At 44.2% G+C, this 144,179-nt stretch overlaps 1 protein-coding gene across 5 annotated transcripts; it reads right to left on the bottom strand.

Annotated features, from left to right (window-relative positions):
• Positions 1–36,867: 36,867 nt before the first annotated feature.
• On the bottom strand, positions 36,868–107,542 carry UCK2 (uridine-cytidine kinase 2). 5 transcript variants are annotated; one of them, XM_088835993.1, is made up of 8 exons: positions 107,130–107,542; positions 53,270–53,429; positions 52,362–52,458; positions 46,965–47,107; positions 41,171–41,251; positions 40,644–40,741; positions 38,581–38,629; positions 36,868–37,262 (listed from the first exon to the last, which is right to left on the bottom strand). In XM_088835993.1, the coding sequence occupies exons 1-8, from the start codon at positions 107,226–107,228 to the stop codon at positions 37,123–37,125; spliced, it is 867 nt and encodes a 288-aa protein (XP_088692119.1). In that variant the 5' UTR covers positions 107,229–107,542; the 3' UTR covers positions 36,868–37,122. The 5 variants fall into 5 exon arrangements, with proteins under 5 accessions (XP_088692119.1, XP_088692118.1, XP_055257766.1 ...); XM_088835992.1 differs by lacking the exon at positions 107,130–107,542 and adding an exon at positions 106,519–106,815; XM_055401791.2 differs by lacking the exon at positions 41,171–41,251 and having other exon boundaries at positions 107,130–107,537.
• Positions 107,543–144,179: the final 36,637 nt, after the last annotated feature.

The following is a 144,179-nucleotide window of genomic DNA, read 5'->3' as shown; positions in this document are numbered from 1 at the left end:
ACAGTTCTGACTGTTGCTTCCTGATCTACATACAGGTTTCTCAAGAGACAGGTCAGGTGGTCTGGTATTCCCATCTCTTTCAGAATGTTCCACAGTTTATTGTGATCCACACAGTCAAAGGCTTTGGCATAGTCAATGAAGCAGAAATAGATGGTTTTCTGGAACTCTCTTGCAGACTTGCACATTCAGGGGTCAGGAGGCAGGAGACACGACCTTAGGCAGGTTGCTGCCTCTGGAAGGCCATCTCCCCACTAGTCAAATGAGGCAGTTGGTTTAGATTAGTGCTTGTCAATCTCTAAATGCAGAGGCATCAGCTGAGAACCTTGTTTAAATACAGAATCTGATTCAGTAGATTTGGTGTGAGGCCCAGAGTCTTTGTTAACAACAAATTCCTAGATGAGGCCAATGTTCCTGGAACATGGACCACATTTTGAGAAGCAGAGGTCTGGATCCACAGTTTTCAAGTAGAGCTGATTTTTGCCTCATGGGGATATTCAGTTACATCTGGAGATATAATTGAGTCTCACAATTGAAAGATGAGTACTACTGGCATCTAGTAGGGAAAGATCAGGGATGCTGCTAAACATCCTACAATGCACAGGACAGCCCTGACAGCAAGGAGTTGACAGCCCCAAATGTCAACTGGGCTTCCCTCGTAGCTCAGGTAGTAAAGAATATGCCTACAATTCAGGAGACGCAGGTTTGATTCCTGGGACGGGAAGATCCCCTGGAGAAGGAAATGGCAACCCTCTCAAGTATTCTTGCCTGAAGAATCCCATGGATGTAGCCTGCCAGGTTCTTCTGTCCATGGGGTCACAAGAGTTGGACACAACTTAGCAACTAAACCACAAAGTATCAATAGTGCTGAGAAACCCTGGTCTATGTCAGTGTGATCCAGGTCATTCTTTGTGTGGGTAAGAATCACCTGGATGATTTATTAAAACACAGATTATGGGCCCCTTCCCCAGAGCTTCTGATTAAGTCTGGAGTGTGACCAGAGACTCTGCATCCAGAACATATTCCCTGGCGGTGCTGATGCTGCTGGTCCCAGGATGCACTTGGAAAACTACTGGTCTTGACGATGGCTAAGCTTCTTGTAGCGCAGGCATGATGTGCTTCTCCCACTTGCTTCAAACACAGGAGACAGCAGCTCCTTATCTAAAACCCCACCACAGTCAGCACTTGTAAATTCCAAGGTAGGAACTGGCATGGCTCACCTGTGAGAGCATCAGAGCTAAAGATAAGGCAGCATTAAGAGAGTCACTCTTTCTGCCCCCTTCTGATGTCTGGGTCAGAAGCTTTCTCTATCTCTTTTGTACTTTAATAAAACTTTATTACACAAAACTCTGAGTGATCAAGCCTTGTCACTGGCCCTGGATTGAATTCTTCTCTTCCGGAGGCCAAGAATCCTGGTGTCTTTCATGGTTCAGCAGCAACCTTGGCTCATCCAGGATTCTTTAGGACAAGGTAAGGATGCTTGGAGCTCTAGTTCTTTGTTCTCCTAACAGACATGTTTTCTGCTGTACTTTACTAACTCTACAGTGTGCTTGTGTGAATGAATGACACACCCTGCACAAAGCAAGTGAAGAGCCCTGCTCTGCGGTTCCACAGTAACCTCATATGGCTTATGGCAGAAACCCTGTCAGGGGTTTATACTGACCTGCCAGTGGACTTCCCTAGTGGCTCAGATGATAGAGCATCTGCCTACAATGTGGGAGATCTGGGTTCAATCCCTGGGTCAGGAAGATCTCCTGGAGAAGCCAATGGCAACCCACTCCAGTATTCTTGCCTGGAAAACCCCATGGACTGAGGAACCTGGTAGGCTACAGTCCTTGGGGTTGCAAAGAGTTGGACACGACTGAGTGCCTTCAATTTCTTTCTTTCACTTTCAAGACTGTGAAGGGGAATAAACTCCATCTTGAAAAATAATCCTGCTACATCTGCTCTATCATGTTTAGCTGGATCTCCTTTTCAAAGAAACCAAGAAATGTCCTTGTTTTAAGGTTAAAAGCAAAGTATTGGGAGGACAACCTACTCCCAATCATACTGTCCCATTTTTTCTTGCTCACAAGTGACCCATTAAATGCCAGAACCACGGGATTCAGCTCACAGGCAATGAAAGTTGGCTGTCCATCAAGGACCATATCTTGGCAGGCCCATGAGATAACACACAATGTCACCAAGTGACTCCAACCCCTCTACTCTCCTCCCATAAAACAACACAGAAAAAAAACTATCCCATTTAATCAGGAGGATCTAGCAATAAATATGTGTGCTCTCACCACCTTGCTTTACCACTTCTCTATGTGACCTTGGGCAAGTCACTTTTCCTGAGCCTATGTTTACAACCTGTAGATGAGACTGACACAGTGCTCCACACGGCCATGGTGAGGACCCATGCGTGAGGCAATGGCTATTGACTCCCTACTGCATGCCAGCACCATTATCAGCATCAGGGTTAGAGCAGTGAACAAAATAGGCAAAACCCACTGCCCTGCAGGGGTGAGCCCTCCAAACATTTTGTTGACTTTACCGAAGGAAAATGAATGGGGGTGCCTCTCCCTACGACTCCACTTCTCTTTCATTACCATGACAGAGACTCTCAAAGACTTTAAAGTAACATGAAATGAAAGGTTATAATTAAAGAGTAGGCAGAGGCAATTCTTGGAGAAGGAAATGGCAACCCACTCCAGTATTCTTGCCTGGAGAATCCAATGGACAAAGGAGCTTGGTGGGCCACAGTCCATGGGGTCGCACAGAGTTGGACACAACTGATTTAGCAGCAGCAGCAGCCTCTCCCTAGGAGATCTGTCAAACACAGCCTCCAATCCACTCACAAAGAAAAACTCCAGCAGGCAAAGCAATTGGAGCAGAGAAAATGGAGCCCAGTGAGGCCTGCTAACCGGGGTGATTTATCACTAGTTCAATATGGTACAGGGCTGTGACTCCTGGAGCTTTAAATATCAAGGCTTTCATTATGACTATTTCATTATCCCAAGCAGTGCGCTGCAGGAGACAAAGTAGCTTCGTGTGACTGGGCGAGAGGTGAGACTGGCTGGGGTCAGAAACAAGAGAGCTTCTGGAGGCAGGTCTGTGACTGGTGGAGCAGACCCCGCCTTGTGCTGCACACCATGGGCACTGAGGGCAGAGGGGCACTTGGGGGGCCGCCAGACCTGCCCCAGGACAGCTAAGAGCCTGAGGAACTCCTGGGTGAAGACTTCTTCTAGAGGACGGCCAAGAACTTCTGCCTGGTCAACACAGCGGATCAATCCAGAGCCTCTGCAGGCCCCAAAACTGGTTCAGTTCCATGAGGCCAGCAGCCCTAAGCCAACCCCAGCCCTTAGCCTCCCTCCGACCCTACCTGGTAGCTCAGCTGGTAAAGAATCCACCTTCAATGCAGGAGACCCTGGTTAGATTCCTGGGTTGGGAAGATCCCCTGGAGAAGGGATAGGCTACCCACTCCAATATTCTTGAGCTTCCCTGGTGGCTCAGATGGTAAAGAATCTGCCTGCAATGAGGAAGACCCAGGTTTGATCCCTGAGTTGGGAAGATAACCTAGGGAAAGGAACAGTTACCCACTCCAGTAATTTTGCCTGGAGAATTCCATGGACAGAGACTCTTGGCAGGCTACAGGCCATGGATCTGCTAAGAGTCGGATACAACTGAGCAACTTTTCTTTTTCACTCTCTTTGCCCTCCCTCATGACTCACCTCTCAGAGCCTCACCTGCGCTGCTGCCCCTGTTACCTCCTTCCAAGGTAAGACCTCCCCTATTGGTCTGGGCCTTCCACAGTTTTCAACGCTTACCCAGCCTGTGTTCCTGCTCCCTACTGCTCATGGCTAACTAGATGTGATCAACTACCCCGGGGCTGGTGTGAGTGAATGCATCTTAAACAAAGTTGCCCTCCTGCAACACTGATTCACTAAATATAAATTTAAGTACTTTCTACAAGTCTTCTGGAGACTATTTCTTAACACAAGGGAATAATGGATGTGGAAATTTATGACTACGGAAAAGTGTAGGGGGATTAAAGATAAGATGGAGCATTTACTTATACTTGAGATGGGCTGTAGAAGTCACAATAACCCTAAGATAGATAACAGTGAGGCAAATTTCTACAAATGAAGAATCTGTGGATAAGAGAGCTTAAAGGGCTTTCTCTCAAGGGTCACGTAGTTAGCAAAAGACCCACCAGGATTTTCCGAGTCTAAAATTGCAAGCCCATCACCTCTCATGAGACGAAGGAGAACTAGTGTTAATCAAACATGGGGTGGGGGAGCCTGGAGAGACAAGGATTCCCCTAACATTTGCACCGAATGCACTCCCGCACTTTTCTTTTCTTCTGATAAGGGGTTGCTTCATTTTTTGTTTTTATTGAAATATAGTTTATTGACAATGTTCTGTTAGTTTCAGGTATACAATAGAGTGGTACATATAGACTTTTTTTAACATTCCCTTCCATTATGAGTTATTACCAGATAGTGAGTGTAGTTCCCTGTGCTATGAAGCAGGTCCTTGTTGTATATGTATCTTATATATAGTAGTGTGTATATTTAAACCCCAGACTCCTAATTTATCTCACTACCCCTCCTTTGGTAACCATAAGTTTGTTTTCTGTGTCTATGGGTCTATTTCTGTTTTGTAAACAAGTTTTTTTTTTTAATTTCACATAATACAAGAGATATCACAAGTGTTTAAGTGATACATGATATTTATTCACTCCCTCACTTTCACTCCTTCCCTGAGTAAGAGTAGACTACCCACTCCAGTACTCTTGAGCTTCCCTGGTGGCTCAGAAGGTAAAGCGTCTGCCTGCAATGCGGGAGACCTGGATTCGATCCCTGGGTCGGGAAGATCCCCTGGAGAAGGAAATGGCAACCCACTCCAGTATTCTTGACTGGAGAATCCCATGGGCAGAGGAGCCTGGTGGGTTACAGTCCGTGGGGTTGCAAAGAGTCGGAAACGATTTCACTTTCACTTTTACTCCTAGCCTGGCAAAGCCCTAGACTGAAGGGTGGAGCTGAAGCCATCAAAGGAAGAAGCCAGGCTGTAGGGACCCCCTGAGCCAATGGTGGATGAAAACATTTCAGGAATTCCCTGGACCAAGGCAGCCACCTCATCTGAGAGATCAGAGGTCCAAACCAGCTGGTTCTGACTCAGGACCCCTGGCCTCAATAGGGCCGCTTCTCCAGGCTTCACCCTGGGCTTCACTGAAGCTCAGATGGCCAGTTGAGCAAGCTTCCGTCTCATAGCTGGTTGTGGCTTACAGCACCAGCCTTTCCGACACTGGCATTTTCACAGCCTTTTTCACATTGCCACACTGGAGAGAGGAAGAGATATTTGAGAGAGAAGCAGGGCCTTTCCTAGAACCAGAAAGTGTTTGATTCCCCAAGTGCTGTTTTTCTGTTTTTTACTTAAGCTTTCCCATGAATGCTGCTTCTCAGTTCTTTCCCTCGGTGGGAAGGGCTCGCTGGCCTTCTCGGCCCCCTGCCTGCCTCTTTGCAGCAAGTCAGCTTAGCCTCAGCTGGGGCTCCTAATTAGACAAGGGTTACAGCTAATGGGTCCCCTTGGCTCCTCCCCAGCCCAGGATGGAGTCTGGGAGGTGGGTGGGTGTCCCTAATACCCTTTCTGCTGCCTCCTCCTGATTCAGGGCCACACTCCTCCATCCCAGCCCCACCTCCCAACTCCTCAACCCTGCCTTGGATTTCTCTGTTTCAGACCCCGTGCCTCTGACTACCACACTCCTGCTAGCTCCAGAACAGATATTAATACATTAATTTTGTCCTCTACATCCCCACCCCTGGCACGTGGGATCATCATGTCATGCCTACCCAAGCACATGGTGAGAGGGAAGGGGCCTGGGGCTTGGAGCTGGGTGACCCAGGTGTGATCCCAGCTCTGCCTGGGATCTTGTTAACTGTGTGTCCTTACTCCGGACATGTCATCTCTAAGCCTCTGTTTATGCACGTGAGACAGGGGGAGGAAACTAAGACCTGCCTGACTCCCACAGCTCTTGTGAAAGTAAAATAAAATCATATACTTAAAGGGACCAATAAATAATATTCCCATCCTCCCCTTTTGAGCTTAGCACTGGTTAAGAAAAAAGACAAAAAAGAAGCAGTGGATTTTTGAAATCAGTTTAGGGTACTTCCCTGGCAGTCCAGTGATTAACACTCCATGCTTCCACTGCAGAGGGTGCAAGTTTGATCCTTGGTCAGGAAACTAAGATCCTACATGTCTCGGGGAGTGGCAAAAAAAAAAAAAAACAACTTATTTTTAATTAGAGGATAATTGCTTTATGATGTTGCGTTAGTTTCTGCCATACCTCAGCATGAATCAGTCACAGATATACATATGTCCCCTCCCTCTTGAATCTCCCTCTCACCCCCTCCCCCTTCCATGCCTTTAAGCTGTCAGCACTGAGTTTGAGCTCCCTAGCTGTCTATTTTACACATAGCAATGTGCATGATTCAGTGCCACTCTCTCAGTTCGTCCCTGCCTCTCCTTCCCCCACTGAGTCCACAAGTCTGTTCTCTACATCTGTGTCTCCATTGCTGCCCTGCAGATATGTTCATTGGTTCCATCTTTGCAGATTCCATATATATCTGTTAACAAACAATATTTTGTTTTTCTCTTTCTGACTCACTCACCTCACTCTGTATACAAGTTCTAGGTTCATCCACCTCACTACAACTGACTCAAGTTCATTCCTTTAATGGCTGAGTAATATTCCATTGTATATATGTACCACAACTTCTTTATCCATTCATCTGTCATTGGATGTCTAGGGTGCTTCCATGTCCTGGCTATTATAAATAGTGCTGTTTTTAACTTTGTACATGTATCAAAGTTCACAGGGTACATGTATCTTTTTGTTGTTGTTAATTTTTCTATGTTAGGCCTTTGTTGTGGCATGTAAGACCTTCATTGCATCATGGGAGATCCTTCACTTCAGGATGCACAAGACGTGTGAGCAAAGGCTTAGTTGCATGTGCGATCTTAGTTTCCTGACCAGAGATCCAACCCGTGTCCCTTGCATTACAAGCCAAATTCCTAACCACTGAACCACCAGGGAAGTCCCCTTGCATCTTTTTGAGTTATGGTTTTCTCAGAGTAAATGCCCAGTAGTGGGATTGCTGGGTCATATGGTAGTTTTATTCCTAGTTTTTTAAGGAATGTCCATACTGTTCTCCACAGTGGCTGTATCAATTTACATTCACATCAACAGTGCAAAAGGGCTCCCTTTTCTCCATATTCTATCCAGTATTTATTGTTTGTATATTTTTTGATGATGACATTCTGAGTGGTAGGATGTGATACATCATTGTAGTTTTGATTTGCATTTCTCTGGATGAAGCACAAGCTGGAATCAAGATTGCCGGGAGAAATATCAATAACCTCAGATATGCAGATAACATCACACTTATGGCAGAAAATGAAGAAGAACTAAAGAGCCTCTTGATGAAAGTGAAAGAGGAGGGTGAAAAAGTTGGCTTAAAGCTCAACATTCAGAAAACAGATCATGGCATCTGGTCCCATCACTTCATGGCAAATAGATGGGGAAACAGTGGAAACAGGAACAGACTTTATTTTGGGGGGCTCCAAAATCACAGCAGATGGTGACTACAGCCATGAAATTAAAAGACACTTGCTCCTTAGAAGAAAAGCTATAACCAACCTAGACAGCATATTAAAAAGCAGAGACACTACTTTGCCAACAAAGGTCCATCTAGTCAAAGCTATGGTTTTTCCAGTAATCATGCATAGATGTGAGAGTTGGACTATAAAGAAAGCTAAGCACCAAAGAATTGATGCTTTTGAAATGTGGTGTTGGAGAAGACTCTTGACAGTCCCTTGGACAGTGAGGAGATCCAACCAATCCATCCTAAAGGAAATCAGTTCTGAATATTCACTGGAAGGACTGATGCTGAAGCTGAAACTCCAACATTTTGGCCACCTGATGCAAAGAACTGACTCGTTTGAAAAGACCCTGATGCTGGGAAATATTGAAGGCAGGAGGAAAAGGGGACAACAGAAGATGAGATGGTTCGATGGCATCACCGACTCAATGGACACAAGTTTGAGTAAACTCCAGGAGTTGGTGATGGACAGGCAGACCTGGTGTGCTGCAGTCCATGGGGTCACAAAGAGTCAGACACGACTGAGAGACTGAACTGACTGAATAATAAGAAATGTTGAGCATCTTTTCATGTGCCTGTTGGCTATCTATATGTCTTCTTTGGAGAAATGTCTGTTTAGGTCTTCTGCACATTTTTTGCTTGGTTGTTTGTTTTTCTGGTATTGAGCTGTTTGAGCTGCTTGTATATTTTGGTTAATCCTTTGTTAGTTGCTTTATTTGCAATTATTTTCTCCCATTCTAAGGGCTGTCTTTTCATCTGGTTTATAGTTTCCTTTGGTTTCCTTAAGTTTAACTAGGTCCCACTTGTTTATTTTTGTTTTTATTTTCACTACTCTAGGAAATGGATCAGAGAGGATCTTGCTACAATTTATGTGAAAAACCATATTGCCTTTGTTTTCCTCTAGGAGTTTTATGGTATCTGGCCTTACATTTAGGTCTTTGATCCATTTTGAGTTTATCTTTGTGTATGGTGTTAGGAAGTGTTCTAATTTCATTCTTTTACAGGTAGCTGTCTAATTTTCCCAGCACCATTTATTGAAGAGACTATCTTTCCACAATTGGATATTCTCACCTCCTTTATGAAAGGTAAGGTGCCCAAAGGTATGTGGGTTTATCTCTTGGCTTTCAATCTTGTTCCATTGATCTGTATTTCTGTTTTGGGCCAGTCATACTGTGTTGATGACTGTAGCTTTGTTGTATAGTCTGAAATCAGGAAGGTTGATTCCTCCAGCTCTTTCTCTTTCTCAAGTTAGGTTTGGCTATTTGGGGTCTTTTGTGTTTCCATACAAATTGTAAACTTTTTTGTTCTTATTTGGTGAAAAATATCATTGGTAATTTGATAGCGGTTGCATTGTATCTGTAGATTGCTTTTGGCAGTATAGTCATTTTCACAATATTGATTCTTCTAATCCAAGAATATGGTATATCTCTCTATCTGTGTGTTGTCTTTGATTTCTTTCATCAGTGTCTTATAGTTTTCTGCATATAAGTCTTTTGTCTCCTTTGGTAAGTTTATTCCTAGGTATTTTATTCTTTTTATTGTAATAGTGAACAAGATGGTTTCCTTAATTTCTCTTTCTGACTTTTTTTTGTTAGTGTATAGGAATGCAAGGGATTAAATTTTAAGTTTTTTTAAAATAAATGTGGTCCACTGGAGAAGGGAATGGCAAACCACTCCAGTATGCTTGTCTTGAGAACCCCATGAACAGTATCAAAAGGCAAAATGACAGGCTACTGAATGAGGAATTCCCCAGGTCGGTAGGTGCCCAGTATGCTACTAGAGATCAGTGGAGAAATAACTCCAGAAAGAATGAAGGGATGGAGCCAAAGCGAAAGAATTACCCATTAGTGGATGTGACTGGTGATAGAAGCAAGGTTCGATGCTGTAAAGAGCAATATTGCATAGGAACCTGGAATGTTAGGTCCATGAATCAAGGCAAATTGGAAGTGGTCAAACAGGAGATGACAAGAGTGAACATAGACATTCTAGGAATCAGTGAACTAAAATGGACTGGAATGGGTGAATTTAACTCAGATGACCATTATATCTACTACTGTGGGCAGGAATCCCTTAGAAGAAATGGAGTAGCCATCATGGTCAACAAAAGAGTCCGAATGCAGTACTTGGATGCAATCTTAAAAACGACAGAATGATTTCTGTTCATTTCCAAGGCAAACCATTCAATATTACAGTAATCCAAGTCTATGCCCCAACAAGTAATGCTGAAGAAGCCAAAGTTGAACGGTTCTATGAAGACATACAAGACCTTTTAGAACTAACACCCAAAAAAGATGTCCTTTTCATTATAGGGGACTGGAATGCAAAAGTAGGATGTCAAGAAACCCCTGGAGTAACAGGCAAATTTGGCCTTGGAGCACGAAATGAAGCAGGACAAAGGCTAATAGAGTTTTGCCAAGAGAACGCACTGGTCATACCAAACACCCTCTTCCAACAATACAAAAGAAGACTCTACACATGGACATTACCAGATGGGCAACACCGAAATCAGATTGATTATTTTCTTTGCAACCAAAGATGGAGAAGCTGTATACAGTTAGCAAAAACAAGACCAGGAGCTGACTGTGGCTCAGATCATGAACTCCTTATTGCCAAATTCAGACTTAAAATGAAGAAAGTAGGGAAAATCACTAGACCATTCAGATATGACTTAAATCAAATCCCTGATGATTATACAGTGGAAGTAAGAAATAGATTTAAGGGACTAGATCTAATAGATAGAGTGCCTGATGAACTCTGGACGGAAGTTTGTGACATTGTACAGGAGACAGGGACCAAGACCATCCCCATGGAAAAGAAATTCAAAAAAGCAAAATGGCTGTCTGAGGAGGCCTTACAAAGAGCTGTGAAAAGAAGAGAAGCGAAAAGCAAAGGAGAAAAGGAAAGATATAAGCATCTGAATGCAGAGTTCCAAAGAATAGCAAGGAGAGATAAGAAAGCTTTCCTCAGCAATCAGTGCAAAGAAATAGAAGAAAACAACAGAATAGGAAAAACAAGAGATATTTTCAAGAAAATTAGAGATATCAAGGGAACATTTCATGCAAAGATGGGCTCGATAAAGGACAGAAATGGTATGGACCGAACAGAAGCAGAAGATATTAAGAAGAGGTGGCAAGAATACACAGAAGAACTGTACAAAAAAGATCTTCACAACCAAGATAATCACGATGGCGTGATCATTCACCTGGAACCAGACATCTTGGAATGTGAAGTCAAGTGGGCCTTAGAGAGCATCACGACGAACAAAGCCAGTGGAGGTGATGGAATTCCAATTGAGCTATTTCAAATCCTGAAAGATGATGCTATGAAAGTGCTGCACTCAATATGCCAGCAAATTTGGAAAACTCAACAGTGGCCACAGGACTGGAAAAGGTCAGTCTTCATTCCAATCCCAAAGAAAGGGAATGCCAAAGAATGCTCAAACTACCGCACAATTGCACTCATCTCACACGCTAGTAAAGTCATGCTCAAAATTCTCCAAGCCAGGCTTCAGCAATGAGTGAACCAGGAACTCCCAGATGTTCAAGCAGGTTTTAGAAAAGGCAGAGGAACCAGAGATCAAATTGCCCCCATCCGCTGGATCATGGAGAAAGCAAGAGAGTTCCACAAAAACATCTATTTCTGCTTCATTGACTATGCCAAAGCCTTTGACTGTGTGGATCACAATAAATTGTGGTAAATTCTGAAAGAGATGGGAATACCAGGCCACCTGACCTGCCTCTTGAGAAACCTGTATGCAGGTCAGGAAGTAACAGTTAGAACTGGTCATGGAACAACAGACTGGTTCCAAATAGGAAAAGGAGTACGTCAAGGTTGTATATTGTCACCATGCTTATTTAACTTCCATGCAGAGTACATCATGAGGAACACTGGGCTGGAAGAAGCACAAGCTGGAATCAAGATTGCCGGGAGAAATATCAATAACCTCAGATATGCAGATGAAACCACCCTTATGGTAGAAAGTGAAGAGGAACTCAAAGGCCTCTTGATGAAAGTGAAAGAGGAGAGTGAAAGTTCAGTTCAGTTCAGTCGCTCAGTCGTGTCCGTCTCTCTGCGACCCCGTAATCACAGCACGCCAGGCCTCCCTGTCCATCAGCAACTCCCAGAGTTCATTCAAACTCATGTCCACAGAGTCGGTGATGCCATCCAGCCATTTCATTCTCTTAAAGGTTGGCTTGAATCTCAACATTCAGAAAATGGCATCTGGTCCCATCACTTCATGGGAAATAGATGGGGAAACAGTGGAAACAGTGTCAGACTTTATTTTTTGGGCTCCAAAATCACTGCAGATGCTGATTGCAGCCAGGAAATTAAAAGACGCTTACTCCTTGGAAGGAAAGTTATGACCAACATAGATAGCATATTAAAAAGCAGAGACATTACTTTGCCAACCAAGGTCCATCTAGTCAAGGCTATGGTTTTTCCAGTGGTCATGTATGGATGTGAGAGTTGGACTGTGAAGAAAGCTGATCGCCGAAGAATTGATGTTTTGAAATGTGGTGTTGGAGAAGACTCTTGAGAGTCCCTTGGACTGCAAGGAGATCCAACCAGTCCATTCTAAAGGAGATCAATCCTGGGTGTTCATTGGAAGGACTGATGCTAAAGCTGAAACTGCAATAGTTTGTCCACCTCATGCGACGAGTTGACTCACTGGAAAAGACTCTGATGCTGGGAGGGCTTGGGGGCGGGAGGAGATGGGGACGGCAGAGAATGAGATGGCTGGATGGCATCACCGACTCGATGGACATGTGTTTGAGTGAGCTCTGGGAGTTGGTGATAGACAGGGAGGCCTGGCGTGCTGTGATTCATGGGGTCGCAAAGTGTCAGACACGACTGAGCGACTGAACTGAACTGAACTGAAAACAAAATCAGTTCAATTGGTAGAGAACATGGATTGAATTTGTGGTCAGTGAAGCTAATAAATCCCTCCTGCATTCATGCATGGCACTCTGGGCCGAGGGATTTTACATTTTTAATTTCCAAGAATCACCCAGGAGACCTGAGGCAGGTGTGATTCTCATCTGTTACAGAAGAGGAGCTGAGGCCCAAAGAGGTTAGGAATCCTGCCTAAGCTCACACCACAAGCAATTTGCACAGTTGGGTTCTGAGCCCAAGTTGGCTGATTGCCAAGCCCAGGTTCTTACTTCCAGCTTACAGGGGAGACGCTTTCCTGCCACCGGAAGCAGAGGCACTGGATAATGGTCTTGACCAACAGGTAATGTGTCCAGTTTTCAGGGCCATTTCTCATTTTATTCATTCAACTATCCAACAAATATGTGTTGAGCATGCCTGTATGCTGGACAATCGGCTGAGGGTATGGCAAGAAGCAACCCAAAGTCCCTGCCCACAAAAAGCATACATTCTAGGGACGAGACAGACCCCAAAGAATTATCTGTAGAAGGAAAGACAGGTAGGTAGATCTAGGCCTAGCCATAGACAATCTCAGTGAAAACATGAAGTCAGGATTAAAGGATAGACAGAGAGTCTAGGATGGCAGCCCTGACTGTGACATGCAGTACAGACTCAAAAGAAGTGAGGGAATGTGATCATCAGAGGAAGGGCATTCCAGGCAGAAGGAACAGCCAATGCAAATTTCTTGAGAAGGCAGCAGTACAGTGATCAAGGACTAGCAATAGCACATTGTGACTACAAAAGAGCTAGAAGGAGGGTGGTAAGAGGTGAGTTCTTAGAGCTGGGGAGGTAGAGAAGGGAACACGTAGCCTTACTAGTCACAAGAAACACTCTGGATATTTTTTCTTAAACGTGTTGGAATCTGGGAGATTATGGAGGGATTATGGACCAAGTGAGTGGCTTGATTTGATTTACATTCTTAAAACATGGCTATAGCTGTTATGGTGAGAACAGGTTCTAAAGGGTAAGAAGTAAGAATGGAAACAGAATCACAGTCCACTTATAAAGCTAGAATATTTCATCTGACAGATGAGAATGGAGATGCTGGGAAGTGTTTAGATTCTAAATCTACTGCTAAGGTGCAATCAACAGGACCGGGCTTCTCACAACCCACTTGTGACGGCAACAGGCTGGGTTTTATCTGCAGAGGCAGAAAAGGAACCCAGAGCCCAGAGCAAGGAGGGGAGGATGAGTATACACATGGGAGGTGACCAGTTCATGAGAGCTGAGCCTGCTCTGGAAGCAGCTCCCTGACCCTGGCCAGGAACCTCTGCATCAGAGGCATCAGAGCAACCAGAGTGTCCCTCTGGAAGCCCAGTAACCAGCCTCAGAACTGTCCTTGCTTCCCCATCCCTCCCCCATTACGATGGTAGGCCAGATGCACCATCTAATGCTTGCTGTGTATTTTTCAAATGACATTTCCTCAGTAGTGAAAACACCGCATGCCACGTTACTGCAAGATGATAGAGCAAAGGGACAAGGCTGGGAGAGGTGCTTCAATGCCCTCACAGTCAGGGAGCCACACTGTGTGTCACACCAAGAGGCTGGTGATGCTTCATTTCAGCTCATGTTTCTGAGCATTTGCTTGCCAAGTGTTGGCTGGGGGACACTGTGCTCTTAGCCTGCTGGTAGCAAGAGAGCTGGGGGACACAGGAGAAGGAGCAAAGGATGACGCCAGGAGGAAGGGAAAGGGCCAAGATGAGGCTTCAATGGGTGCCCTGAACAGAACTAGGGGGGCAACAGTGTGTGGGCAGAGACATGCAGCTGTGCGAAGGCATGGGCCCCAAAGAGTCCTGTGCCAAGGGCGTCCATGGAGCCCATTCTGCAACAACGGGAGTTGCAGCAGAAAGAACTAATTCTTCCTGAGCAATGTTCCAGGCAAGCCCTGCACAAAGAGCTTAAAGGTCACTCGGTCCTCCCTTCAATAGGAGGCAGCCCCATTGTAAGGGGTGAGGATAAGGCTCAGAGAGTTTAAGTGACTTGACCAACCAAGATTATCTACTAAAAAGTAAAATTTAAATTTTTTTAATTTATTGAAGTATAACACACATACAGAAAAGATTACAAACCCTAAGTGTAGCAAAACAGACTCACAGATTTAGAAAACAAATTTATGGTTACCAAAGGGGAATATGGGAGGGAGGAATAAATTAGGAGTTTGGGATTAACGTACATACACTACTATATTTAAAACAAATAACCAAAAAGGACATCCTATATAGCACAGGGAACTCTACTCGATGTTCTGTAATAAGCTAGATGGGAAAAAGAATTTGAAAAAGAATAGATATTTGTATGTATAACCGAATCACTTTGCTGTGCACCTGAAACCAACACAGAGTAAATCAACTATGCTCCAATACAAAATAAAAATTATAAATTACATAAAATTTTTAAAAAATTTATTGAAGAATAACACAGTTTGAAAAGATTACAAATCCTAAGTATATAGGTAGATGAATCATCACAAAGAGACTACACGCAAGTTACCACCACTCAGGTCAAGAAACCAAATCTCACCCTTCTGAAGTCCCTCTCCAGCCCCTTCCCCAAACTTTCCTTTCCCTTCTCCCCAAAGGTAAGCACTCTGCTGACTTCTGACTCCATAGACTCATTTTCAGACTTGAGATTTACACCCAGGTTTGTGGGAATCCTGAGGCCAGGGTTTTTAGTGGATGCAGGAATACGCAAATGGACTTTCCCAGGTCTGCTGGGTCTGTACACCATTACCAGAATTGTCTTCCTCAGCCACATCCCATCCTGTGCCATTCTCCTTGCAGTGTCCTTGGTGGCACCAGAAGACAGGTGACAGCTCTAAAGCGGACTCCGGAAACAGGTGTGGGAGCTGCCTGCCTCCAGCCCAGGGTCCCTCCCCGGGCTCGGCGAGAGTGTCTACAACTAGACTGTAGGTCAGTGAGGTTCCCCATATCCCATCTTCAGAAACACGTGATCTAACAAGTCTGTCCTTTAGGAAAGAGCAGACCAGCAGCCCTGAGTGGTGTCCTTGAATAGATTTAACCATATTCTCAAAGCTAAGAGCTTTATTTTGAGAAACATGAAGAAAACTACAGTCACTGCAAAATAGAAAGACTCCAGTTTGTCAACAGGACATTAGGACACACTCCCCGTTCCCCCATCGAGCCCGCTAGTCTATGTTCTGGTACAAAAATGAAAAAGAAGCATAAACTTTGCTGAGACAGTGATCAGCTTGGGTTCTTCCGAAACCCTGAGTAACACAGCTCTGACTCATGCCCTGCCCCTTCACCCCCAATCATATTTCAGCCAAATCCTTAATACAGAATTCTGTGGTCCACTCACTCTTGACAAATCTTACTTTTGTGTGTCCTTTCACTCAGGACCGACTCTCAGGCAGCACCCATCAAGGCCCTGCTCCCCTTCCCTGGCCATCCTGACTGGAGTACTGCTGGATGGAGTCAGTCTAGTGAAGGACTATTTCTCCCTGTGAAGCCATTGTGAGTTCCGGGAGGAGCCATCTGAACGGAGACAGGCAAGACACAGAGCTGAGTAAAGTAAAAGAAGGGCAGATGGAGTTGGAAAGGTTGGTGAGAAAGAACTTTAATGTGCAGTTGTAATGGATACTATCCCAAATGAAGGTGTTATTGGGAACACGAGGCCCAGGTCAGGTGGCCGAGGTAACTGTTTCCTCGTCAGGCGAGCAGGGGCCTCCAAGGGGCTGGGTGAGTGGGGAGCAGTGGAGCACTGGTAAGGCTGTCCAGCGGCGGAGAGTGGGGAGAGTTCCTGCCAAACACTGGCAAGAACCCAGCCTTGGGGACGCAGGACACAGAGGAGGCAGCAGAGTGTAAGGTACAGACTTGAAGCTCTGCAATCAGAAAAACACAGGTTCCAATTCCAGCACCTCTGTGCATTGCCAACTTAGCATAATTTACTTAACCTCTCCTAAACCTCAGTTTCCTTATGGAAACTGAGGTAATCTAATCCACGTCTTAGAAGTCAAGTGAGATTTAAAACAAAATAATGTATTCAAGTGACAGGCACATGGTACAGGCTAGGTACACAGTTGATGAATGAAAAGATTAGGAAAACTTTCAATTTCGTCCCCAGTGGAATTGTGAAGCCTAGCGCACTGCAGAATGGAAGGAGCAGGCAGGAGATGGTGTGACTGTAGAACATCATGGCCAGCACACACACTCACATACACCTAAGTGTCTGCATGGAAACTTCATTCTAACTAAAGTTTTAAAAACACTGATTGTGATCAAATGGATTCACACATTGTTTTTAAAATAGACTCTGGTGGAAAAAAAAAAAACCACCTGAGAATCCCCACAGGGATGGGGCAGAAAAATAACTATGATGACGAGTGTCCCTTGATGGGACAGGAAGATAGCCATGGTGACACGTCTCCAGGCTGTGCTCTTCTCTTGGACCATGGGAAGATACCTGGTGTCTCCCATCAGCTGGAGGACTAGGTCCCCTTCCCTCTACAGTGAGTGGGATAGGAAAACTGTCACCAGCCTGTATCACATTGGTCCTGAAAAGGGACAGTAGCTTTTCCTTTTGAGAGATTGTTTCAGGGGATAGGACGGCGTCACACTCCACTCACACAGCCCTACTCCACCCTTGATGTCATTTTCTTCAAGGCCCCTTCCTGGGGAAGGAAAAGAGACCCTCTCCCCAGGCTGAGGCAGACCCCTCCCACAGCACCTGAAATAGGGACTTCTGCTGCGGAAGACCCCCTCTCTTGGACCAGGCTGCACCAGGTCCAGGAAACATCAGAGCACAAGGCTTAGCCCAGCACTTCAGTGACACTGCTATCTCCTTAGCTCTGAATCAGCTGGTACACATTAACCAGTGGGGGGCCTCCTCTCCCAGAAGAGTTTACATTCTAATCCATCCAACCAATGCCCAAGTGAGTGGGCCTAAATTTTCCTGAAAGAATTTTAGAGAAAGTTATATGAACAATGATTTTTAATGCCTCCTAAGTCCATGACCGGAGAAGGCAATGGCACCCCACGCCAGTACTCTTGCCTGGAAAATCCCATGGGTGGAGGAGCCTGGTAGGCTGCAGTCCATGGGGTAGCTAAGAGTAGGACACGACTGAGCGACTGCACTCTCACTTTTCACTTTCATACATTGGAGAAGGAAATGGCAACCCACTCCAGTATTCTTGCCTGGAGAATCCCAGGGACGGGGGAGCCTGGTGGGCTGCCATCTATGGGGTCACACAGAGTCAGACACGACTGAAGCGACTTAGCAGCAGCAGCAGCAAGTCCATGACACTTATGAATTTTCAAAGCATTTTAACATTTATTACTTCACTTAAGTATGAGACAACTCTGGGAGATGATAAGGACCGGGATTGTTGTTTGGTTGCTAAGTCATCACAGCTTTTTGCAACCTCATGGATTACAGCACGCCGGGCTTCCTTATCGTTTGCTATCTCCCGGAGTTTGCTCAAACTCATGTCTATTAAGTCGGTGATGCTATCCAATCATCTCATTCTCTGTTGGACTGGTATTATGCTCTCTAAACGAAATTGAGGCTTAGAGAACAGTTAATAACTAGTCACATAACTAGTCAACTGCAAAGCAAGGCCTAGGAAGAAAACCTGATGGGAACAAGATATATAACATGAAAAAACTGTGTGAAGACATTGGATGAAACTGGGAGGGGGTGACCCGCTACCAGAGGCTTCTGTCTCATAAACTGACCAACCTAAGTCCTGAAGGGAAAAGATCAGTTGTTCCTCCTTCTTGAGACTCCTTGGGTGTAACTTGAATCAGTCAACTCTGTGTCTATACATGAGTGACTACTGGCCATTTATGAGGTCCCTAAAAGCAGAAAAGGATTGGCAAAGTATCTGGCACAGGACAGGTGTTCAATGTTTTTGAATTGACTATCATTCAGTTGTTCTGAAAATTAAAGCCGGACTTGTGTGTTGTGGCTCATTCTCGCCATCTAGTGGCCAATTCTAAGAGAAATAGAACAGATGGAGCTGAATTCCCCTAGCCAATTTGCAAGATGAAACCAGTCAGTCCTAAAGGAAATCAACCCTGAATATACATTTGGACTTCCCCAGGCTCAAGTAGTAAAGAACCTGCCTGCAATGCAGGAGACACAGGTTCAATCTCTGTGTCAGGAAGACCCCCTGGAGGACTACATGGCAACCTACTCCAGTATTCTTGCCTGGAGAATCCCATGGACAGAGAAGCCTGGGGTCTACAGTCTGTGGGGTTGCGAAGAGTTGGACACAACTGAGCAACTAACAATTCAAAAATTCATGGCCAGTGCTAACATGAGATGCACACATACTTTTAATGTGTCATGGAAATCTGAGTTTTTCCCGAACAGAAGAGTGGGCGGTAGCCTAGGTGTGGCTGTGCTGCCAGATTGGCTTGTTGTTGTTGTTCAGATGCTAAGTCCTGGCCAACTCTCTGTGACCCCCATGGACTGTCTCCTGGAATTTGCTGTCTTTCACTGTCTCTTGGAGTTTGCTCAAATTCATGTCCATTGGGTTGGTGTTACAGTCTAACCACCTCATCCTCTGCCACCCCCTTCTCCTTTTGCCTTCAATCTTTCCCAGCATCAGGGTCGTTTCCAGTGAGCTGGCTCTTCATATCAGGTGGCCAAATTATTGGAGCTTCAGCTTCAGTATCAGTCCTTCCAATGTAAACACACATGGGTGCTCAGTCAATTCGGACTCTTTTGCGGCTCCTCTTTCTATGGGATTTTCCAAGCAAGAATACTAGAGGAGGTTGCAATTTCCTCCTACAAGGCATCTTCCCAACCCAGAGATCAAACCCATGTCTCCTGTGTCTCCTACATTGCAGGCAGATTCTTTAAAAATATGTGTGTATCTCATGGCAGCACTGGCCCTGGCTCCAAAACAAAAGTCAAATAAATGGCCAACTACTCACAATCAATTATGTGGACAAGCACTGATACTACGCAGGAGCACGTGAAGATACGAGAAAGGCACACTTCCAGCTCCTGGGACTTAAGAGCTTACACTTTAATTCCACACCCTAGACATCCCAGCACACTCACATGCTTAGAACAATGGAAGCTTTAGAACTCCAAGTAAAATTCGGTCCTGTAGACAAAGCGGAATTTTTTTCTGGAGAAAAAACATTTGAAAAGACCAATAGGATACTTTCATATTCAGAAAAATAAAAAACTCTCTTGTTATAAAATACTAGAAATTCTCAATAAAATACAACTATATATATATAACTTAATGCATAGTTGAATACATAAGAAAATTACAATTTTTTACAGTGGCCATGAATAGAAACTGAAAATATAAGGATAAGACACTGAAGAAAATCAACAAACAGATTTGTAATAAAGTGAAATAGTTTTTCTAAAAGCTAAAAATATGGTCAGCAAGGGAATTCTCTGGCGGTCCAGTGCTTAGAACTCTGTGCTTCCACTGCAGGGGGCACAGGTCAGGGAACTAAGATCCTGCAGGCTGCTCGGCAGCAGCCTAAATAAAAAAATAAAAATATGGCCAACGAAGTTAAAAACTCAGTGGGTGGGTTTTAGACAGCAGAATAGATCTGAGACACTTTGCAAAATTGTAGTTAAAAAGAAGAAAGATAGAATGGGAGTAAGAGACTTAGAAAGAAAGAATAAAAGGTCCTAATATACGTAACTACAGATCCAGAGGGAGAAAGGTGAGGGGCACGTTAGAAAAGATAATAGCTATGAACTTTCCAGAAAGTATGACACACATAGATCTTGCCAATCAGGGAGCACAAGTAGGATAAATAAAAATAGATCCACATCTCAATACTTCAAGGTGAGCTGCAGAACATCAGACAAAGAGAAGGTATTCTTAAAAAAAAACAGAAACAGAAAAATATGCTCAAAGTGTTGAGAAGAAATATACGACTAAATTATTTTTCAAAAGTGAGAGTAAAATGGAAAGTGAAATAGACATTTTCCGACAAAGAGCACACCACTAACACCCTTTGGAAAAGTATTGGTAAAGGGTGTGCTTTAGGGGGAAAATTCAATCTGGAACTAAGAAGAACAATGCAAAATGAAATAGTGAACAAAGGCATTAACAAAACTCAGTGAATATAAAACAAGCACTGACAGCATAAAATATATATATATATATATGGGCTCCCCTGGTGGCTCAGAGGCAAAGAATCCGCCTGCAATGCAGGAGATGAAAGATTGATCCCTGGGTGGGGAAGATCCCCTGGAGAAGGAAATGGCAGCCCACTCCAGTACTCTTGCCTGGGAAATCGCATGCACAGAGGAGCCTGGTGGGCTGCAGTCCATGGGGTTTCAAGAGTCAGACGTGAATTAGTGGCTAAACTATTACCACCAACATCTATAAATATATATATGTTTTGAATCACTTTGCCCTACGTTTGAAACATTGTAAATCCGCGGCAACTCAACAAAATACTTAAATATTAAAAATAAACATTGAAAACAGAAAGTAAGGTGAAGGGCTTCCCTGATGGCTCAGTGGTAAAGAATCCACCTGCAAATGCAGGAGACACAAGTTCAATCCCTGCTTCAGGAAAATCCCATGTGCTGTGGAGCAACTAAGCCGATGAGCCCAACTACTGTGCCTGTGCTCTAGAGCCCAAGAACCGCAGCTGCTGAAGCCCTTGTGCCCTGGACCCTGCTCCACAGAGAAGCCACCACAGTGAGAAGCCCAAGCGCCACAACCAGAGACTAGCCCCTGCTCACTGCAATGAGAGGAAAGCCCTCGAAGCAAAGAAGACCCAGCACAGACAAAAATAAAATAAATAAATAAAACTATTATTTTTTTAAAGCAAGATAGAAATAAAACTCTTAGCAATACTAACATGTAAGTTGGACTGTGCAATCAGAGTTACTCATAAAACTTTCTAAAGCTCTTATATTGTTCGACAGAATATCAGAGATTTTTTTCTATTTTAAAAGATAATCACCAAAGTAAGAAAAATATGTGTAATTTCCAAACCTGTAGAGATGCTGAAAGAGAATACAGAAATTTTAAGAACTTTTCATTAAATATGGTAGATGGAATCTCAGTTTTCTGTTCCCTCCTGAAAATACTCTAAAAATAGTATTAACATTAATAAGTGAGTTTAGCAAGGTTGCAAGATAAAAGACCAGTATGCAAAAATCAATTCTATTTCTATATGCTAGCAACAAGCAATAGGAAATCAGAATTTAAAAAAATACTTTGCTACCAATTTCCAAATGCAACCTTGTAACCGTGAGATGGTTCTCAGCTCAGTTCAGTTCAGTCACCCAGTCGTGTCCGACTCTTTGCAACCCTATGAATCACAGCACACCAGGCCTCCCTGTCCATCACCAACACCTGGAGTCCACTCAAACTCATGTCCATCGAGTTGGTGATTCCATCCAGCCATCTCATTCTCTGTCGTCCCCTTCTCCTCCTGCCCCCAATCCCTCCCAGCATCAGAGTCTTTTCCAGTGAGTCAACTTTTCGCATGAGGTGGCCAAAGTATTGGAGCTTTAGCATCAGTCCTTCCAATGAACACCCAGGACTGATCTCCCTTAGGATGGACTGGTTGGATCTCCTTGCAGTCCAAGGGACTCTCAAGAGTCTTCTCCAGCACCACAGTTCAAAAGCATCAATTCTTCAGTGATCAGTTTTCTTTATAGTCCAGCTCTCATATCCATACATGACCACGGGAAAAATCATAGCCTTGACTAGACGGACCTTTGTTGGCAAAGTAATGTCTCTGCTTTTTAATATGCTATCTAGGTTGGTCATAACTTTCCTACATCTTAATAATTTCTTGTTTAACAAGTACTCTTACTTCTTACCAGTGGCCGATCCTAATTCTTAACAAGCAATTTATATAACTTTGCAGTTTTTGCCTATATTTGCCTCCCCCATTTTGTAGTTCATAGAACACAATTCAAGTGCTTCTTGAATTTGCATCTCCCAGGCTATAGTCCTCAGCTTGGCTCAAATAAAACTCTTTTCTATTCCTATTATAGAGTGTTTATTGATTACTTGTTTACGGTAGAAAGATACAATGTTGTTAAGATGTCAACTCTCCCCCAATTAATCTGTCTTCAATGCCATCCCAAATAAAGTTCCAGCAGGACTTTTTGTAGAAATTGACAAGTTGACTCTAAAATTCATATAGAAATGCAAAGGACTAGAATAACCAAATCAATTTTGAAAAAGAAGAACAAAATTGAATGGCTTATACAACTTAATTTTAACACGTTATAAAGCTATAGTAATCAGGACAGTGTAGTACTGCCATCAAAAAGATAAACAGATCAGTGAAGCACAGTCCAGAAACAGAGCCATAAATATAACATCTGATTGTCTTCAAAAATGCAAACACAATTCAATGGAGCATTATCCTCTCAACAATGCTGCTGTTGAAAACTAGATGCCACACGCACAATAATGAACTTCCACCTATACCTCACACCACACACAAACAGGAACTCAAAACGGATCACAGACCTAAAACCTAAAACTGTAAAACTTGAAGATAACCCAGGAGGAAATGTGACATTTGATTATGTGAAAATTTCTTAGATGTCACACCAAAAGCAATTTTGACTAAAAATTTGATCATCAGACCATCAGATTTTTCAACATTTGGCACATGGAATGACACCGTCATAGGAAAACAGAAAGACAGGTCAAAGAATGGGAGAAAATACAATTGACCCATGAGTAACACAGGGGTTGGGGCACCAACCTTCCACACAGTTGAAAATCCATGTATTACCTTATAGTCAGCCTTCCATACAGTGCTGTGCATCTGTGGATTCAACCAACTAGGGAATCTTGTAATACCTAGTATGTATTTATGGGGAAAATTCCATGCATAAGTGGACCAGCACGGTTCAAATCCATGTTGTTCAAGGGTCAACTCTACTTGCAAAGCACATATTTGAAAAGGATGTGTATTCAAAATATTCAATTTATTTAATTCTAGAAAATAGTAAGTAGTCTATAGTTAGAAAGTCTAGGAGGAAACGCTCCCCTGATAGCTCAGTTGGTAAAGAATACACCTGCAATGCAGCAGACCCTGCTTCGATTCCTGGGTTGGCAAGATCCCCTGGAGAAGGGTTAGGCTACCCACTCCAGTATTCTTGGGCTTCCCCTATGGCTCAGCTGGTAAAGAATCTGCCTGCAATGCAGGAGACCTGGGTTTGATCCCTGGGTTGGGAAGATTCCCTGGAGAAAGGAATGGCTACCCACTCCAGTATTCTGGCCTGGAGAATTCTATGGACTACTACCCAAGCGGTCGCAAGGAGTCGGGCACAACTGAGTGATTTTCACTTTCACTTTTAGGGGATATATTGGATATAGTAAACATATGGATATATTTACTATCTCAAATGTGATGATGGTTTCACAAGAATATACATATGTCAAAATCTATCTAATTGTAAACTTTATGTACAGTTTATTTTCTGTCGATTATACCTTCATAAAGCTCTGTTTTAGAAAATGAAACAAAAAAATTAACAGCTATCATTTATCTAGAGCTTGGCATGCTTGGTTGTTCTTCTGGTTGCATTATGTTTGCATGTTTCTATTTTATTCAGAGTAGGAATGACTCAGCTAAAAGATCACATTTTCCAATCTCTCTAGGAGGTAGATACAGACATAGATTAAGTTCCAGCCAATGAAATGTTGGCAGTATATTCTCCCACGGTGCACTTCTGAAGTCTTTCTTAATAAGAATAAGCCGTGCCTTCTTGCTGTCTCTGTGGAGGGCAGACTAGTCCAGCAGACTTCTTGGAACACAAAGTGATCTTCATGAGAAAAATAGACTACCTTGATTAAAGTTAATTATTTGGGGCATTTTTAGTTTGTTTTGTTGTTATATTCAGCTGAATCCAATCCTGACAGAGCCTCTTTCAATGATGCTTAGTACAGTGAGCTACTTCTCAGACTTTGGAAAGGTTAGATCCTGTGACAGGTTGACACTTCAGCCAGAGGTAAAGAAACAAACTTCGTCTTCATGCTTCCTGCAGGCTCACAGACACTGTCCCGAAGGCATACTCTCCAAGTGGCTGACATGGCTTTCACTCCATGAGTCCACTGTGCTGCTTTCACCTGCTCTCACCTCCTTCCTGGCTATGCACAACAGCTTACTTTCCTCACCTGCAATTGGTCTGAGTCCAACTTGATCATTTCTTAACACTACTTTGGCCCAGTTACACTTTCCACTGAAAACAAATAACACATTTTATGTTGGTATGACAGCTTTTATTGCTCTAATTCATGTTACAGCTATTCTTTCACATGATCTACTAAGCCATTAAGTTGAGGAGGGCAGAGAGGCCTGGCAGGAGAAGCCATATGACTTGCCAGCATCCGAAGGAAAAAGTGGACAGAACCTCAGACCAGAGGAGGTTCCCACCCTGCACTGCATGCAGAGCTCTCCACCTTCATTTGTTTACTCCCCGCTTTGAAAAAATTTGTCAGACACTTGTTCTGTCGCAGAACTATGCCACATCAAGCACTGGGGATACTAAGAGTAGCCAGACATGCTCTTGACTCTCAAGAAGCTCCCCAAGCAGGAGACAACTTTTTACACATGCACACAGTATCAAGGATAAGCGTGACTGAGCTGTGGTTTAAGACAATTCTCTGGTGTCTTCCCTTGTCTGTTTTTAGGAAAGAACCAGAAGATTCTGGGGTCTCCCCCTTTTTTCATTATCAGTCATTTCCACCTTCCATTTCATAATCTCCTTTGAACCTCCATTGGATGAATGGATTTTTTAATGTTCTCCCCAGCTATTCACTATCATCTCAAAGATTTTGCCTTTCCATACTACTTATTGACAGTTTTCTTCTTATTTCCCATTCATTTCTGAATCAGTCATTTCATCTTCATCCATTGCTTAACCAGCATATGTTCTTCCTGCTGTGAGGTGACCACCACCCCCCCATTTCTGTCTCACCAAATTCCCCTTCACTCCCCCATGATTTTCTATCTTTAGCTGTTTTTCTGGCCTTCTTCACTAGGCTTTTGGAGGGGGCACTGGCAACTCTTGGGCCTCTCTTTAAGAACTCAAGGCCTTTGGAACTCAGGGCTGGAAAAAAATGTAACCTTTCCTGTAGGGCAACTTGATGGCAGAATTCCCGCTAGACCAGGGCCTAACAAAGCCTGGCTCTCTAGCTAACTAACCATGACCTTGGGCAGGTTGCTTCCTCTCTGGGCCCCAGGACCCATTTTGGTAAAAGAAGATTTTACTGGAGTCCCTACCTGGCACAGACACAATGTAATTCTAACTATACTGACCCGTGCTGTCCAATAGGCAGCCACTAGCAAGGCCATTGAGGCCTTGAAACGTGTCCAGTCCAAATCGAAATGTGTCCCAAGTGTGCAATAGACACTGGATGACAGATGATATGAAAAAAAAATATAGATTACACATTGAAATAATAGTAATTTGGATGTACTAGGTTAATAAAATATAATGTTAAAATCAATTTCACCTTCTTCTTACTGTTTTAAGTGTGGTTCCAAATACATTTTCAATTACATTGGGGTTGCTCATTGTGTGTCCACTGGCCAGCACCCAGATAGCTGTCACGCAAGAAGCCCAGCACCATGGCTGGGGCCTGACTCACCCAAGACACATAGCACCTTAGTCACCAGGTGTCCTGGAAGGTATGGATGTAGACCAGGGTTTCCTAGTCTGAGGATTAAGGACAGAAGCCTTGGGCAGAATCCGGGTGGTCTATGCACTTTATTTAAGCTTATTTGGCTGTGCCAGGTCGTAGCTGTGGGATGAGGGACCTTCATTTGCAGCAAATGAACTCAGTTGCAGGATGTGGGATCTAGTTCTCTGACCAGGAATCTAGTTCCCTGCATTCACTGAAAGCACAGATTCTTAACCGCTGGACCACGAGGGAAGTTCCCTAAACTTTAAAATTTACATCTTTATTTTCACTAGTGTCTCCCTGAAATTTTACCGTTTCCTTCCATTATGAGTGTAGGCAACAAGCCACTGGAATATTAGCTGTACTTGTTTCTCAGCAGTAGAAATCAGAGTTATTTTCCTAACACTTTACGGTTGCTGCGGAACTTCAAAATACTGTTTAATTTCATCACTACAACACCATTGTGGTAGTTATAAGAGCTGCCACTGGATCTTATTATTGGATGTGTTAATAAAGAAGCACATTTAATACTGTACCAGAGATCTGCTTTTATATTTTGGCAAACATGTCTCAGTATATTTTCTTAAATGTTTTTTGGATGCTACTTCATATGCATAAAAACATTATTATTCTGAGAAGTGGTCCTTAGACTGCTAGAGGGGTCCATGGCGCGCGCGTGCACACACACACACACACACACACACACACACACTACAAACCCAGTCAAGGAAGACAAGCCATTTTCATCGGCAGGGGTACCAGCAGCCCCTGAGTGTAAGGGGAAGCCCCACCTTGAAGGGGCTGCCAGGACAATCTAGGCTGCCCCCTGGAGATGCCTGGTGCTCTCAGAGTCTGCCCCATGGAAGCTTCAGTTACAGAACAAGAGAGCATAGTATCTGATCCCTCTGGTTTGGTACAAGGACATTTTGATATTCGCCGTTTTCAGGTCCTAAAGAGCAGACCATCAAGTATTTGAATCCATTTTAGATTACTAAATGATTGTACAACAGATATCCTTCCTATTCCATCCCTAATCTATCTCCCATCTCAGAGCCTCACACTGGGGTCAGGGTGAACAAGACGCCCAGAAATGGGAGGGTTTACTTAGTATGTATATTGTCACCCTGCTTATTTAACTTATATGCAGAGTACATCATGAGAAATGCTGGTCTGGACAAAGCACAAGCTGGAATCAAGATTGCCGAGAGAAATTTTAATATCAATAACCTCAGATATGCAGGTGACACCACACTTTTGGCAGAAAGCAAAGAGGAACTAAAGAACTAAACTCTTGGTGGAAGTGAAAGAGAATGAAAAGGTTGGCTTGAAGCTCAACGTTCAGAAATCTAAGATCATGGCATCTGGTCCCAGCACTTCATGGGAAGCAGATGGGGAAACAGTGGAAACAGTGACAGACTATTTTTAGGGGCTCCAAAATCACGGCAGATGGTGACTGCAGCCATGAAATTAAAAGACACTTGCTCCTTTGAAGAACAGCTATGACCAACCTAAACATCGTATTAAAAAGCAGAGACATTACTTTACCAACAAAGGTCCGTCAAGTCAAAGGTCCATTTAGTCACTGAGTGACTAAACTGTTACTTAGCATGCAAGCAGGCACAGCCTGGGGTGTTCTTAGCCCCAGGGCTGGGGTGGGCTGCAGCTCTGAACCCTTTTGGGTTGGTCTGTGCGTGACAATAATTCTGTTTTAGTGTTAGTCACTCAGTCGTGCCGACTCTTTGCGATCCCATGGACTGCAACCCACCAAGCTCCTCTGTCCATGAGATTTTCCAGGCAAGGACACTGCAGTGGGTTGCCATTTCCTTCTCCAATCCTGTTTTGGTTTTGCTAAACCCTCCTCTGGCAAGTAGCCTGAGAGCAGGGCTCTGACAAAAGCTGCAGAGAAATATGGTTGAGGGATTCTTCCCCATCAGCCAACTTCTTCCAGGGACCCTGAGCTACTAAGAAAAGGCCTTCGAGGAACTCAGTTGCACCCATGGAGCTCAGCTACTAAGTGTATAAATACAGCTGCCCCTCGCAGGACACCGTATGCCCAGGCAGTCCTGCCTCTGTGTACCAGCTCTCATTCAACACAGAGCAAAGCAGGGGCCCTGAACCCTACAGCACAGCTTGCCCAAGACCACACATCCATTACGGAAAGCAGCCAACATTTCAACTAAATCTGTCAACTCCAGAGTGATCTCCCCCAACAGGCTACCTCCCCTTTGAGTTGAAGCCAGACAACACTGAAATCAATGGGCAGAAGGTAGAAGCGCTTTTATAGAACTCGGCTGACCTCCAACTAACCAAATTTAATTTTAAAAGACGCTTGATTCTGTCTCTTCCTTCTCCTGTTCTTCAAGCCAGGCCCTGCTTCCTGTAGCTGCCAAAAAGAATCAGTCCAGTAGCAGCACCTCAAATTCTGCTACCAACACTTGCCCTGGAGAAGCCCTAAAGGAAGAGGGGCTTTTGCTTCCAATCCCAAATCTAATCCACTGCAGACCTACAGCCCAGTAGTGGGATCTGGACCCAGTCGTTTTGCCTATGGGCCCCAGGTTCCTCACCCTGAAATGAAGGGATTGGACTTCAATGGTTTCAAAGAAAGCCCTGAGAATTCTCAAGGGAGATGCTGTGTTTCTGCTTTCAACATTGAGACTCCAAGACTTGACAAAGGGTTCCATGACTAAAAGCACGTTTGAAGACGCTAGACTAGATGACATCTGAAAGCCTGCACCACTCGCCAGGACATCCTAGGAACTCTCCAAGGGCAGCCATACTCTAGTGTCTCCTGTTGATGGGGTGTGGGGTGAAGATGTTTAACAACTTAGGAGGGCAGTGCTATACTTGAATGAGCTTCTGAGCCGAACTGAACCCCACTTTCCAGTCCCATGAAGGCAGGGAAGGGCTTTAAACAGCACAGATGACATTTTGGGGAGAAATGGGCTTCCTCGTGCTATGAACAGTCTATAAGATTAAATACACAAGGTTTTAATTTGGCCTATACATCTGATAGTTTGTTATAAAAGGTCTTGTCCCTAGGCCTTCAGAATCAGAATCTTCAGGAATGGATCATAGTAGTATCTTTAATGAGCCCCAGTGACGATGGTGTGATCACTCACCTGGAGCCAGACATCCTGGAATGTGAAGTCAAGTGGGCCTTAGGAAGCATCACTACGAACAAAGCTAGTGGAGGTGATGGAATTCCAGTGGAGCTATTTCACATCCTGAAAGATGATGCTGTGAAAGTGCTGCACTCAATATGCCAGCAAATAGGGAAAACTCAGCAGTGGCCACAGGACTGGAAAAGGTCAGTTTTCATTCCAATCCCAAAGAGGGGCAATGCCAAAGAATGCTCAAACTGACACACAATTGCACTCATCCCACACATTCTTAAAGTAATGCTCAAAATTCTCCAAGCCTGGTTTCAGCAATACGTGAACCGTGAACTTCCAAATGTTCAAGTTGGTTTTAGAAAAGGCAGAGGAAACAGAGATCAAATTGCCAACATCTGCTGGATCATGGAGAAAGCAAGAGTTCCAGAAAAACATCTATTTCTGCTTCTTTGACTATGCCAAAGCCTTTGACTGTGTGGATCACAATAAACTGTGGAACATTCTGAAAGCGATGGGAATACCAGACCACCTGACCTGCCTCAGGAAGCAACAGTTAGAACTGGACATGGGACAGACTGGTGCCAAACAGGAAAAGGAGTATGTCAAGGCTGTATATTGTCACCGTGCTTATTTAACTTCTATGCAGAGTATATCATGAGAAACGGTGGGCTGGAAGAAGCACAAGCTGGAATCAAGATTGCCAGGAGAAATATCAATAACCTCAGATATGCAGATGACACCACCCTTACGGCAGAAAGTGAAGAGGAACTAAAGAGCCTCTTGATGAAAGTGAAAGAGGAGAGTGAAAAAGTTGGCTCAAAGCTCAACATTCAGAAAACTAAGATCATGGCATCCAGTCCCATCACTTCATGGAAAATAGATGGGGAAACAGTGGAAATAGTGAGAGACTTTATTTTCTTGCACTCCAAAATCACCGCAGACGGTGACTGCAGCCATGAAATTAAAAGACGCTTACTCTTTGGGAGGAAAGTTATGACCAACCTAGACAGCATATTAAAAAGCAGAGACATTACCACCAAAGGTCCGTCTAGTCAAGGCTATGGTTTTTCCAGTCATGTATGGATGTGAGAGTTGGCCTATAAAGAAAGCTGAGCGCCGAAGAATTGGTGCTTTTGACCTGTGGTGCTGGAGAAGACTCTTGAGAGTCCCTTGGACTGCAAGGAGATCCAACCAGTCCATCTTAAAGGAGATCAGTCCTGGGTATTCATTGGAAGGACTGATGTTGAAACTGAAACTCTAATACTTTGGCCACCTCATGCAAAGAACTGACTCACTGGGAAAGACCCTGATGCTGGGAAAGACTGAGGGCAGGAGGAGAAGGGGACGACAGAGGATGAGATGGTTGGATGGCATCACCGACTGAATGGACATGAGTTTGGGTGGGCTCCGGGAGTTGGTGATGGACAGGGAGGCCTGGCGTGCTGCAGTCCATGGGGTCACAGAGAGTCAGACACAACTGAGCAACTGAACTGAACTGAGTGATGATGGCCAACTCTGGGAAACACCACAGTAGATTGTAGCAATAGAGAAACTAAGAAGTAGGAGCGGATGCTCCCGTCTCCCTAGTGAAGGCTTTACTTAATAAAGATCTTCCGAAAAAAAGAAATAGTCTAGACTTGCAGGCCCTGACAGCTCTCATAAATAGCTGCTACTGCTGCTGCTGCTAAGTCACTTCAGTCGTGGCCGACTCTGTGTGACCCCATAGATGGAAGTCCACCAGGTTCCCCTGTCCCTGGGATTCTCCAGGCAAGAACACTGGAGTGGGTTGCCATTTCCTTCTCCAATGTGTGCATTAGTCCACAATCCAAGGCCATCTCCTGCTGAGAAATGAGTTCTACCGCTAGATGGCAGACATGTGCCAGACAGCCTCATCCTACAGCTTCACCCACTCCCTAGCTTCTGTAAAACTGGAGCAGGACCACATTGCTTACATACTTTGCAGGACTGAAGGCTAGTAAAGTCCCAGGAGTTATCATCAAAGTCAGGAATTTCAGGAACTGAAAAGAAAGGACATGGTGCACATGGTACTCACTGATAAAGAGGCATCTGGAAACATCCTCAGTGCTAATTCCCCTGCTAAGAGCCTCCTGGGCCTGTCAGATAAAACCTCATGTGACACATGAGCCTGTAAGGAGAGGTTAGGCTGGCTTTCCCCAGCCCAGGGCAGTCAGCACTCAACGGTGCTGAACCCAAGGCCACTTCATCCTCACTCAGAAACACATCGTGGGCACCTCATTGTAAAAGGGCATGCCAAGCATAGATTGCCCTATGTGAAAAATGAGTTTGTGTTGCACAATGTAATTTCACATTCTCCCACCCATTCATTCGAGGAGATATGTCTGGATAAATCTTTGTTGTTGTTTAGTTGCTAAGTCTGACCCTTTGTGACTCCATGGACTATAGCCCTCCAGGCTCCTCTGTCTATGGGATTTCCCAGGCCAGAATACTGGAGTGAGTTTCCATTTTCTTCTCCAGGGGATCTTCCCAGCCCTGGGATCAAACCCCGTGTCTCCTGCACTGACAGGTGAATTCTTTCCCATTGGGCCACCAGGGAGGCCCCGGATAAATCTTTAGTCCTGGCTCAAATTGATTCCACTGGCTAATCTGTTGTTTCAGTTCACGGTTTATTGAGAAAACAAACCATGGGAAGTTAACTTCATGTTGGGTTTTAGCAAATGTGTTTAAACTGTTCTAAACTGCCCTCAGCACCAGATGATGACAGAAATCAATCCCCGGGTTCCCTCCTCTCAAAGCTACTTTCCCACATCCTAGGTCTCCTTCCCCACCTCTCGTCTGTAGAACTTTTATACAGGTCCTAACAGGTTTCTTTTGACTCAAGCAGCACTTACTCACTCGTCAAACTAGTGAGTCCAGGCTGTGGAGCAGTAGGTGGCTCAAAGGATACTGTGACAGATGGGTGGGGAGGCAAAGCGAATGGCTCAAGAGCTTCACTGGCCTGCACCACTGCCCCTCCAGTTACAAGGAAGCAGAACTGAGTTCTGAGAAATAAGTGAAGTCCCAAGTAAAGCATCCAGCTCCAGACATGGTACACAGATCGGGGAGATGTGAGAGCAATGCGCAGAGAAAACTGGATCACAGCTAAAGTGGTTGGAAAACCATGACTCACAAGGTCTTCATCTGCCTGCAGATGATCACCAAGCCATACACACCTATCTGTTATTTAAAAACATACCAGCCTTCTGAGATGGAGTCCTCTGAAATTCAAGTTCTCTGGGACCCAAACTCCTCGGTGGGTTTGCCTCCGTCCTTGGGACGAGTGGCTGGATATAGCAGGGCCGCTCTGCACACTGATGAGGGTCACGTGGTGCCTGGGGACAGCGGGTGAAGGGACGAAAGGGACACTGAGAAGGTGGGGGGCGAGGGGGAACTGGGTGCTACGAGAGGGCAAAAGCCAATTACTTTAATTATTTTAAGATCCCTGGTGGTGGGTGGCCTAGATCTTTTAATAACAAGGAGGTCGATGGTTATCTGCATCGACTGTATGACTATAAACTAAATAGATACAGTCACTTAAGGCAGCCACACACATGTATGTACGTGTATTCAGTTGAAGTTGTTCATTGTTATAATGCCAACTTTCCTCCACCCAATAAGGGTTTAGAAGGTCTTGTTTTGGCTTTTACTATTAAAGTTGAGGAAGGGATGGCCAAGGGAGGGGAGGGAGGGGAGACACTGAACAAACTGGATGACCTCAGAGGAAGCAGAGCCAGCTGGAGCCAGAGAACAGAAGCCTCCCAGGGACACTGGCCTGGCTTTCAGGGATGGAGCAGAAGCGCAGCACGGAGGCCTGGGGCGCAGCAGAGGATAGGGAAGCTCAGCGACAACAGGCTGGTGCCCATATCCAACCAGCGAAGGCCGAGAGCGCTCCCCTCCCGTCACCCGCTGGCCTCAGTCACTGCTCCTCCTGCACAAGCACCACAAAGAAGGCAAGAGTGGGTTCTTTTCTGTTCAGTCTTTATTTACAGCAAAGTACAGAGTATGTGGTCATTTAAGTGAGTGCTGACAAATAAGTGCAGGGCAGTCGAAGGGAAAGGGGAAAGTGCACGCCTCTGAAAGACCAAAAAAAAAAAAAAGGCCTATGTCTCTATTTACCTGCTCACCCTGTTCCTGAGGCAGGACCAGCCAGGCACTCGCCACCTCCAAGGGTGGCCGGACGCTGCCCTGAAGCCAGCCCGCCGCCTGAGGAGGGCCGCAGAAGGCGCAGGGACCAAGTTCAAAGCGGGGAACTCAGCTCCAGACTCGCCCCCACGGTTTCCCAAGCACTCTCTGACTCTCACCTGCTGGGACACTGAGACTCTGCCCACTCTACCCTGAGGTCAGGGTGAAGGGCAGGAGTGGCAGAGAAGCCAGCCCTTTCCAGAAGCCCAGCCCTGAGACCCGGAACCACCCTCACCCGCCTCACCCACGTGGTCATTGACAGGCAGGTGGGAGACTTCAGGGTAGAGGAGAATATTTCTGCAAGAGGCTACTAGTTTCTGCCAGTGGCTTTGGGCTCTGGGGCAGGTCAAGGTTGCTGAATCAGGGAAGCTGCACGGCAGCAGCAACGGAGGTGACGCACCAACCAGCTGGGCTCCGGCCCCTCCTGCACACAAGCCTGACCGCGCAGCCTCACAAGGGGCTGGCATCCCACCCTGGGCACCACGACGAGTGTCCAAGCCAGCCCAGGAGAGGCAGCAAGCCAAAGTCCTTGACCGTCCAGCAGCCAAGACCACAGTGGGTTGCTGCGGTTCACAGGCTCTGAAGGGTGAACTGGAGACTTCTGCGTTACCCTCCATGGCCTGTTCTTCACAGACCATCACCCCTCGAGGGCCCCCCCCCCATCCACTCCAAATCCAGCGGCCTCAGGTAACAACATTGCATCTTCCTTACACACACTCCCGTCTCTCTGCTCCTGTTGGTCTCAGGATGGCAGAAGTTCCATTAGCGTGAAGGCGTGTGGGACCAGGACTTCCCACGACACAACCCCTGTGGCCTGAGTACACGGTCCTTGGACCACACCTGCACAGTGGAAGAAGTAGGCACCACCGGGCCTCTCTGAAGCCAAGAGACTCCCATGCATACACAACCAACACTGCCCTACTCTGCTTATCCATGTTGCCTCCCCAGACAGCATCCATTTCTGGCCTAATAATTCTATCCGATGCTCCAGCAAAAACAGAGATCCAGTGGCTCTTAAAATACCAATTCCAGGATTTGCCACATAGAAAGCTCAAGTTTAGATAGATACCCAGCTGGCTAAATTCTGGGGTCCCCACAGGGCAGAGCTTCCTATCCCCTCCTTGCCCCAGACTTTCTGTGTCACAGAACCAGAGGAGTCATTAGCATGGCCAGCGAGCTCCCAGCCAAGAGGCCAAGGTATTAAGAGGTGGGGCTTCCCAGGCGGCTCACACGGTATAGAATCTGCCTGCAACGCGGAAGACCCAGTTTCAAACCCTGGGTCCGGAAAATCCCCTGCAAAAGGGAATGGCTACTCACTCCAGTAGTCCCACCTGGAGAACCCCATGGACAGAGGAGCCTGGTGGGCTACAGTCCACTGGATGGCAAATAGTCAGACACAACTGAGTGACTCACACTTTGACTTTGCCAAGAGGCAGGGCAGCCTGAGAACTGTTTCCCACCAAGGACAGGGCTGCTTGGAGACCCTGGAGGCTTGGTCCCAACACCATGAGTAGATGAAAAAGCAGCCAAGTCAAGGCTCAGAGATGAGAAGACTCCATCTTCCAGGGCAGTAGGATAGACAGCCAAGGCACTGAATGGTTTGGCACCTGGGAGCTTCAAGTAAAGTTGAGCGTGATACCCACCAAAGGGCCAAGGCTCCCCGAGACAGGGAGGGGCTTCCCCTGAACACAGACAGGCCCCAACAAAGCAGGAGGCCCTTGGGTCCTCAGGATCCTAACCCAGGCCTGCCATCCACCCTTCACCTCAGAACTACACAAGGCATGACTGGAAAGATAATCAATACTGATTTGGGAAATGCGCACTTGAGAACTCAGCCCACCCACCGGGCACTGGCCTTCAGAGCAGGCACCTTGGGGGCCTTCCCTTGCTCCAACTCAGCAGTTGCTACCCTCGGGGGCTCCTTCCAGAGCCTGTAGTCCAGTCTCCTGAAGGTCTCAGGGGTGGCAAAACCCTGTTGCAGATTAGGTTTGACTTTTAGACACAGCCCAACAGAGTTAGAGTCAAATGGAGTCCAGAAAAGGGGAAGCAAACCGGGTGAGGCTGAGCCTACAGGAGCAATTCAATGTGACTAGAGTTAATGGTGTTGGATTTATCAGAATGGCTCCAAGGGGCTGCAAAAGCAATGGAAGGAGAAGGGATCCCCAAAATGTTTCAGGCTGTGGCAGCCACAAGGGAATAGCTAAGGGCATAGCCTGATGGTCCACGCCGAGATGAAAAGGTTCTGGCTCTTCTGCAGTTAAAAAAGATGAGGCTTTAGAACACCATACTCACAGCCCCTCCATCTCACTAGGTCCCCTGCTTCCTCTAGCCCTCCCCACCAAGAATCTTCAGGAATCTGTACTGCTTCCAAAGAAGGAAGTTTCCACCAAGAGGGAGCCTCGGGGAAAGCTAGAATTCTCCACCCCAAACGTTTTCAGCCTAAGACTCCAACTTGTAATTTAAAAACGCTACTCTTCCTCCCCGCCTCTGCCCAGCTGCCAGGCGACGTGGCTGCATGGTAAATAACTCAGCATGGCCGTGACGCTGCCTGTCACGGTTGCCTTCACCTCATTGCAAATCCCTCAGGCTGGAGAACAAACGCAACAGCTCCCTACACAGCAGAGCTCTCTGGCTGCCCTGGGAGGGGCTGGCTGCCAGGAGAGGTCCTCAACCAAAGCCCAGGCTGCTAGGGTCCACTGGGAACCCCACAAACTGGGGAAAAGCCCGAGGACTATCATTGGTGACCTCCACAGAAAACGTCAGCATCTCAGACGCCACGACAGGCACAGTCCCTCTTTCCCCACTCTGTCAGGAAGCGACCCCATTGCATGCCCGCAGGGAAGGAGAGAGAAGCCGCTCTGGTTTTCGGAAGCGGGTGAGTAAGGAAGGAAACAGCAAGCTGCCTGAGCAGCCGGAGGCGGGGTCGGGGCAAGAGGAAAACACAGAAGACTCGCTCCCCTCAGTGGGCTTCTTCCCTGAGTTTGATATTTTAATTGAGGTCTTGCCTAATTTCAACTCAGAAAAAAAAAAGAGAGAGAGAGAGAAGAAAAAATAAAAGAGGATCTCTTATCCACGTTATCCTAAAGCTCCAGCTCCAAGAAGGTAGCATCTGGCAGGGGAGGCGATCAAAGGTTCCAAACTCCACTTCCAATGAGTCGCACAGACGCTGAGAGCCACGAGCCCCGAGCCTCCCTTCCACAGCCACCTGAGCCTGCCCCACCGGGCACACGCCGGGTACCAGGCCTCCGGTGAAACCCCAGGTCCAGCCCCCAACACACTCAAGGACAGGCCCTCCTACAGAATACTTACGGCAAACAGCTGTACAGTATTTGTACATTTACACAAAAATAGATCCTTTTATATATATATATATGTATATATATATATGTATTTATAACTGGTTACACGTTGGACTCATAATTAGGCATCACCAGTAGTAGTTGGCACAGTTTGTCATTTAAGCTCAGGGTCAACTTCTGTTTCATTTCGTCGCTCCAAAGTACCAAAAAAAAAAAAAGAAGGCATTTCATCTCCATGGTGTTTTCTTAAATACAGCAATGTCATAGGAAACCATATGTATAGATGCACAGTGCCTCCTGCCCGCTCCGGCCCCTTGGAGGCGGGGTCAGTGTGGCCGGCTGCTGGACTCCGAGGCCTGCCTCTTGCGTGAAGGGGTGTAGCCGTTGAGATAGCCGTTGGTCTGCCGTTTGGAGAGCCCCCCGTTCAGGATGTCCTGGATGTGCTGCACGATGAGGTTGATGGCCACTGTGGAGCAGAGAAGGGCAGAGCGTCAGGGGCGCGCGGGGGCGGGGCTGCGGAGGGCACACAGGAACCGGAGATGAACAACCGCCCCAGGAAGCCAGCTCCGCTGCTTGTGGGCAAGTCACCCAACCTCCCCAGACATCTACGGGGGCTAATATGACCCCGCAGGAGAGTTCTCAGAGTAGGACAACCCAGGACACAGTAAGCCCTGAATGTAAGGCTCCTTATCAGGATGCGATCAGAGGCACGAACTGGATGGACGCAATCAACCCAAATTCTGCAGACATGAGGACTGGCCTTTGTTCTGACACCATTCCCCCAGGGAACCTACCAGCTCCCCTACCCCAAAGACAGGGAAGGCCACAGAAGGCCCTCTCCTCCAAAGGAAAGACTGGACTTTCCTTCCTTAGCCTTAGAAACAAATCATATGCGTCAAGCACATGATCAATGTTAACATCACCAAAAACAAGATAAACATCAAGTGCTTTCTGGGGTGATGCCCCAAGAACACGGCTCCCCCATGGTATTCTCCACGTTGTAGGAGCTGAAGCCAATCATGAGGACACAAAGGCAAACCCAAGCTGAGGACTGTTCTATAAAAACAACAGGCCTGTACTCCTCAAAACTGTAGTGTCACATAAAACAAAGAAAGGCTGAGGAAGGTTGAAGGAGTCGATATTAAGTGTCCTGGATGTGACGAGCACACTGTGGCTTGAATGAAGTATTTCTTCATTCATAGTGACATTTTCATTGCTGTGACTAACTCCCAAATGGCTCAGCAAAAAATTAACTTTTTAAACAGAGGAAAACTGAAATAAATTATAAAGAGAATAGGAAAACAGGGTCTTCTCCCAGTTCAACTCTGCCCCATTATGCCTAAATCCAGAGATATTCCTACTTTCTAGACAAGGCAAAGCTAATGCATAAATACACAGCGGTAAAAATCTATTCCCCACCAGGAAAAGCTACCTTGAGCTTTCTAAATGAAATTAAGAAGGAACTCTGCTTTTACTAAAATATGGCCTTAGAATACAAGATGCCCAGGTATCACTGGGAACAACAGCAGAAGGTATCCACTGCCCTCCGATCACTGCCAGAGAAGCAAGAACAAGTTCACGTCTGTCCCTGCTTATGGACGTGCATAAACACAGTGGCCTGTCGTTGACGCCGGGTGTGTTGGTATGAATCCCTTTCTGGCTCACAGCAGCAGCCACGGCCTCAGCCACACCTAAAGAGCCTTGTTTGGTTACCACATCCTATCCAGAGTATAACTGACAAAGGGAGGATCATGCCCCACGGATGGCACCCCACGAGGACTCACCAAGATTATCTGCGCCTCTAGGAATGATCACGTCAGCGTATTTCTTTGTCTGTGGAGAAAGATATTTATAACACATCAGATGGATTACAATGCATTAATGAGAGAAGCTGGCTCAAGCCCTTCTCCAAGGGAATGTGGAGAAAGGGCCAGCCTTCGCCTACTAATCCCAGAGGGCAATAATCTGTGACTTCCAATGTAATATATTTTATCCACTTTATCTAATTTATAACAGATCAGCTTTTTCCTGAGTTCTCATTAACATTTAACACTTTTTTAGCTTACAACCTGCACAATGAACATGGTCTTGGAAACCAAATATTTAACTGCCTCTTCATCACTATGAAAGGGCTCAATTCGTAAAACCCAAACTTATGAAGAAGCAGTTCACCTTGGACTTCAACTGTTTGTCTAGTCGGAAAAAGTAAGTCCCACAGATGACCATTTTCACCGGCTCTGTTATGACACAGCCTTAAAAAAAGAAAAAATAAAGCCCACAGTTTTGGGTTTTTTTAGTTTACTAAGACTTTGTGGACCATTTTACAAACCACTGCGTCCTGGTGAGATTGTGTAAACAATGCCTTAGGACATGGATCTTCGCCCTGCGCCGTGTCCACACCACGACTGTTGAATGGCCCCTGAGGCCCAACCTCAACTAGGCCAACGATGTATCAGGTCCGAGCTCCTGGCTTGCACAGAATGAGCTGCTCTTTCCTGAGCTGAGTGGCTGCACAGTGGGGGCTAGTAGAGACAACCTAGAAAATACTTACGTAAAACTCTGAGTTCCACTACAACTAAGTTAAATGGCAGAAAGTTGGCAGTAAACTCTAATCTATGTCCAAAAAGAATACTTTGTATTCTTATTATTAAGCTAGAAAGAGCAGAGAGGTCCTCAGATGGACTGATAGAACTTCAGAGCGCCACAGCCACCTCTGCCCTCTCCCCAGAAGCCTAATCCTGTGACCCAGGCCTCTCCAGGGAACGAGCAGGGCATCAGGGTTACTCAGGCTGACTCACACAGCCTGCCTGGTTCCAGATCTGAAGCAAAACCTACTAACACACTTGAAGAAACAAAGACAGCTTGGGATCATATTTTTCCCGTACAGAAGAAAGAAGTTAATTATTAAGAGAGGTAGAGAAATCCCCACCCTACACTGCTTCCCAATAGCTCCACATGAGCCAGTCTCCCTAAAGGCACCAGCCAAGACCAGGTGAAGACCCAGCCTCTCTCACGCTCTCTCAAGACTGAATTCTTAAGGAGTGAGAACACGGTTTAGCCAACCTGAAGAAGACGTGCGCGGAGGTATGAGTCTCCTGAGTTAAAACTCTTTGCAAAGCTAGGCTATCTCCCATGCCTTCCTCGTTCACATTCCCTCCACGCCACACCACTTGTCCCTGACAGCCTTCCCCAAATGTTCACCTCACTTTCCTCAGGAAGCTGGGGTGCTTCCTAGGCTGGGGGCTGATTCACTAAAAGCTGAACACTGCCCAGTCCCTGTGCTTCCTTCTCTGAAAGTCATCCCCCTAGAGAGTTCCCGGCTCACGGGGAGGCCTGATGAGCCTGGGCTAGGGCAGAAGTACAGGAAGCCTGTTCCTCCATGGTACACCTCCCAGAGGGGAACTTACACAGGGACCAATGACACGCTCAAAATAGGGCGCAGAGGTGGTGGCAGAAGAGATTCAGAAGGGGGGACTCTGCAGCTGAGGTCTCATGCACCAACATGCCAACCGCCAGAAATCTTCTGAAGACCTGAGTGGTCACGCCTATCCTTGGACACGACGCATCCTCAATAAAATGCCTCCCCATGAGCTCACCAAGTGAGAAGGGTACAGCTTGCAGGAATATCGGACGGCAGGATCCTGAGAGGCCACCCCGAAAAAGAGTGGCAGGACAGAGCCCCCGTGGTAGGAGACAAAGCACCGGAGACTGCCCTTTCTTGGGACGCGACAGAGGAACAGTCAGAGGAGTGAGTGAGATCCTGGCCAGGGAGTTCAACTGACAGACCATTATTTGTTTCGTTACATTTTAAAGACTAAATTCAATGAAAAACAAGAAGACAACTCACTGGCAAGCAGAATTCCTCAAAGGCAGGCTTGACGAATGTAATGTACTGAGATAAAATCTGCTCAAGGTCCCTCCCTCTTTCGCTGATGTCCCTTAATACTAGAAGAGAAGGGAAAACAAGAATCAAGGAAACGGTGCATGAGTCAGCACATGTCCGGCCTTCGCGAGGCTGGTCAGGATCATACAAGCTCCACGAGGACTCTGGATGATTGACATGCCGATTCCTGAGACACGGGACCAAGAGCAGCAGCTCTGGGAAAAACAAGTTGCATTTTCACGTCTTGCTACAGTCCAATTCAGCGATGACAAACGCTCTCTGAAGCAAAAGGTTTCCGGGAAAGGACATCAGTCTTCTCATTTCGAGCAACACTTGCCCCCAAATAAAACTTCACTGTGAACCCCCCAAAAAGGTAGGACAAACTCACAGCAGGAGAAAGGGCGCAGAGAGGCGGTGGGGCTTCCTGGCGAAAGGGCAGCTTGCCAGCACACGTCGCCTCTGCCCGCCCTGTCGCCCTTGCGCATACTCACCTGTGTCCAGGCTGGCACCCCTCCGTGGACACGCCACCTCTGTCTGCCTGGCTCCCGTCCACACTGGGGCCCCTCCACCGCCTGGAAGCAGGGACAGGGCCCGGCTGCGGTCAGCCACACTGCCCACCTCAAACACAGAGGAGACCACTAAGCAAAAGATGACAAATCTATGGTGTCAGAAACCACGGGCCAGAGCCGTGAGGCAGCCCAGAGGGACCCAAACTTATCATCTTCCACCTTCTTCCTCCTTGAGGGTGAGCGATGTTTACCACATCAAACGCTGCTTTTAACAGAGTCTTTTGTCAAAGCAGAGAAAAGGGTCCAGAATCCTGGTTTTGCCACTGTACACTAGCCTCCTTGGGCCTGCTGCTGCTGCTGCTGAGTCACTTCAGTCGTGTCCGACTCTGTGCAACCCCATAGACGGAAGCCCACCAGGCTCCTCTGTCCCTGGGATTCTCCAGGCAAGAACACTGGAGTGGGTTGCCATTTCCTTCTCCAGTGTGTGAAAGTGAAAGTGAAGTTGCTTAGTCGTGTCCGACCCTTAGCGACCCCACGGACTACAGCCTACCAGGCTCCTCCATCCATGGGATTTTCTAGGCAATAGTACTGGAGTGGCTTGCCACTGCCTTCTCCGCCTTGGGCCTGAGTTTCTCCCAAACTCAGCAAGTGAGCGTGATTCCCATATCAAAAGCAACGCCTCCCTACAAATGTTTTCAATCATGGCTATTAGAATCTTTCCCTCCCACCCCAGAAGGGTATCAGTTTTTCTACAGTCATTTGCAGTGGGCCCTTGGTTCCTCTCAATCACTTCTCAAGTAATCGTTTCAGCATGGGATGAAACTCACTGTAAACAAACAGGGAATACTTGTGAGTGCATTTCTGGACAGTCGTGTCTGTAAATAAGTCTGTGGACACCTATGCACACACCCAGGAACACACGCACTTGGGCAGGGGCAGGAAACAGAGCGTCTGTGGTTACAGTCCAGGCTGGAGTGAAGTCTGTAAGATCAGATGGCTAGAAAACTGTCAGGAAGACCCCATTCCAGAAACCCAGGTGACACACTACTACCACCACTGACTTCCAGCTTCACAATTCACAAGGGTCTTCCCCCCATGAGCCCTGGTAATAAAATGGCTGGTTGGTCCCTAACGTGTCAGGATTTGCCTCACAAGCCCAGCTGCCTGCATGCCCAGACCAGCCAGGAAATGGTCTTCTCGGGCATTTGAACATGGGGCCCCGCTCCAGCTGCTGCCGCTGCTCTGCCAAGGACACTCAGTGGCCAAGTAGGAGCTCCAACAGCTGCCACGTGGCTCAGCCCCACGGGCCTCCAGAGTGCGGGCCTCTTGGCCAAGGGGCTGAGCTCACCAAAACACACAGCCCGTGTGGCCTCCAGCTCTTCACATGTCTCCAGATAAAGCCCAAAGAAAAAAGGAAGTCAGACCAAAAGGGCATTAGAGCTGGGGGCGGGGGGAAGGCAAACACATGCATTTCCCACAATTGCCGGCAGCCTCAGCACCGTGGAACTCTCCATCCTTCCCCCAGGACACACACGCACAAACTCTGCCCTTTCACGGTGCTCTGCTGCTGCCCTCAGCCCACGTCTGCAGCTCTGCTGTGCCTTGCGGACCGAGAGCATCCCCCGTCATGCCACGGGAGTGCGGAACAGGAGGGGCGGGAGTGGTGGAGCAGGCCAATCACACCTGCATCTGCTCTGAGCCCAACGCTGCTTCTTGCCCCATCATCCAGAGTGACGGGGGGCAAAACTAACCCCATTTGAATCCTGACCCCATTAACTACTACCTTTGTGGCCTCAGACAAAAAGCTCATTTTCCTTAACTGTAAAGCAGAGACCACAATAGCAACTTGTCTCACAAAGCTGTCACTTAGGAAGACTGGAGATGCGCATGAAATTCTCAGCACTATGGCCGGCACGTGGTGTGTGTTCGGTAAGCCTGCTGCTGCTGCTGCGAAGTCACTTCAGTCGTGTGCGACTCTGTGTGACCCCATAGACAGAAGCCCACCAGGCTCCCCCGTCCCTGGGATTCTCCCGGCAGGAACACTGGAGTGGGTTGCCATTTCCTTCTCCAATGTGTGAAAGTGAAAAGTGAAAGTGAAGTCGCTCAGTCGTGTCCGACCCTTAGGGACCCCACGGACTGCAGCCTACCAGGCTCCTCCGTCCATGGGATTTTCTAGGCAAGAGTACTGGAGTAGCTTGCCATTGCCTTCTCCGTCGGTAAGCCTAAGATACCACAACTATGAAGGTGACAGGACCTGAGGAAGCTTCAGGAGAGGGATGGCTCCCTGATAAAGCAGACCATCGAGAGGGCACGAACTGTGAACTCAGCTAAGCAGGCTGGACCCCGTGCGGGTGGGGGTCCCAGAGAGCAGCTGGGAAGGTGGCGGTGGGGCTTCAGTGGGGTGGGGAGGGCAGACACGTGGAAAGACAAGACGGTGAGGGAGAAACAGGAAGACAGGACGGAGACGTCCCGCAGCTTCCACACTGGAAAAGAAGACAGCAGTGGGCCAGAACGCTGTCCAGACACCGGGAACACGCAAAACCAGAAGGCATCGCCCACCTCTGCTCCCAAGAGCCCCCCGTCAAATTATCACCTCAGACAGAAGGGACCCCTCCTTGAGCCCAGGACAACTTGGGACCAGCTAGTTCACTACATTGAAATGCCCTCCTCCTCAGAGTCAGGAAACATAACCAAACCAACCACTGAATCAGAACAAGGTCTTGGCACAAACCAGAAACTCCAGAGACTCAAAACCAGGCTCCCTGGTCACCACTCTGACCCTGGCACACTTGCTGGGCCGGAACAGGTCATCTCAGAGCGCCCTGCAGGGTAAAGGGCGGGAAACCACAAGCCTGCTCTTCCCTGCCTGGTTTCCACTCAGCCCTTCCAAATCAGCCTGTGCTGCTTCTGGTCAGCCAGAGCCAAGAACCAAATGCAGAACGACCAGAATAAACACAATTCCTCCACGGTTGTCAATTCCCTTTAAAGATCAGTGAGGAGATGTGTTATTCTAGTAAAAGAACCAACTGCCTATGTCAAGGCTCAGTGAAGCCCTAACTCTGTGCAAACTGGACAGAGAGCTGGGGCAGGAGGAGCCTGAGGCCAGCAGTCCCAGGGCCCCACCGCAGGTCTTCTCTGATCCAAGGGTAGGTTACACTCACACAGAGAGATGAGGCAAGGCAGGCTTTGCTGGGAGGAGACCAATTCCCTAGACACCAAGGGGCCCCCTGGGAAGGAAGGAAGTCCTTCCAAAGGCTGTGAGACTCCCTCCCTACCACCTGAGGGTCAACCTGGAATGTGCCCGGGAGGATGTGACCCACAGACAGTAAGACCACGGCACTCACTCAAGTCCCCAGAAATGTTCTGCTCCACAGCTCCTGACTAACCCTCCTTCCCTCTCCCTTACCCCCCACCCCCGGCCCCAGCCCACAAAGCATGCTTTCCTGTCCTACAGAGACAGAGAGTGAGCCTGTAGAAACAGCATTTGGGAACTCCCACTGGACCAGTAGGAGAGTAATTCAGCAACCGGTGACATGACAGGATGGCAGATCTGAAGAAGACAGTGAGCTGCCGCAGGGGCACCAGGGAAGGCAAGGCGTGCAGAACTGGCTCTAAGAAACCCCAGAAAAGGCCACTGTTACCTCAAGCCTCTCCTCCATTTCACATAAGGATCCTAGTACAAGATCTACCTAATCCATCCCAGAATTATCCATCTAAATCAGACGTGTCACGCCACAAAATGTAGTTTCAATTTGCACATTCTTCGTACTTGCTTCTTTCTCTCAGGCATCACTCCATCCCCTGGGACGTCAGTGCCACCGGCGGGACGAACGATGATTTCAGCCCGAGTGCTACCAGCTCCCGAGGACCTGTCCACTGAGGTTCGGACAAGTGCTGACAGGGCACCAGGGAACACGGAATGTCAGCCACCGTCTCAGAGGAAGCAGGGCTCTGGTCTGCCACGCTGACATGGACCCACTAAAGCCACCACCAGGCATTGCCTCGAACAGCACAGCTAGCCCAGGAGTCCTAGCCGGTCATTACATGACCCGGCAGTAGGAAAATAAGGCACAAAAAGGTTAAAACACAACTTGCTCCAAGTCACACATCGACTAAACAGTGAAGAGTCAAAGAAACTGCAAGTGTCAGTCACTCAGTTGTGTCCAACTCCTTGCGACCCACAGACTGCAGCCTGCCAGGCTCTTCTGTCCACGGGATTCTCCAGGCAAGAGTACTGGAGTGGGTTGCCATTCCCTTCTTCAGGGGATTTAAATGGTGAAACCAGAATTAAAATAAAGTCCAGTTCATCTGACTCCCATTTTTCCCCCAGTGATGCCTCCCAAATCTGGCAAGCTAACATGGATATCCGAACAGATGAGCTGACAGCAGAGCAGCCTAGGCAGGACCTGGATTCATGGATGAAGTTATGAACCAGAGCCTGGGACCAGATGCATAAGACCAGGCTCTAGTCTCAATTATCTGTCAAAAGAGACCACGCAATCCTTATCTGGCCAGTGTCATGACCCTAAAAAACAGGACGGTTTCCTTCATATTACCCATTTAAAAAAAAAAAATGCCTAGGAGGTCACAAGAGCCACCAAAGTCTCAAAGCTAGGGGGAGGCTCTGCTGAAACTAGAATTCTCTTCATTCCATCGGATTACCCCCTCCCCCATGCCACCTGGGAGGCGAAGTTCAGTTTCCCTGACTTACAGAGTATGAATCCTATTACTTCTTAGGAGGGCAAATCCCAGGGACCCGTTTCTCTAGATTCTGCCATTTCCATTTACAGTTCTGGCGATAAGCATAGTAAATTGGATAAACAACAAATGTGTTTCACGAACTGGAAAAGGGAAAGCTTCACACGCTTTGAGGTTGGAAGGCTCTGGGTTGGGGCTTATGAAATCTGAAGCTGCCACTGACTCGCTCTGGGCTAAGCCTGGAGGATCCTGTGTCGCTCTTTCTCCACATGATGGGGACTCAAACCTTAGTCACCCTTCATCCCGCTCCTCAGTCACTTCCACCCCGCTGCCTAGGCTGTGTCCTGTCGGCTCCAACTCTGCTGGGTTCCCCATCTCTCCTCAATGGTTCATGCCCCAAGATGCCACCCACAGACCTCAGCCCTCCCTGTCATCCAGACCAGAAAACAGTCCTGACCAGCCGCAGTGTCTATGTTTGCAGCGAGTGCCTTCTCGGGTTGCCTATGCCATCAGCCCACCACATCCATGTCCAGACCCCGCTTCCCCCACTAGGCCTCCCGAGGTCCCTGCTCTGTGCCCCAGCGCTGAGTCCACAGGCCCCCCTACCAGCAAGCACTTCAGTGTCTTCCACACATGCTCAAGAAAGGTGTTCGGAGGGAACAACCAACTGTGCTCCAGGACTGGCTGGAGAGAGTGACCAAAGCTTCACACAACTTTCTAGACAGCAAAGGGCAAGGGGAATGGGCAGATGGGACCAGCTGCCCAGAGCTGCCAGCAGAGGGTGTTCCTGCCCCAAGATGTGCTACAGTGAGTCCCCTTCTTGACTGGGGCACCGATGGGGAAATCATAGGGAACTGAGCACTTAGCCAAACTTCTCCCCAGCAAAACCAGAAGGTAAACTTATTTCATGTCTGTGAACTCACAAACCTTTAACAAAATAGTGAGTGAAACTAATCCCTTCTCAAGTGTCGCCAAGTGTTTGGGCAGCAGGACATCCCTGGGGCAAGACTGACTGGCCTGGGCTGGGCCCCAGGGACACGAGGCCACCAACGGGCCATCGGCGGCTTCTGGAACGCACCTCTGCGGGAGAGCCGGGTGTCCGCATCTGTGTCCACAAAGAGCTTCATCTGGAACAGGTCTCGCACCTCCTGGGAGTAGAAGGCCAGGATCCCTTCAAAGAGCACCACGTCTGCAGGGTAGACCGTGACCGTCTCCTCCTTCCTGCAGAGCAGAGGCCAGAAGACGGGCTGGGTCAGGCGGGAGCAGCAGGGGAGGGGGAGTCTGGAGTTCCATCCCCTCAACTGAAAGGGGGCTGAAAGGGTTTAAGCAGAGCCTCACAGAGCCCTTGGACCACTATGGAAGACCTAAGAATGAGAGCCAGTACGGCCAGGACAAAGGTCTCCTGTAACCAGTTCTTTGGAGCTTTCACCATAAAGCTGAAATAGCCGGCCTACATCCCTCTCCTTGGAATAAAACAACCTGCTGTTAAATGAAGAATAACGACAGACAAAAGGACATGTGAGCACTTTTTTTCCCCTCGAGGCATCCCTAGGAACGCTCTGAGTCCTGGCATGTATGGAACCTCACACTCTGAACTTTCAAAAACAGAAATTCCGTTTTCTCCCAAGAAGCCCATCCCATCCCCCAATGCTGAGGCAACTGGGAGGAAAATAGAAGGGGCAGGGGGAGAGCTGCCCCTAAGAAAGCTTTAGCTAAGAGACTGGGAAGGGGAGGGATCTCTGTGGAAGGAGGAAACAGCCCCAGACCTGCCTGGTTTGGCTCCCTTCCTCATCAGCAAAGCAGAGACACACACGTCATCCATCTACCCACAGGGTTGGGAAGCCCAAGGCAGAAAGATACTAATGTAAACATGACTTTTCAAAAGCCGGGGCAGTGAAACCAAGTGGAGGGGCCCGAGGGGCCTAGCTCTGACCTGCCTCAATTTTCACTGCACTCTTTTATCTTTCGCTTCTGTCCTAAAACCACATTGCACCTCACTTCAAAATTCACTGCAAGTAAAGTAAGGATACCACTGAAGGTTTACCAGTGACCCTGACTGGCAGAGCAGCAAACATTTGTGAAGAAAACCAAACATGTATTTCAAAAGCTCTTAAGATGATAGGTTTTATTTGTGCAAACATAGGGAAGTCAATAGCAGCTGCCCGCTAAGGAGGAACTTCCTTCCCATAAACACGCTTTGCTTCTTTATTGGCTCAGTCCCTTGGGCTCGGGTCTAAATTCCAAGGGAGCACTGTTGGAGCAGCTACCAAGGTAGCAGAACGTGGAGCATGAAAGACGGCAGAAAAGGGCCAGGTCAGAGCAGTCAGGAGACTCTCTAGAACAGTGGTGTAACTCTTGATGCACAAAGAAGCATCTGGGGAGCTTTTAAAAATATTTATTCCTGGACCCTGCTCCCCTGGGGCTCTGATTTCATTAGTCTAGGGTGTAGCTAGGGCATCAGTACTTTTTAAAAGCTCCCCAGGTATTTCTTTCTTTTTTTTTTAAAGTCATGAAACTTTATTTACTTAACAGCAGAGGTTTGCAGTATATTGAGCAGATAAAAATACCAAAAGAAACTGCATCCACATTCGTATTGGAGAGACTTCTAACTTCTTTATTTTAGAAATTGACAGATAAGGAAATGGAAAGTCTGAATAACACAATTAACAAAAATATGTGGTTTGAGCATACACACAACTTTGTACAAAACTTTGAAATACAACTGCAGCAGGCACAAAAATTAACTGTCAGGCCACAATGGAATATTAATCAATTCCAAAGAGTAGAACTCACTTGTCCTTTTGTTTTTTATCTATCCTGTTTGGGATTGTAGGGCATGAAATCTATGGATTTGATTTCATTAGTTCTGGGAAAAAATTAAGCTAGTATCTCTTCAGATATTGCCTTTATTCTCTTCCCTGTCCTTCTGATTAAGTATTCTTCAGGTCTGAACTATCTTTCACATCTCTTAACCTTTTTTTTTTTCTTTTTCTTTCTTCATCCACTAAGGCATTAATGCATTAATGGATGATTTCTTCAGATGAATCCTCTATTATTTGAACTCTTTTTTTTCACTTTGCTGCTAATACATCTACTGAGTTTGAAAATTTTGCATTTTGTTTCCGATTTCTAGAAGTAATTTCTTTTTTCATACTTACACATGGTATTTTTTTAATTTACATTTGTTCCTCCCGATTTTATTAAGATGTAAAGTACTGTATAAGTTTAAGGTATACACATAATGACTTGACTTACATTATAAAATGGTAAACATGATGGGGTTAGTGAACATCCATCATCTTATATAAAACAAATATCAAAGAAATAGAAAAAAAAATTTTGTGATGAGAACTCTTAGGATTTGCTCTTAACTACTTTCACACAGAATGTACAGCACTGTTACCTATATTGTGTTGTACCTTACATCCCTAGTTCTTATTTATCTTTACAAGCTGGAGCACATACGTTTTGATTATCTTCATCTAATTCTCCCTCCTTCACAAACCCTATCTCCCCATTCCCCAACCCCCTATGGGGGTAGCAATAATCTGATCTCTTTTTCTATTAGTTAGTCAGCTTGTTTTTCTCCAGTATAATCAACCTACAATACTATGTCAGTTGCTGGCACACAACACAGTGATTTGATATTTCTATACATTACAAAATCATTACCATGGTAAGTCCAGTTATCACCTGTCCCCACACAGATATTGTTATTGAGTAAATTCCGCACACCGTGCACTTCATACCTGTGATCCATTTACTTTGTAGCTGAAAATTTGCACCTCTTAACCTCCCTGACTATTTCTTCTTCCCTACTCCTTTCCCTTCTGGCAGCTGCCAGTCTGTTCTCTGGACCTATGAGTCTCGTCTCTGTTTTCTTGTTTGCTCATCTGTTTTGTTTTCAGAGGCTATATAACACATAAAATCATACAGTATTTGTCTTTGGCTGGTTGATTTCACTTGGCATAATACCCTCTAGGTCCACCAATCTTGGCACAAATGGCAAGATTTCAGTCTTTAAAAAAAAAAAAAAGCTTCCCCAGCTATGTCTGCAGCCAGGGTTGAGACATATCAGTCTCTGGGATAATGTCAGGTACTGGAGAACGGTGCCCACTGTGGTTCTGGATAAGGAACCAAACTGGGCAGAATTCAGAAGCAAGATGGACAGAAAAAGAGATCAACAAGTGAGTGAAATAATGAGTCACTCCAGGCAGCTGCCCTGGGCCAAGAAGAGGCCAGAAAGGCTCTGCTGGGAAACAAAAAAAACATCTGTTTTCCTGGGGTTTCTCGGGTTCCATTTGGAAAACACACAGACTGTGCTATGCTTACACAGACTGACACAGTCCGGCAGTGCTGATCAGCTTGCCTAACTGATAAAGACTAAAAAGACTGTTTCAATTTCAGTCATGCCTCTTCAATCCTGGGATGGTAAGGAGAACAGAACTGCCTGCCCCATGGGTGGTGCCCCCGGAGGCTGGAATCAATCACTTTCCTAGTCTCCATGAAGGTCTAGGTGGGAGAAAGTTTCGAAACAGTTTAGAGCTAAAAGCAACATTTATTGAGCAACTACTAGCCCAAGATGTGCCAGAAGCTGCGCATGGTGCAAAGTTCTGTTGAGGAGTTTAGAGCTGGGCTGTGAGGTTCACATAAGAAGCCTGGAGAATTAGAGCATTCGGGGATAACCTAGCACAGCCTTCTCACTTGAGAATTATTCCTCACAACAAAGAAGGGGAAGATCAGAGAAAGGCATTTAGAGAATAGGTGACGTCTCAGTTTTCGCCCAACATTCGTTTGTAGTCACCACAAAAAAGCCAAGGGTGGAACGGGATCAGTTAACCCTGAGTGGCTGGGTCCCTCACAAGTGGCCCTTGAGAGCTGGGGGACTGTTGGGGTCTTAGATGGTCACAAAGCCTCACAGAAGAGTTGGACTCTGGGCCACCAAAGAACAGGATTTTTAAAATAAAGGATACGAGAGCGGAATTAGGGAAAAAAAGTAAAACACGTCTGGATGTGCAACTCTGTGGGGTTTTTGTTAATACGTGAACTTGACGGAGCTCATGCCAAGAAGATACTCATCTTCACCTCCTGCACCTGAATACAATGGTCAGGCCCTGACTCCTCCCAACTCCCCTCACTCCACTCCCTTCCATCGGGCCCTTATCGGTGACTCACTGGGGCCACACCACGGGCTTCATAAACAGCACTGTGCATCCTCTTTTCCTGCCACGATATGACCTCTCCACTCCCACGTAACAGCCGTCTTTGGCTCCCTACTGCCAACACGTTTGTGCCTGGCTCTAAGGTCTGTGCCCTTGCTGATCCGAGGCCTATCTACCTCCCAGCCTCCTCCACCTCCTGCCACTCTCCCCACGTACCGACCCCCTGCCCTCCAGAGCCAACCCACTGCAATCTCCCACCACGCTTGCCCCCGAAATGCCTCCCTACCCATCACCTTGGAGATCCCTTTCCCAATACCTTCTTATGCTTTTCAATGCACAGCTTAAATATCACTTCCTATACAAGTGCCTGCTCTAACTACTCCAGCTTCCTTCCTCCTTTACATCCCTCCACAGGCCTGTGCCTTAGCTGTCAGGCTGCATGTTAATTCTGTAGCAGTGCCCCGCCCTAGACCTGAAAAGGGGGTGGCCAGCAGGAGGGAAATCCTCCAGAAGCCCCTTTTCACCGCTCAGAGGGGAGAAGGCTGTGATGGAAGTCCACCCACTCCTCTACTGATCAGGAGCATTACTGCTGTTGCTCAGATACTCAGTCGCGTCCAACTCTTGGCGAACCCACGGACTGCAGCACGCCAGGCTTCCCTGTCTCCCAGAGTGTGCTCAAACTCACATCCATTGAGTCGGTGATGCCATCCAACCATCTCATCTGGTCGCCTCCTCTCCTCCTGCCCTCAATCTTTCCCGACATCAGACAGAGTCTTTTCCAATGAGTCAGCTCTTTGGATCACATGGCCAAACTACTGGAGCTTCAGCTTCAAACAGAAGCATGAAAACTAACAAATGGAAGGACAAATCTGACCTGATTGAGAAGCTCTCTAGAGGGTCTAGTCCTGGTGACTTCAGGCCTCTTGCACCTCTCCACACAGCCCAATCTGAAGTAAGCCAGAGAGCAGAAGTAACAGCTTCCTTGTTCTGCTTCCGGGCCTTCCTCCACCCTGCCCCCTTGCTTTTTATTCTAGGAACAATATCTCAGGCATGCGGATAAGGATGAATCTGCAGTCCCTCACCTAAGCTCAAATTCACAAATCCCTCCTTCAGAGTAACGAAATGGGATGATCATGATCGGACTGTTCCAGGAAGCACCTGGACAAATTCCTGACGGGTGTATCTGCAGACACCCTGACGTCACTGCCCCGCCAGACAGGCTTCAGTGGGCGCCAGGCGGCGGGAGGGGACAGGAGACTGGCACTTCTGAGGAGCAGCAGGCAGCAATCCCCAGCACGGGACAGCTCACTTACCGGGAATGGGAAACAAAGTCGTACACAGGAATCTGGACAGTTTTCCCTTCCGTGATTTCTTTGAGTGTCTTGAAGATGAGTTCATTGTCAAAGGCATCTGAAGGAAATCAAACTGTTAAGATATCTGCTAACTGTAAAATGATTTATCCTATAATGATGAACAGGCATCCCTCTAAGCCTGTGTTCTACCCATATATGCATCACACCCTAGGTAAGCATCCCTTCTCCCCAAAAAAGCCTAATTTCAACACAAAGCAGGATGCAAACTCTCTACATTTCAAACCAAAATGTGTGAGTTCTGAGAACTGGAAGTGGGTTCTTTTCTTTTGCTTTCATGTCCCATCCCTGGCCTGCATCTCTCGCCTCTCTCGCCTCTCTCTAAACCCAGCGTATGATAGATAACCTCACGACTAGGTGACAGCAGGAGGCACTATAGCAGTTTTGACTCCTGCAATTGAAAGAATCCTAAACCAGCAAAAGAGGCAGTGTGCTGACCTGGGACTGTCAGGGCAAAAGTCACTGGACCCTCAAAATCTCCCTTTCTGCCTTTGGGTGAGTTTAACGCACAAGCCGTGTACACCCGTGTGCCAGGTGGTAGCAGGAGGGCGTGACACAGGCTGTGTAGACCAGAGGAGGCAGGAGAACCAGCTGTTCTGGCCTGGGTCTGTCCCGCCCTGAGTCATGGGTTTCTCCAAGAGTTACCCTTGTTCAGACACAGATTTGATCAGTATTTAAGGAGCCAAGCATTACAGAAGACACTGTGGAAGCCCTTCTTTCCTATAAGTCCACAACAAGCCTGCAAGGTACCTAACAGTCCTCCATTCAATGGCTGGGAAACAGACTCAGAGCGGTTAAGCAACTTCTTCAGGCAACACCTCCACATAGGCCCTTTCAATGCCCCCACTCACCTGGGTGATCAAAATTGAACTGGCCCTTCAGGGCTTTGGCCTTCTGCTCTGAAGTGAGGACACGGTAGAAGCTATCCTGGCTCAGGATGACCACCTGCTTCTGGCGATAATCCACCTCGTTCTGTCCCAGAAGCTGCACAATCTTAGCACAAACGGAAGACTGTAAGGAGAGAAGAGAACAGCACAGACCACCGGATGAGGTCCAGTCACCGGGCTGACTGTGTGCCCCGAGTAAGGGCCTTTGGAAAGAATGCAAAGGCTGCCACCATGGGTGATGGGTTAGGGGAAGGGAGGATATGTCTGCTGAGAAGGGATGCAGGGGGCCCGCAAGTCTCTTCCTCCCCCATTCCAACACAAATTACTATGCTGAAGTATCCACAGTGATGACATGGGGAGGAGGGCAGTAATCCCTACTTCTATTTCAAAAGCCTTCCCCAAAGCCGCAAATAAAAGGTAATGCTAGTTTATCCTTCTTTACTTCCACCCTAGTATAGATACACAAAAATGGCAGGAGAAATTAGGGAAAGGGCGCAGTGATGATGTGCTGATGGGCCAAAGGGCTGCTGGGTCATGAAATGACTGAGCATTTACTTGTAAATGCTCAGCCCTCACACATCTCTTTATATCAGAGGAATCTCAGCTGGTTGGCAGTGAGGCCAAGGCCTTGGCTTCCCTCCTGCTTTAGTCTCTGGCTCTGGTCTACAGCCACGGACATCGTGGTCCGCACAGGACACCAGGCAGCCTTTCCACAGGTGTATGCCCCCACTCATGGAGCTGGAGACACAAACATCACCAACACTGGAAACAGTTTAAGAATGGGGACACCAGCTCCCAATGAACTTGAACCTACATCCTTGTCATACACATATCTGACTTCTTTTCTCTCCAATGAATTTTCACTCTTTGTAAAAGGAAAAGTATAAGAACAAGTGCATTCAAAAGAATGAGATAGTCGGGACTTCCCTGGCAGCCCAGAGGTTAAGATTTTGCCTTCCAACGCAGGGAGTGCAGGTTTGATCCCTGGCCAGGGAGCTAAGATTCTATGTGCCTTGTGGCTGGGGAAAACAACAAACAAACCATAAAACAGGAGCAATATTGTAAAAAGTTCAATAAAGAATTTTAGGGCTTCCTTGGTGGTCCAGTGGTCTGCCTGCCTCTTAACATGTTCGATCCCTGGTCCAGGAAGATCCCACGTGCTGTGGAACAACTAAGCCTGTGGGCCGTAACTTCTGAGCCATGCACACTGCAACAAAGCCTCCCCGCTCAAACTAGAGAAAGCCCACACACAACAATGAAGACAGTGCAGCCAAAATTTTTAAAAAAATAAAACAAAAAATTTTAAAGGAATTTTTAAATGGTCCACATCAATAAAGATCCTTTTAAAAATGAGATATTGAAGGACTGTATTTATCAAATAACTGATTTCTTTCTCATTTGCTACAAAGATTAACTGAAAAATAAGAATGTCTACATCACAAAACCTCTAGAAGATGTAACGGAAGTCCCCTTATGGAACTGGCTGGCCTGATTACAAGCGATGAAAGAATGAGCACAGTTAGAGGTTTCTTGGGCTCAGCCTTATAAGTCTTACAATTGAGACTATTTTACCAACTGATTTTAACAGGGCAAAACCAGAAACCTTTTAATTAAAAGTTACAATTCATATGAAGTATTTGATTCGTCCAAGCATAAGGAAAACTCACTCTTCCTGTTGTACTACTCAAGGTAAATTAAAACTGTTTTGCACAGTATGTCCTGTGGTATAAGTTATAAAACACACTGCCATTGTATAAGGATCTGTGGGAGAATAATATTTTGACTGTTAGTTATTAGAAAGTTATTTTACTTTTATGACATTTTTGCATATTAATACACACAAAAAAAACACTTAAACTACTTAGGATTTTTAGAACAACAGATGTGCCATCAAAAAAAAAATCATAGGAAGATACAAAGCTTGCATATGACTTAAACTAGATTCAAAAATGAAAATGCTGCAACAGAATCAAAGGTTCTATGCAGTTAAAAGTTTTTATACTTGTATAGGTCCATAATTTCCTTTTCCTAGCTTCCATCTGCTTCTTGCATCCTAAGTCTATGAGTGGGGAATGCTTATACCTGCAGTTTTCACTAGTAAATAGAATTCCTCCTAGAAGTCCAAAGAACTGGGGCTTTCCTGGTAGCTCAATGGTGAAGAATCCACCTGCCAACACAGAAGACACAGGTTTGATCCCTGATCTGGGGAGATTCCACATGCTTCACAGCAACTGAGCCCGAGCACTGCAACTACTAAGCCTGTGCTCTAGAGCTCACGTGCCTCAACTACTGAAGCCCACGCACCTAGAGCCGTGCCCTGCAACGTGAGAGTGAGGAGCCCCCACTCGCCACAACCAGAGAAAAGCCCACTCAGCAACAAAGACCCGGCAGGGCCGAAAACAAACACATAAATAAAAAGCTTTTCAAGAAAGCCAGCAGGAGGAAGTGAGATAAATTTTGGAGTTTGGGGTTAACATATACATACCACTATATATGAAATAGATAAACAATAAGGATTTACTGTATAGCACAGGAAACTACAGTATCTTGTAAAACCTACAGAGGAAAAGAATCTGGAAAATAGAAGTATAACCGAATCATTCTGCTGCACACCTGAAGCTAACACAAACTGTAAATCAACTAGACTAAAAAAAAACAGAAGGTAAGCAGAAGTTTCAAGGCAGGGCTCCCTTGGTGGCTCCCTCCTTGCTTCCTTGGAGCAAGGTGGTAAAGAATCCACCTGCCAATGCAGAAAACACAGGGTTCCATCCCTGGTCCAGGAAGATCCCACATGCAGCCGAGTCCCTGTGCTCCAGAGCCCGGGAATCGCAACCACGGAGCCCACGGGCCGCAACTAGTGAGCCCTGCACGCCCTACAGCCCGTGCGCCACAACAAAAATCACCACACAATTCCACTATAGGAGAATAACCCCGCTTGCTGCAACTAGAGAAAAGCCTGTGCAGAAACAAAGACCCACCACGCCAAAAACAAATAAGTAAATAAACAAAATTAGTTTTTTAAGTACTAAAAAAAAAAGAAAGTTCCAAGGCATAAGAAACCCTTTATCATTCAGGAGATAAACAGCACTGCATGAACAAGCAAAGAAACACCAGCCTCTAAGTTAATCTAGATTTTTCTAGTATTTTCTTCTCCCTGAAACTTTTGTTAAAAATGGCCCCCAAATATCTTCATAACTGCTAAATCAGGGAGGGGTTCATTGTATTATTCTGTCTTCTGGTGCTCGGTCTGAATCTTTACACAATCAGAAGGAAGAAGTGCTACAGAGGACTTCTGCAATGAGTGAATATTTAAGTCCCTCCTTTTATGTCTTCACTTTTAATTTCCCTTTTTTCCAATCCTGCCCTCTTCAAAAGGATGAAATGGAGCTGCAAGGTGTCTTCTTCCCTTAGGAAAGGGTTTGAAACAGGGAAAAAATTAATGACTAGGGCTTGAGAAGAAGGCAAGCAATCATGAGCTTCTAGAATGCTAAAAATGGGAGAGAGTACAATTGCTGTGGTGAGCTAAGATTTATTAATAACCATAGTTACAAAAACACAAGCACCATACGACGCCACTTACATGAGGCATCCGGAGTAGTCAAATTCATGGAAAGTAGAATGGAGACTGCCAGGGGCTCGGGGGAGTTGCATAATGGATTACATGATGAAAAAGTTCTAGAGACTGGGGCCCAAAGCAAATATACTTAACACTACTGAACTACATGTTTAAATATGATTTTTAACACAGTAAACTTTATGATATTCAGTTCAGTTCAGTCGCTCAGTCGTGTACAACTCTCCGCGACCCCATGAATCACAGCACACCAGGCCTCCCTGTCCATCACCAACTCCCGGAGTTCACTCAAACTCATGTCCATCGAGTCGGTGATGCCATCCAGCCATCGCATTCTCTGTCGTCCCCTTCTCCTCCCACCCCCAATCCCTCTCAGCATCAGACTCTTTTCCAGTGAGTCAACTCGTTGCATGAGGTGGCCAAAGTATTGGAGTTTAAGCTTTAGCATCAGTCCTTCCAATGAACATCCAGGATTGATCTCCTTTAGGATGGACTGGTTGGACCTCCTTGCAGTCCAAGGGACTCTCAAGAGTCTTCTCCAGCACCACAGTTCAAAAGCATCAATTCTTCGGCGCTCAGCTTTCTTCACAGTCCAAAAGTAAATGTGGTTTTGCATTGCTGAACTTTGCTGTTTGATATTAGAAAACATTCTTAAATGTGGTTATGTTATACATAATTTTAATGCACATTTCTCCATTTTTATGCTACAAGAATAAACAAAGATTTCTTGCTGGCAAATATGTATTCCCTGGTGGCTCAGAGGTTAAAGCGTCTGCCTCCAATGCGGGACACCCGGGTTCGATCCCTGGGTCGGGAAGCTCCCCTGGAGAAGGAAATGGTAACCCACTCCAGTGTTCTTGCCTGGAGAATCCCATGGACGGAGAAGCCTGGTAGGCTACAGTCCACGGGGTCACAAAGAGTCGGACACGACTGAGTGACTTCACTCACTATTTTCATTAATAACGATGTGTTTGAGCCTAGTTATAATGATTTAAAATTCACTTCCAAAACTGTAATTACTTTTGCACCAACCTAATATGTATGCTTTATCACAATTAAAAATAATAATCCATGTAAAAAGAATGTGCCTTTAGAGGTAGTTTCTTCTTGTGTGCCAGTTGTGTGCTGTGTGCTCAGTCGTGTGGGAATCTTTGTGACCCCACGGACAGTAGCCCGCCAGGCTCCTCTGTTCACAGGATTTCCCAGGCAAGAATACTGGAGTGGGTTGCCATTTCCTCCTCCAGGTGATCTTCCCAGCCCAGGGACTGAACCCAAGTCTCTTGTGCCTCCTGCTTTGGCAGCTGGATTCTTCACCACTGAGCCACCAGGGCAGTCCACACTGGGCTCAGTATTTTTAAATCATTCCACTTCCTATTACAACTTTGTATGCTGGCCATTACCCACTCAGTGCAGACCGAGGTGAAGAGAGGCAAAGCCCAAGGCCAGTTGCAGTGGACCCAGGACTCTCACCCAAGGAGCCCCACTCCAGAGCCACTTACTCTCCTTCCAGTTAAACCTCACCAGCAAACTGGCACCACTCATGGAGCTGGAAGGAAACTCAGTTACACACAGTGCAATGTACGCAGAACAGATCCTGTGCCTGCCACTTTTAGCACACTATTTTAAAGGGGGAGGGGGGTGTCACAGGGACACACAGTGACAAGTCAGCTTAGGGTTGCTGTCTGAATACAAAACTAAGATCAATATGAGGCTATTTTCAGAAAAAGAAAAAAGATTAAATGGAAGAATCAGGGAAGGTAATTTACAATTTCTTCACCACAATGCCATTTTGAAGATACTATCTCACTTAATTCTATTACAAAAGATATTGTTTTATCTTTTTTTCTACCTTAATGAGGAAACTGAAGCTTAGAGATTTCAATTAAGCTAAACAACTTGCTCAAAGGTCATGGAGTTGAATCTCAAGCCTAACTGTAGATCTTCTAACTGCAAAGGCACAATTCTTTTCACTATTCTAGAACTGAAGCAGCTCTGGCATCACCCCCAATATTCTATATAAATTTACTCCACTTCCAGAGAACAGGGAGGCAACTACTTAGAAACGTACTACTGTTTTGTCACACTGTATCATTAAAGTCAACTTTCACAGAATTTCATGTAATTCAAGGCAGTCAAGTGATTTGTATATCAAAAAGAAGCTAAAAAGCGCACGCACACACATATTCAAGGTATTTAGCCTTAAGGATTGTGTTCAAAGAATCCAGCCAGTAATGTTGGGGGGCCTAGAAAATTCTTTGAAGAAAAGTCTATAGGATTAAGTCTCACAAACAATTACGGTGATGGAGAACAACTCACAATGCCTTTCAGATTCCTTCCTGCACTGTAGTATCTAGAGCATGCCAACCCTGGACTTCACCATTAGGCCAGTGCTCAGATGTGCTGACCAGTGTGGCAGTCTCTCTTCCCAGAGATGCTTCTCACTTGGGAAGCCCCAGGAGAGCTCAGTCACCAGCGAACCAATGGGCCCTTCCAGCTAGCGGTTTCCAACAGGGCAGCTGTTGAGTCCTCACTAGTTCCCATTTTGCTCTAAGCAGTACAGCGACTTCCTAAATCGATTCTCACAGAGGAGGGGGCTCAGACAGCCTAGACACCATGTTAGTGTGACATTTCTAGCGTGTGTGTGTGTGTGTGTGTGTGTGTCTTCCAAGGTCTTCTTTAAGATCTTCTTGTCCAACCCCAGTACTGAACCACCAACCACCCCAACACACAACCTGGAAGAAGACCCAGCTGGTCAGCTCAGAGCAACACAGGTCAGCACTGCAGAGGGCTTTAGGCTGGTGTGTCCTCAGGAGACGGGGTAGGTATTTCTCAAGGCAACCTTATGGGAGAGCGCAGGATTCCATCAAGCTGTCTGTGCTGCTCAGACTAAGCTGCTTCATCATGAGAGAGAGCTCAGATGGAGGAAAATCTAGCAATGACACAGCCTGGGGCTTAAAACGGCCAGCCAGCTCCAGGTGAGGCACCGGTGGCATCACTCCCTCCCGGACCTTCAGGATGGGTTGTGGATATCAGTTAATACCTGCCCTGACGGCACCATCCAACAGCTACGAGTGCAAGAAGACCCCATCTAACTCCTTCACTCGGGGACTGCATATAAGTCACCTCAATAAATCTTGACAGAAGCTTTCCCTGTGACTATCATTAAGTAAGAAACACAACACTAATTTATATGGTGTCCAGCATGCCCCAGGCATTACATCACTCCTTTGAAGGCAAGGGTTCCTCTCCATGCATTTCAGAAGCTCTAACTCACAAGTATGAGAAAACCAAAGCCCCAGTAATCTGTCCTGAGACAGAACAAAGCTCAAACCGGCTGACTCAATTCCTGGTCAAACCATCTATGCGGAAGCAATAGGGAGGCGCCACTCAATGCTTCCCTGGAAATATCTGTAAGGCCAACCAACCGTGGGGCCATGGATGACCCCAGAGCCCACGCACTGCTAAGTTGGTTCTGCTAGCTCCCATACAGTTATCACCACCACACATACATACACACAAACACAAACAACTAAGATCTAAACCAGAAACTAAGTTGCTATGTAACATAACAACTAAGAGCTCCTGGAGCACAGGAACCAGCTGTGACTCAGCTTTTATTCCAGGGCTTGGCAGGCCTTGGCACCTGGTGGGCTCACTCAAATGTGGTTAGATGAATGAACACAGGGAATGTCTGAACTGATATCCAGCAGAGTGTCTTTCTCTTTTTTCTTCAGATCTGGAGTTTCAAATATATAGTTTGCCCTGTTCATCCTTAGCATCAGTCTTCAAACACAGATAACTAGTTTTGTAACCAAATCTCAGTCCCTGAGTCTTAGCTGAGCACATGACCACATTTCCCAGCTTCCCTTATAGCTTATGATTGTACTAAGTTCTGACCAATTAGATAAGTAGAGGTATGAAGCAGAAGCTTCTGAAATCTCCTTAAAGGATAAAGAGTCCCCTTTTGACCCTCTCCTTCCTATTGTCTAGAAGAAGACTTGATGGCTGGAGCTCAAGCAGCAACTCTGTAAAATCAATATCATGCTAACTAAGGTAGTGGAGCAGCTAAATAAAGGAACCACAGACTCCAGATCATAGAACTAATACAGTAATGAGGTAAATTATCTTGCTTAACCTTACTGTTTGAAGTTTTCCATCACTTTCAACTTAAATAATACTAATGTCAACACCTACATATCCAGTATGAAGTGAAGTCGCTCACTCATGTCCGACTCTTTGCAACCACATGGACTGTAGCCTACCAGGCTCCTCCCATGGGATTTTCCAGGCAAGAGTACTGGAGTGGGTTGCCATTTCCTTCTCCAACATATCCAGTATACCTTAGTGCAAATGTTCTCTTGAAAGCCATGGTAATTCTCCTGTCCTTGGCCAAGAGGGTGCTTTATTCATCACAATTTGCCATAAGCATCCCCTCAATCAAATAATTTCTTTGTTTTAAAAGGTGAAGTGGGAACATTGGCCTCAACCAATGTCCCGGACCACTGGGTACATTTCTGCCACCCACCAGCCTCTCTCTGTGTATTGACCCTGATGTTTCAGAGTGATATCATCTCCACCTTTCAACACCTTGCTTGTGCTGCAGGCCAAGCTCTCCACAGAGGAAGCCATGACTGGGAGGGGGAAACCAGGTTATAAACAGTACTAAATGAAAAACTTCCCATGATAGAAACTCTCGCCTTTAATTCCTGATTCATGTTGGTACTAAAAAGACAGTCCAGCCTAGAAAATCCCAGGTGTTAGCCCGCACCTGAGAAAAACTCTGGCTGATCAACAGTCGCCGACATAAACATATTCCCAGGACTTTTCAATAAACTCTGAATCAAAGTTCTACTCCCAGCAAAGACATTTAAAATAATTCACTTCTAGGTTTGTAAAATCACATAGTTGGCTCTGCTCTCTTTGGAGTCATGAACCCTGACAGAGAAACTCCCTCAGAGAATACTTCCTCGTGAAACTAAACTGGTTCAGAATCAACTGAGGGATGATGAACAATAATGAACATACAAATGCCAGGGGCTGTTCTAAGGATTTTACATTTCCTACGCTGTTTAATCTTCACATCAATCTCATGAGGTGCACGTTCTTCTTATGCCCGTTTACACAGAAGAAGTGGAGGCACAGAGGCGTAGATTAAGTGACGTGGCCCAAGATCAGACACCAGGAGAGCAGCTGAGCTGGTCTTCAAACCCACACAGGCTGGCTGCAGGACACCAGACCTCAACAGCCACACACACCGCCTGCCTTGCCACTGCGTCAGAATGGGACGTGGACCTCTCCCCTTCATGAGAGAAGAGTGACCCTACCACACAGATGCAGTGGCCACAGAGTATAATATAAGAGCTGCTGGGAACGAACATTCTCAGCAAGGCTCTGTGATTTCCTCTCCTTGGGCTCTGCGAAGCACAGGCTTGCTGGACTTCCTTAGAAGTTAAGTTTTCCTGAGAAATATTTCACTAGGAAAACAGTAAGACAAGTCACTTATTATCCACACCTTGCTGTACATGTGAAACTAACCCAAAACTGTAAAATAACTATACTTTTCCTATTTCCTATATCTTATTAGGAAATACAATATTTCCAATATTTTTCCTATATTGGGAAAACTATATATTTCCCTACTTTTCAATAGGGAAAAAAAACAGAAGGGGGGCTGCTACCCATGGCCCTCATGTAAAGCCAAGTTCCACTTCAATCCACAGTCTGGTGGCAGGTATTAACCTGCCATCCAACACGGGTGAAACATCAGGCAAGAGACAGGGCCTGTGCTCAGGCAGTGATGCGGGCCTCACCGCGGGCCTACACCCATTCAGTATAAAACGCCGACTGACTCCAACCTCCTGTGCCGATTTTGAGCCTTAATATAAAATCTGTGGACACTTCTTTGTATTCCCCACAGGACATACACAAAAGACAGCACCTCCACTCTCCCCTCCCCCCCAAAATTGAATGCATCGAGGCTGATTGCTGGCTTTGATGAATTTGCTCCTCATGAAGCCCTCTGCAAAAGGTAGAAGCCAAGAAGAGGAGTGCTGGAGGGTCAGCTCTCACTGCCTTGCGATACATGTGAAGCTGGATCTCTTTCTTTCCCCTTTTACTTGAGGGGCAGGAGGTAAGCGAAGAGGGTAAAACCCAGACAACCGTATTCCCTGTTTGAGGGAAAAACGAGTACATCCTTGGACAAGGTGTACCCAAAACCCACCCACTTGGTACAGTTTGGCTTACAAAGCAAGGGTAATATGCCTGTTGCAAAAATTATGGCCCAAGACTTGAAGTCCTGGAGAGAAGCACAAAAAGAAAGCCGACGAAAAGTGAATGGATAAAGGCAAGCACAATGAATGTACCAGTTGGATCCCCGGCTGGATCTCTGCAAACGGAAGGCCACACATGAGTAAACATTTAACAAGGACTTAGCAGCACAAGAGCGCTTTGTTGTACGAAGTATATTCGAATTAACTCTTCCTTTCCAGCAGTCCCTATCCAAACCGTGGAAAACCAGAAGTTAGGCTATCTGGCCCTCAAAAGATTGTTTTTCTAATTTTCTTTTTAAGTTTCCTCCAGCACCCGTGTCTAACTGCAGCACAGCAGGGGGAGGAAACCAAAAGTGTGTGCCAGGCACCCACTTCCCCTTCTTTTTGGAAAGGCTCTTTCACTGCCCTCAAAAACCCAACTTCCCATTCATCCCTCACAGCCTCTGAAGAAAGGGGTTCAAATCTTCTATTAAGAGATTCAACTTCCTCAAGTTGTCCTTTCCAGATTTTGACGGATTCATCATTCATCTGCCACCTCCATGGCCCCCAAACTCCTCTGAAATCCAAAAACAAGTAAATAGATAAAGGAATTCCCGAAGCTACACAGACCATATTACTCTATAAAGGAGTATAGTGAGGGGACTTCCCTGGTAGTCCAGGGATTAAGAATCCGCCTGCCAATGCAGGGGGCTCGGGTTTGATCCCTGATCCAGGAAGATTCCACCTGCAGCGGGGCAACGAAGCCTGTGCTCTCGAGCCGGTGCTGCAGGAGAGAAGTGCCCACAATGAGGGGCTTGAACACCACAACTAGAAAGCAGCCCCTACGTGCCGCAACTAGGGAAAGCCAGCATGAGCGATGAAGGCCCGGCGCAGCCAGAAATAATAAATTAATTTAAAAGTTAAAAATAATTTTAAAAAAGAGAAGAAATTTAAGTGGCTCGCCTCCCCAGGAAAACAATTTGACACTTTCTTTAAAGACGAAACATGCATCTACCATCCGATCTTGCAATTGTACTCCTTCCTGGGCACTTATCCCAGAGAAATGAAAACATGCTCACACAAAGACATGTACACATACTTTCACAGAAGCTTCAGTCATAACAGTCAGAAATTGGAAGTCACCCAGATGTTCTCCAGTAGGTGAACACTTAAACAAACTGGTGTGCCCACACCACAGAGCACCGCTGAATAATGAAAAGGAATGAACGTCAACCTGTAGCAATCTCCAGAGAGTAATCTAGGGCGGAAAAAAGGCAATCTCAAAAGACTACAGAATGCACGCTTCCATTTATATTAACATTCCAGAACGACAAAATTATGGAAATGGAGAGGAGGTTACTGGCTGACAGGGATGAAGGATGAGGCGAAGGGCAGTGGCGGGAGAAGGCAGGGATGGCTAATAATGGGCAACATGAAGAAGGGGTCCTGTGGTGATGAAACGTCCTGTGTTTTCACTTTATCCGTGTCAGTGCCCGGTAAGATACTTCCACTGGGGAAACTGAGTAAAGAGTACATGGGATGGCTTTATTTTTTTGCAACTGTAGTATGAATCTACAATTATCGCCCACAAAAAGTTTATTTATAAAAAAAAAAAATCAATGACCCCCCATCTTTTGTGATTCAACTACTGCCATGGGTTGAACTGTGATCCCCCAAAAGCTATGACCATGTCCTAACCCCTGGAATCTCAGAATGTGACCTTATTTGGAATAAAGTTCTTTGCAAACGCAACTGAGGCTGAGGGTCTCGAGATGATGCCAACCTTGGAACGGAAGAACCCTAAACCCAACGACAAGTTTCCTTGTAACAAAGAGAAAAGAAAGAAACAGAGACGTGAGGGGATGCCAAATGAAGATGAAGCCAGAGAGTGGAGAGACGAGAGAGGCGAGGGACTGAGCAACTCCACCAGAAGCTAGGAGAGAAGCAGGCACCAGGCTCTCCTTCAGAAGGAACCAAGGCTGTCTAACATCTGTATTTTGGACTTCTGGCCTCCAGAAATACAAGAGAATAGATTTCCATTGTGTTAAAACACCAACTTTGTGATGATTTGTTACTGCAACCCTAGGAAACGAATACATTTGACATTTTTCAATGAGTGGGTTCAATTTCTCTCTTTTTTTAAATCACAGAAAATATGAGCATGTCCTTAACTTCTATTTATGTATATTCCTTGGGCATAATTTTTTTCCCCACAGAGGATACAGGCCATAAGGATATGTATCATTTCATTCTACAATCTTTTCTGCGGGGCTTTTCCTGGTATTTTATGTTTGTTCTAACTGTAAACTATTACTAGGTGGCATATAGGAGTGTCTACTCATCAAACATCCTGGTTAATAATTATCATACATGCTAAAAAGACTCAATCAATTTTCAAAGCTTTCTTAAAAGAAGCCATACTGACTAATAGGCTGAATCTACTGTCTCCTTGGTAACTAAGACTTTGCTTTTAGATCTAGCAATGTGCTTCAGGGTCTTCAAAATGAGTAGTAATTACTAGGTGAAGATATACAAAAAGTACCATTTTGTATCTTGAGAGAAATACCCTAAGCTTCTGGCTTCTGAGCAGATAGATTTAAAAAAAAAAAAAAGGCCAAGATGGGCAACCATCTACCCACTAACCACGAAGTTTTAAAAAGGTGGAAAATGGATCTTTTGAATCAGGCTGGTCACATAGGGCCTGGCTTGATTTCTGACTGTACCACACCAGTTACGTGTCAGAAAACTTGACCTCTCAGACCGTTAACTATCCTTGTGGCATATAGTGGAACTGACAACCATTCCACAAATAGACTCTAGTTGTTATCAAGTTAATATGCACAATAGTGGCTAACAGAAAATACATGCTCAATAAGAATTATTCTTGTCTCTAAATCTCCTTAAACTTTCATTTATATATATTTATACAAATACGTTAAATGGATAACCAACAGGGACCTACTATATAGCACAGGGGACTCAGCTCAAAGCTATGTGGCAGCCTGGATGGGAGGGGACTTTGCAGGAGAATGGATACATGTATATGTAGCCCTGAGTACCCGAAACAATCACAACATTATTAACTGGCTATATACTTCAATATAAAATTTAAAGTTTCAAAAAATAAAAACCAAAATCTGAGCTGAAATTCTGGGTTATATTCTTTGCTTTTAGTTTTTAATCTTGGTGTTTTTTTGTACTTACTTATTTCTATTACCCTTTTCAAGGTAGTTAGGTTTTCAAGAGGCAATATCTATGGCACAGAGTAAAAGATCTAAAAGGTATGAAACAGCAGACTGTGAATTCGCCTTTTTCCCAACCCACATCCAACCACCTTTGACTTCGCTGTAGCCACTGTTTTCAGTTTTCATGTACATCCTTTCAGACGTGGTCATGTCACATAAAAACACAAGCGTGTACAATTCCTCAAAAAAAAAAAAAAAACAGTAATGCAATGCTGTCTGTACCTTCATTTACTCATATATTTTGAAGATTTTCCCAGTGCATTTAAGGCCACTTCTTTTACAAGTACATACATTGCACTGTAAGAAGGAATTTCAGTTAGTCTTTCACTGATAAGCATTTTAATTTTTCTCAACTTTTTCTAAAACAAGTACTCTGTATGGCCATATGTATGTTCCTGTGAGAAATGGGGTATTTCCTGCCACACCAGTAAACACAGAATGTTACAGTCACCAGCAACTGCAGCCAGGGAGGGCAAGCTGGCGACCCCTGAGGGAACTCAAGAAGGAAAACACACCTGCCAGCCAGCAGCCATCAGACTGCTGCCACTACCTACAGGGAGTCCTGAGGAAACTGAAGACCTGAAAACAGGATACTGGCACAGATAACGGAGGCACATATCAAAGGAATGATTCCAGTGAGCCCAGATTCTTGTATCTTCCCATACACAGAAAAGCACTACATTCGTTAACTTGGGATATCTGGTTTTCTTTCACTAACAACCATCTTTGGGGACTTCCCTGGTGGTGCAGTGGAGAAGAATCTGCCTGCCCATGCAGGGGACACAGGTTAGATCCCCGGTCCGCGAAGACTCCATAGACCAACTAAGCCCGCACACCACAGCCACTGATCCCGTGTTCCAGAGCCCAAGAGCCACAACCACTGAGCCCATGTGCTGCGACCACTGAGCCACAACTACCGAGCCCACGCCCCAGAGCTCGAAAACCACAACTGCTGAAGCCCATGCACCTAGCACCTATGCTCCGCTAGCCACTTCCATGAGAAGCCTGTGCACCCCAAACAAGAGCAGACCCTGCTCATCACAACGAGAGAAAGCCCGAGTGCAGAAACAAACACCCGGCACAGCCAAAACTAAATAAGATAAAATCATCTTTTGATACTTTTTGCAACTCCGTTGTTGCAAAACTTCTATATAACAAGGATCTTCTCTCGCCTCCTCAGCACAGTTCTCTAGGGGTTACTTGAGATGCTGCTTCCCAGGCTTGAAGTCCTAAATATTCCCACGGGATAAAACATAATATTCCCACAGGATAAAACATAACTCTTCAACTTTTAGGTTGTGAATACTTTTTTTAAGCCAACAAATGTCAGATAAATTTCTAGTACTGGATCTGCTAGGGCAAAGAATCTGTATCTTTTAAATTTCCATAAATAAGCCCAGAGAGCCCCCACCATCAATGATTTACATACACCTATTTACTCATATCTGAAATTCTAACTTAATCCTCTCTACCTGTTTAATTTACATTTCTATTTTATATGAGGCAAAGCATCATAAGCCTTCTGTTTTTCTTTTTCTGAAACCTGTCTGCTGATATCTTATCCTCAGTCTCTGTTAAGTTGCTGGTCTTTTCTCATTGAGAAGCTCTTGATTTCTATTAAGGAAATGGACTCATTTCTCATTCGTATCACAAACATCCTTTCCAGTGAACTGCCTTTTTCCTTTAAAAAATGTGATGTTTCCTAAAGAAAATTTTTATTTGTATAGTTAAATTGACTAGCTTTCTAAAAACTTTCATCATGTTCTACTTTAAAGAATCTGCCTGCAATGCAGGAGACGCCCAAGATGCCACTTCTATCCCTGGGTCAGGAAGATATTCTCACGCAGAAATGTATAGTAAACTCTCCCAAATTTTCTTCTTCTCAGGTATCCTTTCTTTTTCTTCAACTCTCAAGATGGAACCAGCTCAAAGGAGGACCACAAGAGGGCACCAGTCCAGCGGCTCTCTGAACCCTGAAGCTGCAGGCCAGACACCCAGGGAACCCCCAGGGCAAGAACTGAAAGGAAATGAGATCTAAGAAGTGGGTTGTAAGGAACTTCCTGTGCACATACAAAGAGCTACAGAAAAACCTGCAGCTGTGTCCCTCTGGAATTCATCCTGAAAGAGACACAGATCTGTTTTCAACCCTCTGGCCCACAGCTGCGCACAATGGTAAGATCAGACTTGAGCTGTGGCACAACTTTTAGGGCAAAAATCTGCAGCAGGTTTCGAGTCCATCATAGATCAAGGCCATGTGTAAAGTGATCTTTCTTTCAAACACAAGGTATGTTTTCGCATCTCACACAGGGTATTCCATTAACAGTGTGAAATCCTGTTTCTTCTCTACTGGGTCAAACAGCTAATATAAGTACACACATCCTCACAAAAAACCCCTCCACAAACTAATGGGGAATTTCAGGCCAAACAAACCTCCTATAAAGAGGAGATGAATATAACTAAAGAATATAACTAAAGAGAGTAGATGAAGAAGCACATTAAATATCGTGCATTCTTGTTATTTTTTTTAATTTACTTAAATTGGGAGAAAATTCCTTTACAGTATTGTGTTGGTTTCTGCCATACAACAATGAAAATCAGCCATAATTTTATACACACACACACACACATACACGAAAAGGCAAAACGGTTGTCTGACAAGGTCTTACAAATAGCTGAGAAAAGAGAAGCAACAGGCAAAGGAGAAAAGGAAAGATTTGAATGCAGAGTTCCAAAGAATATCCAGGAGAGAAAACAAAGCCTTCCTCAGCGATCAGTGCAAAAACAATAGAGGAAAACAACAGAATGGGAAAGACTAGAGATCTTTTCAAGAAAATTAGAGCTACCAAGGGAATATTTCATGCAAAGATGGGCTCAATAAAGGACAGAAATGGTATGTACCGAACAGAAGCAGAAGATACTAAGAAGAGGTGGCAAGAATACACAGAAGAGCTATACAAAAAAGATCTTCACAACCCAGATAATCACGATGCTGTGATCACTCACCTAGAGCCAGACACCCTGGAATGTAAAGTCAAGTGGGCCTTAGGAAGCATCACTACGATCAAAGCTAGTGGAGGTCATGGAATTCCAGTTGAGCTATTTCAAATCCTGAAAGATGATGATGTGAAAGTGCTGCACTCAATATGCCAGCAAATTCAGAAAACTCAGCAGTGGCCACAGGACTGGAAAAGGTCAGTTTTCATTCCAATCCCAAAGAAAGGCAATGCCAAAGAATGCTCAAACTATCGCACAATTGCACTCATCTCACATGCTAGCAAAGTCATGCTCAAAATTCTCCAAGCCAGGCTTCAACAATAGGTGAACCGTGATCTTCCAGATGTTCAAGCTGGATTTAGAAAAGGCAGAGGAACCAGAGATCAGACTGCCAACATCTGCTGGATCACTGAAAAAGCAAGAGAGTTCCAGAAAAATATCTACTTCTGCTTCACTGACTATGCCAAAGCCTTTGACTGTGTGGATCACAATAAACTGTGAAAAGTTCTGAAAGAGATGGGAATACCAGACCACCTGACCTGCCTCTTGAGAAACCTGTATGCAGGTCAGGAAGCAACAGTCAGAACTAGACATGGAACAGAGGACTGGTTCCAAATCAGGAAAGGAGTACATCAAGGCTGTATACTGTCACCCTGCTTATTTAACTTATATGTACAGTACATCATGTGAAATGCCAGGCCGGATGAAGCACAAGCTGGAATCAAGATTGCTGGGAGAAATATCAATAACCTCAGATATGCAGATGACACCACCCTTATGGCAGAAAGCAAAGAAGAACTAGAATCTCTTGATGAAAGTGAAAAGAGGAGAGTGAAAAAGCTGGCTTAAAACTCAACATTCAGAAAACTAAGATTATGGCATCCGGTCCCATCATTTCATGGGAAACAGATGGGGAAACAATGGAAATAGGGACAGACTTTATATTTGGGGCTCCAAAATCACCGCAGATGGTGACTGCATCCATTAAATTAAAAGAAGCTTGCTCCTTACTACAAAAGCTATGACCAATCTAGACAGCATATTAAAAGACAGAGACATTACTTTGCCAACAAAGGTCCGTCTAGTCAAGGCTATGGTTTTTCCCGTGGTCGTGTATGGATGTGAGAGTTGGACTGTGAAGAAAGCTGATCGCCAAAGAATTGATGCTTTTGAACTGTGGTGCTGGAGAAGACTCTTGAGAGTCCCTTGGGCTTTAAGGAGATCCAACCAGTCCATCCTAAAGGAGATCGGTCCTGGGTGTTCATTAGAAGGACTGATGCTGAAGCTGAAACTGCAATACTTTGGCCACCTCATGCGAAGAGCTGACTCATTGGAAAACACTCTGATGCTGGGAAAGATTGAAGGTGGGAGAAGGGGACAACAGAAGATGAGATGGCTGGAGGGCATCACCGATTCTGTGGACATGAGTTTGAGTGAACTCCGGGAGTTGGTGATGGACAGGGAGGCCTGGCGTGCTGCAGTCCATGGGGTCGCAGAGAGTCGGACACGACTGAGCGACTGAACTGAACTGATACATACCCCTTCCCTCTTGCGCCTCTCTCCCCTCCCTCATCCCACGCATCTAGGGCATCACAGCGGGCCAGGCTGGGCTCCCTGTGCTGCACAGCAGCTTCTCAGCAGCGATCCACTTTACACATGATAGTGTATATATGCTGATGCTACTTTCTCTAGTCATCCCACTCTCTCCCTCCCGCACTGTGTCCACGAGTCCACTCTCTACATTTGTGTCCCCGTTCCATCCCTGCAAACAGGTGCATCAATTCTATTTTTCTAGATTCTATATGTATGTGTTGATATATATTTATTTTTCTCTTTCTGACCTACATCACTCTGTATGTTCATCCACCTCACTAGAACTGATTCAAACTTGTTCCTTTTTATATCTGAGTGATATTCCATTGTTGTTTCGCCCCACTCATCTGTCGATGGACATCTAGGTTGCCTCCATGTCCTGGCTGTTGTAAACAGTGCTCCTGTGAACACTGGGTGCATGCACGTGTGCTCAGTTGCTCGGTGGTGTCTGACTCTTTGCGACCCCATGGACTGTAGCCCACGAGTCTATTCTGCCCATGGGATTTTTCAGGCAAGAACACTGGATTGGGTTTACATGGGTCTTTTCAGTTATGGTTTTCTCCAAATATATGCACAGTAGTGGGATTGCTGGGTCATATGGTAGCTTTATTCCTAGTTTTTAAGGATTCTCTATACTGTTCTTCATAGTGGCTGTATCAATTTACATTCCCACCAACAGTGCAAGCGCATTCCCTTTTCTCTACATCCTCTCTAGGATTTACTGTCTGTAGATTTTTTTGATTATTGTCATTCTGAGTGGTGTGAAGTGATACCTCATTGTAGTTTTGACTTGCATTTCTCTAATAATTAGTGATGGCAATCTCCTCTTTCCCCCTTTCTCAATTGAAATAGCTCCTGCAGATAACCCAGGAAACAGTGCACAGGAAATTCCCTCAGGGAAGCCTCCTGGAGTGTGCTCCCTCACCATAATGCAGTGAGGCTTGAATCGCTCCCTCCCAGATCATTCAGACAGAACCTTCTTGCCAGAGACCGTGACTCAGTAACTCCTGTGAGTTGCAGCTAAGCATCTTCTTTCCTATGATAAAGTTATCTTTCAACTAACTGTATTAGGAAAACTGAACATCCGCATGCCAGAAAAAGAAAGAAAGAGAAAGAAAAATGAAGCTGGAATCCTACCTTGTACAATATACCAAAATTAACTCTAAATGGACCAAAGGCCTAAACCTAAGATTTGAAACGACAAATACCAAACTCTTTCAAGAAAACAAAGGAGGAAAGCATCCTGACACTGGATTCAGCACAGATTTTTTTGGATATGATACCAAAACCACAAGCAGCAAGAGAAAAAAAATAAGATGGACTTCATCATAAGTAAAACCTTTTGAGCATCAAAGGACACTATCAACAGAGTCAAAAAACAGCCTAAGGAATGAGAGAAAATATTTGCAAATCACATATCTGATAAGAGACTGGTACCCAGAATACACAAAGAACTCTTACAATAACAACAACAAAAACTAATTAAAGCACGATCAAGAACTTTCCTAGTGGGCCAGTGGTTTAAGAATCCACCTGCCAATTCAAGGGACATGGGTTCAACCTAGTCCAGGAAGAAGCCACACGCCAAAGTACCACAATGACGGAAGCCCACACGCTCCAGGGTCCAAGGCTGTACCAAGAGCAGCCACCTCGGTGAGAAGCCTGCGCACCCCCATGAAGAACAGCCCCTGCTCACCGCAGTTAGAGAAAGTTCGCACACGGCACCGAAGACCCAGCTCAGCCAAATAATAATCAAATAAGTAAAACTGGGGGGAAAAAGTGAGATATCAATAAAAATTTTCATAAAAAAAAAGATCAAGAATTGAACAGACACTTCTCCTAAGACTACATGAGTGCCCAATAAGTGCACGAAAAGATGCTCAAGATGACTAGTCCTAAGGGAAATGCAAACCAGTACCACAACGATAGCTCTTCACGCCCATTAGGAAGGCTATTAGCAGAAGAAAATAACAGGGGTTGACCAGGATACGGAGGCACAGGCACCCTGTGCACGGCTGTGAGATGCAGTAAAGCGCTATAAACCAGTGCAACCACTGTGGAAGACAGTGTGGCCATTTCTCAAAAACTAAACACAGAATTACCATAAGATCCAGCATTCCAGGTCTAAATACATACCCAAAAGAACTGAAAGCAAGCAACGGATATTTGTACATTCATGTTCAAAGCAGCATTATTCACAATAGCCAAAAAGTGGAAGCAATCAAAGTATCTATCGATGGATGAATGGATAAACAGAATGTGATGCTATATAACTATACAGTGGAGTATATACAATACAATGGCGTATCTGTTTACCCTTAAGAAGGGAGGAAATTATGACACATGCTACAACAGGGATGAACCTCAATTCCTGGAGGAAGTAAGCCAAATGAAACAAACCAATCACAAAAGACAAATACCATATGATTCACCCATGATGTACTTAGAGTAGTAGTGGTTTCCATGGGCTGGAGGTAAAGGGAAATGAGGAGTTATTGTTAAACAGGTAAGGAGTTTTAAGCTGGAGAAGATGAATGGTGGTAATGGCTGAACAACAATGTGAATGAATTTAATGCCACAGAACTGTTCGCTTTAAAATGGTTCAAAATGCAAATATTGTGTGACGTATATTTCACCACAATAAAAATTTATCTACTTATATTACTAATCTCTTATCACCAAACTACATAAATTATGGGCAAGGGTCTGATCTCATTCATCTTTGTACACCTATCCCAGTGCCAAGCCCTCAATAAAAGTATACTGAGTCAAAGTCACAATTCTCAAGTAGAGTCTAAAACCAAGATGTTTTCCAGGTTCAGAGTACTGAAAGGTAGCCCCTGAAACCTTGATGCAGAAAGACACACACATATACACCATATCACATAACCCTTTTCTCAGTTATAGACATCAATGGTCTCACTAACAAATATTTAGTGAGAGGGGAAAAAAAGAGGAGGAGGGAGGAAGGGCACTTTCTAGGTGCAATCTTTCAAGTCTTCCTGGAAGAGGAAGCTTGCCTTGCTATTTATCAACTTAAAGCCAAGCTCTTGCATGCGTGCTAAGTCGCTTCAGTGTCTGCCTCTTTGCGACCCTGTGGACCATAGTCCGCCAGGCTCCTCTGACCATGGGATTCTCTAGGCAAGAATACTGAAGTGGGTTGCCATGCCTCCTTCCAGGGGGCTCCTCAACCCAGGGATCAAACCCCTGTCTCTGGTGTCTTTTGCATTGGCAGGTGGGTTCTTTACCACTAGCGCCACTTTGGAAGCCCACTTAATTCCCAGTATATCCTAAAAACACAGCATATACTCTAATCTTCCAGAGTTAACTTCCTCTTCCAGGAAGACTTGAAAGATTGCCTATGAAGAAAGCCCAGATTACTGAAAAAGGATTAGATTTTTCTGCTAAGGAGGTGGGAAGCAGCAGAATTGGTCTCAGACCTGTATAAAAGCAAAAATCTTGGCACTAAGCCCTGCCACCACTGGTGGAAGTAAAGTCTGATGAGATGCGTGTTCTATAATTAGTTATCATGGCTGCTGTTACCCGAGTTAACCACCCACTTGCTTTTCCAAGTTCTTTCACAGGGTCCTTGGTTATGATGGGAGGTTGGTTCCTTTCGGATCACCTCTACTGTCTTCTCATGGTGGACACTTCCTACAGAGCTTCCTACAGAAATGGAATGTATAGTCAGTGACTCGCTTTTTCATGTTCAAGAGAGGTTTTTAAAAAGACAATATAGTGTGTACATGTCAATCGCACTCTCCCAATCTACGCCATCCTCCTGAGTCTGCTTTCTGCTTTGTAAATAAGCTCATTTGTATCTTGTTTTTCGATTCTGCATATAAGTGATATCATATGTCTTTCTTTGTCTGACTTACTCCACTTAATATAATAATCCTGCTATATTTAGAGTGGATAACAAGCAAGGACCTACTGTTAATCAGGAAACTCTGCTCAATATTCTATAACAACCTAAATGGGGAAACAATTTGAAAAAGAATAGATGCATGTATGTATAATAAGTAAATAAAACAATATAGGTCTCTCTTTTCACGTGAAAAAATAAGGAATATATAAATTAGGGCTGTTTTCAAGAAAGAATTTACCCCACCCCATCCCCCAAAAAATCCAAGAGCAAAAAAATGCTATAAACATTTTTCTAGCTCTTTCTCCTGAGGCGCTCACCATGCCTGCCCAGGAAAGCTTACTACATTGCTGTCCAGCAATACGCTGCATCTGGGACCCAGCTGTCCTGAGACACCACTCACAGTGGCGCCAACAGCAAGCACAAAGGATTCCGCTTGCAGTTTGCCAAGAGTATGAAAAACGTTCCTTCTTTTAACCTATAATTCAACCTTAAGGAATTTACCCTAAGGAAATAATCCAAGTGGAACGCAAAACTTATAAAGATGTTCATCACTGCAAAAAAGTTGATGACAACCTACTTAGCCAACAATGAGGGGGGTGGGTTTATTAAATAAATCCTGGGACACTGCACATACAATATAATACAGGTACCAAGCCATGTCTGCAAAAAATAAATCTGGTAATATGGGAAAATTCTCAGGATACGTTAAGTTTTAAAAAGCTATGTTTTTCTCAATTTGGTCCAAAACCAAAATAAGTTCCATGGACATATATATTAAATTCAGAAAGAAATTTAATAGTTTTAACAATGGTTAGGTGTGGTGAAGCAAATACAAAACACTTTTCGTCTTCCTTATACAATTTTACTTATTTTTATACACTAAATGATAAAGTTCAAGCAGAACCCATAAACATAAAATATTTGTTTCTGAAGTGTTACTTTTAAAAATCAGTCTATTTATTTTGGAAAGATTGCTAAAAGGAAAAGTTGTACACTCTGGTAAGGTTTACAATCCATTATCACTAGGACAGGCAGAGATGGAAAAAATCCTATGGTTTCCTATTCTCATTTGGCACCCTGAATCTGACCTTTAAAAAAGCCAAAGAATGCACAAAAACAGGAGGCAGATCCAGGACCCTGATATGAGGGGTCACTTACCTGGTTGTTGGAAAAATAAGGGAGGAACTATTAAAAAATAAAAGACAATTTTTTATAATACGATGTAAGGTGATTGCTGTATTTCACAAATACATAATGTAACTGATGTACACCATATAAGCTTTCTACAGACACTCAGAACAGTCTTTATTACAGACCAAACCGGTTTGCAAACCAGCAATTAGGAAGCACAAGATGATCTCTATGATCCTACTACTAATACTCTGAATTTCTAAACACTCTGTTGGAAGTCATTCAGGCTCAACCATACTACAATCGAGTCCAAAACTAATTTCAAGCATGGTTTTTTAGCATCTGGTTCCAACGACATCCCTTTAACCCACAAAAGGTCCTGGCTTGAAAAGAATGTTTCCTTCTTTACAAAATACCCTACAAGCAATCCCCAAACTCACACACACACACACACACACACACACACACACACACACACTGCCACCTGAAAGTTCACTGGCTGTGCAAAAGTCAAACACATTTTTCCATATAAATGAGTGAGGACTGGGTTCCCAGCATAGTGTCTATTGTAATTTAACCCATACTGATGATCTGTCTACAAAATGAGAAACAGCACCACTGCTGCAATTCTAAACTTTAAGTGGAGAATGCCAGGGCAGCTGAGCGCCTGCTGGTGCCTGAGGGCACAGACCCATGCTTCTGGGGCTTTGCTCTTCAGACTCTCACAGGAAAGGGCCAAAGGGTTCTCCAATACTCAGTCTGGCCATCTCTCCAGGGGTCCCTAGTCCAAACCTCTCCGCCTCACTAGTTTTCTGTGTGTCCCCAGAGATGAGCCCTCAAGTGCATAAACCCCTCTCAGGGTCAATCTGCAAAGCACATCTCTAGCACAGAGGGGAGCGCCCTCTAGATGGAGGTCCCAATGGCCGCGCAGTTCTTTCTTCCGGCCCCAGAGGCTCACACATAATTACATGCTTCCCAAGTTCCAGATCTGGCTGAGGGCAGCTGAGAACCAGACAGTAAAATTATCTCTAAGTAGCCAAATGCCTAGCAAGGTCCCGGATTTAGATAAAACTTGGCTTTTTCTACACAGGGAAATCCTCAATTATAGCTATTTACTCTTTATTTTTACCCACAAAACTGAGAAGCTTCCCTTCCAGATTTCAGGTCAAAGGGGCAGTAACAATTGCTGAGTGCCTCTGTGTGGCACTGTTTCATTCTCACTTAAGCCTTTAAGTGTCTTGTCAAGGCCACTCGGCAATGACTCGGCCCATGACCTGAAACTCGACCCCATCTGGTGGCTCTCAAGTCCAAAGAGGCAGAGTCGGTACTAGGAGCCAGCAGCCAACTGAGTGTACTATTAAGGTAGTTTAAAAAAAAAAGCTGACACAAGTCTCAGGCTGCAGCAGCTCCATTCACTAACTGCTCCTTATGAAAAAAAAAAGGGGTGCTGGGGATTTTTTTTAATCATTTCTCCCTAAAATTAAGTTTTCGCAAAGTGTTGGTACTTACCTGGGTTTCTCTGAAATGTGCCAGCCTCGAGGGAGGGGGGTGTTGGGTTTTTACTGCAGAGGACCCCATCCTCCTACTAGGCAGCACGAGGCACCACTCCCTGCGCAGCGGTGATGTGGCCAGACTGGAGCCCTACATTCACTCAGCTGCGCCTGCTCTTCGACGCAGCATCCTGATCTTCGATCTTCCCTGTGGCACATGAGGTCTTTAGCTGTGGCGTGGGGGGTCTAGTTTCCTGACCAGGGATCGCACACGGTCCCCCTGCACTGACAGCACAGTCTTAGTTACCGACCAGCAGGGAAGTCTCGGCCCTACAGGGGCCGTCGGGTGTGGACGCAGCCCTCCTGGCCCTGGCTGCCGTAGCACAGGCAACCTCAAGCTGCCCTGAGTATTAGTGAAGCAGCAAGAAGAGCCACTACGGGGACAAGTGACAGGATCATACCCTCAGAGATCACTCAATAGGAGGGGGAGACAGAGTAAGAGAGTACGCGTGTGATAAAGAGACCAAGAATAGCACACACCCCGGCATCTAGTAAGCAGTTCTACAGAGGCTGACAAGAGGACTTTATGGCTTTCGCTTCTATAAGCAAGAGCTTTCAAGGGGGAACCATTAAAGAATTAAAAAAACAATGAGGGTCTCTATCAGAACTCCTCTCTCTTGAGGGCCATTCAATAATTATCAATCAATTTAATGAAAATGATAACATAATTTACTGAAATTTAAAAGTGGCTTCAGGAAATTGGGATGTATTTCCTTGGAGGCAGAAAAGCACAGTGAGGAAAAAACAGGCTTGCTTACAGATCTGAGTTTGAATCCGGATGTGGACGGCTGAGCTGGAGCAAAGGCATTCACCTTCTTAGCCTCAGTTTTTTCATCCACAAGATGGTCAGGTAAGAGACACCTATCTCATAGGAGTGTATGAGCATTCCATAAGCCTGAGCTAATTCATTTTACTGGTGCTAAGACACAAGCTATGCTTGACAAGTTCCTTTTTTTTTTTTAAACAAAAGGAGTTTTAAGCACTTACTCTGCCTGGTAAAGTACAGGGCCATTTATGGAAAACCATGTAGAGCTTATCATCACAATCCCAAGGATATTAACAAGGGATATTGGTTAAGATTCGATTTTAGATAAGATTAAGAATTTACTCTACGTAAACATCATGTGTAATTGTAGGGAGGTGAGCTAGAGACCTCTGGTCATAGTCCCCGTTTTAATAACACCGAGAAGACTTTAACAGAGCAAAAGACAGCTCAATGGCAATGGTGTCACAGGCTTAACAACTTCAGGAAGGAGGGGGACAAAGGTAGGCGGAAAGAACAACCAAGAAGTGGATCCTGAAAGGCAGCTGGTTAGCACAGCAGACAGTGGCCCAGGGCAGAATCTCATTTCTGCCAGCACAGCAGGCAAACTCGGAGTTGACGTACAGAAAGGCTTCAGATGAAAGTCCACTGCTCCCGTGGTACTGGCGAGGTTTTCCTACTGCCAATGTGATGGTGATCTGAGCTGACCCCCACCTGGGAGTAATGAATCCAGACAGCCCTGGCCTACACAGCAACCTACACGGAGGCTGGGGGAGGGGGATCGGAGAGCCACTGTCAGAGGCAAGGCACGGTGGGCAGGGAAGGCGGAGTGTCCACAAGAGAGGGTGAGGGACCTTCCTCCCAGATTTGAGTTTGGAAAGGACTTTCTTCACTCCAGTTGATCCTGCTAACAGGTACAATTTGGGTCTGAAATGCAAGGGGAGTTTTGTATTTTATATAGATTTCATTACAGTCCTCCAATCACTGTATCATAAATGTCACAACCCAAATGAAATGCCTTCTCTTTTTCAGTCTTCAAACCAAAAAGGCAGGGAGTTAGCACCAGCATCAACTATAAACTTGTAGAATGGGATCTGCAACGGACACTGCTAGTTCAGCAGATTCTGTGATGCGTCCAGACACTTCTGCTTCAAGGCCTGGTGTAACCTTCCTGGATTCGGCCTTTCCCTCCAGGGACAAGTTCCCAGGCCTATCAGAGCAGCTGCTGCTGGCTCATTCATCTGTCAGCAAAAACCAGCTAGCGTAGGCAAGGCTGCCAAGGCCTGAGGAACCGCAGCCGCCTTCTGCAGGACACCTGCGGCGGGCACAGGGCGTGTGGGAGAGGTGTACAGACCCACGTGCAAAGCCCTGGGCCCACCCGATATTGGCTGAGCAACTTCGGGCAGGTTGCTTACCCTCTCTGGGTCTCCACTCCCTTCCCTGAAACAGAGGACCAGACCCTCCCATCTCAGGATAACAGTAAGCGGGCAGCTTTGCTCTTTAGGCACACCCTGCACGTTGCCTAGCAAGCTCAGCCGCATGCACGCGCCTCACGTACCTACCCAAAGATTCTTCTGCGATGGCCTGGAAAACAAACCTTTCTCCAGTCCTCCTACCATTCACCTTCTCACTTTCTCAGAGTGCTGATTCTAGAGGCCAAGATCCTCAGAACTCCTCCTGTACCGCTCTCTCCAACCCCCGGGGACACACACAGGAGAGCTGGCCTGTGAGAGGGTGTCCAGTGTGTTAGTCACCCGGTCATGTCTGACACTTTGCAACCCCATGGACTGTAGCCCGCCAGGCTCCTCTGTCCACGGAATTCTCCAGGCAAGAATACTGGAGTGGGTTGCCATTCCCTTCAGCAGGGGATCTTCCCAACCCACGGATGAAACCTGGGTCTCCTGGACTGCGGGGGGATTCTTTACCATCTGAGTCACCAGGGAAGCCCTGGTGGAACCCTTTAATGTGGGAGACTGACATTGAGAGTCCAAGAAAAGGGCTGGGAGAAGGGGATTAAAACAGGAGAAAAGAAAGGGAGACAGAAGGACAGTCAGACAACAGCCAGAGCAGCAGGCAAAGGACATGTGGGGCACCATGGGCATACACTGGCGATGGGCACCACTCAAAGCCTCCGCCTGGCACACAGAGCTGCCAAGCTGGCGCCTGCTGGCTGCTCTGCCGCTGGCTCCTGCCACGCACCGGGCATGAGCACACAGTGCTGTCCCCAGCCCTCCAGTCCTGTCCAGAACACCACCCTGCAGGTGCCCCCCACCGTGCCAATCTGGCAAACTCTTGCTCATCTTTCCTACTCCAGCTCAGCCATTGTCCCCGCCTTCTCCAACTCCCCAGCCCTGCATTGACGTCTCCCTCTGGGTGTTTCCAGTGTACTCTGTACTCCACACCATGTCACTTACCCAACTGCACTGCCTGCCATCACTTGCATTTTATCTGTCTTTTCCTGTTCCCTTACTCATCTGTGTTGGCCAGATATAAGGGACTCAACAGGCTCTCAACGTTGGCTGAATAAACTGATGACTCAGGTGGCACTCAGTATAATGGCTTGCCTCCTGCTCTGTATACCTATGGCTGATTCATGTTCATATGACAGAAAACAAAATTCTATAAAGCAATAATCTTTCAATTAAAAAAATAAATCCCTAGGTGAGCCCAAAGCTGAAGAGTTAGGAAGGTTAACAGTTAAATCACCACCTGGGCAATTAAACCAAGAGTGTAATGATTAAAAAGAAGAGAAGTTTTTTTAAACTCAATGCCTTTAAAGATCATTACAAGTTACACAGGGGAAAAAATTGAAAAAAGAAAACAAAACTCACCTAACACCTAAAATGCCACGTATTAGGGATACAACACATTGTTGGCTGAAAAAAGTATCAGATGGCACCTAGTACTTTAAGTTGCCTACTCCTCTTATGGACCCTGATGAGCTGGTTTCTACCAGGTTTCAAAGGCAAGATTCAAGTGCTAGCTATGCCATTTACTAGCTGAGCAAGCTTAGGGAAGACATTTTTATTTCTGAGCCTTAGTTTTATCATCCTGTAAGCAGGACAGGATACCTATTTTATAGACAATTTAACACACTGTTTAGAACACATAATGGGGCTGTCCAGGTGGCGCTAGTGGTGGAAAAAGAAAAAAAAATCCACCTGCCAAGGCAGGAGACAGGAGACACCGGTTCAATCCCTGGGTCAGGAAGATCCACTGGAGGAGGGCATGGCAACCCACTGCAGTATTCTTGCCATGCATCAGGAGCCTGGCAGGCTACAGTCCATAGAGTCACAAAGAGTATGACACAACTGAATTGACTTACTGGGCACACAGAACATAATACCCTCTACACTGAAAAACACCTATCGTTTTATCATGGAGAGTTCTTTAGGGTTTAAAAACATTTTCATATTTCACATTTTATTTTCATCGACTCCTGGGTGCTATAGTCAGAGTAGATTCCTTTCCACTTTATAGAGATGATCAAACATCTGGGAATTCAGTCAACCTGCACCACAGCATACCAGAGGCTGGGCAGAGTGCAGATTCAGAGCATTTTGACCTCTCTGCTCTGTGCATCTTCCCAGGAAGCAGAGTTCCAAGCCTCTCCCAGCCAGGCTGGCTCTGGGAGGCTGAACAACGCCCTCTCCCACCCCCGCTGCCCCACTCTGCTCTCACCACATTCCATGTTCTACATTATGGGGGGGCGGGGGGGGCCTGCCTCCACACACCAGTCTCAGACCCCAGCACATCACCCAAAGCAAGTCTCAAACAGAACGTATTCTACCACCCCGCAGGTGTTCATACATCTACAGAAATCCTGGGGTGTGCAATCCAGCTGACAGAAGTCACGTGGGTCCCAGTCAGGACAGAAGGCGCTTGTGACAGAAAATGCAAACACTGGGGAGTGACTGAACCCATATGTGAGCACAGTTTTACTTCCTACCACAGCAGATTCTGTGCCGACTGAAATATACTCAACTGTGAGCTGTTCTGAAACAAGATGCAAGGAAGTATGATCTGCTGCTGTATGTAAGTGCCTTATAGAAGGACATCTTTGCTGCAAAGTAAACGGAGATTCAGAGGGACTAGAAACAGGCGTCTATGGAATGAGTTCAGAAAGCCTGACTCACTGGAGCTCACCTTTACACGCTGAGGCCCACGATTTGTGGGAAGAGGTCCTGAAGAGAGCTAGCTAGACTCTACACATCATTCCAGAGATAAAGACCTAGCAAACTATTAATTACACCTTCAGAAGAGATTTACATAACTTTTCAAACCCAGTTAAAATCTTTTCAACTATGTCTTTCTAAAGGAGGCTCCAAAAAGTGCTGAGGATCTGTAGGAAAAACAGAAGTAGAAAGAAAAGAATTTGGGGGCTAAAATAAAGCAAGTAAGGTATTATTTATAGACTCAAAAAGATATGGCACAGCCAAAAAAAGAAAAGAAAAAAATATGGTGAAGTAAGAGCTATGGATGCAGGGAACTGCTTCAGGGTGAAGAGCTGAACAAAAATCAGGACATCAACAGAGCATAATACAGATTTCTTTCTTTTTTAATCTATAAAGATTCAAAAAACACATCTTAAAAAAAAAAGAGAAAGGAGGCTGAGTTAGCAATGTACAGTTTAAGAGGCGGGGTGGGGGCAGGGGGAAGGGACACACAGCTAGGGCCTCACACCAGCTCTCTGGTGGCCCCTGGAGCTCCCAGACTCAGGACTGGGACCCAGATATTTACATGACATGTAACTCACACAACAGAAGGGGCAACTTGAGAGAAAAGAAACTAGCGCCAGGGCCCTGGGAGGAGCACAGCCTGGGAAACAAGAGTCTTCAAGAGGGAGACCTCACTTCGATATTTGAGAGATGTCTGACTCAAAATCACAACAAGAGTTGTACCGGCTTGAGTTTGAGTCTCATCATCCTCTAAGAGGACTTTTCAGAATGTCCCACTTAAGCCAGACTGTACCAGGTATCCAGTTCGGACACTGAAGTCGGCCCTAAAAACCACACTCGAATCCAGGAAAACAAAAACCAGGGGCACAAAACAAAAGCTTCCGTCCAAACATTCAAAAGGAAACTAAGACAAAGGAAAGAGCCTGAGAATTTGCGTGCTTATGAAGCCAGGAGACAAAAACATAAACCAGAGAGAACCATCCTTACAATGCTTCCCCCAGGGGCTGACAGGATGACCTAATCTCAGAAATACAGGTGTGCTGAGTCAGCTCCAAAAATGAGACACATCACAGAGGGAACAGAATCTTCGGTTTACCTTCCCAACAACTTGGTACGATGTGGCCTGGAAGGGGCTTTAGGGCTAAACTCCTAAGGAAGGAAAGTGTCAGCCTGGGGATATGGAACCATCTCAGATTCTTTTCCTGGCTTCCAGACTGTTTTTGGGTCACGGCAGTCACACCTCTCACCTGTTAATCCAGTCCATCTCACTGAACAAAGAGTGTTTGTAATTATACCTATTTGATAGGGAAGAGGGCTTCCCTGGTGGCTCAGTCATTAAAAAAAATCCACCTGCAATGCAGATGAGATTCAATCCTTGGGTCGGGAAGATCCCCTAGGGAAGGAAACAGCAACCCACTCCAGTATTCTTACCTGGGAAATCCCATGGACAGAGAAGTGTGGTGGGCTATGTTCTATGGGATCACCAGGAATCAGATGCAACCCAACAACTAAATCACCACTGCCACCACGATATAAAAGATGACCAACCGAGTTACAGATGCTTATGACTTACTAGGAACTGTTCAGAAAGACCTGGTAAAGGCCGGATGAACGGTGGAGGAAGGCGTCACCCCAAGAACAGAGGGCAAGAACTGCTGTGAGCCCACACCTACTGTGCAGCCCTCTGCTCCTCACTCCAGGAGACGTGCTTTTCTGGCTAAAACCAGCTTTTCCTGTGTTCACAAACCCTCACTACAATCACCCAGCAAAGCTGGTCACTAACCTCCCACACAAAAAGGTTAGAGCTAAAGATGAGAACAGCAGAAATGAATCTCGTGTTTCTCTCTCACAGCGCTGGATCTGACCATTCTATATAAAACGGTAATCGGCACCAGACCACTGGCTTCCTCCTCTCTCCACCTTACCGCCATGGCCCTGCTCCTTCCCCGCTACATCTCAGAGGCCAGGATCCCTCTAGGACTACTTCATTAACTGCAACGCCAGAGAAAAATTCTGCTTTGGTTGTGGCTTTCCCCCACTCCTCTCCTAGATCCAGAACCCACAGTTTGACCATGTGCTACACAAAGAGAATGTTTTGTCTCCAGCTGGGATTCTCAGAGCAGAGGCACCACACCACCTGACCTCCTCCGTCTGGTCGGTTGGTAAACAATTGAGATCCATGAGGCCACAACTCCAGCTTTGTCCTTACCCTCCGCCCCTGCCCCCACGCTGAGCAACCTGTACCAAGCAGAAGTAAATCACCATGGACATTCCATCTGTGAGACTCTGCCTAGCCTTCTACTGAGCGCACTTTGGAGACTCAGCTTTTCCCCTATCATTCGTATTTGGAGACTCAGCTTTTCCCCCTATCATTCATATTTCCTTCTCATAATCGTGTTACTTGTCTGTCTGTTCCCACACTGGGCTCATTTCATCCTACATCCACCTAGGCACTCCCAACTTGAACTGTACAAGCCCCAACTTGTATAATACAGGCAGACCCACTGTACTTTCTGAAGCCTAAGGATAAGGCCGCTAGTAACAAGGGCGGAGAAGGCAATGGCAAGCCACTCCAGTGTTCTTGCCTGGAGAATCCCAGGGTCGGCGGAGCCTGGTTGGCTGCCATCTATGGGGTCGCACAGAGTTGGACACGACTGAAGCGACTTAGCAGCAGCAGCAGCAGCAACAAGGGCTGACAGACCCACAGAAATCCAAGTCTGCTCCAGATCCCCAGTCTATCTAAAGCCCAACATTTCTTCTAAAAGTTTAACCTCTACCAATTCTTTCTCAGATTCCAGTATGGTCATACAAACAAATGAGGCAAAACTAAATAGCTGAGGAGAAAAATAAGCAAGTCACAAAATAATTCTAAACAGCCAGCAACCGTATGACAACCTTTAACTTCATAAGCAAAAGCAAATTGACAATAACCTACTCATTTTCTTTCAACTCAGCATAGCACTCGAAAAATCTGGTAACACCCAACACTCTCAAACACAATCCCACAACTCAGTATGAACAAAGTCTATCAGTTCAGTTCAGTTCAGTTCAGTTCAGTCGCTCAGTCGTGTCCGACTCTTTGCGACCCCATGAATCACAGCACACCAGGCCTCCCTGTCCATCACCAACTCCCAGAGTTCACTCAAACTCATGTCCATCGAGCTGGTGATGCCATCCAGCCATCTCATTCTCTGTCGTCCCCTTCTCCTCCCACCCCCAATCCCTCCCAGCATCAGAGTCTTTTCCAGTGAGTCAACTTGTCGCATGAGGTGGCCAAAGTATTGGAGTTTCAGCGATCATAATAATACAGAATCCTAAATATCACTCTAACCAAAATGATATACTTAACTATATTGAAGAGACATAGGGAAAGGTTAAGTGTTAGCTAAAACCTCACCATCCACAAGAAGTCAATAAAGCACGCTTAATATTGGGAGGGGGGAAAAGCAGAAAATATCAGTGAAAATGTGATTTTCTGAAACAGCAAAATAATCAAAAGAATTAGAAGTGTCTGTCTCTGGGGAAATGGGATGAAGTGGAGGAAGTACTCCTTGTTTGGGGTGATAAGCTTTGCTGAAGAGGTAGTTATCCTCATTGTCATCGTCACCGTCATCTTCCTAAGAGCTAACATTCATTGGCTGTTTACTGTAAACCATTTCAGTGGCTTTCTCTGTATTATTACTGCATGTTATTTCACCTCTTTTGAGAGGTACCATTTTGGTGCCCATTTTACAGATGAGGAAAATGAGGCACAGCAAGCAACTTTGCCCAAGACCACTGCACTAGGTAGTAGCAGAGCTAAGGCAGGCCTATTTGTCTTTCATATCAAACACGTATTTTTAACTTTTACCACAGTAATATACAGGTTAAAATTTCAATCAGATACCTGCACACAAGCAGCAGCATTTGGAAATAAAAATAGCCACTTAAATATGAGGGTGTGCGCTATTTCCAATCTACATGATAGAAGGCTCAGATGGGGACAAAAGCAGGCATGACACTGCTATCACACCAAAATGGTTATTGAATCTGAACAGGTGCCCCCTGCACACAGGCTGAGCCCACATATTCCCTCCATCAGTGAGAACCTCTGTGCCCTAATGAGGAAAAGTCCAAACCACCCTCGCTGAAGTTTTACTCACATACACCTCATTTTTTCAGACTAGGAAATGTACTGCTAGTCTCTAAATGAAGTCAGCCTCCAGGATCCCTGTAGCCAGAGAATGAGAGCGTGTTAATACCCATGTCAAAAAGGGCTTTGTGTGTCCTCACACTTGATTCTGGTATAGAAAGCTCCTCCAGCAAAATATGCACACTTAACAAGATGCTACACAGTTTAAGAAATTGATGGTTTTCTGGCAGCTGACCCCATGCTAACCTAAGAGTCCCTGTCCCACAGGGAAACCCTCTGCTCCCACTGGAGGGGAAGAGAAGGAAAGATAAGAATCACTTCTCAAACATTATTATAAAACGTTATTACACAAAGAAAAATAATTTTAATTTTTTAAAAATTTATTTGGCTGTTCTGGGTCTTAGTTGCAGCATGCAAGATCTTCAATCTTTGTTGCAGCATGCAGGTTCTCAGCTGTGGCCTAGTTCCCTGAGCAGGGGTCCAACACTGGCCCCCTGCATTGGGAGTGCGGAGTCTTGGCAACTGGACCACTAGGGAAGTCCCACAAAGAAAATTTTAAGCAGTCTTTTTTTCTCATCAGCACAACTATAGGAACTGGGAAAAGATCGGAGTCAGTAACCAACACACTCAAACCTCCAAGTACGTATGCATGCTAAGTCGCTTCAGTCGTGCCCGTCTCTTTGCGGCCCCATGGACTATAGTCCCCCAGGCTCCTCTGTTCATGGGATTTTCCAGGCAAGAGGACTAGAGTGGGTTGCCATGCCCTTCTCCAGGGGATCTTCCCAACCCAGGTATCAAACCCGCATCTCTTATGTCTCCTGCATTGGCAAGGGGTTCTGTACCACTACTGCCACCTGGGAAGCCCTTTCCAAGTAGATATACCCTCAGAATTTAGCACCATTAATTTTCTTTACAGGGATGACAACTCCCAGTAAGAATCAACAGAAAATAGGTGACAGCAGCCATCTGGAGGAGCACTCCTATCCCCAGGATATGCTGATGAGGCTAAACTGTCCCCCACATCTCAAGGAAACTAACATTTAGGTATCATAAAATAATCTCAGTCCTGTCCATTCTTGCATAGCTAAGACAATGTCACATCCCAAGGGACAGAGTCCCCAAGCGGCCATGGAGGAACAGAAATGTTTCCCAAGACAGTAATGCTTATGTAGAAGGACTTTATGTATGCTTATAATTGAAAAGAAAACGTTTTTTGAGGAAAATAACCAAATTGCACTGTAGAAGGGTGCTGAAAACTATTTCACTCTTACTTTTTGTTTGGTATATTTCATGTTCATTCCATGCACCAGTGCAGAGCATCATGCTGGGAGCTGCAGGAAGCAAGCCACGTGCCCTACAGAGCTTATACTGAGACTCAGAAGAGCGGAGTAGGGTTTGGGACACTGGAGTCGGGGGCGTGTGTGTGAGAGAGAGAGACTGGAGTCGGGGTGCACGTGTGCACACGGCTCAGTCACGTCTGACTCTTTGCGAGCCCATCAACTACAGCCCACCAGGCTCCGGTATGGAACTTTCCTGTCAGGAATACTGGAGTGGGTTGCCATTTCCAACTCTAGTAAGAAACTTCCCAACCCAGGGGTCAAACCCTCCTCTCTTACATTTCCTGCATTGGACTCTTCACCACTGAGCCACCAGACACACTGCTTGGATTTAAATGCCATTCCCACCATACACTGCTTATGCACTTAAGACTTACTTAACGACTCTGTACTACAAGCTCCTCACCTGGAAATCAGGGATAATTACAGTAATGTACCTTTCAGGGCTCTTAAAAGGATTAAAGGAGTTAAAACATACATGACACTTGGAACACGCATAGTCAGTGCTCAGAAAAACATTCCCTATTATTTGCAAAAGTGTTTTGAAAAGAAATAGATAAGAAACACACATACAAATAATCTCAGACTGTAGTAAGTGATATAAGGAGAATAAAATAAGGTAGTAGAACAGAGTGACTGCAGACACTCCAACATGCCATGGCAGAGTCTTACAAGAGCATGTGTTACTTTTGATTGAGGAAAAAATGAAGTGGCAAAAGATGAAGGTTTGTTCTTTCTAACAAACTCTCAGACTGTGCCACCCTCAAAATACTTGAGCCCAACAACGTGAAACTGAAATATCTACCTACGAGCGCAGACAAACGTAATGGTTTTTCCTATAAACAGAGTTCATTTAAAGCTGACTTTCTTTTCCTCGGTCATGTATAGTAACTTTTGACATGCACTAGTAGCTCTTAAATTCATGAGATCACAGTTTTGCACACTAGTCCTATGTTCCAAAACCTCAGTGCACAGTCCATCTGCCGTCCCAACGCCTGCTCTTCTCCCTCCACATGTGTGGCAGGCAGAGCAGGGGGTCAGCCAGATGCGATGTCAACAAGCATGGCTCCTGCTAGTACAGGTCCTACCAGCATTAGTCTAACATTCAGCTCTGCAGAGAACAGATACCATGAAGATCAACCAAGAATTATATCTAAGACTAACTTTTCAGACCTCAAATTCTGATGTGAGAATGAAAAAATATTTACCCAGATAAATCCATACATAACTTATGGCCAAAAAGGGGGAAAAAAAACCTCATTATATTCACTCAATTATTTTGAGTACCTATGATCTCCGAGGCACAGACAGGTAAACAGAGATGACAGACATCGCTCAGTCTGCTGGTGGCTGGTCGTTCAAGACGACGGAGTAGAAGAACATGTGCTCATCTTCTTCTTCGGAAGTACCAAACTGGCAACTAGATGTTGAATACCCATCAACAGGAGGATGCTGGAACCCACCGAAGGAAGATCTCCAAAGCAAAGAAGAAGCCACAACGAGATGGCAGGAGGGTGCAGCCACGATCAAACCAAACCCCATACACACCAGGCAGGTGACCCGCAAACTGGAGAACAGTAATATCTACGACGTCCTGCTATTGTTGTGAAGGTTCTGAGCCTGCGGATCTGGCCAAGGGATGACGAACCCCAGAGAACCTGACTTTGAAGGCCAGTGGGACTTTATTACAGGTGTTCCACAGGACGGAGGACAGGGAACACCATGCTAGAGGGAGGAGAACGCAGGAGAGGAACCTCAATTCAGAGCACAGCAGACAGAGAACACCTCCTTTTGAAGAGAACAGACAAAAGTGGAGGGGACAACAGAAGCAGCCACACATCCAAAATATGGAGGCGAGCTCTCTGAGATCCGGGAACTGGAAGCTGATGGCTGGGTAGGAAAGGACAGGCATGGTCTATGGGGAGACACAAACTAAGGCTGGAGAAACTAAGCCATAAGCTTAGGCGGGAGGCAATCTGGCAGCAAGACTGAAGGCAAAGAAGAGCCACCCACAAGCATTGTGGGGAGGGACAAGCATGATCCCTCCTGGAAACTGGAAAAGGTCAGTTTTCATTCCAATCTCAAAGAAAGGCAATGCCAAAGAATGTTAAAACCAGCACATAAGTGCACTCATCTCACACGCTAGCAAAGTAAGGCTGAAAATTCTCCAAGTCAGGCTTCACACAGTACACGAACAAAGAACTTCCAGACGTTCAAGCTGGATTTAGAAAAGACAGAGCAACCAGAGATCAAATTGTCAACATCTGTTGGATCACAGAAAAGGCAAGAGAGTTTCAGAAAAACATCTACTTCTGCTTTATTGACTATACTAAAGCCATTGACTGTGCGGATCACAACCAACTGTGGAAAATTCAAGAGGTAGGAATACCGGGGACCACCTGACTTGCCTCCTGAGAAATCTGTATGCAGGTCAAGAAGCAATTAGAACTGGACATGGAACAACAGACTGATTCAAAATTGGGAAAGGAGTACATTAAGGTGGTTTATTGTCACCCTCCTTATTTAACATATGCAGAGTACAACATGCAAAATGCCAGGCTGGGGGAAGCACAAGCTAGAATCAAGAGTGACAGGAGAAATATCCATAACCTCAGATACACAGATGACACCACACTTACAGCAGAAAGTGAAGAGGAACTAAAGAGCCTCTTGATGAAAGTGCAAGAGGAGAGTGAAAAAGTTGACTTAAAACTAAACATTCAGAAAATTAAGATCATGGCATCCGGTCCCATCACTTCATGGCAAACAGATGGGGAAACAGGGACAGACTTTATTTTGCTGGGCTCCAAATTCACTGCAGGTGGTGACTGCAGCCATGAAATTAAAAGACACTTGCACCTTGGAAGAAAAGCTATGACAAACTTAGATAGCATATTTAAGACACTACTTTGCACACAAAGGTCTGTCTAGTTAAGGCTATGGTTTTTCCAGTGGTCATGTACGGATATGAGAGTTGGACCACAGAGAAAGCTGAACGCCGAAGAATTGATGCTTTTGAACTGTGGTGTTGGAGAAGATTCTTGAGAGACCCTTGGATTGCAAGGAGATCAAATAAGTCAATCCTAAAGGAAATAAGCCCTGAATATTCATTGGAAGGACTGATCCTGAAGCTGAAGGTCCAATACTTTGGCCACCTGATGCAAAAAACTGATTCCTTGGAAAAGACCCTGATGCTGGGAAAGACTGAAGGCAGGAGGAGAAGGGGACGACAGAGGATGAGATGGTCGGATGGCATCACCAACTCGATGGCCATGAGTTTGAGCAAGCTCCGGGAGTTGACGATGGAAAGGGAAATCTGGCATGCTGCAGTCCGTGGGGTCACAAAGGGTTGGGCGAGACTGAGCGACTGAACTGAACTGAGGCATGACCCCTCCAGCAACAATGTGGAGAATGTTTTGAAAGAAGTCCCAGATTGGCTGCTGGGACACTGCCACTGGAGAGTTATCCAAGCAAGAAACAGCAGAGGCAGGGGAGGAGCTGTGCTCTGCGTAGCCGCTCAGTTGTGTCTGATTCGTTGTGACCTCACGGGCTGTAGCCCACAAGCTTCTCTGTCCATGGGGGTTCTCCAGGCAAGAATACTGAAGTGGGTTGCCATACCCTCTTCCGTGGGATCGTCCCAACCCAAGGATCAAACCCAGGTCTCCCGCATTACAAGCGGACTCTTTACCAGCCGAGCTACCAGAAAAGCCTGCAGGGAAGGAGGGGAGGCGGGTAAATCCATGAGAAATTCAGCAAGTAGAACTGCTGGGACTCTGGGAGCCTGGATGGATGTAAGGGGATGGAGGAGGCTGGAGAGTGAGAGAGAGGACACAAGGTTGCCGTCCTTTGCATTTGCGTGGAGAGGAAATACTGGTGGTGTGGCAGATGAGGTTAGGTCTAGGGTCTAGACTAGGGTCTAGTTCTGAATAAATTTAGCTCAGGACCATCAGTAGGCAATGCTCAGGAGACAGCTGGATGAGTGGGAAAGGAACCCAGGAACAGGCTCAGGGCAAGAAATCACTTGGGAATCACCAACAAATGGAGGATACAGAATATGCAGAGGGTGAAAACCAGTGAGCCAAGAGGGGGTTCTAAGGCATAACACACTCACAGGCAGAAAAAACCCTCAGAGGTGACTGAGGAAGAATAGTGACACAGGAGAAAACAAGCTAGCCTAGAGAGGTGAAATCAAAGAACTTCCCAGAGGAAATGGTCACTGTCAAATGTTACAGAAAAGTAAACTAAGGACTCAATAGCTTTAACGGACTTAGGGACTAGGTGATTACTGGCAACTGTAGCAAGAAAAGCTTTACCACAGCCATTAACACTCTCCAGCTCCTCTGAACCTCTGACAATACTTACTGACTGTACTGTTTACTTGGCACTTGTCACACCTTCAATAATCAGACTAAGTCCTTTCTGTGCAAGAGGCTAGAATGGATAACCTACATTCCAGGATCCTGGAATCTAGAGGTCAGGTCTTGGATGGACTGAGGTATCAAGCTTAGTGAAATAAATCAGACAGAAAAAGACATATATCCTGTTATCACTTATATGCAGAATCTGAAAAATAAAATAAGTGAGTGAACATAACAACAACAACAACAATAATAGACTCGTAGATACGGAGGACAAAATAGCGGTTACCAGTGGGGGCAGGTGCGGGGGGAAGATAGGGATGGAGGGTTAAGAGGTACCAACTCCCATGGATAAGATAAATAAGCTACAAGGATATGCTGTACAGCACAGGGATTATAGCCAATATTTTACAGTAACTATAAATGAGACTGTCATCTACAAAAAAACTATAATCGCTATTCTGTGTACCTGAAACCAATATAATACTGTAAATCAACTCAAGATTTATCTCAAGAAAAAAGAAAAGAAAATCAGAGGTCTAACAGCTGACGATAAGAGGGTGAATGCCACAGGAGAAGAGTAAAGGGAGTATTTTTAGCTGGGTTTAGAAGACATTTACTAAACACCTGCCACATGCTTGGGCACGAGGTCAGTACTGGTGAGCAAGCCCTAGACATGTAAGCCCAAAGAGGTCAAGGGCTTTATCTAATCACTGCTATATTCATAGTATTTACCTGCATGCCTGGCACTTTGTCAAAAATTAATAAACATTTACAGAACAAACCAATGAATGGAAACACGAACTTTCCTCTCAAGGGGAGACAAAGTCCTGAGAGCTGTAGGCGCTGTATTTTCATGTGCCTGTCTCCTATGCGAGACCAAGTTCCTAGATCCCTGCAAGTTGAGCATGGCAACCCTACAGCTAGCAAACACTGCCTCGCCTCTGGCAGGCAGTCAAAAGGCAGCCGGGACAAGGCCGTCGCGATGGCGAGGGGCTTTCCACGGTGCTGCTCGGTCTGTTTCCTGACTCCACGGGGACCTACACAGGTGCAGTCACTATCTCATAACTCGGTGAACCTCACACTTGTAATTTACACACATTCCTGTGTGTTCCATTTTTAACCAAAAGGGCTTTTGAAGAAAGGAATGTCGAAAAATCGCTTCCCCCTCCCACCCCTAACTACCCTTTATAAAACAAGTCCACTTCTTCAAAGAAAAGGACCACCACAGGAATTCCCTGGCAGTCCAGGGCTTAAGACTCCTCGCTTCCACTGCAGAGTGTGCAGGCTCCATCCTGGCTGGGGAACTAAAATCCTGCAAATTTGGGCCAAATCAAAAAGGAAAAGAAAGTAAAAGGGTCACCTTAACAACTGCAGAACAAAATCACTAAAGCCGCCAGCAAGCTGGTGATGAGAAAAAGAACACTGAAAGACCAACATCTGACTAGCCACGGCCTTATCAGCAAAGAAGACAGGTCATGGCCCCAAGGAGACAGTATCACAGTTAGCAAGTGGAACTACACACCACTGCTGTCAATGCCGCCAAACCCGGACAGCACAAGGCTCATGGTGCCGTGTTGGTCAGAAGGGGCAGCATGACGGCCAAAGAGCCTGCAGTGACAGCACAGCTGCCGCAGAGCGTGAACCACAGGGCAGGCAGGCAAGGCTGGCTGCCGCAAACCCCTGTCATGTGTACACTTCTGCACCTTCTCATGGAATTCTAGCAACTCTCCAAACTAGACAAACTAGACATCATTTCCTTTTCACAGATCTAGAAAGGGCTTCAGAAGAAACAGATGAAGAGTGATAGACCTGGGGTCTTAACACAAACATGCTGACTCCAAAGGCCATGGAGCTATCTGGACCTACAGGAGTTCTACTTCAATCCTTGCTGGAAGGAGGGACATCATAAAGCTTTGATTATATCACATCAACAAGACCTGCCAAAGGAGCCTTATGGCAGGTTGGGGATTTAACACAAACTTCTCTACTTCAAGCATGATGTCTCCTGATCTTATTCCTCCAGAACCCAAATGGTCAATGCAGCACAGCCTCTGGCTTACATCATCCTTTTGCATCGCCTTCCAGAAGAGTACTCACTGCGTCTTATTCAACTACGATGTGTCACTCAAGAGTCTGTTCCTTATGCTTGCAAACGTTTACTTTCTCTACAGAGGAGGCAGAGGAAAATAAAACTAGTGACTAATCAAAATGGCATGTTTTACAATCCAGATGTCCATTGACAGATGAACAGGTATACGTGCGATGTGTGGCACACACACACATACACACAGTGGAATACTACTCAATCACAACAGAATAATGCCACTTGTGACAACATGGATGGACCTAAACATTAGCCTACTAAGTGAAATAAATCAGAAAGATAAAGACAAATATCATATGATATTGCTTCTATGTGAACTCTAAATTAGAAAACAAATGAATTTATCAACGAAACAGAAACGCTTCAGTTTAGTTCAGTTCAGTCGCTCAGTCGTGTCCAACTCTTTGTGACCCCATGAATCACAGCACGCCAGGCCTCCCTGTCCATCACCAACTCCCGGACTTCACTCAAATTCATGTCCATCGAGTTGGTGATGCCATCCAGCCATCTCATTCTCTGTTGTCCCCGTCTCCTTCCACCCCCAATCCCTCCCAGCATCAGTCTTTTCCAGTGAGTCAACTCGTCGCATGAGGTGGCCAAAGTACTGGAGTTTCAGCTTTAGCATCAGTCCTTCCAATGAACATCCAGGACTGATCTCCTTTAGAATGGACTGGTTGGATCTCCTTGCAGTCCAAGGGACTCTCAAGAGTCTTCTCCAACACCACAGTTCAAAAGCATCCATTCTTCGGCGATCAGCTTTCTTCACAGTCCAACTCTCACATCCATACATGACCACTGGACATAGATATGGATACAGATAATGGAATTGTGGTGGCAGAAAGGTAAGGATGGACTGGGAGTTTGGGATTAGTAGATGCAAACTATTATAACAGAATGGATAAACAAAAGGTCTGACTGTATAGCACAGGGAACTATATTCAATATTCTGTAATAAACCATAATGGAAAAGAATATGAAAAAGAATGTATGTGTGTGTGTCTGTATGCAGTCTCTAAGTCATGTCCAACTCTTTGCAACCCCATGGACTGTAGCCCTCCAGGCTCCTCTGCCCATGGGATTCTCCAGGCAAGAATACTGGAGTGGGTTGCCATTTCCTTCTCCAAGAGATCTTCCTGACTCAGAGATTGAACCCGAGTCTCCTGCCTGACAGACAGATTCTTTACCAGAGCCACCAGGGAAGCCCATATATATCTGCACATATTATCTGTATATATAACTGAATCATTTTGCTGTACAGCAGAAATAAATACAACAGTGTAATCAACTATACTTCAATAAAAAATGTTTCTTAAAAAACGTGTTTTACCTCAACAGAAAAATCAACAGATCCCCAGGAGATTCAGCCCACCTGAAACAGCAGTCTCCTCACCAAACCCAACTTCTATAGAAATTCTGGAGACAGTGCCCACAGACAACCAACATAGCACACAACAGAGACAGGCCCTCAGATCCTCCGCTGAGACAAAGCGCGGTCATGTCACAGCTGCTCTGACAGATACCAGGCGGATTTCAAAGCCCCTGTTGGTAGAGGAGCCAACTCATGGGCCACACAGGTAGGCAGGCAACCTGTGGCCCAGGGCTCTCTGCCCTGGGTTCCCAGTTCTGTTCCTGCTCAGAACCACTTCTTAGTATCAGTCCTATCATAAACTTACCAGAATAATAAAGACCGTAATTGTTTCAAAGTATCTGCACTTCTTTTGTCAAAAAAAGAAAACATTTTAAATGGCAGCATCTCAGATCTCAAGCTGGCTGTTTCACAGCAGAAACTCAAGTAATGCATATGATTACTTGTCATCCATGTCGAAGAGAACACCAATAATCCCAACGGGGCAATACAAAATGACACACATGGCTATGGGCCGCGTCTTCATGTCAAATCTATTTCAGAATGCTGCCTACAGGCCACCCTAAATTCAGAACCTAAAAAGCCACCTACAGTGTTTTCTCATCCTATGGCTCTGCTCAGCACTTCACCAACTCCACTCCACGCTACAAAAGGCCTGCATTCAGATGAATGCAAGGTGCCTAAAGCAAAGATCGTTTTCCTCAAAAGACAATGCATCTACCTCCCTCTAAGATAATAACTGTGGTTTAAAAGATCTAGCATTCTTGCATTTCTTGAGTTTAAGATATAGTTTATATCAACAAGCATTTCATTAAACAAAATTAGGAGGCATCGCTAGTAAGATTTGACAGTAAGGTACTAAGGTTGATTATATATATATTTTTAAATTAAACAGGGCTTCCCTTGTGGCTCAGCTGGTAAAGAATCCACCTGCAACGCAGGAGACCTGGGTTCGATCCCTGGGTTGGAAAGATCCCCTGGAGAAGGGAAAGGTTACCCACTCCAGTATTCTGGCCTGGAGAAATCCATGGACTGTATAGTCCATGGGGCCACAAAGAGTCGTACATGACTGAGCAACTTTCCTTCCCTCCTTCCTTCTTAAACAGGGGATTCATGGGTTCGCGGAGAGTCGGACGCGACTGAGCAACTGAACTGAACTGAACTGAAGCCATCTACCGTGTACAATGACGCTGAGCTGAGCAATGCCCCTACCATCCAATCCTAGTGAGGAGATGCCCAAGAGGAGGAAGCACAAGTGTCACCAGCAAAGGAACAGTGACCGCCCAGCAGCAGCCAAAGCAGCTGCGTTAAGGGCTGAAAACTAGCACTAGAAGGGTGACTGAGCAGTGGACTGGACAAACCCAGTTCAGGTGAAAAACACACGTGGCCCCAGGACCTACTGACCTGGAAAGATCCAGGTTCATGTGGATGCGGGCAAGTGGCAAGAGACAGCAACCAGTCTTTCAGAATCCCATCGAAAGGTGACAAATGCTTATGCAGGCTCGGAGTTGAGGATTAGAGAAGCACCTCGTCTGGGTGATCAGTGGTAAGAAAACAATTATAGGATACTCAAGGCAAGTGGCAGAATTGTGAAATGCTACTGTCTGACAGGACTCTTGAACATATCTAATAAGTAACTGGCAAAGCTGGACTGGAGCCCAAGTTTCCTAACTCAGCGGCCATGAGGGGTGACTTGAAATACTAGTGCTGACACTATAAACTGTGGCCTAATTAGGGAGTGACAAACCCTTTTACAATTCTGAAGGGTTCCAGTTTTCTGCTTTCAACAAAACTAAAGGGAGTTAAGCGTTGAGTTGGTTGATTCATAAAGAATCAGGTTTCGACATATAATTTAAAAGATTAAAAACTAAGTGACCAGGGCAGGAATAAAGTCCCAGATATAGAGAATGGATTTGTGGCCAGGGGTGTGGGAAGGAATTGAGAGCATATATGTATATACTGACATACATACACCACCATGTGTACAATACATAGCTAGTAGGGAGCTGCTGCATAGCATGAGGAGCTCAGTTCTGTGTTCTGCGACGACCTAGAAGGCTAGGATACTACGGGGGAAAGCAAGAAGGAGGCTCAAGAGGAATTCCTTGAGTCTTGAAGGAATTCCTTGATTCCTTGAATCTTCCTCAAGAAGATTCCTCTTGAGCCTCCTTCTTGCTTTCCCCCGCAGCATCCTAGCCTTCTAGGTCATCGCAGAACACAGAACTGAGCTCCTCATGCTATGCAGCAGCTCCCTACTAGCTATGTATTGTACACATGGTGGTGTATGTATGTCAGTGTGTGTGTGTATATATATATATATACTCTCAATTCCTTCCCACACCTATACTTCAATTAAAAGCAACTATACTCCAATTAAAAGTAAAAGTAAAAAAAAAAAGTAAAAGTAATAAGTGAACCTGATATAACAAAAGTTCTTCTGATCCTATCTACTTCTGTCAACAAGGTTTCTCAAATTTTACATCTGTGAAAATGAAAAATCTTATTCTCGCATTAAGTAGTAATCATTCCTCAATACATGAAATAATTCGGTGTTGGAGCTCCATTTGTCTCAAGTTGCTTTCTGACATAATTCTACCTTTCATATTTAATTACTTATCCAAAATGTATACCTACTTGTTCTGATTAATTTATGTTAATAACCATACTGACACAAACCAAAAGAAATTAATACTGAAGAGACTTATGAGGATAGAAAATAAAAAATCATTCCCATCACTCCATATTTTTGTTGCAGAACGATGACAGAATGATCAATAAAAGATTTTCAAGTATAAAGATAAATTAACATTTTGTGGAGGAAGTGGAACTGAAATATCATTTCAAGGAGAAAAAAATGAAAAATTAACATTTCTGATTCAATGAAAAGCTTAGTCATGTATTTTTTAAATGGATGACAATAGGTCAACTTATAACAGTATCTAGAGCCCACTAGATTCATTTTAAAAGAATGAGATAATTGTTATTTTAAAACATCAACATTTACAATATATCAGAAATTACATGATTTGCTACTCTACTTATGTGATGAAAAGCCATGTGATGGGAATAAAGAATTCTCAAAAATTCTCTTAGCAGAAATGTATGCAAATATTTAAAGGCCACAGTCCAAAGACAGGTCAGCAGTCTTAGCATCCCAGTACCCAGAAGCTCCCTGTGCCAGCGCACACAGAGCAGGGACAGAGCTCACCCTCCACCATCTAGAAGAGATGACTCTAGACACACCTGCAGAACGCTGGACTTCCTTCAGGACAGGCAGGCAAACAGAGGATGTTTGCTGAGATATGATGCAACAGCTCTTCAGCTGAGGGGAGGGAAGCAGTGGAAGGGAGGGGAGATATCAGACCAGACAGCACACTTATAGACTGATTAAAGTGATTAAAGAAATAAAGAAGCACAGCTCAACTTCAAGGACACCATGCGTGTACTAGACAAAAAGTCTTACCTTACTGATGCTCTACAAAAAGGTGCCACAAGTCATACAAAAGGCCACATGGTAGAATCTTCTGTCACCATTATTGTGAAAATGAATGCTCAACCAGAATGAATGTGGGACCACACAGGATGGGAATGAAAGGCACTGCTGGACATCCTAGGGCACTCAGGTTACTATGTAGGGCACTCAAGGCTACTCTAGGAAGTATGAGTGGTTCAGAGATACTCTTGACACTTTCCTGCAGTTTCACACGGGGTATCCATGTGAAAATAACTGCATTTCATAAATAAAGGAATGCTACGCGGGACTTCCCTGGTGGTCCAGTGACTAAGAATCCGCCTTGCAATGCAAGGGATGCGGGCTTGATTTCTAGTGAGGAAACTAAGATTCCACTCACTTCTGAACAACTCCTGGTGGCTCAGATAGTAAAGAGTCTGCCTGCAATGTGGGAGACCCAACTTCCCCTGGGCCGGAAAGATCTCCTGGAGAAGGAAATGGCAACCCACTCCAGCATTCCTGCCTGGGAACTCCCGTGGACGGAGGAGCGTGGCAGGCTACAGTCCATGGGGCCACAGAGTCCGACACGACTGAGCAACTTCACCCTCTCTCTCTGAACACCTCAGTCCGTGCACCCCCACGCACCTCAAGGAAGATTTTGCATGCTGCAACTAAGACCCAAGGCAGCCAAATAAATTTTTAAAAAAATTTTTTGCTCTGAAAAGATCATTTTTAATAGCCAGGTGCCAATGCAAATTGATCTTTTTTAGTATTATCATCCTCTTCCATCATCATTCAAAACTCTCAAAGCATACATGATTCATTTCAGAACCAATGTCCCCAGGACGTCCCTGTGAGGACTCTGTGCTTCCACAGTAGGGGGCCTGTGTTCACTCCCTGGAGGGGGCGCTAAGATCCCACAGGCTGCACAGCATGGATGAAAGGAAAAATAGAAGCAATGCCCTCATACCTAATCAAAGTTCTGCTTATACGAGGCCTGAAAGTCCACCGCTTTGTACGACTCTTCATAGTTCTCAGGTTAAACAGTGTACTGATGGTACTTCTGTGACTGTAAATGCTTTGCTTTCTGAGTGAACTCTCCTGTTAGACTTTACTGGATGCTGATGAGTCTGCTCTGTTAACACCTGATGATTTTTATACCTCTTACTTTGCCTTTTAGAAAGTCTGTCTTTTGGGACTCGCCTGGTGGTCCGGTGGCTAAGACTCTGATCTCTCAATGCTGGGGCCCTGGGTTTGATCCCTGGTTGGGGAACTAGATCCCACATGCCACAACTAAGACCCTGTACAGCCAAATAAATAAATAAAAATAAATATTTTTTAAAAAAGAAAGTCTGTCTTTTCTTTATTATCTTCATTTAAAATTTTCAGTGCATTTGGAAATATTTCACTTTCAAAAGAAGTTTTTGATTTGCTGTTGAAAGAAAATGAATACATGTATTAAAATCAAATTAACAAATTAAATATTAAAAATAATACTTTGAAAATGTTTCCATTGTGAGGCAATTTAGTTGCCAAAAACTATGTGTGCAACTATAAAACTCATAAATAGAAACTTGTAAAAACCTGTAACTATTCCAAATGAGGGTTTTCAGTGGGTTTTGAATCCACTAGCTAAAAAAAATAAATGGAGCACCTTGGTTTGCAAAAACAGCTGATGGACAACAAAGAAGATGAAAATTTCCTAGCTACAACCGGGGGATGGGAGTCTTATAATTGGATAAATACTACAAATGATGAGTTTCTTGTACCTGGATCATTTTGCGCAATAACTTTTTCAAATACAGTCATTAAATCAAGATTTAAGAGACTTAGTAACAGAATCAAACCTTCAGCCTTATATTATCACTAAGAGTAAATATCACCACGATCATGAATCATCACATTTAAGCAAGGTTTTTAAAAATCAAACACTCAGTAAGAACCAAAAGGCTTTATACTGTTAAAGAAGCCACATTTCTAAGTGTATATCTCATCTTTCTTATCATTCCATAATCCCTATTTTTGTTTTTAATTATATTAATTATACTGACATGATTTACATATACAGGTACATGATAGTTTACAACAACATAATCAAATGCTTTAATGATAAATCAGTTTAATGATAAAAAGTTTGGTGGACAAGAAAGCACATACATACACATACACACACACACAGATTATACCCTCAAACTTTAAAAAATTGAGACACACGTCTAAAAAAATCTTAGGGATCTTAAGCAAATCCAACAGCACCATCTCTACAACCTGTCTCCATCACAAGATCTCATGAGAATAAGAGTCAACGAAGAAATAGTATCAATGAAAAGACACAATCAAAAAATGGGAGGAAGAAAAAGATAAAGTATTACAAAAATGTTTGAGACAAAAAAAAAAAATGGGTAGAAAACCTAAACAGACATTTCTCCAAAGATACAGAAATAGCCAACAGGCACGTGAAAAGATGTTCAACATTGCTAATTACCAGAGAAATGTAATCAAAATGGCCATCATAAAAAAGTCTACAAATAACAAGTGCTGGGGAGGTCATGGGGAAAGGGGAACCCTCCTACACTATTGGTGGGAACTTAAAAAAAAAATTAAAAATAATATGAGGCAGAAGACCTAAGCAAATGCTATAGGTATGGTAAGCTGGAGCTAAGTGAGCAGACAGCGTGCGTCAGAAACACACTTCAAAGACTTTCCAACAAGAAATAAAGGAGGCAACAGCAAGCAGCTCGACCTTTTGTCTGGGCTGCATTTTAATAGGCACGTGCTAGACACGCTAGTGCAATGAACAAGAGGAGAATTTCAGTCAGAGCAAACAGCAAATGTAAAGAGCCAGCCCCGGGTGTCAGGGTGGTAGGGAGCCTGATGGACCAAGCCAGGAGTCTGGCCAGAATCAACAGCAAGGAAAAGAGCAGCAGGATATCAGCAGGGCCAGATTATGCCAGGCCTCCCCGGCAGCTGCTTGGGGCAGTACAAAGCAGACAATGTCAGCTCTGTTTCTCAAGGCAGGACTTCAGTCCCACGGTTCTGGAAGCACCTGATGGAGGGACGGTATGGAATAAGTGATCTGGTTGGATAGGGATGGCTGCTGAGGCTCCAAGAACCCAGGTCCAGGGAGCATTCCAGGGCGCTCCAAAAGCAGATGCTGACTCATGGTCAAGCCAAGCTGACAGCTCCCACCGCTGAAGGGACTGCAATGTCCTCTCTTGGGCTGTATTAATCATACACTGTCCAACTGACCTGCCTTAAAATACCTCTGAGGGCTAGTCTCTGCTGACAAAGAAAGTCCAAAACAGGAATAGGTTTAGTAAAGGAAAAACCTGGATTCCTATCTGGCTTCTGTCCCTGACTAGCTACATGACCTCTCCCATTGTTACCCATCAATGGGGAAGACACCTGCCCCAGTTCAAAGGGAAGAGACAATCAAATGCTTTAATGCTCAATTGGCTGGCTGGTAAAAGCTGTTTAAGCAGTTTTAAACTATACTGACAGAGACTTTCTCTCATATTTTCTTATTTCCTGACCTTCTCTCAAGTCCAAGCACTTGAAACAGTATTCTGCCCAATGACAATCAGCAAATATCCACTTAGTAAACATGCAATAAATACTAGACTCTGAATAAGCAATACGAAGGAGTTAGGGTTCTGGTGGGCTTTTTATTGTCTAGTCACTCCGACACATATGGGACAATTAAAAATGGTTTCAACTGTGGCATCAAAAGGCTAATTCAAATAGTCATGAATGAAAAGAATAAAAGGGTAGTTATAAATTACAGTTTGCCAAACTCAGTCCAACAAATGCTGAATGACAATGCTGTATAAAACACTGCAACAGGCATTAAAGCAAAAATAAATGAGTTGCTCTTACAGAACTTCTATTATAGTGAGGGAAGCAGTCAACAAATAACCCCAGCAATTGGGGGCTTCCCTGGTGGCTCAATGGTAAAGAATCTGCCTGCTAATGCAGGAGATGTGGGTGAGATCCCTGGCTTTGGAAGACCTTGTGGAGAAAGAAATGGCAACCCACTCCAGTATTCTTGGGCTTCCCAAGTGGTGCTAGTGGTAAAGAAGCCGCCTGCCAATGCAGTAGGCTAAAAGTCAAGAGTTCGATCCCTGGGTCAGGAAGATCTCCTGGAAAAGGGAATGGCAACCCACTCCAGTATTCTTGCCTGGAGAATTCCGGGGACAGAGGAGCCTATCAGGCTACAGTCCACAGGGTCTCAGAGAGTCAAGCACGACTTAGCAACTAAGCAACAAAGGCAAAATGAAGTGAAACTACAGAAGCATTAGAGATAAAAAATTATTCTGATTAAGGGTATAGATAACAAGCTTCCCTGGGGGAAGTACTAACCTGGCTGAAGCCTTAAAAGGATTATAGGCCATCCCAGAGAAAAGACCAGGAGCAAAAGTAGAACTGAAAGCAAGGGAGCTTCAGAAGGGCAGGGATACATGTACACCTAGGGCTGATTCATGTTGAGTTTTGACAGAAAACAGCAAAATTCTGTAAAGCAATTATCCTCCAAAAAGTAAAGAATGAATTTTTTAAAGAAGTGCAACTGAAAGCAGTTCCACAGATGTGTGCTGTGTATCTGGGTGTGGGGAAGCAGGAAAAGAGTAGAAAAATAAACAGTCTGGGGCCACATCTTGGGGGCAGGGAACTGTGCAATGTGACTTGCAGTCTGGGTGATGGAGACGCATCCAAGGTTTCCCAAAAGAAGCGCGACCCAGTCAGAGCGAAGCTACAGAAGACCTCTCTGAGGACAGTTCAGAAAAAGAAACTATTTTAACTGGCCAAGGAAGAAGCCACAGGGCAGTAAACAACAAAAATGAAGAGGACAGGGAATGGCAACTAAAGTCAAGGGTATATATGCAGGTAAAGAAATTTAAACTGTCATTTTTCCCTTAACCAGTTACTTGTTGCTCTCTCTAGACCTGTCCTTTAAAAGGAAATGTGAGAATCTGGTCTTTAACAAACATCCAGATTACTTTCTCAACCCACCACAATTTTAAATGAATTTTTAGCAGTGATTTGTCATGTCAGCCCAGTAAAGCTTACTCTAGAGTTCTAATTCATCTTCATTTGTAAAACAAACTTTTAAAATGTGATATATGGAGCAGCAATCACTATTTTTGCCTTCCACAACCAAAATAATTTAGGCTGAGATAAAATACTTGCAACTCAGGGCAGCCACAACACTTGGACAAATTAGAGCTCTCCGGAAAAGCTAAACAGGGAGTTGTTTTCTCTCATAGAGCAGGGGAGAGAGCAGTGAAGATCTATACTATGCAGCCAATGTGCATTTCCATTTCCTTTTGGGTCAAATACCTCTGAAACCATTCTGCAGCCCCTTTCCAGGTTGAAGGTGTAAACTTGTGTTCTCCAGACATGCCTTAGTCAAGTCTTCTTAAACAAGAACAACGGCTAGGACAGAGCAGTACCTATCTAGTTCTGGCTCCACCACTTGCTCCAGAGCCCCCTGTACTAAAATGTTCAGGCTTGAGACTCCCAAACGAGGTCAATCTGTTGTTAGGGACCATCCTTTAACCAAAAACAACCCCACCCCCCAGCAAAAACAAAAATTCAAACTCCTTTGAAGAAAGATGCTAAGGACTGGAATATAGAATCATGACATAATTGCCGCAAACTAACTACAACACAAAATTTTCACTGCTGCCAACGCAAGCAGTGCATGCTTGATCTCTACTGAGGGAAAAAAATCCCACATGCCACTTGACACAGCCAAAGATTGAAAACTATGTGAAAACAGACCTTTTTGGGAAGTATCTTCTTCCTTGATTAGAAACAGGCACAAGAAAGAGTCCCCTTAAGAGCTCATTACTAGTTCCTACATGACACATTACCAAAATAACACTTAAATGCATACTGACATCAACTGAGAACAGGCGATCATTAAGGAACACAAAAATAAGAAGAGAGTTATTTCACCTTTCAGGATCTAAATTTCTACCTCTGTAGTAACTAAATTATTTAGTTGATTACCAAGGTCATTTTGTTTTTAAATGCTACACTCCTATGCCAGTTTGTCTCCCTACCCCTAGGAGGGCTGGATCTCAGATCAATATTTGAGTCCAACTATACGCCACGTCGGCTTCCCTGGTGGCTCAGACGGTAAAGAATCTGCCTTCAATGCAGGAGACCCAGGTTCGATCCCTGGGTTGGGAAAATCCCTGGAGAAGGGAATGCCAACCCACTCCAGTATTCTTGCCTGGAGAGTTCCATGGACAGAGGGGCCTGGCGGGCTCCAGTCCATGGAGTCGCAAACAGTTGGACACGACTGAGCGACTAACACATACACACACACAGACACACACACATGCCTGGTATTGTGGCAGGAGCGCTACAGTCCATGGAGTCACAACACGACTGAGCGACACACACACGCACGCACACGCCAGGTATTGTGCTAGGAGCTCTGGGAATACAGCCATCAACAACAAAAAAAAGAAGCCTCGCAACACGAATATGCTCGGGGGGTGGGGTGCTGGTTCTAATGTAACAGTTAAACTTCCTAAAAGAACTGGCATCCTGGTTTGGCTTTGGCTTAAGGTGGAAAATTTTTCAAAATTAAAAAAGGCTTTCAACCAGGGGCAAATTCATCATAAACTTATGGGCCCTAAAGCAGGCTGATTTCCTCACCCTGGGAGCTACGGACGAGATTAATCAATAAAGAAGTTCCACAGCGCCAGCTGCCGTGTCTGGGCCCCACGCGCCGAAGTAGTCCAGACCTGGAGGGAAACGTGTAAAACCAAAATGGAGGAGGGGCTCCGGCAGAGTCAGATCCGGAGCGAAAACCTCGTGGCTCTCCTCTCATGGCGCCAACCAGCCTTCCTGCTCCGCTCTCCCCAACCCTAGGAGGCATCATCTCGCCTCGGCAGAGCCAGCGCGCAGCACCCATGTCTCGCAGGCTCCCCTGGAGCCCGTGCGCCGAATCAACTTGGAGATTGTTAAACAGCAGGGGAAACAAGTAGCCACATCTTAAAGGAAGGGGAGCAAAGAAAGAAACATCTGTGAGGACTCCACCCTTCTCCACCTGCAGAAAAAGCCGGGGGGTAAAGCTAGGAAAATCATATCCCTAGCTTTGCTGAAAAAACAAAGAAAGCAGGCTGCCAGAGGGGTCAGACACCCTGAGGATGGCCACTTTCGGCGGATCCAAGACGCCTACGGCCCCAGACATCTAAGAGCACGGGGCCAGTACAACTTTCTCATTGAAGCTGACCGCGTTTCCTCTTAAAACCAGAGAGGGAGAGAGAGAAAAAAGCCCCGGCTATGATCATTATACTGATGTCACCTCGCTTATTTGGCTCTCAGGATTTTTCCCAAAAACCCCTGCAATCCCCGGCCCCGGCATCCAGTCCAAGCGGGGCTCCTCTTCCTCCCCTGGACGCCGCCTCGTGCTTTCTCGCAGCCGTCCGGCTAGGGCTACGCGGCTCGCTCCGCCCTTGGCACCCAGGCTGCGCCGCTGGACGAGCGCATCAACGCCAGGACAGGGGAAGACGGGTGGACCGGGGGTTCGCAGAGGACCCTGCTTAAAGCCCTCTCCCCCACGTCGGACTTGCAAAACAATAAGCATCCGTTTTCTCTGCCCCTCCCCCACAGGACCCCGGCCACGAGTCACTGTCGCCCGGGGAGCGTGCCAGCCCTGCGATCGGTAGCCGGGGTACCTCTGGAACCTCGGGTGGCCCGGGCCCCCGCCCGCGCGTTCCCCGCCGCGGAGCCCGTAGTCCACGCAGGGAGGACTCGGCACTGGAGCGCGGCCAGGAGCGGAGGCGCGCGGGCCACGCGGTGGCTGCAGCAACTGACACGGCCCGCGGCCGCCGGCCACATGCGCCGCCGCCGGGCCGGGACCCGGGAGGGGAGCAGAAGGGAGGGGGAGCGCGCGGCCCCGGGGCCCCGCGGTACCTTGCCGCTGGCCGTGCCCCCGCTGACGCCGATCAGGAAGGGCTCGCCGCCGTTGGGCTGCTGGTGGTTCTGCAGGGTCTGCTCGCTGTCCCCGGCCATGGCTCGCGCGGCCCCTCCTCCCGCTGCCTGTGCGAACCGACGCGCGCTCCCCGCCCGCGCCCGCGCCCGCGCCGGGCTCCCTCTGCTTCCCGCAGCCGCCACTGGGCGCTGCCCAGGCCGAGGATGCCGCCGCCCCCTGCGTACAGCTCGCAGCCCGGTGCTGCCTTCCCCCAAGAAGCGCAGAGCCTTCCTCTGCCCGCTGCGGCCGGCCCGGTTTACATCCCAGGCAGAGGTCAGCGTGATGCTGCTGCTCCAATCCGGGCGGGCAGCGCGCTGCTATTCGCCCAGGCGCCGGCGGCGAGGCGTCTGGCCCCCGCCTCCGCCCCTCCCGGGCCCCGCCGCCACCGCCCGAGGTCTCTGGGAAAGGTGTGAGCCCGACCCTCCGCCCTACCCGCCCGGTTAACCCTCTCAGCGACGACGGCCTGCCGAGGACTACGGGAGAAGAAAGGAGCCTTCTGCGGGTTTTAATCGGGTATGCCCCCGCCTATTTCAAAAGGGATAAAAAGCTGAAAGGGCAGATCAAATAATAGAGGGGATGCCTCAGGTTTAAAAATCAGAACAAGCTTGAAAGAGTAAGATGAAACAAATTACCTATTATCCAGACTAAAAACTTGTGTTCCGAAAATGAAATTTTTTTCCCCTCCCGTTTGCCAAATAATATTTCAGCCTCTGGCTTTAACTATTTCCTCTCTTGAAAATCTCCAAACACCATCCTCTAACTTAACAGGCGACTTTCTGGAGCCCTTCTTCCGAAAGAAAGGTAATTTGAGGGGGCTCTGAGAAACGCCCTCCCTCCCAACATCAACGCCCTCCCTCCCAACATCAACGCCCTTTCTAACCATAGTTTGAAATCCCAAACACGGAGGTTCCTGTGGAGTTAAGGCTGTGGAAACGTTAAAACAATACATGTTGATTTATAATACCTTTAAGTGAACTGGTTTACGTGGGCAATTAGGGACTTGGTTACAAAGGAAAACTGCTGCTGACCAAGAGTGGAGCCACCTCTGGAACCAGATTTCTGTATTCGCTTCAGTTCCCTGAGCAAGTTACTCAATCTCCCTTGCTTAATGTTCTCATCTGTTAAATGGGAATAATGGCAATTACATGCTAGGATTATTGTATTAAAATGAACTTTTTTATATTTAAAGTATTTAACGAAGGACCTGACACAGGTACAAGACTTTATATAAAGGTGCTGTGAGAAAAGGCCCCTAAAGGGCTGAAACTGGAAAAGGAGCCTTTGTTGAAGCACAGGAAAGCTAGGGAGGACTAGACTAGTCACTTCCAACCTCTGCTCCTGTGAACCTGGGACTGGGATCAATGAGCTCTAGGCCCTACCATCTAAAGAAGAACTTAAGTCTATTGCATTCTCTTTCAAAACTTAGGTAAATTATCTTAAATTCAGAATTACTTTGAAAAAATTACTAAAGAAAATTAAGAGTATTAGAAAAAACAGATAGTCTTTTCACTTTTAAAATATTTCAGGTTACCATCCCCAACCAAACTCCACAGAAGCTCAGACAAGAAACTAAGCTGGGGAGAGCAGCTTCCTGGAACCCAGAGGCAGGCATTTGGAAGAGGTTAGCAAGAAGCCTTATCAGATTGCTGAGGGGTGGGTGGCTGATTCATAAGTCTGCTTCTTCTCCTACAAGTTTTTCCCCCAGTGAAAAGATAACGATCTTTTAGGATTATGGCAAAGCTTTTCAGAGCCAAGAAAAGGCCAACTGGAATTTGGAACTTGACAGACTCATAGCTAAGGGGATATTAGGTAATCGAGAGGAAGAAGAAGAAAATAATGCCACATCCTCCATGAACTTTTCCCAAATTCCCATCTTCTTTATCGTTCCAATAGCTTTTTTCTACAACATTTTAATCATAAAAATTTTCAAACTAAGAGTTGAAAGATTTTACAGTAAACACTGATTTAGCCACCACCTAGATTCTGCTGTTAACATTTATTATACTTGCTTTATCACAGCCATACATTGTACCTGTTGTTTCCCTTTCTTAAAGTGACTTACTACACATTTCTTGCTTTGTCTGTCTGTCTGTTTGTTTTCTATCCCTAGCACCTAAAACAGTTTCTGACACATAGCCTTAGGGAGTAAAGAGACACCATATCTCATTTCTACATTCTTAAGGGCCACAGAACAGAATAACTGGAGGTAGGAAGCATTCACACAATACATGTTTGTTGAACATTGGATGAATGAATGAACAAATATGAAAGAGGTAAGAAAATGTGCTGTGCTGTGCTTAGTCGCTCAGTCGTGTCCAACTCTTTGTGACCCCATGGACTGTGGCCTGCCAGGCTCCTCTGTCCATGGGGATTCTCCAGGCAAGAATACTGGAGTGGATTGCCATGCCCTCCTCCAGGGGATCTTCCCAACCCACGGATCAAACCCAGGTTTCCCACATTGCAGGCGGATTCTTTACCAGCTGAGCTACCAGGGAAGCCCAGATACCAACAAGTAAATATCACTTCCACCATTTTGGAAGAAAATGTGGTTTTCCCTAGACTGCATTTATGTGGTTACTGTTATTTCTGAATGTTTTGTTTTCCTGTCATTCCAAGTAACTGTCTACCCCAGTCCTAGTATGTGCATCTGTTAACTAGTTGAACTAACTCATTAACTGAGCTAACTCATTACACTTATCTGTACCCTGTTTAATAATAATAATATTTGACATGAGTTAATATACATTAACGTGCTCTGAAAAAAACAAAAGCTATCTATAAAGGCCTAATCCAGCTGCTCTCTGCACTCCCTGTTTTCACTTGGCTATTTTCTTTTTTTCTGTTTGTCCCTAGGGCAGGCTTACCTACACAGAAGGAAGTTCCCCTGTCCATTTAAATTATTAAAAATATTCTCAGCACTGGTGACCTCAACAAGGACTTCTACATCTTTGCTTTCTATAAAGCAAGGTAGGCTGTCTGTGCTATTCCCTGTGCTGTGTCATCCTCTCTTGGGAGCCTGGTCACCAAATCCCACAGCTTAGGATGTTCAAATCACGTTTGAGCCTCCTGCAGCAATTACACTGCAGATTCTGGATTAAGTGATTTCCAGATGCCCTCCTTCCCCTCCCACTAAGAAGAAAAAAAAAAAATCAAATGTTTTCAGTAAAATCCAGAGCTAGAACAGATGCATGGGAATACATTTTCTTGGTATCTGTGAGAATTTTCTTATACGTACAGAGATTTCAGTCTGATCAAGTTCTGGCCTAGTTAACATTTGGGAATGAAGTCAGCATGAATGTGCAACTGCAGCTGTAGCCAAAGAAGAAGAAAAGAACTTGCTACTGACAGTCCTCTGCCTCCCTCTATCCTTAAAGTAGCTACAGTTCTGAACTAGACAAGCAAGCTTACATTTTGCCTCCAAATGACAAATGCTACCACCAGGTGCTTCACACACCACAGCTAATTCTCTAATTGCTTATCACATTTCCCAGCCAGAAAAAAATGTTCTCACACTTCAGTATGTCTTCTGCAGCATGGCAGTTCCCTGTTATGCCTTTCCACTTACCTCCTGTCTTTTGTAAATCAGCAGTTACTTTGACAGGTCATAAGTACTGTTCTGAGAAGACGACCAGCTTCCTCAACATCTGGCTGAGTGATCTTCAGTTCAGTTCAGTCGCTCAGTCGTGTCCAGCTCTTTGCGACCCCACAGACTGCAGCACGCTAGGCTTCCCTGTCCATCACCAACTCCCAGAGCTTGCTCAGACTCATGGGCCACCAAGTCAGTGATGCCATCCAACCATCTCATCCTCTGTGATCTTAATCAGTCACATTCCCAGATACTGTTAGGCAGCAGGGCATAGCAGCCTTAGAGCAGCATCAGCAGCCTCTGGAGGCAAATCCACAGTCCCCACCCCAGAAGCAGTAAACCTGAAACTTCGTGGGCCAGGCAATTTGTCTTTCATAAACTGTACACGTGACTCAAGTGCTTACCAAAGTTTGAGCACTACTGATTTAGTGGAAAGAAGACAATGTGAGCTCTAGTTAGAAAAGCACAGTTTACATCCTTGCTTTGTTACATACTCATTTTATAACCTTTAGCACGTTACTTTCTATAAACCTCAGTTTCTTTAACTGTTAAATGGTGCCTGGCTCATAGGATGGTTGTAAAAAATAATAAAAATATTATCAGTATACATATAATGGTTGTGAAATAGGTAATCGTTTCTCTTTCCCTCCTATTTCTGTCACAAGTCTCTAACTATTGCAAGAGTCACACCATTAGAGATTAGGCGCTCCAAAGGTAAGGACTTCTAATTCCTGTGCACACTTTAAACTAAAATGAAAAGGATAATGTCCAAAATAGGATGAAAAAGATATGTTCAAAATAGGTAACTCTACATGTAGTGCTTGCCTGCAGTTGGAGAAGTTGGGGAAAAATGGAGAGTGGCGGCTAATGGCTCTGGGATCTCTTTTTAGAGTAAAGGAAACGTTCTGAAATTGTCTGGTGGTTGTGCAACTTTTGCATAAGAACCTTGTAATCATATAAGTTAGTGAATTATATGGTATGTAAGTTATATCTCAGTAGAGCAGTTTCAAAAAATAGGTCTCAACCTGCAGTCTAGGAGGGGAAAGAGGTTTTTCAGAATTGGTAACAGAAATGACAAAGGCACAGGAGAAAAAAAGACAGAAAAAGACAATGTTAGGGGATTTTGTAACCTATAAAACAGTGCCCAAATGCAAGTCATTAATTTTTTTATATTCAGTATACTGATTTTTGCACATATGCCCTTCCCCTTCCTCAGAAAGATAATAGTCATATAAGGGCCCTTAAACTTTAGTTGGCCCAACTTCAGAAATCCCACATGCCCCCAGAACTCTTCGCAGACTTTGAAAAAGTTAACATACAGATTTTAGTCCTATAGCGATTTATTTTCTCTCCCTACCTTATAACATGATTTGTTAGTGTGATTCTAAGAAAATAAAGTCAGGAGTTCAGTTGTCTTGCCCAGCAAGCTTCCAGCATCCCTGTTTTGTTCACACTCTGTGTTCTAAGCCATTTACCTTTATTCTGGTCCCAGTTCTTATCCCAGACCTGTATCTGACCCTGTGCTTCTTTTCCTATCACCAGACTACCACCTTGACCATCCCACTTTTCTGCAGTGACTTCTTTCACCTTCATCAATTAGCTCCAAGGTCACTTTCTCTGTAAATAATCTACTTCTACCCACCCCCGGCTCACCCTAGGGCTGATGCTTTGTCCATTACACCATAATGGATGCATTATGGTTGGTGATGTACAGTGCTGGGCCTAGGGTGACACAAGGGTGTCAAAATGTAAGGAGGCTCTGACTCTTGGATGGAGCAAGTGCTAGAATAGCTGTGCTGTGCTTAGTCGCTCAGTCGTGTTCAACTCTTTGCGGCCCCATGGACTGCAGCCCACAAGGCTCCTCTGTCCATGGGGATGCTCCAGGCAAGAATACTGGAGTGGGGTGCCATGCCTTCCTCCAGGGTATCTTCCCGACCCAAGGATCAAACCCGGGTCTCCTGCATTGCGGGGAGATTCTTTCCTGTCTGAGCCACCAGGGAAGCTCGTGTAGGGTGGGCCTTAAAATTGAGTCCTCCATATGTGTTTGTTCTAAATGTCTTCTTTGTCTCTCTCCAGTCCCAGCGCTAGTAACTGTCAACAGGAGAAGCAGATGGTACAGCTGATGGCATCAACCTCAGAGGAGTAACTGCATTTAGTCTGGTGGCTTGTCTTTTATTTAGACTGGTGGCCAAGGATGGCAGGTCTGACTGTCCGAGAGGTGATGCTGAGGTGCCAATTTGTGTTGGAGGCTAAATGAGATTGCAGATTTAGCAGATTAGTTTTTGCTCGGGGTTCAAATGGTATGTTGCTGAAAAGTTACTTCGGTATCTCAAAGCAAACTCTCCCCAGATCATTAGGAGAGAAAATTAATTCAACTCTGCTTCATAATGAAATTACAGTTGTTCTTGGTGGCAGAGAGGCCTAAAGGTTTGAGTGATAGAACCTAGTGTTTCAGAAATATTTTTAGTCAGAGACTGAGAAAACTAAAAAAAGCAATAGATTCCCCCAGGAACACACACACACACTCACAAGTAGAATTTTGAGTGTAATTTACTTAGGTCTGACATATCCTGCTGGCCAGGGGAGGTGGTAGGGTGAGGGCAGCTTCCACCTTCAGAGGAGAGCAGCTACTGCCAGCAGAGTGGAAGTGTTAGCTCTTTTTAAGGAATATGGGTCACCTTTGCCAGCACAGAGGGCCCAGGGGCATGGTGGTTTGCAAAGACAGTATCCTCAAAGGCAGCTATCCAGATGTCCCCACCCATATCTTAGGATCTTAGGTTTTTACCGCCAAGACCCTGACATCTTTCTACCAGTCCTGCCTTGGCTGACCAATGCAAGCTCAGTTTTGAGCTCTAAGCCTGTAACAGTTAGGTATTCAGCCAGCTGAAATGACATGCACTGTCCCAACTCGCTGGCAGTAGGGACATTAGCTGGGGCTCTTGGTCAGTTATATTCCTTGCAGGCTGAGTTCTTTGAGGTGCTTCTCCTGGTCACCATATATGGAGAGCAAAGTCTTAGAATCTCCAGTTAAAATTGTTGAATTATCAATTTTCCCTTTCAGTTATGTCACTTTTTGCTGCATGTATTTTAGGACTCTTTTGTTAAGTATGTATACATTTATGAGGGGTCATATCCATTATGAAAATGTCCTTGTTTATCTCTCAGAATATTCTATGTCCTAAAGCCAATTCTGTCTGACATTAATAAGCCACTCCACCTCTCTTATGATTACTGATTGCATGCTATATCGGTTTCCATCTTTTAATTTTAACTTATTTGTATCTGTGAATCTAACGTATATGTCTTATGAACTGTGTATACTTGGGTCTTGCTTTTTTATATAACGTGACAAGCTGTAGTAGATCTAACAGTGTAGTATAATAAGTCTGCTACTAACGTCTCCTCTCAGTTTTTGCTTATCTGGTAATATCTTTATTTCAATTTCCTTTTCAAAGAATGGTTTTATTGGATATAGAATTCTTGGTTAAGAGCATGGCACTTTTTCCCCAGCCCTTTTAATATGTCATTCTACTGTCTTTCTGGACATCATTATTTCTAGTGAGAAGTTAGATATTAATTGTTGTCCCCCTAAATATGATGAGTCATTTTCTCTTGCTGCTTTCAAGATTTTTCTCTTTGCATTTGGTTTTCAGAAACTTGCCTCATGTTGAGATGTGGTTCTCTTTTATCCTATTGAAATGTCATTAAGTTTTAGGATTTGTAAGTTAAGGTTTTTCATTAAGTTTTGGCTGTTTTTTGGCCAGTTTCTTGAAATATGTTTTCTGCTCCTTTCTCCCTCCCCATTTTGGGGCTCCATTAAGGCTGGAATACTTGACTCCAAGGTTTCTAAGACTCTGTTTAATTTTCTCAATCCTCTTTCTTCTCTGTCCTTAGGTGTGGACAATTTCTATTAGTCTGTCTTCAGCTTCACCGATTATTTCTCCTCTCATCTCCTATCTGCTGTTGAAACCATGTAATGAATTTTTCATTTGCGTTATTATAGTTTTCAAATCTAGGATTTCCATTTGGTTCTTTTTAAAACTACTTTCCTATTGAGATTTGCTTTGTGTTGATTCTTGTTAGTATTTCTAAAGTTATTTGAACATATGTATAATAGCTGCCTTGGAGTGTTTCCCTGCTAAAAGCAAAAGCTGGGCCTGGTCCTAGTTTCTCCTTTCTTTTTTTGTATATGGGTATAACTTTCCTAGGTTTTTTTGCATATCTAGTAATTTTTGATTTTAAAAAAACTGGAAATTTTAGATATTTTAGCTACTCTGAGTTCCATTTTATATTTTTGATGGTGGTTGGATTTTTCATTTTTTAATAAGATGCTTAAACTTCAGACTCTGTTTCCCTGATGTGCAGCCTCCTGTCTCTGCTGTTTTATTTATTTTTAATTAGTTTGTTTTTTTACTTGTGGCCTAGCCCCCTGGCATGTGAGATCTTAGTTCCCCGACCAGGGATCGAACCCACATTTCATTCATTGGAAGACACAGTCTTAACCACTGCGCCGCTGGGGAAGTCCCTCTGCTGTTTTATTTTTGTTTGTTAGTTTGCTTAGCCTGGCTCCCTAGTGATTTCCTCTGTGACTAATTGCTTAATGTTCTGTCAATGCTTTGGGCAGAGGTTGTACTCAAATATCTTGAGCCTGTTAGGCTTTCACCCTCTGCTGATTGATATGTGTGGATTAGGGAATGCATTCAAAGCTTCAGCCTGTACTCAAGTCTCCCTCATCTTTTAGTTTTTGCTGGATTCTCCGAGGTCTGTTGGATCTCCTCTATACATGTGTAGTGTCCCAGTCAGCCAAGGAAGTGAGCAGCTTATCTCAGCTCTTCTATGCCTGCTTCACTTCCAGGATCGCCCTGTTAAATTTCTGGCTGTTTCACCACTTGCTCTGAACATGAACCTTATCCTCAAGCTGGCAGGGATGCTTGAAGCATTTTTCCCTTGTGTCCAACTAAAGTGAAAGTGAAGTCACTCAGTCATGTCCGACTCTTTGCGACCCCATGAACCTACCAGGCTCCTCCGTCCATGGGATTTTCCAGGCAAGAGTACTGGAGAGGGTTACCATTTCCTTCTCCAGGGTATCTTCCTGACCCAAGGGTCAAACCCAGGCATCCCGCATTGCAGGCAGATGCTTTACTTTCTGAGCCACCAGGGAAGCCCAGACTAAGTCCAGCTAAGTCCACTACATGTTACTGGCGAGGTTGTAGGACTGTAGTCCCTACGCTGAATAGGGTCTGACTCCTCTTGCAGATATAAGATTCTCTTGCAAAACTGCAAACTGTCCAGTGAAATAAAACACAGCAAGATAAAATTACAGGCTCTGAAACTTTATTCAAGGAATTCTACCAAACATTCAAAGGAGAGTTAATACCAAGATTTCACAAACTACCAGAGAGAAAAAAAAAAAGATGGAACATTTAACAACTAATTTTATGAGACCAGCAAGAAATTTAACACCAAAACCTGACAACACAGGACAAGAATGGAAAATTAAAGGGTTTTCGTATAAGCATATAGTCTCTCTTATAGGCATCAGTTCAGTTCAGTTCAGTCGCTCAGTCGTGTCCGACTCTTTGCGGCCCCATGAATCACAGCACGCCAGGACTCCCTGTCCATCACCAACTCCCACAGTTCACTCAAACTCATATCCATTGAGTCGGTGATGCCATCCAGCCATCTCATTCTCTGTCGTCCCCATCCCCTTCTCCTCCCGCCCCCAATCCTTCCCAGAATCAGAGTCTTTTCCAGTGAGTCAACTCGTCGCATGAGGTGGCCAAAGTATTGAAGTTTCAGCTTCAGCATCAGTCCTTCCAATGAACACCCAGGATCGATCTAGTTTAGAATGGACTGGTTGAATCTCTTTGCAGTCCAAGGGACTCTCAAGAGTCTTCTCCAGCACCACAGTTCAAAAGCATCAATTCTTCGACGATCAGCTTTCTTCACAGTCCAACTCTCACATCCATACATGACCACTGGAAAAACCATAGCCTTGACTAGACAGACCTTTGTTGGCAAAGTAATGTCTCTGCTTTTTAATATATATCTAGGTTGGTCATAACTTTCCTTCCAAGGGGTAAGTGTCTTTTAATTTCATGGCTGCAATCAGCATCCACAGTGATTTTGGAGCCCAAAAAAATAAAGTCTGACACTGTTTCCACTGTTTCCCCATCTATTTGCCATGAAGTGATGGGACCAGATGCCATGATCTTTATTTCTGAATGTTGAGCTTCAAGCCAACCTTTTCACTCTTCTCTTTCAGTTTCCTCAAGAGGCTTTTGAGTTCCTCTTCACTTTCTGCCATAAGGGTGGTGTCATCTGCATATCTGAGGTTATTGATATTTCTCCCGGCAATCTTGATTCCAGCTTGTGCTTCCTCCAGCCCAGCGTTCCTCATGATGTACTCAGCATATAAGTTAAATAAGCAGGGTGACAATATACAAACTTGACGCACTCCTTTTCCTATTTGGAACCAGTCTGTTGTTCCATGTCCAGTTCTGACTGTTCCTTCCTGACCTGCATACAGGTTCCTCAAGAGGCAGGTCAGGTGGTCTGGTATTCCCATCTCTTTCAGAATTTTCCACAGTTTATTGTGATCCACACAATCAAAGGCTTTGGCATAGTCAATGAAGCAGAAATATTTTTCTGGAACTTTCTTGCTTTCTCCATGATCCAGCGGATGTTGGCAATTTGATCTCTGGTTCCTCTGCCTTGTCTAAAACCAGCTTGAACATCTGGAAGTTCACGGTTCACATGTTGCTGAAGCCTGGCTTGGAGAATTTTGAGCATGACTTTATTAGCGTGTGAGATGAGTGCAATTGTGTGGTAGTTTGAGCATTCTTTGGCATTGCCTTTCTTTGGGACTGGAATGAAGACTGACCTTTTCCAGTCCTGTGGCCACTGCTGAGTTTTCCAAATTTGCTGGCATATTGAGTGCAGCACTTTTACAACATCATCTTTCAGGATTTGAAATAGCTCAACTGGAATTCCATCACTTCCACTAGTTTTGTTCATAGAAAAAAGATATTCACGACCAAGATAATCACGATAACGTGATCACTGACCTAGAGCCAGACATCTTGGAATGTGAAGTCAAGTGGGCCTTAGAAAGCATCACTACGAACAGAGCTTATAAGCATAGTAAGTAAAAATCCTAAATATAAATCACAATTTTAAATATGCATGCTATGCTAAGTTTCTTCCGTCGTGTCTTACTCTGTGAGACCCTGTGGACTCTCCAGGCTCCCCCGTCCATGGGATTCTCCAGGCAGGAATACTGGAGTGGGTTGCCATGCCCTCCTCCAGGAGATCTTCCTGACCCAGGGGATCTTCCTGACCCAGGGATCGAACCTTGTGTCTCTTAATGTCTCCTGCATTGGCAGGCAGTGGCGCCACCTGGGAAGCCCAATTTTAAATATATCAACACATAAAAAGAATAGTCTATCACAAACAACATTTATTTTAAAAATGTAAGGTTATTTTAATATTGGAAAAATCTATATCTTCAGTGTTCTAGATCTGGCTCAAAAACCATGTGCAGAGAGCAGTGTATATTTGCTGCTGCTACTGCTGCTGCTGCTGCTGCTAAGTCACTTCAGTTGTGTCTGACTCTGTGCGACCCCATAGACGGCAGCCCACCAGGCTCCACCATCCCTGAGATTCTCCAGGCAAGAACACTGGAGTGGGTTGCCATTTCCTTCTCCAATGCATGAAAGGGAAAAGTGAAAGTTAAATCGCTCAGTCGCATCTGACTCTTAGCGACCCCATGGACTGCAGCCCACCAGGCTCCTCCGTCCATGGAATTTTCCAGGCAAGAGTACTGGAGTGGGGTGCCATTACCTACTCCGTGTGTAGGTATATTTAGATATGGATAAATCCTGCAATAAGAAGAGGTAGTGTCCTTCATTTCCTATCTCTATGAAATAAACTCTTTCTTTAATATCCTGCAGCTGTATTTCCCAAAATATGTGCCTTGGAACAGTGGTTTGGGGAGGAAAAGAGGTATTGGAAAAAAGTAAGTTTGGAAAAACCTGTGTACCATCCTCTGTTCCCACTTTAACTTCCAGGCAGGAGTGACAGGGCACATTAGCATATTAAACACTCTGAGAAATACTGCAATAAAGAAACTCACTTATGTTTGTTGAAGCCAGTGCTTTACCAAAGTGTAGAATCCTTTTCTTGATATGCCTGTTACTAAAAGGCAGAGCCAATATTTTGTGGAGCTCAAAGTGCTTATCTATAGTAACCAAGAATCCGTATAGCAAATTATCTCTTACAAAGAACGGTATTTTGCTAGCTTGAAAGAGGCCCAAAGAGACCTATTTACACTGAGAAAGATATTTATTTACTTAAGCTATTATATATCACATATTTAATGTTACTAATATTTATTATAATAATTGTTTTCTAGCTTAGGTTATAGATGTTTAGTGTATAAAATCAAACAATGAAGAAAATTTTTATATAGAATATTGAAGTTCTCTTTAATTCCCTCCCTTAGTGATCATTGTTATTATCAGTTTAGTGTTATTATTCAGTTTTTAATAGTCATATTTTTTGCAAAGTTATTTTTGTAATAATTGCCCACTAGCAGAAGAGTTCATCACTTTCTGCTAATGAAAAATAGACATATCAGTACGTCTAAGCTTTCAAATAAATATGAAAATATCAGAGTTTTTAAAAATATGTACAAGGGAATTCTCTGGTGTCCAGTGGTTAAGAATCTGCCTTGAGATGTGGGGAACGCAGGTTTGATCCCTGGTCTGAGAACTAAAATCCCACATGCTGCTGAGCAACTAAGCCTGCACAACACAATGGTGGGAGCCCACGCTCCACAATGAAAGATCCCGCATGATGCAGCCAAGATCCCACATGCCACAACTGAGACCTGATGCAGCCAAATGTATATATATACACAAAATATATTGTCACCCTGCTTATTTAACTTATATTCAGAGTACATCATGAGGAACGCTGGGCTGGAAGAAGCACAAGCTGGAATCAAGATTGCCGGGAGGAATATCAATAACCTCAGATATGCAGATGACACTACCCTTATGGCAGAAAGTGAAGAGGAACTCAAAAGCCTCTTGATGAAAGTGAAAGAGGAGAGTGAAAAAGTTGGCTTAAAGCTCAACATTCAGAAAACAAAGATCATGGCATCTGGTCCCATCACTTCATGGGAAATAGATGGGGAAACAGTGGAAACAGTGTCAGACTTTATTTTTGGGGGCTCCAAAATCACTGCGGATGCTGATTGCAGCCATGAAATTAAAAGACGCTTACTCCTTGGAAGGAAAGTTATGACCAACCTAGATCACATATTAAAAAGCAGAAACATTACTTTGCCAACAAAGGTCCGTCTAGTCAAGGCTGTGGTTTTTCCAGTGGTCATGTATGGATATGAGAGTTGGACTGTGAAGAAAGCTGATCGCCGAAGAATTGATGCTTTTGAACTGTGGTGCTGGAGAAGACTCTTGAGAGTCCCTTGGACTGCAAGGAGATCCAACCAGTCCATTCTAAAGGAGATCAGTCCTGGGTGTTCACTGGAAGGACTGATGCTGAAGCTGAAACTCCAATACTTTGGCCACCTCATGCGACGAGTTGACTCACTGGAAAAGACTCTGATGCTGGGAGGGATTGGGGGTGGGAGGAGACGGGGATGACAGAGAATGAGATGGCTGGATGGCATCACCAACTCGATAGACATGAGTTTGAGTGAACTCCGGGAGTTGGTGATGGACAGGGAGGCCTGGTGTGCTGTGATTCAAGGGGTCGCAAAGAGTCGGATACGACTGAGCGACTGAACTGAACTGAACTGATGCATGAAAGAGGAACACTAAACGTTAAGTTCAGTGACTTCCCTGGTGATCCAGCAGCTAAGACTCCACACTCCCAACGTATGGGGCCCAGGTTCTCTTCCTGGTTGAGGAATGAGATCCCACATCCCAAAATGAAAGCTGAAGATCCTTCCTGCATGACACAACTAAGACCCAGTACAGCCAAATAAATAAATAAATATTTTAAAATGTTAAATGCAAAAGGGAAGATAAAAGAAGGAAAAAACCCTCAGGAAAGGAAAGCTGAACACTATGACATCAGATTAAGGAAGAAATGGAACCCACCAAAGATGGGAAACAAACTGGGATAATTTATTTCTTTTTGGATACACAAAACACTTTTTTGAATGTTTTGACAGTTTCATAACAGTTTTCACTATGGCTATCATAAATCAAGGAATACTTACACAGCAAAGCATTCACAGGCATAAAATTAGTTTATGCAGACAAGAGAAAATGGATAAAGACATCAGTAGTTGACAGTTATGACTGATGGAGAGAAGGTGTATCTCATTCACAATAATCCAGGATTTGGAATGAAAGGAAGGTCAACAGAGGAAGAACTCCAAGTCAGTGTCGGCCTGTTGGCAGCTGGCGCACCACTGTCGCCGAGGGAGACAACTAGGCCTTCTCCGTTTGTGACGTTTCCAGGGATCAGGTGGGAGTTGAAATGACAAGAGAAAGGGTCTTGTAAATAAGGCCATAGGAATTATCATACTGCTCAGTCTTTTGGATCATCTAATTCATTGCCGTATCTGACAATGGCATCCAGGCCTATTTTGTGGAAGGGTCTCATTTTGTTCTGTGTTGCAACTTCAAAAGTTTCAGGTCCAGTCCCCACATTTATTTTCCTTTAACATCTCAGGTTGAAATGTCAGAATGTTTATATCCTATTCTTCCAGCTGTCAGATTAGTGTCATTTCCTCCTGCGGTTCTTCTCTAGCTTTAGTGTATCTTTCCTCCGGTGTGGGGTGTGGACACAGAACTACGTACAGTCTTCTGGATGTGAACTCTTCTGTTTCTTTTACAATGCCCTTCCTAATGACCTCACATTTGTGTTGCTCTCTGTGGCTAAAGAACCATGCTAGTCTGGACTAGCATGTTCAAAGAACAAACTAATTGCCTCTGACACCCCACTGGCTTGCTTGCCTTCGTTTAGGTGGAAAAGAGATCTAGACCAACAAGCCAGGAGGCCTGGCACATAGTCTGGTGTTATCAGTAACGAGCTATGTCACCTTGTAAGTTATTTAAATTTTATTGGTTATCATTTAGTCACATATTAAATGAAAGGATTGACTTTTGGATGCTCTTTAGTTCCCTCCCAGCTCTGAATTTATATAATTATGATATGTAGCTTATCTACCATTATTCTCTACATTGTTACCTCATAGTAATTTTTAGTAGTATATTTGTATCTTGGCATTTCTTTTACTGCAGTTAGCTAGTGTCAACTACAAACGTAAATATCTCACCTTAAAACCTCAAATCTTAATGTAACATGTACTTCTGCATCAGTGTGTAAGGAACCATATCCACAGTGCATTTCAAAACCCCAACTCTTTATTTTCTTGTTCTAAATCACAATTCTAATGGCCATCATCAAAAAATCTACAAACAATAAAGGCTGGAGAGTGTGTGGAAAAAAACTTACACTGTTTGTGGGAATATAAATTGGTTCAGCCACTATGGAGAACAGTATGGAGGTTCCTTAAAAAATACAAAAATAAGCTGTCATACGATGCACTCCTGGGCATATATATGGAGAAAACCATCATTCAAAAAGATATATGCACCCCAGTATTCACTGCAGCACTATTCCCAATAGCCAGGACATGGAAGCAACCTAAATGTCCATCAACAGTGGAATGGATGCAAAAGATGCAGTACATAGATACAGTGGAATATCACTCAGTCCTAAAAAGGGGAATGGAATTGGGTCATTTGCAGAGGTGGTGGAGGGGTCTGGAGAGTGGCAGACAGAGAGAAGTAAGCCAGATAAAGACAACTATCATCTGATACTGCTTATATGTGGAATCTAAGAAAATGTATGGTTATGGCGGGGAGGAGGGAAGCAGAGAGATAAATTGAGAGATCAGGACTGACATACACACATTCAGTTCAGTCGCTCAGTCGTGTCCAACTCTTGGCGACCCCATAGACTGCAGCATGCCAGGCTTCCCCATCCATCACGATCTCCCAGAGCTTGCTCAAACTCATGTCCATCGAGTTGGTGATGCCATACAGCCATCTCATCCTCCGTTGTCCCCTTCTCCTCCCGCCTTCAATCTTTCCCAGCATCAGGGTCTTTTCCAATGAGTTAGTTCTGTGCATCAGGTGGCCAAAGTATTGGAGCTTCAGCTTCAGCATCAGAACTAAAGAGCCTCTTGAAAGTGAAAAAGGAGAGTGAAAAGTTAGCTTAAAATTCAACATTCAAAGAACTAAGATCATGGCATCCAGTCCCATCACTCCATAGCAAATAGATGGAGAAACAATGGAAACAGTAAGAGTCTTTATTTTGGGGGGCTCCAAAATCACTGCAGATGGAGACTGCAGCCATAAAATTAAAAGACACTTGCTCTTTAGAAGAAAAGGTATGCCCAAAACCTAGACAGCATATTAAAAAGCAGCGACATTACTTTGCCAACAAAGGCCCATCTAGTCAAAGCTATGTTTTTTCCAGTAGTCATCTATAGATGTAAGAGTTGGACTATAAAGAAAGCTGAGGGCCAAAGAATTGATGCTTTTGAACTGTGGTGTTGGAGAAGACTCTGGAAAGTCCCTTGGACTGCAAGGAGATCAAACCAGTCAGTCCTAAAGGAAATCAGTCCTGAATATTCATTGGAAGGACTGATGCTGAAGCTGAAGCTCCAATACTTTGGCCCCCTAATGTGAAGAACTGACTCACTGGAAAAGACCCTGATGCTGGGAAAGATTGAGGGCAAGAGGAGGAGGGGACGACAGAGGATGAGATGGTTGGATGGCATCACTGACTTGATGAACATGAGTTTGAGCAACCTCCGGGAGATCGTGATACATAGGGAAGCCTGGCGTGCTGCAGTCCATGTGGTTGCAAAGAGTTGGACATGACTGAGCAACTGACCTGAACTGAATAACTGATTCAGTCTGCTGTACATCTGAAACTAATCACCCAACGCTGTAAATCAACTATAATAAAACGTTTTTTTTTAAATCACAACTCCATTCATTTATACATTCTTTTTTTTTTTTAAATGTTAAGTTCTTATAACTTTCAAGTAAGACAGATATTATTTCTGTTCTTATTGACCTTACAATCTAAAGACTGGTACAGGTACTTGAACAAGCCATGACAAGAAAATGTGATCCTATGGAAAACACTAGGGAATATTTGGCAGAGACATCTAACCACGTCCCAAAGCAACCTCAATTTTTTAAAATAACCTTGACTTCACTATTTGAAACTTTGAACATTTAAACAAATTACATCTGCAGCTCTCTTTTTTTTTTAATTACATACTTAGTTGCTCTGTGGCACACAGAATCTTCCTGGATCAGGGATCAAACCCATGTCTCCTGCACTGGCGGGCAGGTTCTTAACCATTGAGCTACCAGGGAAGCCCCCAGTTCTCCTTTATTTAAGAAAAGATAATTTAAGTAATAACATTAGAAATTCTCCTTTCCCTAAAAAAGTAAGTACATTCAGACACCTCCATATCAATAACACCTTATAACCCAGGAGAATATTTTCCAAATGGCTTTAATAGTAGCTTATTTATTAGTTGATAAACAACCCTGCAATTTTTCTAAGTTTCTAAGTACTGTGCAAAAGTGGCCTGCCATAGGTGAATAAATCCAATATAATTTATCCATTGTTTACAGAAATGTTTCATCTGTGTTCTACATGGGATGCCCCACAAATCAGTGTAATATATTTGTTACAAAGGAACATAATTGGCCAACATAGACAACAGTCTTTTGTGTATTAAGACAGTAAAGCTTCACTGCTGTTATTGTTGAATATTTTTAATCTTAAATGTAATAGTTTTAACTTTTATTATTTCTCCATTATAAATGTAGAATTATAGTCAAATTAGAAACTCTTAAGTGAGTATAAAGAAAACAATCACCCTTAAAGTCCCAGTCAGATATAACTCACATTAACAATTTAGTGTATAAACTACTAGCTGGTTTTTCCCCTTTCTTTTCTTACTTTTTAAAATGGACTTCAACTGTTCAAATTTGAAATAATCAAAACCCTTACTTTGTAACACATTCTCATCATTGACTCTCTTTATTGTTTATTTATTAAGCTAATAAATATTTGCCACTATAGGCAAGATCTACAGTGTGCTGTGCTGTGCTGTGCTGTGCTGTGCGCAGCCGTGTCTGACTCTCTGCAACACCATGGCCTGGAGCCTGTTAGGCTCCTCTGTCCATGGGATTTCCCAGGTAAGAATACTGGAGTGGGTTGCCATTTCCTTCTCCAGGGGGTCTTCCCGATCCAGGGATTGAATCCGTGTCTCTGGTGTCTCCTGCCCTGGCAGGCGGATTCTTTACCACTGCACCACCTGGGAAGCTCAAGATCTAGAAGAGAGACAACAAATTACAAGTTATTGTCAATATTCTAGATGTTTTTCTATGCATTATATGTATGTAGAACTTTTTTTTCTTTTTTAAGTTTATTTTAATTGGAGGCTAATTACTTTACATTATTGTATTGGTTTTGCCATACATTGAAAAGTGGACCTTTCTAGCCAAGATCTCATCAGTCTAGTATCTACAATTAAGAGACTGAAGTGAGAAGCAAAGATTGTCCTAATACATATTTCAGTTCAGTTCAGTTCAGTTGCTCAGTCGTGTCCGACTCTTTGCGACCCCATGAATCACAGCACGCCAGGCCTCCCTGTCCATCACCAACTCCCGGACTTCACTCAAACTCATGTCCACAGAGTCAGTGATGCCATCCAGCCATCTCATTCTCTGTCGTCCCCGTCTCCTCCCACCCCCAATCCCTCCCAGCATCGGAGTCTTTTCCAGTGAGTCAACTCGTCGCATGAGGTGGCCAAAGTATTGGAGTTTCAGCTTTAGCATCAGTCCTTCCAATGAACACCCAGGATTGATCTCCTTTAGAATGGACTGGTTGGACCTTCTTGCAGTCCAAGGGACTCTCGAGAGTCTTCTCTAGCACCACAGTTCAAAAGCATCAATTCTTCGGCGATCAGCTTTCTTCACAGTCCAACTCTCACATCCATACATGACCACAGGAAAAACCATAGCCTTGACTAGACATATTTACCAATGAACTAATAGCATACCATGAACAAATTATAAACTTTCAATGTAACTGATAAACATTTGTATCATTTGAAGTACAGAACAGTATTCCACTGCACAAATTTGTTATAATTTATTTAACAGTCCTCTTTTTTAACATTTAGATACTCTGATTTTTAAACTAGGTAAGAATGTGAAAACATCCTTAAATATGCTTCTTGGCCCATATCTTGACACATCTAACTTATTATTTCCTCTTGTTGGATCAAAGGGTATGCACATGTTTAGGCCTTTGATATAGCCTGCTAAATTGCTTTTAAAGTTTAAACTAATTTAGGCTCCAGTGACCTCACTATGAAAGTAAGGTTCCAGATGCCAGAAGACCTCAGGCAACTGGAAGTTGGTGGCGTAAATACAACAGTCAGACCTGAGGACGGGTAGGGCACTGACAAAGTATACTATGCTTTAGGAGGAAATCATATATACAACATTTAATTAGAATATTTTAGCATATTTTTTTAGGTTATATATGCAAGAATACTGTAAAATCCATGATGGAAAAAAAGCCACAGAAACAAAACTTTGTGTGGCCAGAGGTCTAAGTTTCTATCAAAAACCAAAGTATGTGATGAGTAAGTGGAAATATTTTAAAAAATAAAAAGTATAACTATTAAATCCTATCCAATTTTTATGTCTGTAACCAGTCCTGGATGTTCATTGGAAGGACTGATGCTGAGGCTGAAACTCCAATACTTTGGCCACCTCAGGCGAAGAGTTGACTCATTGGAAAAGACCTTGATGCTGGGAGGGGTTGGGGGCAGGAGGAGAAGGGGACGACGGAGAATGAGATGGCTGGATGGCATCACCAACTCAATGGACATGAGTTTGAGTGAACTCCAGGAGTTGGTGATGGACAGGGAGGCCTGGCGTGCTGTGATTCATGGGGTCGCAAACAGTCGGACACGACTGAGTGACTGAACTGAACTGAACTGAATGTTACTATCCAAAGGCAGTCACTCTTAATGGTTTCTTACATATCCTTAAGACTGTCTATGCACATATCAAACACACACAAAATATGTATACGTGTGTTCTCTCTCCAATTTAAAAAAAAAAAAATATGCTACAAACTCTTCTACATTTTGTATTTATCACTGTATCTTAGAGACTATTCCATATTACTACAGAGGTATCTGCCTATAAAAAATTTTTTAATTAAAAGCACAGAACAAAACATTTTCAGGGCTTAGGGGAAATTACTTTTGAGGAAGGCTCAGTAGATACTCTGAGATTACCGTAATAAGAAAAAGTTGAAGGAGACATTCATTATTCATTCCTTCTCTTACTCATTCACCATGATTTGAATATTTACCAGCTATGGGGAACTTACTGGGTCTTAGGAGTACAAAAATGAATTAGAAATCATTTCTACTTTCTAGGAGTCATAGGCTATTAGGAAATATACCCATATAAACAATTCAGCAATTGTAATTGTAATATTATGCTATACACTGCAACACAAAGAAGTAATTAACTCTATTTGTACCAGAAACAAATGTTAAGCATTCATGGGTATTATCTCATATAAAACTTACCACAACCCTATTACATGCCTGCAGGGGGTCTTTATTAGTCAAGGCTTTATTAAAAGTCCCCACAGTTGAGAGATTGAGCAAAAATTGCCTGGCTATATATTTACCAGTAAATCAATCACTTATAAAATTAGTCATTAGATATCCTTCCTTACATAGCATCTTTCTGTTCCTATTAGCCTGTTTGCAAATTCACTCCAAACTGTCTGCAAAATGAAATTGCAAATTTCTTGCAAAAGATGTAGGACTTTCATGAAGTTTTGGAAAGTAATAGTGGAGAATTGGTCAGATTACAAGCAAAACCACAGATGAAGATAAGAATGTTGTGGAAGTACACTAGTTAATAATTGAAGAAGAGAATTTCCAAAAGGGTAGTGGCATTTCACAAGGAAATGATTTGAATGGAAAAGAAAAGTAAAATATCTGTTTTATGTATCACGGTGGTGATGCTGGTGGTTTAGTCGCTAAGTCGTGTCCGACTCTTGAGACCCCATGGACTGTAGCCCACCAGGCTCCTCTGTCCATGGGATTTTCCAGGTAACCTAAGGCAAACCCTATAGCAGATATACAAAAGATAACAGTGGTACCAATAAGCACAGGACTGTGGAAAATCATCAAATCAAAAGGAAGAGAGCAAGAGAAGAAGAAGAAAGGAACAAAGAAATTACAAACAGCCAGAAAACAATTAACAAAATGCCAACAGTGAGTCCATACCTAAACCAATAATTACTTTAAATATAAAAGCCTAAATTATCTAATGAAAAGACGTAGAGTGTCTTGGGACTCCCCTGGCAGTCCAGTGGTTAAGACTCCATGCTTCCACTGCAGGGGCCACAGGTTTCATTGCTGGTGGGGAACTAAGATCCCACATGCTACAAGAGGCAGCCCCCTGCCCCCTAAAGACACAGAGTGTCTGAATGGATTAAAAAAAACAAGACCCAACTATATGCTGCCTATAAGAGATTCACTGAAGCTCTAAGGAAACAGACTAAAAGTGAAGAGATGGGAAAATGTATTCTTTGTAGATGGAAACCAAAAGAAAGCAGGAGTAAGCTATACTTCCCCTGGAGGAGGAAATGGCAACCCATTCCAGTATTCTTTCCTGAAAAATCCTCATGGACAGAGGAGTCCGGCAGGCCACAGTCCAAGAGGTCACAGAGTGGGACATGACTGAGCAACTGAGCACAAGCACACAGCTCTGTTTAAATCAGATGAAACAGACTTTAGGGCAAAGTCGTGTTAGAAGAAAGAAGGAAGGTCATTATACCGTGATAAAGGGGCCAATCCAAAACAGGATTTGTAAATATTTATGCATCCAAAATAAGAGGAGCACCTAAATATATGAAGCAAATACTATCAAACCGGAAACAAATAATAATAAACAAAACATAATAATAGTAAAATAATCCTTTTCAACAATGGATAGGTAATCCAGACAGAAAGTCAATAAGGAAACACTGCATTTCCTACATTAGACCAGATGGCTTTACTGATGAATTCTACCAAACATTTAAAGAAGAATTAATACCAATCCTTCTCAAACCTTTCCAAAAAATAGAAAAAGAGGGAACATTTCCAAATTCACGTAATGAGGCTAACATTACCCTGATAGCAAAATCAGACAAAGATGCTACAAGAAAAGAAAATTACAGCTCAATATCCCTGATAAACATAGATGCAAAAATCCTCAACAAAATATTGGCAAATCAAATTTAACAATATACAAACAGGACCATATACCATAATGAAGTGAGATTTATTCCAGGGATGTAACGATGACTCATAATCTGAAAATTTGATATACCTCATTAACAAAATGAAGGATAAACATTATATGATCATGTAGAAAAAGCATTTACAAAATTCAACATCTGTTCATGATAAAAAAACTTTGAACAAAGTCAGTATGGAAGGAATGTACTTCAACAAAATAAAGGTCATTAAGATAAACTTCCAGCTAACATCATCAGTTCAGTTCAGTTCAGTTCAGTCGCTCAGTCGTGTCCGACTCTCCGCGACCCCATGAATCACAGCACGCCAGGCCTCCCTGTCCATCACCAACTCCCGGAGTACATTCAAACTCACGTCCACAGAGTCGGTGATGCCATCCAGCCATCTCATTCTCCGTCGTCCCCTTCTCCTCCCGCCCCCAACCTTTCCCAGCATCAGAGTCTTTTCCAATGAGTCAACTCGTCGCATGAGGTGGCCAAAGTATTGGAGTTTCAGCTTTAGCATCAGTCCCTCCAATGAACATCCAGGATTGATCTCCTTTAGAATGGACTGGTTGGATCTCCTTGCAGTATAAGGGACTCTCAAGAGTCTTCTCCAACACCACAGTTCAAAAGCATCGATTCTTCGGCGATCAGCTTTCTTCACAGTCCAACTCTCACATCCATACATGACCACGGGAAAAACCATTGCCTTGACTAGACGGACCTTGGTCGGCAAAGTAATGTCTCTGCTTTTTAATATACTATCAAGGTTGGTCATAACTTTCCTTCCAAGGAGCAAGCGTCTTGATACTTGACGGCAAAAAGCTGAAAGCTTTTAAGATCAGAAACAAGCAAAGGATGCCTACTCTTGTTACTTTTACTCAACATAGTACTCGAAGTCCCAGCCAGAGCAATTAGGCAAGAAAAAGAAAGAAAAGGCATTCAAATTGGAAAGGAATAAGTAAAATTGTCTTTACTTGCAGATTATATATAGAAACCCCCAAGGACTCTAACAAAAAACTGTTAGGCTTAATAAATGAATTCAGCAAAGTTTCAGGATATAAACTCAATATGTAAGCATTAATTGTATTAAAAACACTGACAATGAGCTATGCAAAACAGAAAATAACAAAAAAATCCACTTAGTTTCATCAAAAGAAATAAAATATCCAGGAATAAATTTAACCAAAGAAATAAAAGGTCTGTATACTAAAAACTATAAAATATTGATGCAAGAAATAAATGGAAAGTTATTCTGTGCTCACAGATTGGGAGAATTAATATTCTTAAAATGTTCTTCATACTACCTAAAGAAATCTCAAATTCAGTGCAATCCCTACAGAATTCCAATGGCATTTTTTGTAGAAATAGAATGAACAATTCTAAAATTCATATGTAATCACAAAAGACCCCAAACATCCAAACCAAACTTGAAAAAGAACAAAGCTCTAAGTATAACATATTCTGATTTTAAACTATATTACAAAAGTATAGTAATCTAAACAGTATGGTGTTGTTATAAAAACAGACACATAGGTCAAAGGGACAGAACAGAGCCCAGAAATAAATTCATGCATATTTGGTTAATTAATTTATAACAAAGGAGCCGAGAATATACAGTGGGGAAAAACAGTCTCTTTAATAAACGGTGTTGGGAAAGCTGGACAAGAATGAGGTGAATGAATGAAATTGGACCCCGGCTAACATTATACACAAAAATCAATTCAAAATGGATTAACAACTAGCGTGTAAGACCAGAAATCATAATGTTCCCAGCAAAAAGCACAGGGAGTAAGCGTTTCAACATCAGTCTTAACGATGATTTTTTGGATTTGTCACCAAAAGCAGAGGTAATAAAAGCAAAAATAAACAAGTGAGACGACATCTAACCAAACAACTTCTGTACAGCAAACGAAACAAGCACTATGAAATGCCCACTTATGAAATGTGAGAAAACATTTGCAGATCATGCATTTGGTAAGGGATTAATATCCAAAATACATAAAGAACACACAATTCAACAAAAAACTATCAAACAATCCAATTAAAAAGCAGACAGAAGAACTGAATAGATAATTTTCTAAAGACACAAAAAAGGCAAGTATATGAAAAGGTGTTCAGTATCAGTAATCATCAGGGAAACACAAAACCACAACGAAATATCACCTTACACTTGTTAAAATGGTTATGAAGCCAACAAGTGGTGGTGAGGATGTAGAGAAATGAGAACATCTGTGCATTGTGGCTGCAACTGCAAATCTGCACAGCCAGGATGGAAAATAACACGGAGGTTGCTCACACAATAAAGCTAGAACCACCATGTGACCCAGCCATCCTACTTCTGGATATATATCCAGATGAAATTAAAGTAGGATATCAAAGACACACCTGTTGACTTATATGTCATCGCAGCATTATTCACAATAGTCAAAATATGGAAACAGCCTACGTGTCCATAAAGAGATGAATGAATACAGAATGGATAAAGAATATGCAGCATGGACTTCACTGGTAGTCCAGTGGTAAGAATCTGCCTGCCAATGCAGGGGACATGGGTTCGATCCTTGGTACGGGAAGATTCCAGACACAGCAACTAAGTCTGTGAGCCGCAACTATTGAGCCCAAGCTCTAGAGCCTGCAGACTGTAACTATAGAAGCCCGTGGACCTACAGCGAGAAGCCCCTGCAGTGAGAAGCCCATGCACAGCAACTTACAGAGTAGCACCAACTTGCCCCAACTAGAGCAAGCCCTCAGGCAGCAAGGAACACCCAGCACAGCCTAAATAAATAAGTTTTAAAACAATGTGGCATATAGACACACACACACACACAGTCCAGTTCAGTCACTCAGTCCTGTCCAACTCTATGCACTGCAGCACATCAAGCTTCCCTGTCCATCACCAACTCCCAGAGCTTGCTCAAACTCACGTACATCAAGTCAGTGATGCCACCCAACCATCTGTCGTCACCTTCTCCTTCTGCCCTCAATCTTGCCCAGCATCAGGGTCTTTTCCAATGAGTCAATTCTTCCCATCAGGTGGTCAAAATATTGAAGCTTCAGCTTCAGCATCAGTCCTTCCAATGAAGATTCAGGACCGATTTCCTTTAGGACTGACTGGTTTGATCTCCTTGCAGTCCAAGGGACTGTCAAGAGTCTTTTCCAACACCACAGTTCAAAAGTATCAATTCTGTGGTGCTCGGCTTTCTATATGGTCTAACTCTCACATCCATACATGACTACACAGTGAACTATTACTTTGTTGTGAGAAAGAAGGAAATTATTTTATTCGTGGCAATATGGGTAGACTTTGAGGACACTGTGCTAAGTGAAATTTATCAGACAGAAAAAGACAAATACTGCATTGTTATCACTTATCTCTAGGTTGGGAAGATCCTCTGGAGAAGGAAATGGCTACCCACTCCAGTGTTCTTTCCTGGGAAGTCCCATGGACAGAGGAGCCTGGCAGGCCACAGTCCACAGGGTCACAAAGAGTCAGATGTGACTGTTTCCAACACCATCTGCTCCCTATTGTCTCATGTATCACTTATATGTGGAATCTCTCTTAAAAAAAAGACAAATACAGAGAAGCTGAGTAAAGAAAAGTTGTTGCCAGGGCCCGAGGGTGGGGAAAATAGAGGTTAGTAAAAGTATACAAACTTTTAGCTACAAAATGAATAAAGTCTGAGGCGCAAACGTAAAACATGGTGACTATAGCTGGTAACTGGTTAAAAAAAAACAAACTTAAACCAAGTAAATTTTAAAATCTGATTGGTTTTATTTAATATAAGGCAATTCATGGATAGGATCCCATCTAGCAACTAATGGGCTTCCCAGGTGGTGCAGTGGTAAAGAATCTGCCTGCCAAGCAGGAGTCGAGAGAGAAGGTATTAGCAAAAGAAAAGAAAAGACTGTCTCAGTCCAGGCCACCTTTTTGGGTGGGTGGGGGAAGAAACAGCAGGAGTCTATCCCTGTAATTTCAGACCAACTATTTTAAAGGTCACATTTCTGTGGAATGCTGAAACTGCAATTACAGACAAACCTCAGAGATACTGTGTGCTCGGTTCCAGACCACCACAATAAAGCAAATATTGCAATAAAGTGAGTCACATGAAACTTTTGCTTATCCAGTGTACATAAAAGTTAGGTTTACACTATACCATAGTCTATTAAGGGCTTCCCTGGTGGCTCAGATGGTAAAGAATCTGCCTGAAATGAGGGAGACCTGGGTTCGATCCCAGAGTTGGGAAGATCTCCTGGAGGAGGGCATGGCAACCAACTCCAGTATTCTTACCTGGAGAATCCCTATGAACAGAGAAGCCTGGTGGCTACCGTCTATGGAGTCACAAAGAGTCAGACATGACTGAGTGACAAAGCACATAGTCTGTTAAGCATGCAATAACATTATGTCTAAAAAAAATGTATCTGTGTTATTCATTCAATCATGTCCAACTCTTTGCAACCCCATGGACTATAGCCCGCCAGGCTCCTCTGTCCATGGAATTCTTTAGGCAAGAATAATGGAGTGGGTAGGCATTCCCTTTTCCAGGGAATCTTCCTTACCCAGGGATCAAACCTAGGTCTTCTGTATTACAGGCAGATTCGAAACTGTCTGAGCCATCCGGGACACAAGGTTTCCATAAACCAATTGTCAAAATCAATCACAATAACACAAAGTGAAACAAAGTGAGGTATGCCTGTTTCAAATTAAAGAAAAACACTCAATGTAAAAGTTGTGAGTTGACTTTTATTCAGGGACTTTACAGAGAACTATTGCCCAAGAGATAGCCTCTCAGTAATTCTGAGGGGACTGCTCCAAAGACATAGGGGAGGAGCCATTATATATATGATTTGGGGGTGCTGGGAAATAAATGTTGACAAACGTATTTCGGGTAAAAGATTACTGCTAATTACAAAGAACAGATATCTCAAGTTAATAGTTTTGATGCTTTTCTGTGTATGGGAAGTTTCAAGAGTTGAGGGTCATTCAAATTCTTCCTTAAATATGGATCTTAGTTATCTACAGGTCCAAAGCAGAAAATGTTTTATGCTGTTTCCCTCACCCCATTCCGAATCCCCTTCAAAGAGTATACAGATGGAGGGCAACCTCAGTGAGTTGCAACTTAACCCTTTCATGAACGGGGTGATGAACCACAATGTTTATACTTAAAAGTCTTGGATTGCTGCCTTGGGGGCAAATAACTCCATTTTGGGCCTTTTTAACTTGATGCTGTATTGCATAATCAAAATTTGCTTTGAAAGTAGAATTTAAATATTCTCACCACACACATGCACACATAAAATACATGAAGTGATGGATATGTTAACTATCTAGATGGAGGGAATTATTCGAAATGTGCATATATATCAAATCACTACAATGTACACTTTAAATATGATTTCATTTGTCAATGATACCTCAATAAAGGTGAAAGTCTTTTGAAAAGTAAAATATCTTTCAAAAATGACCCTCTGGGACACAGCAGCAAACTTGGGCAGGTATTCCTTTTCCAGCCTAGCTGTAAAAATGCCATAGTAGAAAGAAGGATGTTGATAGGTTCCAGAATTTTACATAATTGCTCTAAGAAAAGCCAAGGGAGAAAAAATTGTATCAGTTCTTGAATAAGAAGAAATGACAATCTGAATATGTAAGAGGGCAAGTATCATGAAAGTAGATATTCCAGGTGAGAATTGTAATTTTTTTTCTTTCCTTCTCACATTGTTTACTCAAGATGGTTCCCTAAAAGTTGATTTGGATAATTTTATCACATAATGCCAAATTCCTTTCAATGCTGTTGTACAATTTTTGCATTGCCATCAGCAATATATGAGAGTATTTGATAATTCACAGCCATGCTAACAGAGTATGTTGTCAAATTCTTAGATTTCTGATGGATGAGATGAGATTTGAGAAATGGTGTTCAATATTGTTTTAAACTTTCTCTTATTGTGAGTAAGCGTGATTATCCTTTCGTTTAAAAGATATTGGTTTTTTTTTTTTTATGAACTGTGTATTGTGATTTTTGTCCATGGTTTGGCTCTCATTTTCTCAGTTTTTTATTTAAATCAACCCTTTGTCTGTGATACAGCTGCAATTATTTTCTTTTAGTTTTCATCTGTCTTTTGCTATGTTTGTAGCACTTTTTGCCATGTAAAAAAAATTTTTTGAGTCCTTAAGTACTTAAATGTATCACTCTTTTAACTATCATGTCTTCTGCTTTGGTTTAATAATTAAGAACAGATTTCTCCTCTCTAGTTCCAAAGAAATTCATCTCGGTTTCTTCTGGGGATTGTATGTTTCATGTTTTTTTTATTTGAGATCTCAAACCTATTTTGCTAATAATGCTTTCAAGTCTTTTATAGTATTATTGATTTTCTATCTACTTGTATCAAACTATAATTGTAGACTTATCTAATTTTCTTTTCTGGACCGTCAGCTTTTATTTCATGTATTTTGAAGCTCTGACAAGTGCATATACATTGAAGACTGTTATGTCTTTATGTTGAAATGATCTTTCTGTTATTATGAAATGTCTCCTTTACCCCCTGGTAATATAGTTGTCCTAAAGTTTACTTTGTCTCATATTAATACAGTTCAGCTATCTTAAGAGTAATGTTTGCATATTTTTTAACATGAATTTAAGAATATATTATATTCTTCCATATATATATGTGTGTGTTAATATATTTCATTGGTTCTTATTTTAAGCCAGTATGAAAATCTCTGCCTTTCCATTTTGATGTTTAGACCATTTATATTTAGTGTAATTTTCCATATGGTAAGGTTTAAATCTAACATTTTACTATTTTGTATTTTTCTGATGTGTTCGTTGTCTCCTTTGTCTTTTCCTTTTTTTTTAAATCAATTTTTTAATTCTATTTAATTTCCATTCTGGCTTATTAGCTGTATTTTTCTATTAGTTTTTTAGTGGTTGATCTGAAGTTTACAACTGCATCTTTAACTTATACTCTATTTTCAAATACTATTATGGTGGTGGTGGTTTAGTAGCTAGTGAGTGAGTGAAGTCGCTCAGTCATGTCTGACTCTTTGCGAACCCATGGACTGTAGCCCACCAGGCTCCTCCATCCATGGGATTCTCCAGGCAAGAATACTGGAGTGGGTTGCTATTTCCATCTCCAGGGGATCTTCCCAACCCAGGCATTGAACAGGGATTGAACCCAGGTCTTCCGCATTGCGGGCAGACGCTTTAACCTCTGAGCCACCAGGGAAGCTTTTTTTTTTTTTTTTTCAGTAGCTAAGTTGTGTCCAAATCTTGCAACCCCATGGACTGTAGTCCACCAGGCTCCTCTGTTCATGGGATTGTCCAAACAAGAATACTGGAGTGGATTGCCATTTCCTTCTCCAGGGGATCTTCCCAACCCAGGAATTGAACCCAGGTCTCCTGCACTGCAGGCAGATTCTCTACCAACTGAGCTATGAGGGAAGCCCCAATACTATTATACTATATGATAAAATGTTAAAATCATACAGGAGTATACTTACATTTCTCCCACACATCCTTTGTTGCTGTTCTTATCATACATTTCACTTTTATACAAGTTATTAACTTCAGGTTACTATTCCTGTTCAGTTGCTGAGTCATGTACTCTGTGACCCCATGGACCTCAGCACACCAGGACTTCCTGTCCCTCACTATCACACACAGTTTGCCCAAATTCATGTCCATTGAGTCAGTGATGCTATCCATCCATCTCATCCTCTGTCACTCTCTTCTTTTGCCTTCAGTCTTTCTCAGCATCAAGGTCTTTTCCAATGAGTCAGCTCTTTGCATAATGTGACCAAAGTATTGGGGCTTCAGTGTCAGTCTTTCCAATGAATATTCATGGTTGATTTTCTTTAGGATTGAATGGTTTGCTCTCCTTAACTTCCAAGGGACTCTCCAGAGTCTTCTCCAGCACTACAGTTTGAAAGCATCAATTCTTTGGTGCTCAGACTTCTTTATGGTCCAACTCTCATATTTATACATGACTACTGGAAAAACCATAGCTTTCACTATGCAGACCTCTGTCAGCAAAGTGATATCTCTGCTTTTTAATACACTGTCTAGGTGTGTCACACCTTTCCTTCCAAGAAGAGGTTCAGTTCAGTTGCTCACTTGTGTCCGACTCTTTGTGGCCCCATGGACTGCAGCATGCCAGGCCTCTCGTCCATCATCAACTCCCAGAGTTTATTCAAACTCATGGCCATTGAGTTGGTGATGCCATCCAACCATCTCATCCTTTGTCATTGCCTTCTCCTACCACCTTCAATCTTTCCCAGCATCAGGGGCTTTTCCAATGAGTCAGCTCTTCGCATCAGGTGGCCAAAGTACTGCAGTTTCACCTTCAGCATCAGTCCTTCCAATGAACACCCAGGACTGATCTCCTTTAGGATGGAGAGTTGGATCTCCTTGCAGTCCAAGGGACTCTCAAGAGCCTCCTCCAACAACACAGTTCAAAAGCATCAATTCTTCAGCACTCAGTTTTCTTTATATTCAACTCTCATATCCATATACTGGAAAAACCATAGCTTTGACTAGATGGACCTTGTTTGGCAAAGTAATGTCTCTGCTTTTCAATATGCTGTCTGGGCTGGTTATAACTTTTCTTCCAAGGAGTAAGCGTCTTTTAGTTTCATGGCTGCAGTCACCATCTGCAGTGATTTTGGAGCCCCCAAAATGAAGTCTGTCCCTATTTCCATTGTTTCCCCATCTGTTTGCCATGAAATGATGGGACCGGATGCCATGATCTTAGTTTTCTGAATGTTGAGCTTTAAGCCAACCTTTTCACTCTCCTCCTTCAGTTTCATCAAGAGGCTCTTTATTCTTCTTCACTTTCTGCCATAAGGGTGGTGTCATCTGCATATCTGAGGTTATTGATATTTCTCCCGGCAATCTTGATTCCAGCTTGTGCTTCATTCAGCCCAGCATTTCTCATGATGTACTCTGCATATAAGTTAAATAAGCAGGGTGACAATATACAGCCTTGACGTACTCCTTTTCCTATTTGGAACCAGTCTGTTGTTCCATGTCCAGTGCTAACTGTTGCTTCCTGACTGCATACAGATTTCTCGGGTGGCAGTTTAGGTGGTCTGGTATTCCCATCTCTTGAAGAATTTTCCAGTTTGTTGTAATACACACAGTCAAAGGCTTTGGCATAGTCAATAAAGCAAAAGTAGATGTTTTTCTGAAACTCTATTGCTTTTTTGATGATCCACCAGATGTTGGCAATTTGTTCCTCTGCCTCTTCTAAATCTAGATTGAACATCTGAAAGTTCACAGTTCACTTACTGTTGAAGCCTGGCTTGGAGAATTTTGAGCATTACTTTGCTAGCATGTGAGAGGAGTGCAATTGTACAGCAGTTTGAGCATTCTTTGACATTGCCTTTCTTTGGAACTGGAATGAAAACTGACCTTTTCCAGTCCTGTGGCCACTGCTGAGTTTTCCAAATTTACTGGGCATATTCAGTGCAGCACTTTCACAGCACCATCTTTTAGGATTTTAAATAGCTCAACTGGAATTCCATCACATCCACTAGCTTTTTTGTAGTGGAGCAAGCACCTTCTAATTTCATGGCTGCAGTCACCATCTGCAGTGATTTTGGAGCCCAAGAAGAGAAAATCTGTCACTGTTTTCTTTATGAAAATCAGCATATTTACTGGGTTCATTATTTCTGGTACCTTCATTCCTTTGTATAAATCTAGCTTTTAATCTTGTATCATTTTCCTTCAGCCTGGAGTAATACTTCTTTTACTGTAGTACAATATGTTAGTGACCATTTATCTCAGATTTGTCTGAAAATATCTTTATCTTACCTTAATTTTGAAGAATATTTTTGTTACAGGAAGAATCAGCTATTTTCAGCATATTAAAAGTATTCTATCATCTGACTAGCTTAGGTTCTGAGGAAGTTGCTGTCATTTTATTTTTGTTTCTTTGTGTATAATATGTGTATTTCTGTTCCTCTTATTGCTTTTCAATTTTCTCTTTTATCAGTGCTTTTCAGCAATGCAACTGTAATGTGCCTTGATGTGTTCTTCTTTAACTCATCCTACTTGGCATTAGTTGAGATTCCTGGATCTAGGGAGGTAGTTAAAAACATATAAAACAGTGTTATATCTGAATTGCAAGAAGCTAGGAAAGACTGAATGTGCTAAACAGAGACATGGAAGATACAGAAAAGAGATCACAAATCGAACTCATAGAAATGAAACACACAGTATAAAAGTGACAGTATATTAGGTATTATAGAGACTGATTAGTGAATTTAAAGCACTAGAAAACATCCCAATTGAAACACAGAGAAGAGATGAAATCTACCACAAACTACCTGAAGTTTCTGAGAAGTAAATGTGAACTTATTGAATAAAAATGAGATGAGCTACAGTGTAATGAAAGATGTGAGAAAGACTCTACAAAGGGAATGGAATAAGGATGTAGCAAATGAGATTAAAAAGATTGCAAAGAGCATACAAGACCAAGCTGAGTTTATAAAACAATATTTTTATGGATATATTTTCCCATCCGCCACACTAGAAACACCAAAATAATTTTTTCCATTTCTCCTTTCTCTATTCCCTAAGCCATGCTAAGTTAGTCCCATGAATAACCTTCCTGGTTTCTAGTAGTAACCACTCTTTTCACTGACACCCTAATTCTGGCTCTTTTTTGTTTGTCTAGATGTCAGTATGGTCTTCAAATTAATCTGTCTTCCATTCTGAATTGTGTTGCCAAATTCTTTTTCCTAAGGTACCAGTTCGATCATATCACTTTTTTTTTTTGCTCTAAAATCTTCAAAGGTTCTGCTATCTTCTGAGTGAAAATTTGGAGTATGTTTTACCTGCAATTCAAAGTCCTACTTTTTTCTCTAGCTTTTTATAAGTCTTATAAAAGGAAAGATATAAGCATCTGTATGCAGAGTTCCAAAGAATAGCAAGGAGAGATAAGAAAGCCTTCCTCAGCAATCAATGCAAAGAAATAGAGGAAAACAACAGAACAGGAAAGACAAGAGATCTCTTCAAGAAAATTAGAGATACCAAGGGAACATTTCAAGCAAAGATGGGCTCGATAAAGGACAGAAATGGTATGGACCTAACAGAAGCAGAAGATATTAAGAAGAGGTGGCAAGAATACACAGAAGAACTGTACAAAAAAGATCTTCATGACCAAGGTAATCATCATAGTGCGATCACTCACCTAGAGCCAGACATCTTGGAATATGAAGTCAAGTGGGCCTTAGAAAGCATCACTACGAACAAAGCTAGTGGAGGTGACGGAATTCCAGTGGAGCTATTTCAAATCCTGAAAGATGATGCTGAGAAAGTACTGCACTCAATATGCCAGCAAATTTGGAAAACTCAGCAGTAGCCACAGGACTGGAAAATGTCAGTCTTCATTCCAATCCCAAAGAAAGGCAATGCCAAAGAATGCTCAGACTACTGCACAATTGCATTCATCTCACACGCTAGTAAATTCATGCTCAAAATTCTCCAAGCCAGGCTTCAGCAATACGTGAACCGTGAACTTCCAGATATTCAAGCAGGTTTTAGAAAAGGCAGAGGAACCAGAGATCAAATTGCCAACATCCCCTGGATCATGGAAAAAGCTAGAGAGTCCCAGAAAAACATCTATTTCTGCTTCATTGACTACACCAAAGCCTTTGACTGTGTGGATCACAATAAACTGTGGAAAATTCTCAAAGAGATGGGAATACCATACCACCTGACCTGCCTCTTGAGAAATCTGTCAGGTCAGGAAGCAACAGTTAGAACTGGACATGGAACAACAGACTGGTTCCAAATAGGAAAAGGTGTACGTCAAGGTTGTATATTGTCACCTTGCTTATTTAACTTATATGCAGAGTACATCATGAGGAATGCTGAGCTGGAAGAAGCACAAGATGGAATCAAGATTGCCAGGAGAAATATCAATAACCTCAGATATGCAGATGACACCACCCTTATGGCAGAAAGTGAAGAGGAACTCAAAAGCCTCTTGAGGAAAGTGAAAGAGAAGAGTGAAAAGGTTGGCTTGAAGCTCAACATTCAGAAAACTAAGATCATGGCATCTGGTCCCATCACTTCATGGGAAATAGATGGGGAAAGAGTGGAAACAGTGTCAGACTTTATTTTGGGGGGGCTCCAAAATCACTGCAGATGCTGATTGCAGCCATGAAATGAAAAGACGCTTACTCCTTGAAAGGAAAGTTATGACCAACCTAGATCGCATATTAAAAAGCAGAAACATTACTTTGCCAACTGAGGTCTGTCTAGTCAAGGCTATGGTTTTTCCAGTGGTCATGTATGGATGTGAGAGTTGGACTGTGAAGAAAGCTGATCGCTGAAGAATTGGTGCTTTTGAACTGTGGTGCTGGAGAAGACTCTTGAGAGTCCCTTCGACTACAAGGAGATCCAACCAATCCATTTTAAAGGAGATCAGTCCTGGGTGTTCACTGGAAGGACTGATGTTAAAGCTGAAACTCCAATACTTTGGCCACCTCATGCGACGAGTTGACTCACTGGAAAAGACTCTGATGCTGGGAGGGATTGGGGGCAGGAGGAGAAGGGGACGACAGAGAATGAGATGGCTGGATGGCATCACCAACTCAATGGACATGAGTTTGAGTGAACTCTGGGAGTTGGTGATGGACAGCGAGGTCTGGCGTGCTGTGATTCATGGGGTTGCAAAGAGTCGGACACGACTGAGTGACTGTACTGAACCTGTACTAAATTATTTGGAAATAACTCTAACAAACTTTCATTTTATTGACTCTTACTTTGTCATTAATGAAAATACTTACTGAGAATATTCAATGTAGTATTTTTGAAAAAATATATATATTTATTTATTTAGTAATGGCTGTGCGAGGTCTCAGCTGTACCACACTGGATCTTCGATATTGTTGCAGCATGCAGGATCTTTTAGTTGTAGCATTTGAATTCTTAGTTGCAACATGTGAGATATAGTTCCCTGACCAAGGATTGCACATGGGCCCCCTGTATTGGGAGCATGGAGTCTTAGCTACTAGACCACAAGGGAAGTCCCTACAATGTGACATTAATCTAAATGCCAGGGATAAAATCACTTTCTTTCAACTTAGTTTCATGGAAATCTGATCAACTTCATACAAATCCATATAATGAAGTTTCTGAACTCTCAAAGTTGACAATCAGACCTAGATAAAAGTAAAATCACTATGGTACATTCATTTAGGAAATTTTCTGTGAAATAGCTAACTGGCCTCTATGTTGAAAACATTATGGAATGAATTATTTGCATGAGATTCAAGAGAGAACCCTGAGATAGAAAAATGTATGAGAATCATATTGAAATGAATGAAAAAGTTCTAATTTGTCCCATACAGAACAATTTCCCTCTGTCTGGGAAAGGATGAATGACCTATACCACAAGAATGGAAAGTTAAAATTTCCCTGTGCTTTGGTGGAATGCTTTTGTGTGTAGAATATGTATTTCATCTCTTTGACAAATATTTTTGTGTATCTATTAATATGCCCTATACTAAATGCATAGGTCAATGAGATCCTAAAAATGGCCTGGAGTCAGAGAAACGAAGCTATGAACATTAATAGCATTGTTTATAGTATTTTATGTTTCTCTGTGAATAAAACTCATGACTTTTTGGCAGCAAAGTGAATTACTAAGGTGGGTATGAGTCTAAGTAGTGAGTGCAAGTGAATTATTGGCCAACAGTCTATTATAGGAATACTGAGTGAGTTTGACAACGTGTCTTCATAAACAGAAAAGTCACCTCATATTTTAGTCTTCTATTAAGACAGCTCAGACTCACACATCAGAAAAGGAGTGTGGATTAGTTTAGGTATTCAAGCATTTTCAAAGGCCTCTCCTAATTCTTAGGATTATGTATGTTTATTGTCAAAACTGAATTTTTTGTATTTTCCTCTCTTAAAAGGCTACCCAGATACTCTATGTCAAGCTTGTCAAAATAAAGGTTAAAATTCTGAGACTGGACTTCCCTTGTGGTTCAGTGATTAAGAACCCAGTTGCCAGTGCAGGGGACCCAGGTTTGAGCCATGGTCTGGGAGGATCCCACATGCCATGGGGCAAGTAAGCTGGTACACCACAAGTACCGAGGCAGTGTGCCTGGAGCCCAAGCTCTGTATCAGGAGAAGCCGCTGTGATGAGAAGCCCACACACCCCAGTGAAGAGTCGCGCCCCCCACCTCAACTAGAGAAAGCCTGCATGCAGCAACAAGGACTCAGTGCAGCCAGAATAAATAGATAACTAAAAACATTCAGAGACATTTACCATGAAATAACGAAAGAAACTTAAGCTTTTGGGATCCTCACTTGCACTGGTTCCTTTTAAATAAGGAAGTATTCACTTTTGAAGAAGTGAATACTATTGTAATTCTATATTTTTCTTTGTTAAAAGACCTCAAGAATTGTATAAGCTTTAGTGCTCTCTCTCTCTCTCTCTCTATATATATATATATATATAGGGTTTCCCTTGTGGCTCAGCTGGTAAAGATTCCACCCACAATGTGGGAGACCTGGGTTTGATCCCTGGCTTGGGAAGATACCTTGGAGAATGGGAAGACTACCTACTCCAGTATTCTGGCCTGGAGAGTTCCATGGACTGTATAATCCATGGGGTCACAGAGTCAGAGACTACTGATGTTCACTTCATATATTTCTCATTATACCTAGAAATGCCTTTGGTATAAATCTCAGAATTCTTAGAACCTTAGAATTCTTGTTCACCTCATTTTATTTAATTATAAGAATTAATATTTCATCCTTCAAAACTCTCTTGGATTTTTCTTCTCTTTCTTGTCAGTTTCTGCTGATTACTATTCAATTTAGTTCAGGGCATCTTCACTTGAAATATTGTATCATGACGATAGCCTCATAGTTGGTTTTACTGACCGCAACTCTCCTCCAAATAAATCTATCCTTTGTAAAGTTGGCAGACTAATCTTCTTAAAAAGGAACAGATTATTTTGCAAAATTCCCATCCAAACTCAAGATAT

This window comes from Moschus berezovskii, chromosome 4, assembly GCF_049115385.1.
Source record: "Moschus berezovskii isolate FMDL1 chromosome 4, NW_MosBer_1.0, whole genome shotgun sequence".
Taxonomy (NCBI): domain Eukaryota; kingdom Metazoa; phylum Chordata; class Mammalia; order Artiodactyla; family Moschidae; genus Moschus; species Moschus berezovskii.
The sequence above is the reverse complement of the archived record's forward strand: the minus strand, read 5'-3'. Positions and strand labels throughout refer to the sequence as shown.

Bases quoted from the DNA above. Each gene is read 5' to 3' on its own strand.
- UCK2 (XM_088835992.1), bottom strand. From the start codon at position 106,800: ATGCTTATTGTTTTGCAAGTCCGACGTGGGGGAGAGGGCTTTAAGCAG. The intron at 53,430-106,518 runs GTGACATCAGTA...CTCTCCTTACAG, and splicing joins CTGAGAGCCAAATAAGCGAG to TCTTCCGTTTGTGCTAAGAT. The intron at 47,108-52,361 runs GTAAGTGAGCTG...TCTGCTCTGCAG, and splicing joins GACTTTGTTTCCCATTCCCG to GAAGGAGGAGACGGTCACGG.